At 42.2% G+C, this 144,179-nt stretch overlaps 6 protein-coding genes and 1 long non-coding RNA gene across 11 annotated transcripts; 3 read left to right on the top strand and 4 right to left on the bottom strand.

Moving 5' to 3' along the window:
• The first annotated feature begins 8,309 nt into the window (after nt 1-8,309).
• On the top strand, nt 8,310-33,711 carry fam110d (family with sequence similarity 110 member D). Its single transcript, XM_015950041.3, has 2 exons — nt 8,310-8,969; nt 30,655-33,711. The coding sequence occupies exon 2, from the start codon at nt 31,298-31,300 to the stop codon at nt 32,636-32,638; it is 1,341 nt and encodes a 446-aa protein (XP_015805527.1). The 5' UTR covers nt 8,310-8,969; nt 30,655-31,297; the 3' UTR covers nt 32,639-33,711.
• A 14,183-nt stretch (nt 33,712-47,894) lies between these two features.
• Nucleotides 47,895-51,165, top strand: LOC107379328 (golgin subfamily A member 6-like protein 22). Its single transcript, XM_015950040.3, has one exon. The coding sequence runs from the start codon at nt 48,920-48,922 to the stop codon at nt 51,059-51,061; it is 2,142 nt and encodes a 713-aa protein (XP_015805526.3). The 5' UTR covers nt 47,895-48,919; the 3' UTR covers nt 51,062-51,165.
• An 11,896-nt stretch (nt 51,166-63,061) lies between these two features.
• On the bottom strand, nt 63,062-68,279 carry LOC107379327 (uncharacterized protein C1orf232). 5 transcript variants are annotated; one of them, XM_054740986.2, is made up of 7 exons: nt 68,209-68,263; nt 68,036-68,113; nt 67,780-67,883; nt 67,336-67,673; nt 65,769-65,846; nt 65,508-65,614; nt 63,062-64,203 (listed from the first exon to the last, which is right to left on the bottom strand). In XM_054740986.2, exons 4-7 carry the CDS (start codon nt 67,414-67,416, stop codon nt 63,837-63,839), a joined length of 633 nt encoding a protein of 210 aa, XP_054596961.2. In that variant the 5' UTR covers nt 67,417-67,673; nt 67,780-67,883; nt 68,036-68,113; nt 68,209-68,263; the 3' UTR covers nt 63,062-63,836. The 5 variants fall into 5 exon arrangements, with proteins under 5 accessions (XP_054596961.2, XP_054596962.2, XP_070407951.1 ...); XM_054740987.2 differs by lacking the exon at nt 68,036-68,113 and having other exon boundaries at nt 68,209-68,279; XM_070551850.1 differs by lacking the exon at nt 68,036-68,113 and having other exon boundaries at nt 67,336-67,446; nt 68,209-68,279.
• Nucleotides 68,280-83,945: 15,666 nt separating this feature from the next.
• LOC107379326 (putative transmembrane protein ZNF593OS) lies at nt 83,946-89,464 on the bottom strand. The gene is made up of 3 exons (XM_054740985.2): nt 89,297-89,464; nt 86,242-86,352; nt 83,946-84,325 (listed from the first exon to the last, which is right to left on the bottom strand). Exons 1-3 carry the CDS (start codon nt 89,384-89,386, stop codon nt 84,179-84,181), a joined length of 348 nt encoding a protein of 115 aa, XP_054596960.2. The 5' UTR covers nt 89,387-89,464; the 3' UTR covers nt 83,946-84,178.
• Nucleotides 89,465-92,507: 3,043 nt separating this feature from the next.
• On the bottom strand, nt 92,508-95,182 carry LOC139069871 (uncharacterized). The gene is made up of 6 exons (XR_011520544.1): nt 94,981-95,182; nt 93,736-93,753; nt 93,593-93,622; nt 93,438-93,485; nt 93,308-93,364; nt 92,508-93,153 (listed from the first exon to the last, which is right to left on the bottom strand). It is a non-coding gene; the product is annotated as an uncharacterized lncRNA (long non-coding RNA).
• An 850-nt stretch (nt 95,183-96,032) lies between these two features.
• On the bottom strand, nt 96,033-113,540 carry dhdds (dehydrodolichyl diphosphate synthase). Its single transcript, XM_015950038.3, has 9 exons — nt 113,403-113,540; nt 113,100-113,188; nt 109,690-109,806; nt 109,469-109,611; nt 104,332-104,448; nt 104,147-104,248; nt 103,944-104,058; nt 97,660-97,767; nt 96,033-96,754 (listed from the first exon to the last, which is right to left on the bottom strand). The coding sequence occupies exons 2-9, from the start codon at nt 113,160-113,162 to the stop codon at nt 96,512-96,514; spliced, it is 1,008 nt and encodes a 335-aa protein (XP_015805524.1). The 5' UTR covers nt 113,163-113,188; nt 113,403-113,540; the 3' UTR covers nt 96,033-96,511.
• Nucleotides 113,541-115,026: 1,486 nt separating this feature from the next.
• On the top strand, nt 115,027-143,519 carry ago1 (argonaute RISC component 1). Its single transcript, XM_015950037.3, has 19 exons — nt 115,027-115,181; nt 121,794-121,980; nt 123,806-123,926; nt 127,648-127,829; nt 128,838-128,974; nt 129,200-129,334; nt 129,560-129,647; nt 131,425-131,572; nt 131,668-131,787; nt 131,877-131,999; nt 132,103-132,236; nt 132,443-132,627; nt 139,688-139,847; nt 140,946-141,036; nt 142,196-142,390; nt 142,465-142,599; nt 142,684-142,785; nt 142,862-143,061; nt 143,174-143,519. The coding sequence occupies exons 1-19, from the start codon at nt 115,157-115,159 to the stop codon at nt 143,280-143,282; spliced, it is 2,577 nt and encodes an 858-aa protein (XP_015805523.1). The 5' UTR covers nt 115,027-115,156; the 3' UTR covers nt 143,283-143,519.
• Nucleotides 143,520-144,179: the final 660 nt, after the last annotated feature.

The raw sequence follows: 144,179 nt of genomic DNA, 5'->3' as shown, positions 1-144,179 counted from the left end.
AGAAAGTCCTCTTACCCCGAGTTTCCACGGGAGCCGTCAGCAGCACGTTACTGCAGCAGCACCTCTAGCTGCTGCTTGGCCCTTCCCAGGAGACGCGACGCAGCAGAGGAGCAGCTGTCACCGACAGGGCACGAAGTTACACGAGTGACTTCGTCAGTAAACACAACAACAAGCAGGAGAAAACTACAACATGGCTCCAAAATGTTTGTGTTTTTATATTCTGTCCGTTTTATAATCGCCAATACGGACCTGAAAAACAAAGGGGACCGCTAGCTAGGTGATAACTTCTCACGGGGCCGCACAGTTAGTAACCTTTTTTAAAGTAAAGCGACCGGAAGGCAGTACGTTCTTTATTCTGAAAATCTCGGGAGCTTCTCTCCATTTCCGCGTCCGATTTCCTGTCTTTCCTTCCCCAAAAAAGTCGAACTTGACCCGTTTCAGAGGCGTCGCGCGTAGGAAATAGAACCGGCGCGTAAAGGCCGCGACATGCTGCTCCTGAGACGCGGCCGACTCGCGCTGCTGACGGCTCCGGTGGAAAAGGTTCTGTTGACCACAGCCGTTCCTATCAGCAGCTATGACGTGCTGCTGCAGTAACGTGCTGCTGACGGCTGCTGTGGAAAGCCGGGGTTAGACAGGCCACTGCCTTTAAAAACACATTTATAAATTCATTATTATTACCTGTCTATTAACATTATAATTCTCATGTCATAATATCTTAACCCTTATTACTCCAACTGAATAAAATATACGAAACATACCAATGTTCTCAAAACTTAAGTTTGTTTTTCTTTACCTGCTGAAAAGCTGCAATCATTTTTTTTACCAATAGTACAAAAGTGCTGTGGAGAAGTAGAGGTTCCTATAATCAAATGGCAGGTTTTCATTCAAATTGTGATGCTTTTTCCACTTTCACAAACTATTTGGTTGTTAATTTTCATCAAACAGTGAACAAATTTCAGAAAACCATCCAGTGGGCAAGATTATTAAAATGTAATCATGAAAGTTTATTGTGCCGATCCAAACTCCAAACTAAACTGATTGTTAATGAAAATAAAAGCACCTTCGTCACGGTCACTGCGGCACTCAGGTGTAATGAGACGGGAATAAGAACGAGTTGTCCAGGTGCTGCAGCAGAAACTGAAATCACGAGTTGCCAAAGACAAACTGACATTTCTGCAGAGGTCTGCAGAAAAACGTGTCATAGAAAACTGCAGCTCAGGCCTGCAGATGAGAAGACCTCCCACATGTCCCACTTTGGTTTGAAGTAGAATGAGCTAAAGAATAGACAAGAATACAATTTAAAAACAAAACATGTTGAGCGTGTGATGTAGATGCAGAGTAATCAGCTGAGTGAATGTTTCAGAATTTTTCATTCTGATGTTAGCCCAGATCTGGACGAGTGAGGGAGTAGAGGGAGGTGGAGTGTACAGTCGGTAAAGACGGCTCTCCCTGGCCCTGTTTCCAACGTGCCTCGATTTAAAAGGCTAGGCTACCCAGAGTTATGCTGCTATAGGCTTAGACTGCTGGAGGACGTACGGACCACTTTCCACACTCTGTTACTTTTTTCTACCACTTCTCTCAAATTTTTTTTCCTGCTTTTTCAGCTGTTAACTTTATTTTCTCTCTGAGTGTTTGTCTCCACAGAAGAAGTTACAACGGTGTTCTGCTGAGCTGTGGTAGCCTCATGGAGGGGGCCATTGGCTAGCACACTGCTGCTAAACACTCAACATTCTCCCTCTCCTGATAATAACTTTTATCTCTTTGACATGGAATGTGCTACTACTAGTTTACCTGTTCAATTAATTATAGATTCACTGAGATAAAGATAATAAAGTGTATCTCTTACTAAATAGAATATTTACTAAGAAATCACATTGTAGCCTGTGTGTGTGTGTGTGTGTGTGTGTGTGTGTGTGTGTGTGTGTGTGTGTGTGTGTGTGTGTGTGTGTGTGTGTGTGTGTGTGTGTGTCTGCTCTGTCGTCTCGATGGCTGCTTACTGAGCCAGGATCCTCTGGAGGTTTCTTCCTGTTAAAAGGGAGTTTTCCTCTCCACTGTTGCCAAATGCTTGCTTGGTGTGAGGATTGCTATAAAGACTCTGACACTAGTCAGTGACTCGATGCAATTTCCTTATACAGGAAACTTTTTACTGATTGGCTTAATGAACTGAACTTTATTACTCTGTGAAGTGCCTTGAGACGACTTGTGTCATGATTTGGCGCTATATAAATAAACTGAATTGAATTAATATTTGAGAAACCTTGACAGGATGATTAAATCTTGATTGATGCTTTTATTTCATATGCAAAATGAGTTTATGTAAATTTTAGATTTATTTTTTTAGTTTAAGTGTTAGAAAAAAATTCCCAATCGCATGTTTCACTCAACATCAACAGCTAAGCTATTGTTGAAACAGCAGGGTATTTTTGTGGGGTTATCACCATCTGCAAGCATTGTTGGACTTCCCCTTTACATCAACAACCGTGGACTGAGCAATGGTCTGTCTAATTGTCCCATAAAGGGTGTGAGCGTGTCAGATCCTGGCATCAAATGCAGTTGTGTCCAGTTTAACAGACTCCTTGATTTAGTGACCGTATGACACGAGGCCTGTTAGTTCCCCTATCTGTGTTTGGAGCCAGACTTCTAGTCTGGCCCCCCTCCCCTTCAGCCTGACTCCTCTCTGCACCCCTCAGGGTAGCCTGAAATGGTTCTCAAGCTGCTGATTAGGGCCAGTTAAGCTTCCTGCAAGAACTCCAGTGGATCAAAGAGCAGAAAAAGGTCCAAAGGGTCCGTCTAATTAAAGTCAAATTCAGGAAAAGCCTCCAAGTTTCATCGTGGACCAGCAGATTCAGACAATGTGATTTTGATGATGGCACAGAGGGAATCCATTCTCCTCCGAACTCCCCAGGGTTGGGAGAGGAGACCACCTCTGTGACTGACAGCCGTGAAACGGGAAAAATCACGGACCGCCAGGATCAGGATTTACCAAAAAAAGCAGAACCAAAATTCTTTGAGCTCCTTGCGAGGTTGCACCAAATTCCCTGCTGGGATCAAGTGCAGAATGAAAAGCTCTTTCTCATGCTCCCAGATGCTTAATCTGAATAAGTTGAAACATTTGTTTGGGTGGGGACACGACTTTCCAAGGGCCTCTAACTCATTAACAAAAGACGTTTTTTTTTCAGTAGGATTAACATCACATAAAGCTGTAAATTTAGATAAATGCTTGTCATTTAAAAACAAGCCTCACTAAATGGAAGAATAAAACTTTAAAAGACTCCATGCCCAAGCCTGAAGCTTTCATCCTTTACTTGTGGCTTTTTTATGGCCATTTTGACACTGGTTGGATTATAACTAATGACTTGGCACATATGCTGTTTGCCTCTTACTGTCCTCGTCAAACGGAGTAAGACCACTCCGGCACCTGGGTGCAAAGCCTTTGGCCCGGCAACAAGCTGCTGTTCTCCAGCCCTCGTTGAGTGGAGCAATGTGTGGCGAGCACATGGCTCATCCAAATGGTTGCAAGCTCCCCGTTCATTAAAATGCGAACCTTCTTTTAACTACTCCAGATGCTTTGAATAATCCTATAATGCTTACTTGCCATCTTCCATTCCAGAAACCACGTGAGCATTCGGAGCTGTGATCCAAATGATCTGTTCAAGTTTAACGTGAAACACGTGCGAGCAGCAACCGGTGCCACGTCGCCGCGGTCCGTGTCCCCACAAGGTGCACCCACTTGGTTTTTATGTTTTGGGACAAGACAGGCGTTGAAAAGCGCCACTTCACCTACATCCGACCACCTTGGTGTTCAAAAAGCAGAGCTGGTGTTTAAATAAAAGCAAACCTACACGTGTCCCTGCAGGTTAAACTCCCCCCGTGTGTCTCCTGTTGAAGGAAAAGCACAAAGGAAGTCCAGACAACCCTCCCTGAGGGGACAACGGCAGCCTCTCGCAGTCCTCAACACTTCTTCTGTTGGACAGGTGATGGGACCTCCGTCTTCCTGCTGGGAGAGGATAAATCAGAGACCATCGGGACAACAACCATTTTCACTTGACTTCATCCGAGGGTGAATTACAACAGGAAAAGTTGTTGGAGCATGACTTTCCTCACACGAGTCTTTGTTTAACTCGTTCACTAATGGTGGGAATTCAGGTAGGTCCCCATGTGTGGAGCCATGCATCACCAGGTGACAGAAATACACATGGAAGCCATTTTTATTTCACCCGATCGCTCTGCTCCAGGAATATATTTTAAGGTAGAAATGTTCGGAAGTTTGAATAAATCGTGTTTCCACAAAAGGAGTTCGTGGAATTTTCTGGGAGGGAGTTAAAGCTGCGTTGGCAAATTTGGAAAACAAATAACTTAAAACATTTTTTCATGCCTCTTAACAACGCTCTAACATATAAATAAAATAATAAAGTGCTTCTCTCATTTGTCTAACGACCTCCACCGATGAGTACAAACACTTTTTCCATTTTTTTATTTCCCAAACAGTTTTAATGTTTGCTCAAGTGATCAAATATGCAAATTTTAAACATTAGAGGTTCAAGCACCTTATTTGATCACACATAGATACATGTTTCATTTCTCTTTAATATCTAGCATTAACCCAAATTATCCAGTATTTAGACTTCTACCAACAAAAACGCCTTTTAAAAAAAATTCCTTAGTTTTCAGTGTTGTTGCAGGTGGTGGCGCCGCCTCACGGACACAACACGTCTCCATTTGTGCAGCTGAAAGACTCACCAGCACTGAATCCCAGACTTCTCTGTGTTTATTTCCACAGAAAGGCTGAAGTGTTGGTTTGGGTTGCTTGTCTGACTGGACTGACCCCTGACTGCATTCTTTTCATAATGCCAGCTCCGTCTCTGGTGAAGCCTGACAATGTCTGGTATTGTTTTCCAACGGGAATGATGTTTTGCCAAAGGATATGAATCCCTGAGCGGACTGGAATGACCCCGAAAACACCCCCACCCATGTCAGACCAGACATGTGTTAGTCACTTTTCTTGCACTAATATTGATCTTTAATATTAGAAGAACCTTTGGAGATTTTAACTGTACTCAAGGTGACTTTTCCCTTTCACAGACAACTTGATGGAGCTCTGATCTCTCCCGAGACGTGATGGCAGATGGCGGAGATCCTCAACACATCTCGCCTGGATTCAGGCAGACATCATTCAGGTCAGAGGAGCTTAAACAAAACAAGGCTTCATGTACATCCAAACAACTGGTCTGAGGTAAGGTCAACACTGTTGACATTTTCAAGACTTTGTGAACTTCCTCCTTTCCTTCGTTTGCCTTGAGAAGGATTGTGAGCAGTAAAGCCAAACAATGCCAGGGCACAAGGTTTCCCTCCTGGAGATGTAAACTCCAAACAAAAGGCGTCGTTATCGGAGGGCGAAAGGAGGGGAGAGGGCTGGAGGTCGGCCCAAAGGGCAGAATCAACAGAGGGGGGCACAGTGGTGTGAGCACGCAGAGGTCAAACTTCAGTTACGGGCTTTAAGGAGGACTGGAACCGTGACTGGTGAAGATCTGGAGTAAACAAGGATGAGTGAAGAAAGGAATTCTTTAGAAAAAAAATACTTTTGAAGAAAAGTTGGGGTTCATTTTAAAAACTAGAAAGACACATTTTTTAAGACCAACCTAATTGAGAAATAGTTTTTACGTGTTCTTTTTGAAATAAGATCATCACTAACAAGCTGGCTAAACCTGAAAACAGTTTTCTACTCCTATTTTCTGAATTAGCTGCTGATAGAAAATAGACGGGAAAACGCTCGGATTAGAAAAGCAAAAAGTCACATTGAAAATTAGCATTCATGGTCTCACCCTTCTTGACTCGCTACGAGGAAGGCTGTTGTTGATGTAGCATCCAGGAAAGAGCAGAGCACATCTTGGCTAGTAGAAGCTAACCATTAGCATTAGCAACTCCACAACACGGCAGAACTCCTTCAGGCTTGAGTTATTTGTGGCGATACAAAAACTCCCAAAGATTCATGAAACATCACGACCGAAAATGTGTTCTTTCTGATCTGTTTTGCTATCAGACCTTTGATTTGTTCTTTGTCTTTGAATTATTTTCATTAAAAATGTCCAAGAAATGCTTTTGAACTTGTGTTTGTAGTAAAAAGTGAAAATAAAGATGAATTTTTCTACAAATAGGTTTTCCTTCAATTTTATAGATATGTGCGATTAAATGACAATACTATTTTTAGGCATCTCAAAGGAGACGGAAAATTGATGCACATCCAGGAAAACTATGAACTCAGACCATTGCATTTAGATGACCTTTACCCTCTCACTGTTGAACTTACTTAGCCAGCTAAACGAAGTGCAGCTACTTCGTATGATTACCTCTGTGCCTCTAAATAGCCACCACATGGCTCACAAAGTCCTCATCAGGTAGAACGATGCCAACAAATGGTCCAACGTTGCAACAGGAAGCTGGCCCAAGTGGGGTTTCCTCCCTTTGAAGTACCATTAATCCTGAAACGTGTATGTGTGTGTGTGTGTGTGTGTGTGTGTGTGTGTGTGTGCGCTCGTGCAGCGTGTGTGTGTGTGTGTGTGTGTGTGTGTGTGTGTGTGTGTGTGTGAAGCGTGTGTGTACTGGAGCTGCATTAGAGGACCTGAAAAAAGGTAAAGGTGCTTTAAAACCTTCTAGATCGAAAACATTTAGCCGTGTGAGTCCAGGTGTGTTTAATTCTCATCCTCACATCCTGACAGAAGGTACGTGACAAATCTGACAACCACTTTTAATACCTCCTTGACTTTTTTAGGGCACTGAGCTCTCACTGATTAGTCAACATTTATAAAAAGAAGTGATTGAAAAACAGGTTCATGAGGAGACAGTCTGGAATATTTAAAGAAAGAGCCGTTCAAAACTCAAACTAATGACTCTGCCTTGCAACCCCTTAAAAATGGAGAGTAATTCATCCTCATGGACATGCAACAGATATCGATTTGGGCCTTGGTTCGTGCGTTTTAGGAGGATAGGGATGTGGGTGCAGTGGTGCTCCCAGAATTTTTTCAAGTGGGGTCCAGATGGTGCCAGTAAAAATGTTGGGGTGGCACTCCAAATTGGTCCCTTTAGTAACGATGGGAGTGTTTAGCCTGTAGCCGTGTTGCAATGGTCCTTCGTTCTTTTTTATTAAAAAAAAACAGCAGACCTGTGCATCTTACACATTTTCGCCTATTAGAGAACAACAAACATTAAAAAAGACACAATTTCAGTTGTTTTTGTTATTGTTTCTATTTTTTTTTACAGTTCAATTTTCCTGTTTCTGTCTTGACAAAAATCTTCACAAAAGTGCTTGAATTTATACCTGTTTTTTTTGGTAAGCCACACTGACATGTACATATAAATTATGATTTGTTAGATAAATGATTTATTACAGAAAATTAATCTACTGGCTTTAATATTTATGTCTTGATAAAATAAGAACCTGGATGTACTTCATTAAGGTGGTGGTGGGGTGTTCTTCAGTGGGGAGTTCAGTATGGTAGCCAAGTATTTTCTGGGGGTGTCCATGCCCCCCCCCCCCAGCCACCCCTCTGTTGTGCCGCTGTCTGGGTGCCTTAGTAGAAGGCAGATTTGGCCAATCAGGAGACTTGTTTTCCATGAAAGGCGTTCTGATGTGATGTCTCAGTTGTGACTTTGCAGAACCTTCCGGACCCCCTGTCTTCTCAGTATGTGATGTTTCACGGGTTTTACAAGATTATCGCCCCAAGTTAACGGGCTTTTAAATAGCCGACTGGCACCAGGAATCAAGTGAGGAATGAACCACCTGCCACGTCATTAGGTGGTAAGAGGTGGAGTCTCACTGGAGGACAGGATGGCGTCAAACAAGGCCGTTTGCCACCGGTGCTCAGCCAGAAGTGTGGCTTCCTTGTGTCAAGGCTGTGAGGTCAGATGTCAAGGAGTGGGATCAGGGGATTGTGCTTCTGCCCCCTCCTCCCAGATGTGGTGGTGGATGGCTCCGGTCTGGAGGTGCCCCAAACGTAGCGTGACAGCAGAAACACTGAAATGCCGTTCTTTCTTTCTGAGCTTTGTTGGGCTCGTCAGCTATTTTTAAGCATCGCATTTCAATACCTTAATACGCGTGTTTTCAGACTTCCTCTGAGTTGAAAAGCTCTTTATCTGAGCTGTTTTTGTTGTTTTTTTCTCGTTGTCTGTATGACAAAGCAGAAAATACTGACTGATAAAGGTGTCTGGTTTATCATTGCTCGCTTTCGTTCTCCATAACTTACCTGCAGCAGCTCTTGTGTTGTACTTCCTCACCGGCTGGTCGGTCCTGCCAGGAATGATGAGTCTGGGAATGAGAAACAGGTGTGGTGTGAAAACGTGGGTCTCACTCCTTTATCTCTCTCTCTCTCTCTCTCTTCGACCTCTCTTGTTACCAGCCAGATAAAGGTAGGAGTGTGAGCAGAAATGAAAGACCATGGAAAGTTAGAGTTTTGGGTGCTCTCTGAATCTGGCTTTAATAATATTGTGCTTAAAGGGTCTAAAGTTCACCTGATAGCTGCGAGGACAATAAAAGGACTCGAACAGAGGACAGTTAAAGAGTGAACAACAGGGAAATGTGACTAATAAAATCACAATCAATGACAATTACTCAGGAGGGTGAAACTTCCTTTCATTCATTCAGTAAATCAGTTATTTAAAAAAATTGTAAAATTAAAAAAAATTCAACCAAACGGGTCATAGATTAATAAATAGTTTTTTATCTTTCTTGTAACATTGATTCATATATCATGCAACACCAAAAGCCTTATGATTTATTTTGACGTTGATGATGGTGCCTGCCAACCCCACCCTCGATGTTCTCCACCCCACCCTCCCCCCCGAGGGGGCCGGGACTCCCTGATCCAGCCGCGGCGCGCAGCGCTCAGTGTGCCAGCGGAGCGCCACGCTGTCCGTCCGACACCGACGCAACCGGATTTGGGGGAGAAGCTGAGTGGATGACGGGAGCATACGAGGTGAGAAAACGGGACTCCAGGTTGGTTTGTGGGAATATTCTGGATTTGGAAGTTTCTGCGTCGGACGCCGGTGGATTGATCCGTCCGCTGTGCGTCTTTGCGATCATTTTACCCTTCTTCTGCTACCAGGTGGCGTTTACGGATATAAAATACGTTTTTCTGACCACAGATACTCACAGAGGCAGATTCCGGTCCAGCTGTTTTTCAGCTCTCTGGTCCCAAATGGGCTTTAAATATCTGTTTTACTAAATCATGTTCAGAGTTTGTCCCTGTGGGAGTTTTATCTGGGACCTAAAAGTCTTTTCTTCTGCAGCAAAGCAGCAGGGTTTTAAATGGACCATCACTTGGGATGACAAGTGCATCATCTAACCTATCTTTGGACCTGAAATCAGCCTTGAAGCTCAGTTTAGCTGCATGCATGGAATGAAGTGAATGGGACAGAGATGAGCATGCGTGCGCTGTAGAATGCACAACTGGCACGAGGCTGAAGGTTTATTGCATGCTAAACTTTGAGATAAACTTCTGAAAATTGCACGATCAGTTGATTTTATCGCGTTCGCAGGCGAGTTTATTAAAGAGCATAAAATACAAGCAAGGCTGCAGAGGGTTGTTATGCAACCACTCCAAACTGAAAGGATTCTCCTCCGAGGAGGGGGTCAGCACCACCTTGACCCACCTCCACCCCTCCAGCCCTGCCTCTCTGCATAAGCATCAAGAGTTGGTTTGATCAGCAGCATAAACAACCCTGCAGCCAGACTAAACAGACCAGGCATGTCTTCCAGATACATTAATTCTGATGTTCACAATGAGCATGTGTCGTTTTTGGTCAGTGGGCCGCAGCAGGATGGTTAATAATGCAGATCATGAGAGGATGACGGTGCTTTATTCTGAAGGGGTGGTCTTTTATTTGCCCGTTTGAGACGCTTAGGGTCCTAGCAGCAGGAGCTTTTGAACATCTGACATGAGTTAGCCCACTTTGGGACAGCTTTTAAAGATTTCAGTGAGACGTCTTTTTGTCAGCACGCTCTTTGTTTGTGTTTATGTTTGATTCCCTTAAATCTCGCTGTCTTAAATCATTGCCTGAGAGCTAGATTGTAAACACAGGTCCTTCCTATCACACATAAACACAGGAGATAAATATCGCTGCAGTAGCAGAGCCACCTGCAAATTAACAATTTGGAGCGGTTATAAACAAGCCTGTTTTCTACTCAGAATCAGGTTGGTGTGTGCTGATTTTCCCCCTGCAGTGATGCATTTGGTGCTGATCCCAGCGGAGAGGCCAGGGGTGCAGAGGTGTTTGCACCACTTGACAGGACTCCTGACGTCATCGTGACTGAATAAATATCTATTTAAGTCTTCCTGCTTTGGTTTACTCCGCCAGAAAGAATGCAACACTCAAGAAACCCCGCAGAGGCTTGCTGGCTTTAAATGTGTGCAGAATAGTTTCCAGGATGTCCTAAAATATTTGCAAATGTTCTCAATCTCCTTGCATGAGTGGGGACTTTTGAACATTCCTCAAGTTTCCTCTCAAAATAGCCAGAGTCGCTGCAGACATCTGGATCTTGTCTCAAACCCTTCTCGATTTAGTTTCTGTGAGTCAGAAAGGGAGAGAAATGTGGAGCAACTTTTGGAAGAGGTTGATGACTTGTGATTTATGAAAGCATGTGATGGGTTGAGGACAATAAAAGAATAATGTGACATTCAGAAGACAACAAGAGTCATAGAAAAAGGGACAAATTGCAAACAAATTAAAACATAATTCAGATTGTGAAACGGAAAATTTGCACGACTGTTGCAATTTCATCATAAACCCAACATGACCCATCCTGATGCTAATGTTCTTCAGTTTGATTCTTAAAACTTGCTTTTTTTCTCTCGGTTTTGCTGTTTATAACTGGTCTTTTGGTCATAACAGCAAAATAACTGTTTCATTATTGGGTAATAGTCCGTTTTTTTTTTACCATCTATATAACGACACTGTTTTGTGAGGTTGGTCAAGGGTGTAATCTGATTGGCCCGAGCCACGTCGGTGTCAGAATCAGAGAAGAAGCCGAAACCACCGTGTTTTTTACGGGTTTGGGTCACAGGTGTGATTCTTATCACTTAAACTTCAGTCCCACCGCAACAACTCTCTAAACACGGCTTTGGTTTCCCGACGAGGGCTGCCTGCACGGCTGTTTTAGGAGGAAAGTCAAACATTTGTTTTGTCACACACACACACACACACACACACACACACACACACACACACACACACACACACACACACACACCCAAGTTATGGCGGGAAGCTCGAGTTTCTAATTAGAGGGGAAAATGTACCCTGCTAATGACATCATGCTCCTTTAGCTCTCTCTCTCTCTCTCTCTCTCTCTCTCTCTCTCTCTCTCTCTCTCTCTCTCTCTCTCTCTCTCTCTCTCTCTCTCTCTCTCTCTCTCTCTCTCTCTCTCTCTCTCTCTCTCTCTCTCTCTCTCTCTCTCTCTCTCAGCTGGTTTAAGACACTCGATGTTCACAGCCATACGAGACTTCAGAACGTTATAACTGAACTTTACTGCCTCCTTGGACCGTTGTGTGCCAAAAGTCAGTGGGAACTTTCCTAAATCACCGTTTTCAGGAAGAACTTTTCAAAAAAAAAAAAGAGGAAGAACTGATTAAACCGAGCTTCTCTGTTATCTCCAGCGTCAGTACTATGCCTGATTTGGTAATAACTGCTTTTACAAGCGACGGCCGACTGAAGGCAGAAGGGAAACCCACCATCTATTATCCAAGCGCGCGTTTATTTATTTATTTTTGTTTAGTAAACACCCCGGTGTGTATTCATATTTACTGAAGTAACAATTTGATGAGCGAGTTGATGGTGTTCCAAAACAGACGCGTCACCTTTAAGTAGCTTATCGAGCTGAGACTTTGATGTGGTTGGGACGTTTACGACGACCGCTCCCCGGTTTGTTTCCTGAGGTAAAAGTTTTCATCTCATCTGATTCATCTTGTCTTTTCTAGACACCTGAGCCCAGCCGTTGCTCTAACGTCACCTCCGTCTTCAGTCGCTCATGACTCAATCCATAATTTATTGGAGGCAATGAAGTCATGAAACATGATCTGACAGATCTCCGTCTCCTGATGGTCTCTTGCAAGTGGGTGACAGCTGTGAGAGCGGGCTTTCTCACATCTCTGTGATTGTTCACAGCCTGACCGGCCGCCCCTGTCGCTCTGCCACATCCCATCTCACTCAGCCGTGCCACGCTCGTGTCCGATCATCTGGGAGTAGGACGACACGGGCCCGGATAGTCGTTTCAACAATAGAGGAGGACTAGATGCGGCGTGTCCACTTGTTCTCAGAGTCTGATAGAATCTTTGAAGACGAAGAAGAAGAAGAGAAGGTTTTCTCTCTTCTACACGAGAGGGAAAAAGCAGGTTGGTTGATTGGTAATGAGAGAGGACACCTGGCTGCTTCGTTGGAGGTTAACGGTTAAGCGTAAATGGCAGCGACGCACAGTGTCTTTGTGAGGAGTTGGGGATGATTTGTTTGTTGTAGTTTGAATTTTCTGGGTCAAGTCTGAATCTTTCAGTGTCACGATGAGAGGATGGTTTGGACCCAAAATGCAGATACCCAGGATGACACGAGGCAGGAGTTGATATAAAGAAAATCCTTTTATTTTAGGATGAGTCCAAAATAAAAATAAATCCAAAAAGGCAGGGAGCCAAAAACCAAAGATCCAGGAACAGGAGTAAAAAGCTCACTTAGAGCACAGACTGGGAACGAGAGCGGAAACTTACACAGAACACCAAAACACCACTGACAAACAACAATGGACCGACAAGACACTGAGACAAGACAGGGCTTAAATAAACTGGGGCATGATGGGAGGCAGATGAGCTGCAGGTGTGTGGGGAGAGGACCAGGTGAAAGCAATACTTAATCAGGGAGGGAACTCACATGACCTAAGAAAAAACCTAAAAACAAGAACAGCCATGTAACTAATATTCTAAAGGGAAGGAGAACTACAAAGACAGGTGGGACAAAACATATAAAAGAGACTGATAAAATGAAAAGCTGAAACTATAAACACTGCAGAGGGGTGACTGGAGAGGACTAAAGGAACACAGGACCTGAGAGATATAATTGGAAGGCTGAAGACCAGGGGACAAATGAGGAAAACAAAGAGACACATAAATGAGACGCAGACAAAGGACACATGAGGGCGCTGTGAAACACAAAAGGAGAACCTGGTGTGGGAACTGGAGGGGCTGGGGAACAAAGGGACACAGAACATGACATGTAGTGGAAATTTCAAACTTACAGCACATCTAGATTCCCGCAAAAACACATCTCAGACCCCCCCCCCCGGACCCCTTCAGGCAACTGTGGCCAAAAATTTATGTCACATTGGCAACTTCCAGAATGAATCGTTTTAACCAGACATCATTTTTAAATGAGCTCTGAGGCAACTCGCTCGATAAGAGATATCTTGTCTCACCCCGGTGTGAGAGGCTGGACCCAGCCAGCGACAAAAACTGGTACGGACCCGTACTTCTTTTTATTTTCATCAGCTCCCGTGTAAAGTGAATCGCTGTTTATCACATGATGTTGTAAATCCAGTGGGGTGAATTTTGGCAAAGTCGGCAACTTGTTTACGTCGGTGAGCAGCAGCAGGGAGAACGTAAGCTAACGTTCCTAAGCTAGCTAACATTTAACTTGTGTAAATATCTCTGAGCCCCGCCGAGGTGCGCTAACCTTCCCACAAGTGAAATGGGCTTGAACCAGGCTAAACTGGCAACAAAAACAGGCTCAGTCTCCACTTTTGCTCTCTGTTCAATACTCCCGTAATTTGCTGTTGCCACTCGCTATGATGGACCCATGTGATCAGGTGATGTAGGTGTAAAGGATCAATAGTGGAAACCCGGCTATAGTTCCACATATAACCAACCTCTCCAAAAGTCACATTTCCTGCACTTTTTGACTCAGAAAATAAATTGAGAAGAGTGGTTAGACCGTGGCGGTAATGTTGCGCAATTGTGTCCTTCTTATTAAAGATTACTCACTGCCGCGGACTTCCGTTTATCTTGAGCATAAACAGCTTTTTATTGCGATCGAAACGTTTTCAAGCTGCTCCTAAAGGTGCCTGTCCCCCACAGTCCCTGTGATGAGCTCCAGCTCTAACGGAGAGAAACTCCGGGAAACTCTGCATTGCTCCAGATTATCATCTCAGCAAATTCTATTACAAAAGCGAAATTTACGGCCCGCGTTCATTTTAATTTTCTATATAGTTGCCGGCCGGAGCTCGGCGGTAACTCCCCACGTGATCATGACACCTCCCTCTGTTGTGTCAAGGTGCAATCGTCGTTTATGAGACAGACAATTACCGCAATATTACCACCAAGAGAGGTGGAATGAGTGCCGCAAAGTTTGTGCATCCCCACGCCGTGCCAGCATGGGGATGCATGGTGGCGCAGTGGTTAGCACTGTTGCCTCACAGCACGAAGGTTGCAGGTTCGAAACTCGGCTGGGCTGCGGCCTTTCTGCGTGGAGTTGCGTGTTCTCCCCGTGCATGCGTGGGTTTCCTCCGGGTACTCCGGTTTCCTCCACAGATCACAACATGCCCTATAGGTTATAAATTGTAAGTCGCTTTGGATAAAAGCGTCTGCTAAATGAATAAACATAAACATAAACATTTCTAAATCACACTGTTGCTGTAATATTTTTTTGATTTGCCGGCACGGTGTGTCTTGTAAAAAGGGCCACAGAGTGACATGAGCAGTCCTGGGCAGCAGCCAAAAAATGCAAAGTGTAGTCCGGGCTTTAAGCAATGACACTGAGAACCTTTGCAAATGTTTTGAAAACATTCGGAAACTCATTTGCAAATTGTTGCAGCACTTACATTTCTGCTAGTGGAGTTCTATTAGTAAACCTCAGATCTGCAAATTTACGCCCAAATGTTATTTTTTATAGTAGGATCAGGTTTTGTTTTGATTCCTCAGCAGTAATCAGGAAACAGGACCGCTGGTAACTCTGAACAGTCATGGTTCTGTTTGCTGACAACTTTCAATCGTGTCAGTCAGATGAAACTCACTCCTGAAGCAGCTGTTATGACCACGAAATCTTTAATAATTAATAGCCAAGCTCAAACGCAGATTCTCAATTATTAAATCATGATTATTTAATATCTTGGAGAGTCATGAAAGATTTTAAACCAAATATGTAGGATTTCTAAAAACCATGACTGACTGCTCCTCATTTTGCTGCGCCTGTTGTGCTTTCGGGGAAAGTTTTTACAGTAAAAGAAGTTAAGTGGTGCGTTTTTATCCTCTCAGAAACCATGGCCTTTGGTGTCTCTCTGTTGTGTGCAGACAATAAATCAATGCTGACACATTTAATGCTGTGGAAAGTCTGTTGTTACACAGGAGGAGGGGCGACACGGGGTTTGGCGCTACAGTCACTAATGAACTATGTTTGGAGGACACAGCCGCGATGAAAGCAGCGACACTAATCCTCACTGTTCGGTGCTAACCCTTTCCTTGCGAACAGCACCAGGATGTGTTAATTCTAACGTAGTCTCCTTTTGGCGGTCCTCTGCAGATCTGTGAAGGGAAAGGAGGAGGTCAGGTCCGTGCTTTAACGCCCCTGATCCGTGTTTGCTCGTTGCTTCCACCACTGCACCTTTTGGGCTTCAGACACCCGTCCATCTGGCCGCGTGACAAATTTGTCGACTTGGTGAAATAAACCATCCGGCAGCATGCCAGACGGAGCTGTTAGAGCTGAGGTCTTAATGAGGGTGAGAACACAGTTTCGTAATTTAAGACTCTGGGAGATTGAAGGATGCACACAGATTTATGCTTCAGAACTGAACTGTATAAACAGGCTCTGGACTTTGGGGAGGGGTTTGTGCTACCCTGAGCTGCACGGTGCTGTTCGCACACATGTACACACACACACACACATGTACACACACACCGCAGATCACTGAGGTTTGTGCTGCCGGTCGTTTAAACCAGGCTGGCATGTGGAGGGAGCAGCAGTGGTGGTCATAAATCACAAAACAATGCTGTCCTGAGCTGATGCTTGATGTAGGACACACATAGATCTAGCTGTCTCAAAACAGCGTCTCTACTAATAATAGATCCTAACCAAAAATTTCAAAATGTTTGTAAAATTTTACTAAAAATCATCAATCTGACAACAATTGCATCAAAAGTAGTTGTTTCCACGGTGGAACGTGATGTTTTAGCCACTCAGTTGTGCTTTTTTTTATTTTTTTATTCCAGCATTTCTTAAAGCTGAAATCATCTCATGTAGAGAAATTCTTTAAGCTGCTTTGGTCAATTTTTGAAACCATCCATCCATCCATCCATTTTCTTCCTCTTATTTGGAGTCGGGGTGATGAGAAGGAGCGGGTCTACTCCGAGCCCCTCCCGGATGACCACGTTTCTCACCCTATCTCAAAGGGAGAGCCCAGCCACCCTGCAGAGAAAACTCATTTTGGCCACTTGTATCCACAATCTCGCTCTTTTGGTCACTACCCAAACCTTAGGTGACGATAGGAACGTAGATTGACCGGTAAATTGAGAGCTTCACCTTCCGGCTCATCACAACAAACCGGTACAACGCCCGCATCACTGCAGACGGAGCACCAATCCACTGATCAATCTCACGCTCCATTTTTCCCTTATTTGTGCACAAGAACCTGAGATACTTAAACTCCTCCACTTGAGTCAGGACCTCGTTCCTGAGCTGGAGAAGGCAGTCTATCCTTTTCGACTCAGGACCATGCTCTTGGATTTAGAGGAGCCGATTCTCATCCCAGCTGCTTCACACTCGGCTGGGAGCTGCTCCAGTGAGAGCCGGAGATCACGTTCTGATGAAGCCAACAGGACCACATCATCTGCAAAAAGCAGAGACTCAATCCTTAGGCCACCAATACAGATCCCCTCCACACACTGGCTGCGCCGAAATCCTGTCCATAAAAGTTTTGAACAAAATCTGTGACAAAGGGCAACCCAACTCTTTCCATAAACAAGCCTGACTTACTGCCGGCAATGCGGACCAAGCTCTGATACCGGTTGTACAGGGATGCAACAGCTCGCCTGGTACCTTATACTCTCAGAATACCTCCCACCCCCAAGGGGGTTGAACGCTTTTTTGCTGACAAAGAGACAAGATTGACTACATGGAACGATCGTTGATTTAAAGGCAAAATCTGAGAGAAAGGTGAGTGCATATTAAATCAGCACTCAGGTGATATGTTGAGGACAAAACGTGGCTATCAGCACGCTAATTAAAGAGCAAGATCACTGAGAAACTGTTTTTTTTTTTACGTGTTATTTTTTAAAATATTATCGATCACTCTGATTTTCACATGCAGGCTAAATGTGAAAAATGGTCTTGTACCCCTATTTCTTGCATTAGCTGCAGATGGTAAATAGACAGATTAAAACGGTCGGATTTACGTCACACTGGAAATTAGCATTCATGGACTCACCCATCTTGGCTTACGACGGGGAAGGCTGTTGTGGATTTAGCGTCCAGGAAAGAACAGAGAACGCCTCGGCTAGTAGAAGCTAACCGTTAGCATTAGCGATTCCACAACATGGCAGAACAGATTTGTGGTATTTGTGAAGATAAAACATCAATGTCACAGAGTGAATTGAGTCAGTGGTAGACTTGCGTTGCTGTTAGCCAATGAGATGCTAGAGAGCACTGCAAATGTATTAAAAAGATGCTTTTAAAATCCAGCCGGTGCGTCACGAGACATGTTGTTCACACACACCCAACCATCAACCATTTCAGTCTAAACAAGCTGTTAAAATAAAGACAGATGGATAATGCTCTTTATTACCATGCTACAAAGTGTCATCATTAACTGGCCCTGCTGTATGGATTCAACCATAAAATCAATCATAAATCAATCCAAAAGTAAAAGAGAAAAGTAGGAGTCTAATTAAGAACACTATGCAAATTGAGGATCGTCTTTATTTAAACTGCCTGATTGTTTCTGACCCTGCTGAGTTCAGGTCTGCCTGTAGCAGGAGGAAGGTTAATAAGTCAGTTGTCTCAACATTTATATTCAACTGCTTCTTTGCCTTTTAAAAACTGCAGCGGAAAAGAGCAAATGGTGACTCATAAAACTTTATAGGTCAGCTCTGTTTGGTAATCTGCAGCTACTGCACCCTTTAGAGAACAGGAAACTGTTAACGATGTAAAAGTGGTCATGTTATCTGATTATTGCTAATGCTGCCTGGGCTGTAATAGCATCAGTTTCCACAATCTCAGCTAATTTAATTCACTAATTAAACTGATTGTTTGAGTTGAACATTCGTTGTCGCCTTTTGTTCTCCACCTCCTTGTCACACACACCCAGCGTGTCACAGTAAATGTCTGGTGATGTGAACCAGTGCTCAGCTGTTATCACATTAATTTGATCTGAATGACAAAAGAGTCACAGCAGTGAGTTAAGAGCCCATCTTGTCCTTTTTAATGTTTTTTTTTTTCTTTTGGCTGGAGGTCTTTTCAGGTCGGGGTTTCTTAAGTCGTCCCATGTGGCTCTACTGCTGCTCCACAGGACTGTAATGAATCCCAGAAGGAGATCCAGTAACTAGCAGTGCTGAAGAATTTGATCTTTGTGTCTGAGGGGGACAGTAGCTTACATGCTCCATTGAAACATCTCTTTAGTTTTTGTCCTTTTCTCTGTCTGACTAATGAGTCAGAGCAGCCAGGTCAACACTTGTCTATAAGCCTAGAGGACAGGCATTGTGGTTGGCCATTAATGATGCAATGACGGACCAGCATTGGTCTTTTTTTCAGGCGTTTGAGGAAGATGTCACCTTTTCTTCACCATACCTCACCGCAGACTTCTTGACTTTTGAGGCAGGTCGATGAATGAAGCTCTCAAAGTCGTGAATCATGCCTCGTTATTTGGAAGGTGCTTTTATTTACATTATAGGGAATCAATATATACTTGGGTTACTGTGGCTCAGGGGTAGAAGCAGATTGGCCAGACAAGCCATCCTATATTAGTGAATATATAGTGTTGTCACGACCCACAGGGAAAGTTCGGTTGAGGGAATCTACAGTTGTCTTTCAAACTGTCTCCACATGCTATTGGACAACAAACAATGTCATGCACTCACTGCTACAAACGTCAGTCATAGGGGCAGTCTGCCATACACTGTTGAAGAAAATGCAAATACGATTTTTTTCTAAATAAATTACTTAAGTACTTCTATCTGCTCTTGAGTCAAATAAAAGCCCAATTCTACAAATTCGAAAGCTCATGCCAAAGCCATTTCAAACAGGCCAACACCATTGTTGCTGTTCCGCTCCATAGCATCATCCTGCCCAGCAAACCAATTGAGCGCTGTGATTGGCCTACCAAACAAATTGAGTGCTGTGATTGGCCCACCAAACAGATCGAGCACTGGGATTGGCTTACCAAACCGATAGAGCGCTGGGATTGGTCCACCAAACAGATTGAATGCTAAAGCTAGAAGCAGGACAGCCAAATGGAGAGTTGCTGGATCAATCCCTAATATCCCTCAACCACGTGTTCCTCCTCAGGTCTCCCTTAATGGCTTCTCCTTGGTTATAGAAGGGGACATCAAAGATGTTGTAGAGACGGTTTGTAAGAACAAAAATATGTTTCTGTTTCTGTTAATGTATTTAGCAGACGCTTTTGTCCAAAGCAACTTACAAGTGATAACCAGCATGTTTCCCTTGAGGCTAACAACAACAATTACAACAGCAACAACAACCAATTTCCATCAGTCGTAGGTGGCAGTGAGGCAGCATGATGAATCATGGAGAGGAGGGAACAAGGAGTGGACAGCAGAGAGGGGGGACAGGTGCAGGGAGGGTGCTAGTTTAGAAGATGCTCTCTGAAGAGCAGGGTCTTCAGGAGATTCTTGAAAGTCGAAAAGGAAGCCCCTGTTCTTGTAGTGCTTGGTAGGTCATTCCACATTTATGAAATGATGCATGAGAAGAGTTTGGATTTTCCTGAGCGTGGTGTAGGCACTGCTAGCCGACAACCCTGTGATGACCGTAGCGGCCGGGCCGAGACATAAGCCTTTGCAAGAGGATTCAGGTAGATGGGAGCCGTACCATCTCGGACATTTTATGCTAGTGTCAGCAATTTCAATTTGATGCGTGCAGCTAGCGGTAGCCAGTCGAGCTCAATGAACAGAGGGGTGACATGTGCTCTTTTTGGCTGATTGAAGACCAGATGCGCCGCTGCATTCTGGACCATTTGAAGAGGTCTCACAGTACAGGCTGGAAGACCAGTTAGAAGGGCATTGCAGTAATCGAGGCAGGAGATGACAGTAGATTACACCAGGAGCTGGGTGGCATGTTGTGTTAGGTATGGTCTGATCTTTTGTATGTTACACAGCGCAAAGCAGCATGAACAAGCAACAGAGGCAACATGATCTTTAAAGGTCAGGTGTTCATCAATCACAACATCCAGATTTCGAACTGCCTTTGAAGGAGCCAGAGATAGGAAGTCATTTTGGATTGAGATATTGTGCTGTATGGATGGTTTTGCTGGGATGACAAGTAGTTCAGTTTTAGAGAGGTTGAGTTGGAGATCGTGGGATTTCATCCATTTTGGTATGTCAGAGAGACAGTTTGATATTTGCGCAGAGACAGTGTGGTCGTCCGGTGGAAATGACAGATAGAGCTGGGCGTCGTCTGCATAGCAGTGGTAGGTGAAGCCATGTGATCGAATGATCTCACCCAGTGAGGTGGTGTATATGGCAAAGAGAAGAGGTCCTGGTACAGAGCCCTGGGGGACTCCTGTGGCAAGATGGTGCACGGTAGAGGATTGTCCAAGCCAAGATACACTGAATGATCATCCTGTGAGGTACGATTCAAACCAGGCGTGTGCTTTCTCTGTGATGCCTATGCTAGAGAGTGTGGACAAAAGGAAGCCATGGTTGACCGTGTCAAATGCAGCCGATAAGTCGAGCAGGATAAGCACTGAGGATTTGGCAGTCGCTCTAGCTTCTTTTAAGGATTCCGTCACTGCTAACAGAGCAGTTTCAGTGGAGTGGCCCTTTTTGAACCCAGATTGGTAAGGGTCAAGCAGACAGTTTTGTGAGAGGTATTCTGTGATCTGCTTGAAAGCCACCCTTTCAATAATTTTGGACAGAAAAGGGAGGAGAGATATAGGTTGGTAGTTCTCCACATGATTTGGAGGAAGAGATGTTTTTTTTTAGCAGCGGTTTACCTGAGCATGCTTGAGAGAGGTGGGAAATGTACCGGATGTCAGTGAAGCGTTGCTCACAGGTGTGACTGCTGTGGCTACTGTAGGAGCAGTAGCTTGGAGCAGCTTAGTCGGAATGGGGTCGAGTGGGCATGTAGTAGGGCAGCTGCACATTAGAAGCTTGGACACACAGTTCTCAGTGAGAGGGGAAAAAATGGAAAATGAAGCAGTAGAGCTTGAGATGGTTGGGCTAGAAGGAGTTTGTGGTAGTGAATGTTCAGGAGTGGCCAGTTGAGTAAACTGTTTGCTTATAGCTGCCACTTTGTTAGTGAAGAATGAGGCAAAGGTATCAGCTGATAGATTGTTGGTTGGAGGTGGAGATGGAGGGTTGAGCAGAGTTTTGAATGCCCAAAATAGTTTCTGAGAGTCAGTAGAGCTGAGAATTTTATCAGTGTAGAAAGCTTTCTTTGCAGCAGTGATGCTGGCAGAGAATGAGAACAGTAATTCGTGAAATGTCAATTGATCACCAGGATCTTTTGTTTTGCGCCATTTCCGTTCCGCAGCTCTAAGATTAGTGCTTAGAGACCGGAGGGTATCATTTAGCCAAGGGTGCGACTGAGAGGATCTAGCAGGTCTAGTGGCTAAAGGGCACAAGTTGTTAAGACAAGAGCAGAGTGTGGAGCAGAGTGACTCGGTGGCAATATTCACTTCATAAGCAGAGAATGTGCTGGGAGATGGAAGAGTGGAGGCAACAAGAGAGGAGAAGTTGTTGGGTGCCAGATTGCGGAGGTTGCGGTGCAATGGGACCATTGGGGAGGAAGCAGTGGACCTCCCTTGTAGAGTCGTGCTGAAATGGATGAAGTAATGATCGGAAAGGTGCAGCGGTGTGACAGAGATTGTGTCTATGGCACAGTTTCTGGTGAAAATGAGGTCAAGTGCTTTTCCAGCTTTGTGAGTTGGAGGACTTTGTACTAGTTTTAGATCAAATGATGACATTAGTGACAGGAAGCCTGATGATCTGGGATTGTCCAGGTGAATATTCATGTCTCCAAGGACCATTGTGGGACGGTCGTGCTCAGGAATGGAGGAGAGCGGGGTGTCGAGTTCATCAAGAAAGTCGGTTGGCGATATATGACAACCAAAAAGAATTTTTTCGGTACAGTTACCTGGATGGCATGGTATTCAAAGGAGTTATATTTAGTGATGGGTAGCAACTGACAGTATATCCATTTGTTGGAAATTAACATGCCCGTTCCACCACCTCGGCCAGATGCACGAGAAGTGTGGGAGAAAGTGTGGTTAATTGAGATAGCAGATGGGGTAGCATTGTCACTTGGTTTGATCCAGGTCTCAGTGAGAGCCAGTGCATCGAGTGACAGGTGGTTTTTATATGCGGTAATGAAGTCTGCTTGTTTACAGCTGATTGGCGGTTCCAAAGTCCCATAGACAGGTTGGTGTCTTCGGGGGAGTTGGTTTTAGCGAGCGGAGGTTTTGAAGGTTGCGAAAGCGGTTTGCTGTGTGTGACCTTCCTCTGAAGCCAGTGATCACAGGTATAGGATAATGGCACATTTTGCAAGGTGTCGATGGAGCAGCGTCTGGGTCGAGTTTGCTCTGTGTACCTGCTCTATGGACACGCGCAGGTAGACACGTATGTCTTTACCCCGGAGTGCCTTACATCAGAGGGGCTGAGACACAAGGGCTGACGCTTCAGTTATGCCACCAAACTTATGCTGTGCTACTAGTTGGAAACAGGTGTTCATGCTCCTGCTGTTTGCAATGGTTGAGACCTACTAGACAACAGGATTACCCACAGATGAGTTTCCTTCTCTTTTCCAATGGAAGATAGTGCAAAGTAAAAGTTTAAGAAGACAAAAACAAGCACTAACAGACACTCAAGGCCCTTCGGTGCAGATTCAAGTCTGTTTGAAAGAGCTTGCAGTTGCTTTTTAAGCTTTGCTTCAGGTGAGAGGACAGCCCAGCTAGATCACCTGATGAGTGTTTTCAGGGAGTAGTAATCATATTCAATATGCTGAAAACTTCATAGATAGCTCTGAGGTTTTTATTAGTCTCTTATTTTGGGTTTACCTCACTAAATTAACTGAGGAACTTCCTTAAACCTTTATTTTCTTTGGGGTCAGATGGTTTGTCTTTGGGAACGCCCAACAATCTTCAATCAGGCTCTTCCTAACAAACCCTTCTTGGGGTTTCTTCTGTTTAGATTCTTTCTCTTAAACTGTTATTCAAATAATAAACAGGAACCATAACCTGACAGTAAAACTGATAACAGGATCTAAACTCAACCGGTCTTGAACTAAAATCCATGTGTCACTGCAGATAAACAAAGAGAAAAGTCCAGATGACAGGTCTCTGCTGTTGCTGTTGGAACGTCTTGATGCAGGATGACAAAAAACATCTGGATTGTCTTTGACTGCACAGGGGCGGCTAAGCATCCTTTGGAGGCCAGGTTGTCACAGACAAGACAAGAAAGGATAGTCAGACAGATGAGCTTTGTTGAAGAGCACAGACAGAGGGCTTAACTGAGAGGCCACATGCTCATACTTGATGATCTGAGTTTGGTGTATTTCCACAGAGATGACCTCAAAATTAGATGTTCATTCAACATTCTTTTGTTTCTTCTTTTGTTTAACCCTCCCACTGTCTTTATGGAGTCCATCCCTCATAAACCAATAATGAATAAAAAATGTAACTAACGTCACATATTTACCTTGTATACTTAAACTTTAAACATTAGTCATGCAAAGTATGACAAGTTAGGCCAGTTTTACCAATCAAACAAAACTATCTAAACCTTGGATCTGTCATATTTGGACAGTTTACGTGAGAAAATAAGCAGCTGAAGAGTTTAATGTTAAACATGTGGGATTTAAATGTTGTGTCAATAAATGAGTAAAAACTGATACGATATTTTCCAATATTACATTTTAATGCCAATGTTGGCTAATAATGGTAGGCTGACAATAGTAGACATCTATAATACCTAATAATGTGACTGGTTTAGAAAGAAGAAGAAGAAACAATTTGTCATATAGGGCATCTCGAGATAAAAATCACACTGTGCATCAGAAGAACAAAAAAAAAAGAGAGTGTAACGATACATAGATCAACATCGTTTATTTCTAAGACAGTTTGACACAACCTGGGGGAGGGTTGTACTATTCACTGGTATTGATACATAGATCTGCAGGTCATCTGCATAGGTGTGAAAACAGACCCTAATTGGTAGCATGTATAATGAAAAAAGACATGGTCCCAGAACTGAACCCTGGGGCACTCCATAATCCACTGAAGATACAGAAGATGAGTATTTGCTGAGTATTTATCAAGGACTCCCCCACATAATGGGGGTTAGTGGTTGACTCGCGTTGCTATTATCCAATCTGAGGCAAAATGTCCAAATATCAGGAAATAATGCTCTGATGTGGCAGATTTGTCCGTGCTGATGCTGGCGTTCCTGGGCTTTTTTTGCCCTGAGTACGGCTTGCAAGTAGGGCTGGGCGATTTGGCCTAAAATCAATATCACGATATATTGAGGATTTCACCTCGATAACGATAAATGGATGATAACTACAAGTATGCGCAGAGACAAATGTTGTCCACTAGATGGGGCTGTTACACGTATTATGTTGAGTCACATTTTTACGAGACTCAAGGTGGTACAGCTTCTTAAAGGGACATGAACGTTACCAACCTACACACATCTTTTCATTTTTTATTTATCAAATTTATTGGCATGGCAACAATTATCACAATAAGAGTCACACATTTTGATAACGACAAATTTTCAATTTATCGCCCAGCCCTACTTGCAAGGCATTCATTCCACCCAGAGACCACTGCAAATGTATTGATTAAATGAGTTTCCCACACTTTTAACTAAAATATGGCCCATTCTGCCATTCTGTCTTGTTTGGTTTTGTTGTTTGGGTTAAATTATACCAAAAACATCTTCACAGCAAATAAACTGAAGCAGTTCATAAAGCTGTAGTAGATGTGCCTCGTTTAGTGGGAGTAAACAGTAAAGGATCTGAAGAGGGGAACAGATGCAGATGTCTGTGTTTACAAGAAGTGAGGAAAATAAAACGGCAGGAAAGTTTGAGCGTTTCAGCAAAAAGGCTTGTTAGGATTAAGAAGGAAAAGGCTGGGTGGTGCTCACTGTGGTGATGAGAGAACAAGGGAAAAGTTCAGAGGTTAATTACAACCTACAGGGAGACAAAAGAGGTCATGAAACACAAGAGAAATCCTAAAAGCTCTCTCACGCTTTTCACAGCCCTTCAGGTCACAGGAGAATGTGCCGGGTGCTAATTTAGCTCATTACAGTCAACGGAACTAATGATAGCATTTGTTCTCCAGTTGTGTGTGTTCTTGGCTTTCCTATGTTGTCACACTTTAATCCATGTTCTAAGAATTTATGTTTCTGCATTAGTTGTTGGGTTTGTTTGGCAACATTTTCAGATTGGGGCTGATTTAAGCTGTTAATCTCTGATTCAATAAGTTGAACTGTTGAGGAAAAGAGCAGAAGACGTTAATAGTTCCCAAATTTTGTGGGTTGCACAGATAAAATGACTGAATTTGAGCATTTATTTAAATATGCCAGAGAAATAATTAGAGAAAATTATAACAGCAACACAATAAATGGCCTGAATCTGATATAGAATCCTAGAACCCCTTAAGGCACTTTACAACACAAATAGTCATTTGCTTACACACACACACACACACACACACACACACACACACACACACACACACACACACACACACACACACACACACACACACACACACACACACACACACACACAATGTAGCCACAGTTGCCCCGGGGTGCACTGACAGAGGTGAGGCGGCCGAGCGTCTGGCACCACTGATCCCTCTGTCCACCACCAATGACTAGACCTTTTATTGTGGCGGGATTGTTCAAATATTTCTTGAATGTCCTGTGGAAATGTTGAGAGTTTTTATTTTATTTGTTGTAGATGTCTCTTTGAACAACCTTAGTTTGGAGAAATGGAAATTGAATTCCAGAGCAGCTAGCATAAGTTGGGCCAAGAATAAATATTAAACATTTAAAAAATTGAAATTCAAGCTAATTCTACATTTTTAATCTTTATCCTAACATCATTTGTACAAAATATGATCATTCTGGCAGACACTTTATGATGTTAGCTTGCTCTGCTAGCATATAGTCAAATGTTAAAATCTAAATAACTGTGAAATGCTGGATTAGCTGTGAAAAAATGGTTTATAAAAAGCAATTGCATTGCAACTTTTTAATAATGAGATATTTTGAGGGAATATTTCCATCCCTATATGAAATTTAATTTGTAGCCATAAGCCTGGGGCACACTGGAGGCACCCGCGCCTTCATTTTAAATAGAAGCCATTATAGTTGATGAGAGTAGGTGCACAGGGAGCGCCGCATCCCAGAAGCGCCGCGCCGAGGCGCTGAAGATAGGCGCCAGTTCGATCTCAAGCGCCGCAGCTGGTTACAACATTGTGGAGTACTTTACAACAGACATCACGACGCGGAACGGCTTTACGGCACAAACCCAGCCGCAGTTGTGATAACTTTAAAGTACTATTGATCTTAAAATATTTAAATAAATAGCGTACTTACCCATTTTTAATGAATTTGAGTCTCACAAAACACGACGGCAATTCTGACCACATATAAACAACAGAGTCACTTCCCGCTTCCTGTTCTCAAGTCCCACGTGATTTTGTGACTATTGCGCGACTTTCTAAGAAGCGCTCAGCGGCGTGGCGCATCCGGTGTGACCACTTGACTTCTCAAAAACGCGGGCATGACGTGGCTCGGCGCGTCTGCCTCCGGTGTGCCCCAGGCTTTACTCTCCAGAGTTAACAAAGACACTTTGTTTTTCTCCTAATCTGACATGTTAGCTTATGCTTAGCATAAACAATGCAAGTGAATGGTAACAGCTAGCGTTTAGTATTAAAAAGTCATGAAAATCATTCAATAATAATTTTAATTCTTCTTGGTGACCTCAATAATCAAACCTACTGCAAATGAAAATGATAAGTTACGTGAATGGAGACTTGGGACTACATTCCGACGAAGAACCAGCCGCTGCAGGATGCAAGGACACTTAGTAATGGCCTCACAACGCATCGTTTACTGTCATTAGGGTGAAATGTAAATGTTATAAAGTAAACTACGAGGTGACAATGTCTGCCAGACATCACAATTATCGGTATTAATAATAGCTCAGTAACACCCAAGAAATTAGAGTAAATGCAACATTGCTCATGGTCATTTATGATATACTTTGTTCTGTATCTGTACAAAAAAATGCTAGGGATTGCTTCATTATTCAGACATGTACAACATTTCACCCTTATGACAGTAAACAGCAGGTTTTTGCAAGATGCTAGCTGTTACCATTCACTTACATTGTTTATGCTAAGCTAATGCTAACAAATGTTGCCAAATTAAGAGAATGACTGCGCTGGTTACTAAATGCTTTTCACCACTTATCTAACTCTGAGGAATATGGCCGCAGTCTAAATTTCTCTTAGGGGTGTAACATCCCTTTGAGGCAACAGCGAAACATTTTCACCCTTTTCTGACTAAAGTCTGGCATTTCAACCTGACGTTATCCAAGTTATCCAAAGAGCTGTCAGGCTGCAACAGGTAAAATATGAATTGTTCCCAACCTTTTTCACAGAAACCCACTTGAACAGATCTGAACCATCTCTTCCAGCACCTCAGCAGCATTAGCAGCATTTAATGTCAGACAGGGAACAGAATATTCCAGGAGGAATCTCATGCATACCCCACCACCCAATCTACACTCTATAACCCATTCCCCACTTCCTCCTCATTTTTCACACATTTGTCTTGCTTCATGCATGTCCAGCCTCATTTTTTTTTTACTTCCACACCTGTTGTGAGACATTCTTCCCTAAACTTAAACAAAACTTGACTCTCCTGAGCTCGAACATCTGGAAAAACTAACCAGAATGCCAGGGCCCCCATTCCCCAGGTAATTTATAGTGGGGTGCCAGTTGACAGGCTCTGTAAAGGGAGTGTGGAGACTGAATGAAGTTGACTGTGGTGAAACTTTAACTCCTTCTTCTAAAGTTTCAGGACTACTTTAATATTTAGTAGCTGTAGGGCAGATAGGAACAAAAGCATCATGGGAAATCCCTCAGAGCGGCAGCTCAGTTTGATTATTGCTGCATGGAAAAGTCAGTAAAGAAAATAATTACCTTTTCTTTTATTTATCACCTTCAGAAACGTAAAATCATGATGAATCTACTGGAAAATTCACAAGTAAACTCCTGGTTTCAATAAGCTTGAGGCTCCCCTTTTGGATCACACTGCAAAACTGTTGTTTAAGAATATAAAAAAGGCCAAATTTTTAGACATTTAATCTCATTTTTTGTATTGAAAGTAATCAAATATTCTCCAGAAAAAAGTATTACTCAAAATAAAAATAAATATTCCTAAATCCAAATGTTTTTGTTATGAGTATACAACTCTACCAGTGGGGTTAGCACTGCCAGGTTAGAATTCTTAAAACTAGCAAAATAATCTAATTTTGGATTAATCGACTACCTAAATTAGCTATATAAAAATGTAATAATATTTACCTGATATGAACTTCCTGACACCCAAATGTGCATTCAGTGTGATTTTGGAGAAAAAACATATCTCTCTATTACAGATTAGTCGACTCTCATATACGGGAACAAAACAAATTTAATAAAAACATTTTTTTAATAAAAATGTCTAATGTCATAAAAAATATGAAAAATTATATTTACATGTATATACCGGTACTTAAAGTCAATATCAAGTGCCTCTAAATAATAACTAAAAGAGGCTAAAATGTTATAAAGCAAGAAGCCAATGTCCTCATATGTGGACTCGGGGTCGAGGGAGGTTAAGTAATGCTATTATTCCAAAAAAGAGTTTTTGTCTTTTTAATACTAAAAATAAGATATCTAAAAATGAGGCTTTTAAAATCTGCTTTATAAATCAGTTTTTGCCGTGTATCTATGAAAATAACCTCCAGGACGTTTCGAGTTTGTATAAAAACTAAGATCTTTTGGATGACCTCCAGCCTTCAAGTGTGAATTGGTGTTAACTTTATGATGCTTAGTGCATCATTTGTTCATAAAAATGACATTATTTTAGTTCATTTATGTTCTTATACATGTCAGAAAAAACACAATTGAGTTTTAAACATAAATCATCAGATTATGTTTCATGATAATCCCGTTCTACTTCATATTTATGCTTTTTTACCTACAAAGATAAACATATTTTGGTGGGCCAACCAAAAAAAAAGAGGTCTGTTACTTATTATTTTACAAACCGTGAAAAGAGAACTATGCGTGCTTGCATTTGCATGTTTGTTAATCAGTGATGTCGTGCAGATTACACATTTAAACAGATCCTGTTTCCTCTACTGTTCATTGTTTCACCTCCTGAGAAGGAAAAGCTAAAAAAATAAAAATAAATTCATAACACTTGTTGCTAACCTCAACAATAAGCTCACTGATAAAAGTTCCTCCTGCTGTTTAGCACCAAATAAACTAAAGCTCACTTTTTAGGATGGCACCCAAAACCTAAAACACACTTCTACACCCTTATTTTTTATTTAACTTGTAAAAAGAAACAAAAACAGTCAAGAGGTTGAAACTCTGCTTCCTAATTTTTGATATTTCCTCTCTTACAGTTTGGCCTCTTGCTGCCTTGAGCTGACACACACGTGCACAGACTCTGCTGGGAAGTTTGCGAGCTAAAAATACTCCGTGTGTAGGGCCTGGTCTGTTTTAAGCGTGTGCACTCCCCTTTACCCCCATGAATCCCCGTATTGCATGAAAATAAAAGACATAAGAAATGTGCCGGCCGGTGTAACAGCTGCCGAAACGGTTTTAGTAGCTTGTTAATCTGAGGCGCGGTGACCGTGAAAGATCTGTCACTTAAGAAGTGTGTAAATTCATTTAAAAGGGGATTTTAGCAGATTTAAATCACAATTTTTATTTCAGAAAATGTGTTTAGAAGCTCAGCTAACCTGGTCTGTTTGACAAACTTGAACTTTTCTGACAGATTTCTTTCTTTTTAGCTTTTTTTTCAAACAAATTGGTTAATTTGTGTTGAAATGAATGTGTTTTGCTGCAAAAGACACACGAAAAACGAATAAAGGTGGCAGAATAAAGGCCGAAGCATCATCCTGTCTGAATAAAAGACTTTATCTCCTTCTTTTTGCATTCGGACCATTTTTTCCTCTCCTTTATTTATAAGCACAGTGGTAATTAAATGCTCAAAAATGTCAGCTATATATTTCTGCCTGTTCCAGTCTGCTCCCTCTGGCTTTAAATAAACACAACCTGAGCTGAGCTTCAGGGACCGCCGTCTATCCCGCCATCTGCTCTCTGCTGTCTGCGGAGAACAGCACATCCAACTAAAACCACCTTTTTTTATCTCTCTGTGTGCCTCCCAGGGGTCCGCGCGGCAGAGGTGAGGACGAGGACGCGATCTGCCTCTTCACCATCTGTCCTTCAACGGATCAAGTGCCTCGGTGCCGGCCACCATCAGGCCCACTCAAGCGGGACGGGTGCCAAACAAAAGAAGTCTTCAGAAGACCTGTACCAATCAAATATTTGAGGACATTATATCTGATTTCTCCGGGACAGCCGTCGCTGAAGACATCAGCGTTGAGGAATTTATTTGGGCGACAGAAGAGAGAGAAGAAAACGTGGGGGAGGACAGGCCTGCTTTTTCTGCTGCCCTGTGGGCAGGGAGCATCTCATTTGGGAGCGCTGTCAGACTTCCCTGTTCCCTGCCTGTTTGAATTCCTGTATAAATGCTGGATGGAGATATCAATTTGTCTGGGCCCAACAAAGAGACTGTGAGCTAACTATAAAAAAACATCGAAGACGAACTTAAACTTTGTGGTCGTCTGAATTACCGCTTCTCCGTCGTCCTTCAAGGAAGATTTAAGAGCTGTGAGAAGAGGAATGAAAGCGGTACTCCACTCTTAGAAACTTGTCCAAAGCCGACATCAGCTCTCCGTGGGAGACCGGAAGCTGTAACTTAGTCCAGAAGCACCAGTTTGGATGTCTTTCCCAGCCTGGTGAAGTAACATGAAACCATTAACACCCATTGGGTCCCCTTCACCCCTGAGGCTCCTCAACAAGGGTCCGGACTACCTGCGCAGGCAGATCGATGGAGGAGGACATGGCCGCTCCGTCAGCGCCGTGGAGAGACTGGAGGCCGATAAAGCCAAATATGTCAAGAGCCAGCAGGTGATCAACACCAAGCAAGAGCCGGTGCTCGTGCCTTGTGTGACGCCGCCACCGCATCCACGGCGAGCCGTTTCGGTTCCCGGTAGCCTGACTCCTCGTCTTCCTCCACGCCGTTCTTCCAACACCCCGTTCTCCACTCTCTCCTTCACCTCAAAGGATGAAAATGAGAACGACGACGCGAGAAAGGAGAACAGGCGGACTTCTGTTGATGTGGAGGCTCGCAACAGGAGCAACGTGAACAATGTGGTGCCTCTAAGTAGGCGGACACCTGGAATCAACAGCCTGGTGGCGCCGCACAGCGCCCCCGTGCTCAGGAGGAGCACAGGCAAACGCATGCTCAGGCCAGACTCTCTGGTCATTTACCGGCAAAAGAAAGAGTGCAAAAGCCCCAACGGCACTGTGGAGGGAGAAAACAACAACATGGAGGTGAAGGGCTACAGCTTCGTACGCCGGTTGTTCCAGGGATCCATGAGAGAGAAGAGCAGTGGGGGTGAGAGCAGAATCCAGAAGATGGTGATTGGTGAGGAGAAAGCACCGTTGCAGGATGGTGACTCACGGATGTCTTGGACCAATGACAAAGATGCTACAGATGGAGGACCAATGAGCAGAAGGTCTAGTAAAACTGACCAAGAACGAACCCCAGAGTCAATCCAAAACCCGGATTTTACCTGCACAGTGGAACAAACAAACAACAAGCTTACAAATGGCACTGTGGACAGAGTCAACTCAGGTATCACTGACGTTAAACACCAGGATGAGCGTGACCCGTGGAAGCGAGCGTCCCCACCACCAACTAGAAGGCGGTTCGGTGAGCTACAGCGCTCCAAATCGGACTTGTTCCTGCGCTGCTCGGTAGCCCTATCGGAGCAGGAGCATTTCTTTGACTTTTGTGGGCTGGACATGGACATGATAGAGCGTCTGGGTCGGGATAATTTCCTTTCCGGCGCCAGCTCTATCGACACGCTCTCCCTGGCTCTCCGCAGCGTAGGTGGGGATGGCTGTGGGGGCTCGGAGCCCAGTGAGTTCTCCCGCCACACAGGAGACGGACTGTTTCAGGACGAACTGGCCGAGCAGCCTCCCACCGGAGTGTCGATCATCGAGAGAAACGCTCGTGTCATCAAGTGGCTTTATGGGTGTAAAAACGCTGCTCAGGAAGGACCCAAAGAGTCAACAGTTTAGTACTATGGGGAGGATTGATGTGCCATGGAGTGCTACTAGTTTGCTTTTTTTTTTTGTTTGTTTTTACTGCAAACCAGTGGTTAAGTGCACGTTTACCAACACACAGCTGTTTAGTGGATTATGCAGATATAATTTATGGTTTTGCATGCCTACCATTTGCGTATTTTGAAAATCAAAAGTAAAGTGACCAAATTATTATCTTTTTTACGTTGTTGCTGCTAATCCACTGATGTTTTTCAACAGTATGTTGGTGTATCTCTTAATATCAAGATTACTGGTTCAATTTAGGCATCCTGCAGGTGAACTGGCAGTCATCCCATCGCTACTACGTTAAACAGATAACACTTGTCACACAAAATAAAAATAGACCACCCAGCAGATTTTATTTACATTTAAATTACATGCTGTAACCCAAATTACAGTAATCTAGTAAGACGGAGATGCACTTTAAAATAACCTTCACGCTATGCTTTTATTCTGAAGCAGACCAAGTTGAGTTAGTCAAGCTTTTATTTTTTAAAAGCTGCATCCTCGGTTGTTTTCACTAGCATTCCATGGCACGCAATCACCGTTAGTCTGTCTGATGTATTTATAAAGTCTGTGACTCGTGTTGGTATCTGTGAGGATGAGTGTGTGAATCAGACGTACTGCCCCTTTAATCCCTAGCTTCTGTTCTGTTTTTGACAGAGCTGAATCTGGACTGATCTGAAGCTTCCCCTCCCCATAACGAGGCACATTCTTCTATTTGGTGCGTTTGACACCAACACTCCTTTTAGACGACCAATTTAAAATCAAAACCACTAAGCTATGATCTTTGTGAACGGGGACTGTGTGAGTGTGAAGTGAACCACGAGTACCTCATTTGAGTCTGTTCCAGTTTAGTTTCAGTGTTGATGTTTTTTTATGTTTTTGACTCCTTAAACGCAGGCGTTGTGGGGCACTCCTACGGGCTTGTTAATGCACTGAACTGGACAGAAATATACAAAACAAATTAGGATACTTTACTGAGATTCATCTCATGTTGCGTTTAACACTAAGCTGGATTCAGAGGAACATCCTGGACAACCAGGAGCCATGTACGGAAGAGCATTAGGGCCACTAAGAAGAAAAATAATTCTGACTTTAACTGTAGAAGTCTGAATTTAAAGCCGTAGTAGCAAAAGGACAAAACAATCTAGCTTTTAAACAAGGTCACAAAACTCTAACCTCTCCCGTTGGCTATCAACCCTAGGCCACGTCCGCCTGATACCAGAACCCGCATTGCCAGAGGATACGAGAAAGCGCTAAACACCTGTCGCCGTTTTTTAGGTCCAAACTTTGTTGTACACGACTTATGGTGTTTTTCTTTTTGGGACTCGGGTAGTTCGTCCTAAAGTTGAAGTGGTAGCAGCCGGCTGTTTCTCCTTCTCTGATGTTATTGAGTGGAAAACCTCTCATACCAGCGGTGTTCTGTTGCAAAATGCAAAAGCGTGTAATGAAAGAAGGACCCAGTTAAATGCGGAAGTGCCGTGATTCGGTGAGACAGAAACCCGGATGGTCCAATCGTTGGTTTTCAGACCAAGCCGCGTTATCGGGGCAGGATTTTAGACAAGTGCAGGAGGACAACTTTATAAATTTATTTTTTTTACTTCCACAGTATATTTATAGTTAAGCTATGTTAGATCGTCAAGAGGCATGAAAATTTTTTTAAGCTAGCTTGTTTTGCAGATCCGTTATTGTAGTTTTAAAGAGCAAGTCACCCCCAAATCAACTTTTTTTTGCTGATAAACTATATAAATGTGTGTCTAATTGTGCTGCAGACACGTGTGGTCACATAATTTGGACTGAGAAAGATTTATTTTTCCTTTTCAGTGGCCCTAATCCTCTTCCGTAGAATGCTGTTCAGTATTTCACTTTTTTTATCTGCTGTTGAAGGTTAGAATTATTTGTTTTCATGTCTGAAAAAAAGTGACACTTGTGAAAGTTCACAAAACGTGGATTGTTAATGTTCAACCCTGTGAGCGTAATACTGAACTTTAACCAGAACTCCACCCCAAGCTGTTAAATGTTAAAGGGAGTCACCGTCGTCTGGCAGTTTACAGATGTGTAACCTCCCCAGCTGACTCTTTAAAACATGGAGAGGAGGCTGAACCTGAACCTGTCCTCCTCTCACTGATAACCACAAATCCTACCTCACTTCACCCGTTTTTCATATTTTATCTCCATGAAAGGTCATTTCCGTTGCCCGGCCCTGCAGACGCCACTGAAGTGTGCAGAGCCGAGGTCATTTGGAGGTTGGATAGGAAGGCCTTGATGGCTGAGCCACAGTATGTTTATACTTGTCATAAATTAGCACACTATATCTGCAGCATTTGCCGTTGTTTTTCGTGTCTGTTGTCATGGGCATGACACATTTCTGAAGCAACCTCCACTTGGACTTTTAAAAAATATTTTTAGGTGCATGTTTACCAAATGTCTTCATAACTTTTCATTTTTGTTGCGTATGAGAGATTTATATTCCAAAGAGATTTTGTGTATGATGTACACATCAAATAAAAACAAGTTGACATCTGTGTAACATTTGTATTTATTTATGTGTTTTTGATTTATTTTGTGTGCTAAATGTAGAAAAATGCAGTGTAGTGTAACACTTTCTCCCCCTTCATTATAATCCTCTCCCATCACCTCATCAAATCTCATTTTTCACATTATCTCAAGTGGCTAGGCGTTAATCCTTTTAGCATTCCCTGCATAACATGCTCAGAGGAACGCTGCAGCAGGTTGTGTTCATAGACAAGGAGACCTCTGTGAGGCGTGATGCTGTCTGGGAGTCGACCCTCCGCCCTGTCTGAAGCTTCCTACTGACTCTCTTTGTTTTGTCTCAGAGTTGGGGTTTGCTTTCAGGCGTTCCAGCTCACAGAAAACAGCAAAGCTCATTTATTTTAAACCAAAATTAGAGCTGAAGGTGATTCTTCATGGAGCTATATTATAATCATTTTATTTGTTTTCATGGTAAAATATGTCTTTAATTAGCATTTTCACATCTGTTTTTCTAATATTTTGCTAACTTGTACAGGAACCAAACACCAGAATGACCCAAACAGCAAAATTTTACGCAATGTCTTGTTTGTGTAGGATCACAGACACAGTGGCGCTCTCAAGAGGTAGCCATGGGGGCACATGGCCACTCCACTGGCCCCCACAGGGAAGACCTCTTAGTTTTAATAAATTATTTTCATGTTCACATAAACCATAAATTAATCCTCTTTGATAAAAATAAATAAATGTAAAACCCTTTAAAATATATAATCATTTATTAAATAAACAAATCATACACTTATATAGGTCACTGCTGCTCATTGATTTCAAAACAATTTCATAAATATTGTTTTTGTGGATGTTTTTGAGAAGACAGAAACATGCATTACATTTTTCTAAAATTCTATAAAAAGAAACGGTAAATGTTGAAAAAAATTCAAATTAAGATATGAAATGTCTTTTGTTCTGAAATGTTTTTCTGTAATTTGAGGTAAATGTGTTTGATGCATTTTGTTTCTTAATGAAAATGAGCAACGGCGCATGCTGCAAAGCCTCAAGCTGACACTCCCAGAGTTAACATAAGGACAGATTTGACATGCCAACATTTTTTGCCCCCCCACCCCCACCCCACCCCACCCCCATATGAAGATGTTCTGGGTGTGCCACTGCACAGACACCCATTAAAATGTTTAAGACTTATTTAAAATCCTGCCACCAATGTGCTGTCAGTCAAATAGATAAATTGTATAACAATGTGCACATAATAATATACATGCCTTTGCAGGTGTCATTGTGTTTAAGCTAATTAACTGACACAAATATTGTAAATCAGAAACTGCAGAGACAGATTACATAGAAACAAGGCTCAAGCTGGTTTTTTACTCAGTGCTTTGTGATTAATCCACGTGAAAGCAGAGAAACAGACAGATGTTTTGTTTAAACGAAATCAAATCCACTTTCCATCACCTGCAGTACATTTATGAAAAGCTATGAAGTTCATAAATGCAGAATATTAAGAAATAGTTGAGATATGAGTAAAATGTTTAAAAATAAGCTTCTTCATTTATGCAGCCGGGTTACACCTGCAGTCCATGATTGGTCCAGCTGTCTCCACTCTGTAATCAACCTCTTCACAGTTAAACAGACATTCCTTTCACCCTCTCATTGTCAGATCCTCTCGCTGTTTGCTGCTGTTGTGTTTTATGTTAGTTACAGCCATTCTTTTGTAAGAGTTGCTGCTGTTCCCTCCCCAGTTTTTCATTAGAAGTATTTCTTAATTAACATTTTGTGTCCAACTTGGTCCCATTTTATTTCAGATAAATGGGCTTAGTACACAGCCCTGTGGTATGCCGGCTATAGGATGAGGGCTAATGGTGAAAAATGAGTAAGAGTCAAATTTTCTGAAGTATTTCTGCTATTAACATTCAACAGATTCTGCCATTTGCTACCCACAGCGTGGCTTTATCGGACTTGCCCTTGACAGATTAGGAAAAAATGAATGAAAAACACAAGCTGAAGCTCCAAATTTTGCTAGCTTAAAAGCTTAAAATACAATCAGCATGTAATGTGGCTAAATGAAAATGCGTGTTTTGTTTCTTTCTTCCCCCACATGCTTCCCTTTCTCATACTGTCTTTCCCTGAGAGGGACACAACAATAGACCTCCTGTGTGGCTGCGTCTCAGTCCTTCGCTCTGACCCAGAGGGCCTGCTGGGACATCCTGTTAAGGGCTTCAAAGTACAAGCTTTAAACATATGGTGGTGTTTTTGAGTCAAGCCTTTCTTCCTCAGTCTGAAATAAACACGTAACAGCTGGAGGAGAACAATTCAGGTCTGATTATTACAGGGCTGACGGGGTTTGGATTTGTCTGGTGCTGAGCAAGCAGGGCTTTCATGGGGGGGGGGGGGGGGGGGGGGGGGGCTGGTGTACCTGTTTATGACTTCAGTCTGCTTGCAAAACGATGTCTGGCTGTTTGAAAGAGGATGGTAAACTAGCAGGCGTTGACTACTCAAGGCTGCATATGTGGGATTGCTTTTTACTCCCGTAAAACTACCTTTTATCCAAATCAGCCAAGTTGTGTCCAAACTATTAGCAAAGAATGTATTCCTCCAACTCTGGAGGAATATTTTTATTTTTAGTTTGTTATTTTTTAAATGCAAAAACTAATCTGTTTGTTTTTTTTTTTTTACTTATTTTTGAGACAATGGAAATTTTTATTAGTTTTTTCTGCAGTTCTAAATTTAGCATCTAACTGTATTTTCCACATGACTGTCTTTTCTGTGTGACTCTCACGCAGATAGAATCTGAGCTTCTTTCCAAGCAAACTTTCACACTGACTAGCTCGTCAGACTCCACAGTTCTCCAGTTGCAGCATGATTTTTCCACCTCGGTGCTCTGAGCAGTAATAATGTGTGTCAGAGTTAGCATGGCTTGTGAAGTGTGTCAAATCTGGCCTAGTTCTTCTGCGCCAGCAGCTTCAGAGGACTACACATGTCTGAGAGAAGCTTGGTTCATGACTCAGGGACAGAGACACAAAAGCTAGCACACAGGAGTCTGTTGAGAGCTGGACTTTCATCTGCAGCTTCAACAGTGGCACCACTGCATCAAGAAGAGCCACTAAATCTCCAAAGGATGTTGCTACTGTCATTTTTAGTTGCAGAGGTGATGTGATGTACTTTAGAGAAAGAAAATCTCTCAAGATGGATTTTGGAAATAATTATGTTTCAACAATGTGCAATCAGTAGAAAGGTTCCAATTTTGGGCTCATATTAGACAAAAATATGAAAAAGACCATTAAGGTCATGAAATGTGAAAAAACAGACTTTATTCTGCAGGATTCATAAAATTATGGCTTCACAGACACACTGTTTGACTGGGCTGCCTGCAGATGTGCCTTTGCTGCAAATCTACGATGCTGGTCAAATCAAACATCTTCTCACAAATCTGCAGCAATCTGTATGTTTAATATAACCATTGCTGGATTGAGGAGGATTCTCACATGTTTCCAGCTCCAGGAAACCTAAAACACATGATTTATTCACCTCATAAGCTGCAGAAGCCCATTAGTATTCACTGTTTTAAATCAGGTGTGTTGGAGCAAAGAATCAGCTACAATATTGTAGCTTTGGCTAGCGGTGGCTCAGGATAGTTTGGGCCATTAGCAGTAATTTTGGCCAGCAATAGCAGTAGCTCAGGCTATTGTTAGCTGTAGTTCAGGCAAGCGTTAGCAATTGCCCAGGCTATAGTAGTGGCTCTGGCTAGCTTTAGCAAATGCTCAGGCTAGCATTAGAAGTTTCTCAGGCTAGCATGAGCAGTATAGCTCCTGCTAGTATTCTGCAGTTAGTATTACAGCGACCAGTGTTTGTATACATGTGGCAAGGTGGAGAAACGAGGGCCCGGGCGGGATTTGATCCCCAGACTCCTCGGGTGAGAATTACGCATGCTAACCAGTCAGCCAAAGGAATATTCCTGTGACCAAGTAGCCAGGGAGCATGATCAATCGGGACACAGTGACAGGATGCTCACCCTGTCACATACAGCTGTGTCTATGCTTATGACACGTTAATGCAGCCTTTCTCAGAGCTGTTTCTCTAGGGTCAACAACATTACCAACAGGGTTCGACTTAAGGCTTGATAGGCTCCCCCGAAAGCCCTCAAGGGACACAACAAGAGGAGCGCTAAACGCCTCCTCCACCCATCTCGCAAACACAGAACTAACACACCAACTTCTGTTTATCTGTCCCTGAATATTAGAACAGGAGCATGAGATCATGACTCAGCAGTTTTAGCTGATCCTGATTCAGGGGGACACATTTTCTGACAACCTGAGATAAAATCTTCTTTGCAAAGGGCAAAGGTTATCTTGACAGCAGTGGTTTCTGTTATGGATTTGGGTCCAAACACTACAGCTGGCTTACATCTGAAAACAAATGCTAACAGCTTGGTTCCTGCCTTTTTCCCGACATGCTACAAAGAGTTCTAAAAGACATTCAGCATTAAGTTATTGTTCTAAATGGGTGACGTTTAAACAAATGTTGGTGTTGGGGAACTTTGACGCATTTCTGTAACCAGAACCTGCTGAGTCCCTGAAGGTATTCCGTGTTATAAATCAGAGGAGTAGCTGCTTTTCTCTTCTCTCTCTGATGCGTGACCCCGAGCTACCCAGGGGGTCAGGGAGAAGAGCAGGGTCCCAGCCCCGTGGGAAACCTGACCAGATCTTCTTCAAATAACAGACTGACGTCAGAGAAACAGGAACAGCAGCAGGACTGCCTGAGGGCTGCAGCCAGACGGTTGAGGCGCAGGAAGCAAATTTATGTTTTTTTGAGCAGTCCTTTTTTGTCAGAGAACAGAGACTGAATGCAGGAGGGCTCACCTGAAAATCTATACCAGTTGCACTCAAAAATGTAAATGAATTGATACCTGTGACACTTTTTAAGAAATGTTTTTTATTCACTGCTGGATCACGTTGCGTAAATGCAAACAAAAATTGCAACAGTTGCATTTTAGTCGTCTCTCAATTTGTTCTCAGTTTGTTCCATTTCCAGACTGGTTCCAGATGCTCGCAATTCTGATGTTTCTACGTAGAATTTTGTGGTGCAGGTTTCTGAAGCATTTTATTAAACGTCTACTTCACTAAAAAAATGTTTTTAATGATTCTTTCTGATCATTAACTCTGAGTTTTTCATGCAGGCTGAACATGAAAATAGTCTTCTACATCTATCTCCTGCATTAGCTTCTGATAGGAAAAAGATGTTGAAACTAGGATTTGAAAAGCCTGACAGATCTATGTCTCACTGTCACTTAACGTTTTTGGCCTCACCCATCTTGACTCAACACTGTTGTTGGTTTAGCGTCCAGGAAACAGCACAAAACGTCTCAACTAGTAGAAGCTAACTGTTAGCATTAGCAACTCCACCACACGATAGAACTCCTTCAGGTTTGAGTTATTTGTGAAAATAAAACATCAGCGTTGCAGAACAAACAGTCAGTGGTAGAGTTGTGCTGCTGTTCTGCCATCTTCTCCTTCTGCTGATTTCTTAAGCTTGGTTTATGCTTGACGCATTCACTTTCCGCGCGGTGATGTGGCTCGCGGATGGAACGCGCTTCACAACTTGCAGTGTTTATGGTTCGTACGGCTTGTCTCTGCGGTGAGCCAATATTCTCCCAAACTAAACGGGGCAGCATGGAGCTCTACAGCATGCATCCAACACTACACCATAGTAGAAGTAGAAATTATTGTTTACAACATGGCATTTCAGCATTATTAACAGCGTTCTCGTCTTTTCCGACAGTGCGAGCTATTTCTCTCCAAGAATTATTAACAACATATTGATCACGGTGATCTTTGAGAGCTGAATCATACAAATGTCTGTATTTACGAACCTCTGCCGTACTAGTTCTTGCCGGTCCGCCATGTTTTTCCGCGTCCGTCCGTCCGCGTGGTTAGAAATTTTCCGAGGTGCGCGTTGCGGAAATTCTGGGCCGTGCGGAGGCGCGGTGGAGGCGTGGTTGTTAAAATGACGCAACTTTTCCGCGCGGAGCCGTGCGGACCTCGCGGACGCGTCAAGCATAAACCAGCCTTTAGTCCCCAAACATGTGCACCAAAGCACCCCCCCCACACACACACACACACACACACACACACACACACACACAGAGCGACTTAAAAGGCATTTCTACTAAAGACCACTTCAAATGTATTAAAAATATGAGTAAAGTTGACCTTTTATTCTGGTCACACATGTCCGAGACTCACACGTGGAAACCTAAAACTCTCGAACAATTTGAGACATTTTCAAAACTTTTTCGAGAATACCATTTGGAATTAATCACCGGCAGCCAAATATTAATTTGTTGTTGGTTTGATTATCTGCACAACACATTTTATTTTTAATAGTTTAGATTTTTGAATCTTCTATGTCTACGACTAACTACTACTACTACTCGTGACATACTTTGTGATTTTTATTTATGAAAGTAAATTCATAAAAAACTTGAACTACTTTATTGTCAACTTTTGTCTTATTTCTTGTTTTGCTCCTATTTGGATTTTACAAAAGTGTTAGAAAGGAGTGTTTTTGCTTTACTTTGTAGAACATAAATCAGATAATACGTGCTTTAGTTCAGTACTAAAGCAGCTCTTTTACAATGTAATTTTAAGAAACTTAGACTTGTTGCTCGTGTAAATATATTTGCAGACAAACATGATAGCGAGTTTACTAGAGATGTTTGCGAGCAGATGTTTGTTTTTAAAATGAGTAAACAGATTTGTGGATTTAAATCAAATATGTAAAGTAATTATATCTTTGACCAGATACAGATGCTGATGTTGGCTACCAGGATGCCAAGGCTGCACGCACATCAAGGACGTTTATTCTAGACACAAACCAAAATTACAGTTATAAAAATGCACCAAATTTGATTTGACTTGATTTGAAATCCAGAATAATGTCCTATTCATTTCAAACAAAAACATGTAATTATTAGTTTTGCATTAATTCAATTAAAATGTATTCCATATGCAAAATTAAGAAACAGATGCAGGCGGATTAGACAAAAAAACACAAATGCTACAAAAGATAAACATTGTCTGCATTTGCAGAGTGAACATTTAAGGCTGTGCTGTAGCGAGGAAATGCTCCAATCACATGGTCCAATCTATTCCTGGGGGTGTGGGAACAAGCGAACATCAGGCTGACAGCTGGCCGTCGCTCCATCATCTGCATCTACAATAAAAGTCATCTTTGATATTTGACTCCCATGAGAACTCAGTGTAGATAACTCAAACTCCACCATACAGTCTTTTTAAAAAGCCTCTTTATCACACCCTCTTTCATGCTTTTATTAAGATTGATTCACTTTTGGCCATGCAAAAGACAGAAGAGTAAAAACCATTTTTAACGAACCATTCACATCAACGTTGCATGAAACATGCAAAAAAAAAAAAAAATCCAAGGAATCAATACAAAGTGCCCCGTTCTAAAGAAATAAAGAACAAGAGAACACAGAAGAACATCTGAAGTACTGCAGGCATCACTCAGGTAAGAGTCGATCTCACATTTAAAAGCACAATCTCTTGATGATCCCCAAAAACATTTGGGAAAATCTTCTGAAGAGATAAAAGGGGAACTTTCTGGAAGGTGTCCTGTTAAAGTGACAGTGTGTAGCTTCCCTGGATGTAGGGGGCAGTAGAGACCTAAATCTTTGCAAGCAAGCATTTTTTTGTGTTCAAGTAAGACCTTACCAACAGCCATTAGGGTAAAAATCCCTAGGAGCACAACCTCCAGCAAAAAAACAAGAACAAGAGATTCCCTTTCATCACTTGCAATGAGTGAAGCGGTAAATGTGTGAAAGAACGTTTATTAATGCTGAAATTTTTGTAACCATTTGTTACAAACCAGTAAATGCATTCTGTTCTCATGGGCTTCTGTAGAAGAAAACATGGCATACAATATGGCGTCGCTCAGAGACTTAGACCCACTCCCATGTATCTTAGACCCGATTTGTATGGTTAAATGTTATTAAATCGCCATTATTTTTCAACAACTGGATATCTTTTGATTCATTTACAACATTCCAATGGATATTTCCAGAGGTTAATGGTAAAAACTACACATTGTCACTTTAAAGGTCCTATATGTAAGAATGACGCAAAAATGACATCCTGTGGTCAACTTTGTTACTGCAGCCTATTTTTATGGACAAAATGTCACTTTCTCACTACCTTTCCCTGAGTTTCATTGTTGTTGCCAGTCACAGATCAGCACCAGAAGGTTCTAGATGACGAGTCTCACACAATGAGTTGATATGTAAGTGAATACATTATTATATCTGGTGTTAGCACTCTTGGGTGTTTTGGCGTAGGGATCACTTACTACACTTGTTATGGGAATATTTTTCTGGCTTTGGGGGAAGTGCTGGCTGTTAGCTTGCTGGTATAGTTCTGAACGTCTCATTAAAGGAAGTACCATTGACTAATTATTAACTTCACACATAAATTTCACTGTAATGTTGAGTTGTTAATTGAAAAGGTAGCTTGAGATAGTTTTAGAGGTGACTAATGCTTCTAAAGGTGGTCTTCCTGGAACGCTACTCATCCTAAAACAGCTCTGTACAGCATGGGTGTGATTTTTACTTGTGAAAAATAGCATGAGGGGATCAGTAAATGGTGTTAGGCAACTTGTATGCTCCACAGAAACACAACTCAGCTGAAAAAATGTTGGTGTTGCTGGACATTTTGCTCAGTTTTAGGGCTTTTTGTCAGACTCTGTACCAGGAAATGGCTGCAGGCAGTGAAACAGAAAGCAAAAAAAAAACTCCAGAGCAACTAGTGACTCCGCCCCCTAGCCAATCAGCAGCCAGAATCACATATTCAGCTGACTCAGCCTTGCCTGGTACCTCAATGGAGCATGGACTAAAAATAGGGGAGAAAGTAGAGGGAAAATACTGAACCGTGCCCTTGGAAACAGTGGTCGGGCCGAGCTGCAACGGTCCGAGTGGCTCTGAGCAGTGTTCCTGGAAAACACTGGGAGCCCCAACGCATCGGAAACAAACGCATGGTCACCCTTCACCAGATTTAACCGCTTCGGGTGAGAGGATGTGGCTCTCAGATTGTAAACGATAACTATATTCCTTTATAGTTTTTTTGAAAGGAGAAAAATGGAAAATCTCCCAGCAGGCTTAAAAGGAAACGTTCAAATGTAACCTTCCTTCCAACATGGTTGAGACATTAGACAGTTTTGTGACTATTTCACTGCAGAATTCTTGCATATTGCTCCTTTAAATCAGGAGTACAACTAACACTGCATTTCAGATAAATATTGTACTAGGCAACCATGATAGTGGAAATGTGTGATGGTGTGTCGTCGTTGTTGTAAATGAGAATGAGAGATGAGTTCTCAATCGACTCATCTGGTCAAATAAAGGTTGAAATAAATAAATAAAAACATCTGGGGCTGCTTCAGTCCTGGACTACTTGCTGTCATTGATGAAACCATGATTTCTACTCTCTAGCAGAAAATCTTGAATGTCTGAACTTTGACCTTAAACAGGCTTTCTCCAATAGCCATGCTTCCACTGTAGGATTTCCAGGAAATTTCTGGGATGGAGTCTTGTCTGATTCTGAAAGTTGAGCAAAAAAAACAAAAAAACCCAAAACCACAAAAAAACATGGTCACGTTTAGGTTTGATGAAGGTAAGGCGATTAACTCATTCACTGCCAGCCGTTTCCTGATCGCTAACGGCCTTCGCTGCCAGCGTTTCTCACCATTTTTACTGTTTTTTAAGAGTCACAGAACGTTGCGAGCTAGGATGATGTCGACGCCAAAAACACCAAAACAAAGAGGAGACTCACCTCTTACATCAGGAAGAATCCGCGTGTTTCGAGCGTTATCCGTTCTTTCATAATCCGTTGTCGAATTGTGATCGGCAGACACTTTTCCGGTTCGCGCCTCACTTTTTTTTTTTTACAGGAACGGCCCAAAACGATCTCCTAACACATGGATTTTCTGCTTCCTGATCACGTGACGTGTGACGTATGCGGATGAAGATCGGCTTCAGGGCTGAGATGTTTGCTGTCTCAGCGCGGGGGCTCGTTCGGATGCTCAAACATTTAAAAAATGCAAATGACGACTTAAGTCGTCATTGGCAGTGAATGAGTTAATAAAAAGATGCTTAAAAGTTTTTAAATAAAATTAGAACTCTAAAAAGATTTATTCATCTTGTAAGCCATTCCTTTTACTGTCATGTTGGGTTTTAGCCGTCTGACCCAGGACATCCCGAATCAACTCAGAACACAGGGATTACGGCGAGTAAACGATAATTTATTATATCTAAGGCGAACTAAAAGAGCATCGTCAAGAAGGCGAGGTGAATATCTGGAAACTCTGTCCAGTCTCTTTAGTCCAATCGCTCTTAGGAGCGAGACTCGGGACTCGGGAAGGAGGAATGTCCAATCGGTTGGTGAGTGGCAGGAGCAGAGGGGGGCAGAGTGAAACTCGGGAGATCCACGGAGTCCGGGGAGGATGCAGAGGGCGGAGGAGAGCGGGTCGGTCAGGCTTGGCTGGGGAGCTGAGAGACAGGCGTGAGTCCAGAGTTATGGTAGGTCCTGTAGGTGGAGGCTGGGGATTCTAGAATAAAGGCTCGTGACACTCAGGTAACACTAGGTTGAGTAATCATCCAGCGCTGAGGTGTGTCTCCCTGCTCCTTAAGAAGCCGGCCGCTTGATGGCAGACAGATGGCCGCTCTCCGGTTCCGCCTATCTGTAATTACTCAGAAAGAGTGCTAGGTGTGTTCACTCACCTTCGACCATGTCATTTACTGCTTCATTCCATAATTTCCAATCTAGGCCACCTGTCTTAACTTTAAGTGCACTAAAGGCTATTTTTTACTGCAAGAACTCTTGTCTCGTATTGGGGTTACAGTTGCTAATTCAGGCCACGTAGGACTTTAGGCTCCTGAGAGAGCAAAGAGTTACTCCCCTTCAGTTGCTGAGATTGATTTTTCACATCTGTATCAAGCCCAAAGAATATAGAAACCGCAAACGCTAACTGATAAAACCTGAGTAGAAAAGAAGGAGGGTACTGGTGGGGGAACATTTACACACAGCCTGGGCTTATGTAGTTCAAGCGCCCAGAAGGTGCAGAAATCTAAAGTTTTAAATCATGGAAGCAGCTCCAGAGACTAAAACGGATCGTTGATGGTGGTATTTATCAAACAGCACAAATGTGGCAAGGTGGATAAATGAGGGCCCAGGCGGGATTCGATCCCCAGACTCCCGGGTGAGAGTCATACGCTCTAACCAGTCAGCCAAAGTGACATCCCCTTGGCCAAGTAGCCAGGGCGCATCATCAATCGGGACATTGTGACAGGACGCTCACACTGTCACAAGCAACATTGACTTTGATTTTTCACGAAGCTGAATTCTTAAACGAAAAAAGAGAGATGGCAGCGTTCAGATAGGAATAAATAGGTAATGACTGTAACACGGGTCCTGCTCATGCAGCAGCATTTGGTCCATTTAGGATCTGCTTGCTGCAGATGAAGAATGTCTCTCTGCTGCTGTGCTCGACAACGTCAAGTATCATCAAAGCAGACTAGAGAACTTGACCTCGCCCGGTCTTCACCACAGCTCTGGGGTTAGCCTTTCCTAATTTAACCCCAGTCTTGTTGTCTTGTTGCCAGGGCAAAGGAAAGGCCCCTCAGCATGGCGCCACCCTGGGTAGGACCTCCGCTGGGGATTCTGTCCTCAAAAACCACAGAGGACCTCCACCTGACATCTCGTCCTCCGAAATTATCTAATTGCAGGATCTCATGGAAGAAGAACAGATGCCACATCCAAATGTTAAATGCTTTCAGTATGGATAGTTGTATTTTTTATCTTTTCTTTTTTAATCTTTTAACATAAAAACACAACAAAAAAAAGTTAATGGCTAAAGTTAGTTTAGCAAAAAGCTTTAATGCTGGTAAAGACTGATGCCAAAAGGAAGCTGCTGCATTTTCTGAAGCTAACTTCAGTCTGATGAACACTTTCAGGATTCTTGACACAAAATATTTGACTGAAAACATGTCGGCCCTAAGGTGTGCTGTTTTTCAGATAGTCTGAGTGAAGGCAACAGCCCAAAACACATGCTGTACATGAATCAGTAACTACAGAGATCACTAATCCGTTATTCATTAGATATAAAATACTGAAATTTCCTGACTTGGTAGAGTGGAAAATTTTGCAAATAATGTACAGAGCGAATACGAGTAATTTACCAACTAATATTCAGAAAATGTTTCATAAGAGAGTAAGAGGGTACATGTTAAAAGGGACTGATGTCTTAAAAAAAAACTAAATTCAGAACCAAAATGAAGGAATGTAATATTTCTGTAAATGGTGTAAGATTGTGGAATGCACTTAACAGAGAAATTAAAGAATCAAACTCACTTGCTATATTTAAAAAATGTATGAAATCAAATGTATTAAGTAATTATGAAAAGGTAAATTAAAATACCAATGATTATATATAAAAATTAGAAAGGGACTGAGGTTATATTGTAAATGTTTTATGGATAATTTTCTTTTGTAAAAAGGGGCAGACATTATGAGATTTTTCTTCTATCTGCTCCTTTTCATTCAAATGTATTTTGTTCATTATGTTTATGTTCTGTATTTGCTTGTGTTTATTTTAGAAATTTTGAATGAATATATATATATATATATATATATATATATATATATATATATATATATATATATATATATATAATGTCCTGGTTTGGGGATTGAGTCACGATCAGAAAGTCGAGGGGGGATGTGCGGGTGGTTCAGGTGGCTGACTGCGCCGCAGCGTGTCGCTCAGGTGGAAGAGCCCCAGACAGAGCAAGAGCCTCAGCGCTCTGAGGAAGCTGTCCCGGTGCAGAGTGAAGGGATTAGCGGTGCAGTGATGTATTCTCTACCGATGCTAACGACAATAGCATCATAAGCGTTGAGCTTTTTGCCCCTGGCTGTAAATGACTGCTTGTTTTTTTTTTTTTTTTGCCCCAACGATCGCTTTGTCTGCTGACGTCCCACTCACAAGAGCACAGTGCATTTTGGGATGCGTCAATTTCCACATTTAACATAGGGCTAGACAGAGAATCACACACGGTTTCAGTGTAAAGTCACTGGAAAATTTAAAAATAAAAGTTCTGCAGCGATGCTATTTCATATATATGAAGCTTACGTGTGACCAAACGACTTATTTATGCACAGCATCGTTCCAGAAGTGCAGTGGTGTGTTTTCATGGCTTTAATCCTGGCAGTTGAGAGGAACAACATCATATAAGACATCAAACATCGATATCAAACATGATTCTCTTCTTTTTGCTTTAATGGCGGATTGCATTAACAAACCGTGACCTGAAATCTCGAGGGATCTTGTAATCTCGCGAGTCCAGCGAAGACCACTGCGCAGCCGCAGCAGCAGCCTCAGGAGCAAAACAACCAAAGCCTTTGATGACGTCATAAAGGCTTCGGAACACTATAAATAGGTCGTCAGACCACACAATCGGTTCATTCTCTCCGAGAAACCTCACAGAGCGACAACGCGTGACAAGGCCTGCATAGTAAATCAAATTATCTTATTTATTCTTTTAAATTAGAATAAATACAACTAGCTAAGGACTTATTTAACATCAATTTACAAGTTTTGTGTCAGGGACTCCAAACATCCACAATAACTCTTGTTTCCACAAAAATAGGATCGTATATAGACCAAGAGTTTAATAAACAGCCAGCAGAAATGGATTTAATTTCTAACTTTACACTCCAAATTGAGCAGCTTTTTCTTACTGAAAGACAAAAGATAGAAGAGTTGAAAGCAGAATGTCTGAATGATCATTTGCTGGTTTCAAATGAACAAAGCATCAAAAATGAACCCAGTTTTCCCATTATAAACCAGCTTTCAGAAGATTTTGAACAGAAATTTAGAGAAGAAAGAGATTCTCACTTACAAACAAAAGAAGTGAACCAGGAACTCATTGAGCGTCTGAAAGCTGATAACGGGGCTCTCCTAGCACAGATGGATGAGACGAAGACAGCTCTGGAAGAAATGAAAGTTTCTCACCAGAAACTCTTAGAAAAATATAATAAGGATGTTCTTACCACCCAAGAAATGATTGAACATCTTGAAATTGAGCTAGAGGATGAAAAGGAGGCTCACCAAATGACCATATCTCAGATGCAAGCAAACATCCCTGAGAAAAACAAACAGGAAGAACCAAATAAAGATCTCTTGAAAAAAATACGCATTTCACATCAAGAGAACATGTTTGAAGACAAACTTCTTTATGCCAAACAAAAAGCAGAACATTTTGAAAAAGCATTTCAAAAGGAATTTCAAGAACATCAAATTACTAAGACTAAACTGGAGGATTTAAGCAGTAAAATGACCCAACAGTGTGTTGCCCAGCAAACCAGTTTTCAAGAGACCGAGCCACAACTAGGACAGGCAGAAGGATTTGAAAACGAAATTAAGAAACAAATCCAGGCACACGAACAGAAAAAGACTAAGTGTGAGGATTTAGACAGTACGGTGTGCGAACAGTGTGTTTGGCATGAGCAGCGTTTCATTCGCATAGAGAAGGAAATGCGCCAAAAACGTTTAGAAGAGCGAAACCTTTTATTAGATGAAAAAAAAAGATGTGAAAGTGAGCTTGTTTTAGCCAAAAGACAGGTAGAAGAAATTGAAAACGAACTTAAGAAAGAAATCCAGGCACACGAACAGACAAAGACTAAGTGTAAGGATTTAGACAGTAGGGTGTCCGAAAAGTGTGTTTGGTATGAGCAGCGTTTCATTCGCATAGAGAAGGAAATGCGCCAAAAACGTTTAGAAGAGCGAAACCTTTTATTAGATGAAAAAAAAAGATGTGAAAGTGAGCTTGTTTTAGCCAAAAGACAGGTAGAAGAAATTGAAAACGAACTTAAGAAAGAAATCCAGGCACACGAACAGACAAAGACTAAGTGTAAGGATTTAGACAGTACGGAGTGCAAACAGTGTGTTTGGCATGATCGGCGTTTCATTCGCATGGAGAAGGAAATGCGCCAAAAACGTTTAGAAGAGCGAAACCTTTTATTAGATGAAAAAAAAAGATGTGAAAGTGAGATTATTTCTGCCAAAGAACAGGTAGAAGGATTAGAAAAGGAACTTGAAAAGCAAATCCAGGCGCACGAACAGACAAAGACTAAGCTGGAGAATTTGAGCAGTGAGATGACTCATGAGTTTGTTCGCCAACAGAAGGGTTTCAAACTCAGAGAGAAGGAAATGCGCGAAAAACTTTTGGAAGAACAAAACGTTTTGTTGGATGAAGTCAAACAAAGACATGAAAGTGAGATTATTTCTGCCAAAGAACAGGTAGAAGGATTAGAAAAGGAACTTGAAAAGCAAATCCAGGCTCACGAACAGACAAAGATTAAGTTGGAGAATTTGAGCAGTGAGATGACTCATGAGTTTGTTCGCCAAGAGAAGCGTTTCAAACTCAGAGAGAAGGAAATGCGCGAAAAGCTTTTGGAAGAACAAAACGTTTTGTTGGATGAAGTCAAACAAAGACATGAAAGTGAGATTATTTCTGCCAAAGGACAGGTAGCAGGATTAGAAAAGGAACTTGAAAAGCAAATCCAGGCTCACGAACAGACAAAGATTAAGTTGGAGAATTTGAGCAGTGAGATGACTCATGAGTTTGTTCGCCAAGAGAAGCGTTTCAAACTCAGAGAGAAGGAAATGCGCGAAAAGCTTTTGGAAGAACAAAACCGTTTGCAAGTATGCAACGTTTCATTAGAGGAAATGAAACGAAGATATGAAAATGACATTCTTTCTGCTAGACAACACGTTACAACTTCACAAGGAAATCGACGATCACAAAAGACAAAATGTCAGATTCAATAAGACAGTTCAGAGATGGAGACATTAGTCCAGCAAATGATGAAGAAAATGAAACAAATTTATAGAAAACGTGGAGAAATGAAGACTTTCAATAAAGAAATGAAAACAAAATGTAGATCAGAAGATTTTTCTGCCAAAGGCAACGACTGCAGTAGTGACAGAAGGACTTAGCTGAGAGACATCTCCATAAACAATCACAGGAGGTGTCTCTGCAGCGAGAATCCTTGAAGGAAACAGACTCAGTTACAAAAGTCTCTAGAAGGTGGATGGTGAGGACTAGCCCACCATCTTTAAAATTAAACTATTACTTAGAGTTTACAGAAAAATGGATTATTCTGGAAAATATACTGGGTAGGGGCCCTGGTTAGGCATAGCTGTGTTAGATACAGATAGAAATAAAATAGTTAGAGTTTAAAAACCGGGCAGCACAAGAGTCTGTTGAGACTGCTACACTTGTGTTTGCGTGGGGTTTTCTCTGGGCGCTCCAGTTTCCCCCCATAAACCCTAAACACTCATGTCTGTGGAAGCTTCTGTCTGGGCCACACGAAGTTTAACAAAAGAACATTAACAACTAGTTTTTAGAAAGGGACCTGCCTGTTAGCAAAAGAGAGTGGCCATGTGTTAAAGAGGCCTAAAGTCAAGATGTTTGGGTGACATAGTAACCAAAATCACCCCAAAATCAAGACGTACCACATTTCCCACGGCCGAACCGCTCGTTTGGGTGTAACGTGTGCGGAAGTCTGAGGACACGTGTTACGAACATACACGTAATTATAAATAAAATGTACCCTCTCAGGCTCAAAATAAGTTTTGATAAAAGGACGAACAACTAAGTCCTTCAGGGGAACTTCTGAGTTAAAGACTGCTCATGAAACACGTGTGTGGAGTAACCAGGTAGGTAGGTTTTAACTGGGGGGGGTCCTACATTGGTCAAAATGTCCGGTTTTTCCTAGCAGGGTCGAATTATGGGGAGGTAGAGATCTTTCAGGGAAAGATCCAGTTTCTGCCTATATTACAATATTTATGGACTCCCAGCATAGCGGGATATGTTGAGCGGAGAGGACGCAGAGCGCCTCGTCCAGCCAGTAGCGGTTTTAGTCACGGGCAGACAGGGCAGTTGCCCGGGGCGGCATTTTTTCATGACACAAAAGGGGCGCACAAGCGCTGAGTAAAAAAATAAAAAAGAAAGAAATCTGCGCCGCACCGAGGTTTTCTATTCTATCTGTCATATCACAGTGTCTGGATTGGAAACAGCAAGTTGGCGCCCCCTGCAGCTGCAGACGCTCCTCTGACAGAGGGTTCAGGTGCACCGTGTGTGTATGAAGAAGAGGAAGGGGAGGGGTGCGGCGGGGGAATTCACCTCTGGGTCTTTCCCAAATGAAATGAGTGGGTAGGGGCTGAATCAACTGTATTAAATGGCTAAAGTCAATCACATCTTGATGTTCTTCCATTTAACGCACATTTCATTCATAATATCATAAACACAGGCCTATCATTCTGGGATTTTAATGGTTAAATTCGGTCAACTAATTGCTAACAGAGCTAATAGGGCTAAATTATTGAAACGAATATTCAAATGGTTCGAAAAAATTCCTTGAATCGTTTTTTACTGATTCAAACTAGGATTTGTTAAATGCTCGCTGCAGCCTGTGGCCTGCCTGAACAACAACAAACACATGTTGATCATGTTCACATAATAATAAATAAAACAACTGTACAAGCAGAAGAAAACTCCCCAGTCACCACTAACTATCCTGTTTATTTATTGCAGATGGCTGCACTGACTATTTTTTACATGATTTGTTCTGTAAAAGTTGACATTTTTGGTAGTCTACAGTTTTTTTATGTCAGTTTAAATTACAATTTCAGAGGCAATTCTAAAATATTATGGATCATGATAAAGATCTATTGGAGATCTACCCCAACTTTTGGACTGCTCTGCCAGTCACTGTGGCTCAAGCTGAGAGGAGCTTTTCAAAACTTGATCAAGTCATACCTGAGGTCAGCTATGTTTCAGGGGCGGCTCACTAACCTGGCTCTGATTAGTATCAATCACTCAGTAGGGGAGCAGACTTCATATGACGACATTATTGATGACTTTGCATCAAGGTTAGGTTTTAATTTTAGTTTGTGTTTTCTATTCTAAGTGCAATGCTGTAGTGATTATCTTTAGTTTGTTATGTGTGACACATTTTTGCTATTTAGAATATTTATTATGTATTATGTTCATATATTCTTAATATTTAGTTATTGTTTGTTTTTGTGTATTTGATTTTATATATTTTGATAGAGTATATAATGTATATTGCTTTACATTCTGACAACTTCATAGTAATTAATGTACATTTGTGCAACTTAGAAAAATGAATGTTCAATAGTCATTCTAATAAAACATGCCTGTTTGTAGAAAACATGCGTGTGTTCGTGCAGGTGGGGTGTTGGTCGTGGTGGGGGTGATTGGGGGCGCTCAACGGGGGCCTCGCCCGGGGAGTAATTCTATGTAGAACCGCCACTGCGTCCAGTGCACGATGCATTCTCAAGGTGGCGCAACAAAACATTATTACTTTGTCGGTCATTTCAAGGCGTTTTGGGGGCCAAGGCAAAACGGAACACCTCCCTAATCCTATAACTGGGTTACCCCGGAAGACTTTGTGTAATTCCTACCCTGTCCAGGAGTATTAATTATACAGTTTTTATAAAAACACCTCAGACATCACTGACATGTTCTAATATTGTCCGACGAAAAACAAAATTGTCGGACCCGCCGTCTCATCTGCTTCTTTTCTAAACTCACAAAAATCTGTCAGTAACAAAACCGTTTGAAAGCCTCTATTTGCGGATTCTCTGAACGATGCCATGGAGTCTGTGACAACTTTCTTTTTCACTGATCCAATCGTCTAATCTCACAGCTGAAACAACGCTTTCTTAATAATCTGTGCACAGGAAGCTTACAGATGCTTTAGTTAAACAAAAGGTATAATTTCTTATTAATAAAACATTGTTGCAGCACTAAAGCAGCAGAATAATGAACATTTTGCAATAAATATGCAGAATATTTACATAGGAATTGTTTAGAGCCCTATTATTGGCAGAATCTGATATTAGTTTTAGCTCTTCACCTGGAAAAAAAATGGGCCCTAACGTGGTTTGAGTGGTGTTGCCATGTGTAGGCACAGATAAAGTGGACTAGATTGTTCTATTAGGGCAAATTAATTTGTGACAATAATTCTACACTAATTGCAGACATAGAACAGAATTAAAGAAGCTTGTGTGGAGCCAAAGTTTCTTCAGTAGAAGCTCATCAACCACAGGTGATGAACCAGACAATTTGACACGTGTCAGATGAGTGCTCTTCAGTCTTTTCTTTCTAATAATAGTTGTAATTTATTTACTTGTTTCACAAAAAGAGTCCCATGTAGTTTCAATATCCATTATTCAAAAGTTTCAATGTCCATAGATTCCATCATTCACCTGACACGTGTCAATAAAACCGTTTGCCCTGTCTCAATCCATCACACCTGAATCTAATTACACCGGGATTTAATCAATTTCCCTCTGGGATTAATCAATTTCCCTCTGGGATTAATAAAGTATTTTTGAATTGAATTGAATTGAATTTGAATTGAATTGAATTTCTCAGCTGCTTTGGTGCATTTCTCACAACAGAATTGACCTCTGCACCACTATTAAGCCCTTTCTCAGAACAATTAGTGCAAACTGCAAAACATGGTGGATAACTTGCAAAAGTGAGTCACTTCATCAAAACAGATAATATATTCATCGAAAGCAAGTACTGTATTTCCCCAGTTGCACAATGCTGTGAACAGTGTCCATTACTAAATATTATCAAGAGTGCATATGAAGTGTCTTGATTTTCCTCTACAATTTATGGATTTCAACATGCCATGCAGGCTGTTCAGACTTGACATGTCATTGGGAAGCACCTAAATCCGTCACAATGAGAACATGTTCAAACCATTTGATTTTGTGACCAAAGGTGCCGGTGGAATGACTGGTAATTGTGACAGCCCTGACACTGTGACTGATATAAGTACTTGCTTTTGATGAATATATTATCTGTTTTGATTAAGGGACTTGCTTTTGAAGCATTGACTACTTATTTTGAGCAACTGACTTTTCTTTTTGATGAAGTGACTCACTTTTGCAAGTCATCCACCATGTTTTGCAGTTTGCACTAATTGTTTTGAGAAAGGCCTTAGTAGTGGTGCAGAGATCAATTCTGTTGTGAGAAATGCACCAAAGCAACTGGGAAAAACTGTAAACTTGTGTGTTATTGTGTGGGTGAGTTAGCGGTTGCTACAATAAAACAAGAGCCACTTAAACGAAGTAAAATGTGTGCAACTACAGTCATTTTTATCAACCAGCTTTGTTGTAGTTCAGGAAATTGTGTGACTCTATTTCTTTCATCAGCTGCAAAACAAGCTCGTCTCCCACTGCAGTGAGACAAAAGGACACCACTTCCATAAAAATGTCTCTTTATTATAGTTTTCTTGACTTTGCTGTGACGACTGTGTTTGTGCAGTCCTCTGGTTTAAACGAAAACAAGTCTTGCACATGACCAGACACTGTGGAAGTGACGCAAAGTTCCAGACCCGGAGAAGAAATCAGCCTGATTGTCCGTATGGATCAATATTGTTTATAGAGGCACACTTTGCTAAATAGTGATCCCCGGAATCTCTGTGAAGTTTTCTTTTGTAACTTTGATCCATTCATACATACATCCGGCTCTTGTTCGGGTTATGACTGCAGCAGCCTAAGCAGGGAGGCCCAGACTTCCCTCTCCCCAGCCACTTGGGCCAGCTCCTCCAGGGTAATCCTAAGGCGTTCCCTGGCCAGCCGAGAAACATAGTCCCTCCATCGTGTCCCAGACCACCTCAACTGGCTCCCCTCGACGTGGAGGAGCAGCAGATCTATACTTTGAGCCCCTCCCGGATGACCAAGCTTCTCACCCTGTCTTTTATGGAGAGCCCAGACACCCGGCGGAGAAAACTCATTTCAGCTGTTAGCTTTTATGTCAATCCTACATTTTAGTGACAAAACGCCTCAAGATTGAGTGAACATGTCCCCAGTGCATCATGTTATTTGACATATTTAAAAGATCTGTGGTTTAGATGGGAAAAACAAAACATAACTTAGTGTTTGCATCAAAGTCAAAATAGAAAACGGGTCACATTTCTCCCTGTCATGTTCAAAACTGCAGCGTTGTCAGATGAATGTTCTGAATTCCTAAGGAGTCACTTTAAGGAGTCGACTGGTTCTCACACTCAGCTCTGTGGGCACATTGTGTGTGTGTGTGTGTGTGTGTGTGTGTGTGTGTGTGTGTGTGTGTGTGTGTGTGTGTGTGTGTGTGTGTGTGTGTGTGTGTGTGTGTGTGTGTGTGTGTGTTTAGGCTTAGAGGTTTTAGCTGCAGGTCGAGCAGCGAAAGCAAAGAACAACTCTGAACAGCTGTAGAAACAGTAACGTGAGCCTGATTGAGATTCTAAAGGACTCATTTGCATCCCTGCAAAAACAAAACACACACACACACACACACACACACACACTGTAAAGACTTCACACAAATCAGCAAACGTAGGAAAACTTCACAGATCAGATTTTAGATGCCAAAAAGTGTTTGATGTTTCTGTCTGATGACTTGAACACTCCCCCAGGTTATTTGGAAAGCTCAGCGGATTCAAACACAAATCGAGCCTAAAACACGCGGATATTGACAGAACATGTATTGACTTGTGTTCATAGAACAATCCTTTCTGCCCAGAGCTTTTGTTTGTGTTAATGACTGAAGACAAATCAATAAATTTACAGCAAGCAGGGTTTGAGTCGCATTAGGAGACGTGTTATCACATTTCAGCTGATACAGAAGTGTGTGTGTGTGTGCGTGTGCGTGTGTGTGTGTGTGTGTGTGTGTGTGTGTGTGTGTGTTTTGTAGTGAAGCCAGAGAGTGGCTTAACAGCCTTATTACCCTTCTGCTGGGAAATGAGGGTGAAGGAGCAGTTTTCTTCTCCACAGGGGTCCCAAATCCGCTCTCAAAGAGCCAGGCAAGAATTTGATTGAGCCTGTACACAGTGGTGCTGAAAGCTCAAAATGATGAATAATTAGGATTGTGTCTACATGATTGACAAGTAGCAGATGAGCCATCAATGCTAGCGTTAGCAGCTTGCCTCTTGCTTGCTCCAAGGAAGGCCTCGGACTCGACCTCAGGTTAAAAGTGTTACATCCTATAAGGTAGATGGTAGCAGAGTCACTCAAGAGCGGTTTTATGGCTTAAAATGCCCGTCAACCTCCGTTAGCGCTGATTAGTTTGGTTAGCTCAGTTAGCTCGTAGCTAAATAGGCTCAGATTTTGATGGGAGTTGATCATCTGCCTGCCTCCACCCTCAAAGCCCCACTCTCAGCACATTTTTGTATTTTCCTGGAGTGACGGATGACGGCGTGGAGGGTTTGTCCATTATATACACTCATCGGCCACCCCTTAGCGCTCCACTGCCTGAAGTTTACAACGCTTACATGTCCCATGGGACAGACGTAGCTCAGGAGGTCAAGTAATCGCAAGGTTACAGGCTCGATCCCGGCTCCGACCAGAGAATGCTGTTGTGTCTTTGGGCAAGTGGTCAGAGGGAATGGTGGCACCAGTGTATGGCAGGCCTCGCCTCTGTCAGTGCGAAGGCATCTGTGGCTACATCGTAGCTCATCCCCACCAGCGTGAATGTGTGTGTGAAGGACTGATTGTGTTGTAAAGCGCATTGGGAGGTTGTGGAACCCTAAGAAGGCGCTATACAAATACATTAATTATGTGAGGTGAAAGATGCCCAATTTTTAAAGTTAAGTATCTTTAACTATCTGGTAAAAATGATCGCATGTAGAAAAAGAAATAATGTAATATTCAACGACTGTACAGAAATTAGACTGTTTTTATTTTAGATTCGCCCTTTAGAGGTGTTTTCTTTCTCATTTCTCCTCACATTATCACTCGAGGATTAACGGGGTTGCAGGTGAAAAAGACGTGGGGGTCACACATTATTCCTTCAGAGGGTCAGTCTTACTTCAAATGTCCCCTCTCCTACTTCTTATCTCTGCAGACATTCTGCAAACAGATAACACTTCACACTGCTTCGCCTGCATGTTTGTTTGGTGAATCTCCTGCTTTCAGCCGATAAAAGACTCCGAGCAAAGTCACAGCTCATCCCTTAAAGTCCTCAGCTTCCTGCAGCTTTAATTACATCTAAATCAGCGCGGCCGTTAAAGGAGACGTTTGCAGTTTTATTTAGAGCTCAGGTGGTCTGTAACTTATCCTTAAGTGGTAAAGAAGTTTTTTTTAACACAAATGGATCTTACTTTTAAATGCAGCTTAGAATTTGGATTAGATTAAACATAAAGGAGCAAAAATTAAACTTTTGTCAAATAAAATACTTGCAGATTTTGACACTTTGTTTCATGTGTGACCTTGTGCATGCCACAGATTTAGAGCCACTACAGTGGCTTCCTGTGTTCCCTCTAAAGCAGGTGTGAAAGCTGCAGGTAAGAAGATGCTCAGACATTGTTTTGATGAGCGTCTTTGCTCCTGCAGGTTGGTTTCCAGATGTGTCAGCCTCTGGAGTGTGTGAGTCACCGTGTCTGGGTGAGACGCCCACCACAACTTTGTCATACCTGAGTGCTACCAGACATGCCTGTCTGTCTGTGAGGGCACAGATGGAGGGAGGGGGCTATTTTTGAGACATGCTTTTACCGCCCGTCTCATTATTCTGCCTGTAAATCTTATTTCTCCGATTACCGTCTGAATTTTTTTCTTGTCTTTTCATTTTTCAAAACAAAACAGGCCTGCAGTGACATGACAGGCACATATTTTATGGTCTTTGCTTCCTAAATAATTCTGGTTTCTCAGAACATTCAGTCGTAATCTTGGAGACAAACTTTCACATACCAGAGTTTTATACATAACATAAAATATATCATCTGTTCTCGTTTATTGTTGTCTTAATATATTTTATTTGTTCTTAAAGGGGACAAAATTCACATTTTACATTCTTTTACAGTCTCTGCAGCCTCTTTGAACACTCTATCAGTTTTTGACTTTAGGAATTATGTGCTTAAAACAAGCCATTTCAAAAAGTCCCTGTTTGTGATGTCATAAACGGGGAATGTAGAGCTGAACCACTTCTTACGTGCAAGAGAAAGCTGCTGCTGGAGGAACATCAACTCTATTTCAAGCCCCTCCCAGAAATTAGAGCATTTCAGCTCATAGCAGCTTGAACAGGGGGAAAGTTGGGCGGAGCCAGCTCCATACTGATTTCTTAAAGTGACACAAACGGTTCTTTCTGGAAGGTACTGACATTTTTAAGAATAAAACTACTGAAACTGCTTAATGTGAGAGGGACTTTTTGCAAATAACTTCATAAACATGTTTTGTATCAACCATAGAACTATTATAACTTAAGAATAAAAGTCAGAATGTATCCCCTTTAATATATTTCCCTTTATTTTATTGTATTTCATATCTTTTTTTAATCATATTGTGCCTTCATACATTTTCATTTATCTTTATTTATATCTTAAAATGCATCTTACTGTGTGCTGTTGTTTAATCGTACCATCTCCTATCATAACCATCAAACTGTCCTGGAACCTATAATATTACATCTCACTGTATTTTACCGCACCTTTCAAGGTTTGTGGATTTTTAAGTAAAGGTTATAGTTACCGCTACATTGAAAACTAACATGCATTCTTCTTACTATGTGATAACGTGACCAGGATGCTCATTTGAACATTACTGCTGCAAGGGATTGTGGTTTTTTTCTATTTTGGTGGGGTTTAAAAAAATCGACTGAAAATCAAGCAGACAGACTTAAAAAGAGAGGAAAAAGGGGAAAATATATGAAGTATTTTTTTGTATTTGTGAAATGATGATAAATATTTATTTTCTGGTGAGAAACGTCTCATTAGTCCAGAGACATGACAGCAGCTGATGCCTTCATGCACTAAAAAACAATTTGTGTCCTTAACCCTCTGGAGGCAGGTGTCGCAGATTTGCAATGTTAAAACCTACCTGGTTACTCCACACACGTGTTTCATGAGCAGTTTTAACTCAGAAGTTCCCCTGAAGGACTTCGTTGTTCGTCCTTTTATCAAAACTTATTTTGAGCCTGAGAGGGTTAAACTGTAATAAACATCCCAACTCAACAAGAGGAAAAAGGACTTTCCTTTGGCCTTTTGCTCAGATGTGAGTCAGATTTTTGAAAACACAGAAAGTGACGCTGAGCTGAGAGTCAAGGGTCTGTGCTGACCTAAAAGTGAGGCTGACAAGTGTGGGCAAGTGTGGACCGAGCGGCTGTGATCTGTGATGACAACCGAAGATCTGACTGACACCGGGATGCAATAAATAAACAAAAAAGGTCAGCTTTCATTTATTGTTTCAAACTAAGATTTGTCGCTAGATTCAAATGAGGATGAAACAGCTTTAACTTGAAGAAATGTGGCAGATGTAAAATTCAGTGAAATGCAAACTTAAAAAAGAGAAAAACTATAAAGGAAGAGAAACCAAAGAGTTGAAATGAGATTTGATATCAGACTTTTGTGTGTGATGAAGAAAAAGGAAAAAACAAACACGTTTTTAACCGTTCAGGAGTGTAGACAGTGCCCTCTGCTGGTACGAGGAGGGACGTTGTATTTGGAACCAAAACTCTTGACCTCTTTGCGCCACTATGAATAAAATAAAAAGGTACAAATTAAAATCTCAGACAAGATATGAAGACCAGCTACAAATTATCTTAATCCTTAATACGTTTGTTGAGCAATTCAATCTAAAAAAATCATATTTTATCTTCTGTAGTCATGTAAATTGTGGTATTCGTGTCTTTTTAAATTTATAAATAGCCGAAAGTGAGCTGCAAACACAAAATTACACAAAAAAAAACCCTCACAAAAAATGTTGTTTTATTGTTTGCTATGTTGTGCAACACCGGATGTACATTAGTATTTCTGTGTCTCTTATGCTGCATAGTCCTGGAAACACAAGTTTCTTTTTGTTCAGACATTAAAAAAGATCAATTAAAGGTGTGGCTCACTTGTTTTATCAGTACATTTGCAGTGGCCCCTAGTAGCTTGTGCAGAATGCTGCTGCTAGAATCTTAAGAAGAACCAAAAAGACTGAGCACATCACTCCTGTTCTTAAAGGGACTTTACAGAGTTTTGAATTTTTATGCTCGCGATTGCCCCCTCAGGCCAAAAGCGTAACGGCAGCTTCAATAGTAGGCTCGTGCACGAGGCGCGCATGCTGTACGTGCACACTCCTCAATGAAAATAACAGCTGAGACAGTACCCTGTGTGTGTGTGTGTGTGTGTGTGTGTGTGTGTGTGTGTGTGTGTGTGTGTGTGTTGCCCGGAGGACAGAGGACAGGAGAACACGCAGCTAATTTTAATTAAATAATTTGGTTCTGTACCTTTCTCTTCAGCACAGTCGACAAAGGTTTATGATGGGTCAGTCCTCCTGCATGCTCAGATCATTCCCTTCCGTTGCTTGAAAAATTGTTCCAAAATGAAAGTTGAACCCACATCTTTTTTATCTGTGATTTCAATGCTGTTCGGCGAGTCTCAAATAAAAATTTGGAAACCTTACTGTAAAAAATTATACCATTAATGTAAAAAAAGAAACTCTAAATAAACTATGTTCACATCCAGAATCGAACCCAGGTATTCCATATAAGAGTCCACCATCATACCAGGTGAGCTATAGCAACAATGACATCTTTTGTATCTGTAATATTTATATCCTTGATAATAGCTAAAACAACGTTCAAAGAACGGTTCAGAGCGAAAATGGCTATTTTGTTGCTAATTTGCAGGAAATATCTAGAAGAAAGTAGCTAACGGTCCTCAGAAATGTAGCTAGCGTTAAGAACAGCGACAAAGTCGCTGAGTTGGCACTACCTCACTCTCTGCTGCTAAAGCTACTGATAGCAAATGCTACGTGCTATGCCTGAGCGTGAACGCGCATGAAGCAGCCTGCTCGACCCGAGAATCTCTTTATGTGATTATACAGAAAAACAGGCAATCACAGTAAAAATGCCAGGGCTCGTTCTACAGGACCAGGGCATTGCAGGAGAATGTATGACGAAGAAATTTATCATCTCTATACATGTTTTGGCTGTCAGACTTCCATAATGCCCCTTTAAATCTCCACACTCGTTACCAGTAAACCACAGAATCAATTTCAAAGTGCTTCTGCTAGTTTATAAATCACGCAAAGACATGGAGACAAAATGCATGTTGGATCTTCTTCCTGCATATTTATGCCCGGCAGGGCACTAAAATCTTTAGGAAGCAGTCAGCTGGTAGAAACCCGGGTCAGAAGCTGCTTTTAGCTACTATGCAAAAAGCAATAGTGCACCATTTTCAGGAGCTAGAAGGGAGCCCCGTCACAGCTGAGCTGAACGCGGCAGAATTTGAAGTCTTATCGCTCCTTCAAGCCTGAAGGAGTTTCTGCCGTGAGGTGGAGTTGCTAATGCTAACAGTTAGCTTCAGCTACTAGAGTTGTTCTCTGCTGTTAGCTAAACCAACTACAGCAGTCCCCGTTGCGAGTCAACATGGGTGAGTCCATGAATGTTGTCAGGATTTTCTGATCCTAGTTTCACCGTTTATTTTCTATCTGAAGCTAACGCAGGAGATAGATGTGGGAGCCTCAGAGTGACCGATTTTAATCAGAAATAAGATTTTTTGAATGTTGTTCCAGTGTTCCAACATTTTCCAGAGAATTGTACCAAATTTTTCAGGAACCATTAACGCTTCTATGTTTTTACCCGTTTGACCTAAAATATCGTCACATTTTAAGACATTTGACCAACTGTTTTTATTATTGAGTAAATTTTTAGATGACCACAAGTATAAATACATGTACAAATCTAAGGTCCATCAAGTATTGGAATAGAATAAGAGAAATTCTGCTTGCATTTTTCTAACCAGATAAATGTTATTATGCTTTACAACATTTAGTGCAACTGTTTTTATTAACTTAAACCAGAAGAAAACATCAGATTAAAACATACAAGTCAAAACCCGAAAAAAGGAGCAGAAAAATAAACAAAAACAAGATCAGCCTCTCCAAACATGAAGACTCACACATTGCACGTTTTTGTCTCAGTCAGAAAAATTCCACTCATGTAATCCGACATCAACTCAAACACATGGATGAAGTTTCAACTTTTTTTTAAATACTAATTTTTTTTTAATTTTATTTATTTTTACTTTCTTTGTGTTAGCAGACCAGTTCAGCCACACTGTGGGGCCTTTTACTGTAATCCCCTTTACTTCAGAGCAGGTTAGGTGAGCTAATCCTCACCTAATCCAGCTATCTCCACCTTTAATCCCTTAATCCAGTTTTCTAATTTACAGATTAGCTTTGTTGAAAGCTCAAAAGGTCCCGTTTCATGGTTTAAGAAGCATTATTTAAATGTCTTTGACAGCAGAGGGCTGTGATAAGCTTTTACTAGTTACTGGTTTCGGATATCTTGCTTTGTGGATTAAACTGCAAACATTTCTGCATAAAAATAATCTAATGTGTTTAAATCTGTTGGTCCAGAGCCTGATTATTGGTGTTCTTTGTTGAAATCTGGACATTTCTCACAAAACAACTGATGTTGTGATTAAATAATACTCCTATAATCCATTTGTTACATTCCAGAGGCCAATAGTTCTCAGTATTATTAATAAAACGGATCAATTTAGTTTCAGACATGAGTCTGCGGCTGTACTCTGGTCATTTCTCAGTTGGTCTTTGTCATGCTCTTGGTCTTGAGCTCAGCTAGCTTACTGGTAACAAAGTTCCACTTAAAGGATGCTTCCTCGCTGCCTTCTTCTCCTCCTGCTCCCCCTCCTCCTCCCAGAGACATATACTTGGAGAAGCTGTTTTTGCTGCTGCTTCCTCCTTCACTCTCCTCTCCAGTGGTGATCTGCTCATCCTGCTGTTGCTCCCCTCCGGCTGCCATCACCCCCGCCTCACCCTGCTCAGCTGCGTTCGCAGCTGCAGCGGCTTCAGCCTGCTTCTTCGCAGCCCAGTTGGCTGCAAAGCTATCCCAGAATGCCGTGCGTTTGGTGGGTCGAGGAGGTTCTTCTGGCTTTACTGCGAGAGGGCTGAGAATTCAGACGAGTCACGTTATTCACACGCTTTTATTAACAGATATTTCATCAGATGTTTTGAGGCAACAGATGTTTATAAATGCATTTCAGTATTTAACAAAAAACAAATTAAAAATGCTCCAAAATTATTGTTTCTAGATGACAATCTTATATTTTTGGCATCAAATATAAAGTCTTCTTTATTTCTGTTCCTTAAACTAAACATCTGTCAAGTGTCAACAGAAAAGCTAAATAAGCAATGCATCGATTTGAGTTTCAAGAGCCGATGCTGACTTGTCAAATCTGATTTATCCATAAAAAATTATTCAACAAAACACTTTTCCTCAGTGACATTTTTTATTAACGTGAAAATTCTTATTTGGAAAGGAAAAAAAATCCATAGAAAAGATGTGTTTTGCGGGGTGATGCATTCATGAACCAAATAAAGTTAGATTTTTTTTGTTTCAGATTGACTGATTTTCAACATGTTTCTACAACAAACTGCAACTGTAAAGTGTGGAATTATTGTGTTTTTACTCCAATACGTTGTTTTGGTCTGTGCATAATTTAATTTAAAGTCAGCTCACTTCAAATTAAAAAGTAAAGTCAGAAAGAAACTAGAAAACAATAAATATTTAAATAAAATGACAAAACAAAACAATCCTGTCCTGCTTGACCAAGGCCTGCTCGCTGTCCCTCGTTCTGGGTGTCGTACCTGTGGGGACCGGGCTTTCTCAGTCCTAGCACCGTCACTCTGGAACCAGTTGCCACCCTCAGTCAGGCTGTCCCCCTCTCTGCCAGACTTTAAGAGTCACCTAAAAACGCACCTCTTCCGCTTGGCGTTTCCTGAACATGTTTGATTTTGGCCCTCTTTTATGTTGAATTTATTTCACAGTTTTCATTGGTTCACTCAATCCCTTGTTTTACACATTTGTCCTGTACCAGAATGTTTCACCTATTTTGTAATTTGTATTTTGTAATTTGAATTGCTTTTGTTTTTGATTTATTCAATATATTTACCTTCTACTGTAACATGTTCAGCGCTTTGGGCTTCCTGACAGGGTTGCGGAAGGTGCTTTATAAATAAAGCTTTGATTGATTGCTAATTTTCCACCAGGACTATTTTAATTTAGCGTATGAACATTTCAGCTCATTTAATGCAACATCTAACGAGCTTTATAAATAAAGCTTTCATTGATTGAAAAAAAAGCTAAAGATGCAGATACTGTAAAACATCACAAGTGGCATTTTAACAATATGTTTAGTTAAAATATTAGATTTTTTTGTTCATACGCAGACATTCTGCCTTTATCACTCACTGATCAGCCACCGGCGGGCTCTCGGTCTCCTCTAGAAGCTGGTGCTCATCTTCTTTGTTGAAAAGCGACGAAAATCTGTTCCAGCTTTTGGCCCCGGCCCCCTGCATCTACAAACAATTGCATGCATACACAAGGTCAAAGGTCAAAGCAGGGATGCTCGAGTCCTGTGAGACTAACGCGCTGCCGTGATCATTTATCATTTTAGAACCCATTCTTTTAAGATGCTGGAGGTTTTTGGGACATAAACAAAAGTCCGTGTACCTTTTTGGCCAGTTGGGAGACGGCGTTGGGCCCTTCATCGTCCTGCATCGGAGTCATATCATGTTCTATTTCTGTGGCCTGAAGCAGAGAAACAGACAAAATAAGTGCAAATCCTAATTTTTTAAATGTTCTTTAGCTTCTAATGCAGATTCAAATATGTGTACAGAGTTCCATCCAGATATTATAAAAAAGCATTAGATTCAAAGCACAGATGACATTAAAGTGTCCAAAAACGTTAATATTTAGGCTGACAGAGTGGTTGAATAAGCATTTTCTGTTGATAATCTTTCACAGTAAAACAATATGTGTAGAAAATATCCTAAAATGCCATTTGTTTTTTTATTTAACTCAAACAAGTGAAGCAAAAGAGTCTAAATGTCCAAACATTTGCTCAGGATTCCTGATATTTGTAGAGCAAACCGGCTGAATCTGAAGTGTTGGCTTTCTGTCTGATCCCGTCAGTCACTGGAAAGCCAGCTAATCTGTTTGCTCAGCTCCTGGTCGGGATCGAGTTTCTCTGCTGTGCAGAGATCTGGGTCAGCAGTGCACGCTTGTTTCACAGGTACCACATCCCGCATGAAGTAAAGGAACACCGACGTCTTAGGGGAAATTTCCTCAAACAAAAGAGTGAGAAATACCTCAGCGCTAATACAATCCAAAAATGGCATTATTGGGGATTATTAGTTCATACGTGAGCTTGTTTGGCTTCAGGAACTCTGCAGAAAAACTAGATTTTCATGAGTCCATCCAAGATTTAAAGAAAAAAAAAAGAAGTTCAGTGTTTCTTTTTGGAAATATTAATTATATTTCAGAGTTTGCATGTTTGACATCTGAGAAAAAAAACCCTGAATTACATTTTTACTCCTGAAAGGTGAAGGATTAAAGTACACTGTAGAAATAAAATGTTGGATTTACTTAACTGGTTCCACTAAACGTAGCGGCTTAAATGTAAAAAGTAATGTACATTTAGTTTTAAGCAACTGGGAACCACCTGCAGCAAGGGACTGTAACTAAGCACAAGTGTACTTAAGTACAGATACAGAAAAGTTACTTAAGTCACTTTCTTGAGGCCTACTTTTTACTTTACATGTTCTGTAAAATTCCAAAAGTAAAAGCACTTTTAATTCATGTATTTACTTCTACACACAAAACTAGTATTAAATCTTAGTTGAATACTTTTACTCTTATTTGAAAATGCATACTTTAATACTTTTACTTTAGTAAAACATTTCTTTGATATTTTCACTTTTACGTGGGTAAAAAATTGAGTACTTCTTCCACCACTGACCAGTTGACATAACTTGGTTAAGTAATTTCAACAATTCATTTCTTACTGTATTTAATTCTCAGCACAGAATGACATGAAGGTACAGGATGTTTGAAGTATGTAATGTATGTATGTAATGAAGCATTTGAGCATCTCTGGGCATCATGTTATTTCTACTGGTATCAACTTCTGCAGCATAACCAGAAAAACCTGCAAACGTATCTTCAGTCAAAAAAAAAAACGAGTTAATTTCTTCATATTTAAACATCCTTAGAATGATCTGCATGAAGAAACCTTTACCTCTTCTGCAGCATCATCTTCATACTCAGGATTTATAGTCTTCATCACCTTGCTTTTGTAAACCTTCCACATCGGATTCATACTTGCTCGAGCAGATTCTCAGGGATCGACCTGCGAAGATCTCCGTTTCATTCAGTGGCCTACCCTCGGTGAAATCCCCGCTTCCAGCTCCAGGTCAGTTTGGCTTCACCAAACCGGCTTCCATGTGAAACGGTCAGAAAACTCAGGCTGGTCTCAGATCAGAGGCCTTAACTTGTTCATGCTCCGATTTCTGACCCGATTCTGAGCGTTTCATCCAAGCAGGGAAATCAGCAGCTGCTGCCGTACCCGAGTGCTGTCTGCAGGTAAAGATAGGATGTTGTGTTGCTCGTGCGTGCACCCAGCAGGTGGACACACACACACACACACACACACACACGACTTGACACAGTTCATAATACCTACCTTGGTTACTTGGAAACAGGTGTGGATTTCCTCATTTATATTTTAGAGGGTTTCTTTTCCAGAGTCAGAGGTTCCTTTGTCTGTCAACTCCAATAGGCTGGTTCCTGTGACACACACACACACACACACACACACACACACACACACACACACACACACACACACACACACACACACATTGTCCCTCTACGTCTGAAAATGACCAACTCTCCCCTTATAGACATAAAAAGAAACTTTTGAAAGATGCATCTGTCACATTAAGATCAGGAGGGTTGGACCCAGTATGCTGAACCCCAGGACGACAGGAGGCAGGAGTGGAGATTCAAGTAAAATCCTTTATTAAGGATGAAAAACCAAATAAACATCCAAAAGGGCAGGAAGCCAAAACCAATTATCAAAACGCTGCAAAGAACAAAACCAAAAGCTCACTCTATGAGCAGAGAACCAGAGACCAGGCGGGGCGGGGCATCAAAACAACGCTGACAACATCAATGGACCGGCAACACAGAGAGACACAGACAGGGTTATGTACACAGGAGCTGGTTGATAGGAGACGAGGGGCAGGTGTGTGGGGAATTGGGCACAGGTGAAAACAATGAACTGAGGAGAAGCAGAAATAAGCAGCCTGGGAGTCATGATATCTGAATAACCTCCACATCTTTCCCTCTTACCTGGCCACTTCCTTGCCATCCTCCTCCCTTCTCTGCTTTCATTGGCTGCAGCAGGACATCCCCTAAACACCAATGAGATGCAGGTGCACGATGAGTTTTTTGTGTGTGTGTGTGTGCACTGCGCTGCCTGGCAACCTAGGCGGAATGTCTGGTGTCGTGTAGACGAAGAGAGATGTACGAAGCTCTGACGACTGATTGGATTTCACCTGCATCCCACCAGAGACACACGGCGTGGTTAGTCTCAATTGGACGCCGTCGAATCACTTCCTGAGATCAAAGCAGCCGCAGTTTTTGTTTTAGCTGCAATCATTGATCTGTAATTACAGTTAAGTTAATTAAAGAGTGATTTCTGTGCAACACAACAAAGAACTGATCACAATCTTGATTATAGAGCAGAGAAATGTGATCTGAACGCTCCTCTGATGAGCTGTCAGCGCTGGCTTTGATTGACACAGACAGCAGGAAACTATAAGGCTGCAGATTCACAATGAATTATACATACAAGTGTGTAAACTACGCGCGCACACACACACACACACACACACACACACACACACACACACACACACACACACACACACACACACACACACACACACACACACACACACACACACACACAGAGCTCAGGTTTCACTCTGCAAAGGTCACACCCAACTATTTATCAGACCTGACACACAGACCACACGTCCTACTTCTCTTAGATATGACTAACACAATAAAGTTAAGTTATAACATTAAATCTCCTTAATGTTTCTAACCTAAACATGAGTTCAGGACACTTGTTGTGGATATTTCACCCAACCTGGGCCAAAACTCAGCTTGTGACGCAGTTTTAGCAGGAATTTTTGCCTTGTGGCGTCGTCCTGCAGCTGCTCATGCTGCTTTATTAAGGGAATAAAGACAACATTGTTTTTGTTGTTTTATTCAGTCAATATTAGTTGTTAGAGAAAAAGAAACTGTGCGCACTTACTTTTTCTTCTGTGCTGCATTTAGTAAACAGAAAATGTTTCACTTTCCCACATTAAATTGGAATTTACATTTTTTTAATTTGATATACTTCAGAATAAATTAGCTACAATGGTTACGTTGTGCATTTGACCAAAAAAAGTATATATGTATATATATATGTGTAATATATATATATATATATATATATATGTGTGTGTGTGTGTGTGTGTGTGTGTGTGTGTGTGTGTGTGTGTGTGTGTGTGTGTGTGTGAATATATATATATATATATATATATATATATATATATATATATATATATATATATATATATATATATATATATATATATATTGTACATACACACATATATAGTATATACACACACACACACACACACATATTATATAGCTATTGTGGGGTTTACTCCAAATTATAAACAGTATGCAGTTATAATTTCTAATAATTGGCTATAATTTTAGTGTAATCTGTATTGATTGTGTATTTTTATTGTCAGAATAAACCAGGTTTGCTTGTAGATGTGGTCATGTGACCACAAGAGGGCAGAAGAGTCCTTTGCTTCCGGGTGACGATGCTGTTCAAAGAGGAAATTGTTTGGCGTCATCCTCACATACATGGTTGCAATGTTGACATCCCATGAAAATATGTTTATTTTGTCTATTTAAAATTATTATAGTCAAAAATTGTTTTTGAAAAAAATATTATTATCCCTCCAACTTTTTTGTCCAGCAGGAAGTCAGTTTTTCTTTGGGAGCTAAGATCCTTTGACATAAGTAGGAGGCTCTTGAATGTGTTTTATCAGGGGATTGTGTTTGATGCTGTGTTGTGTTGGAGCCTCACAGCTGAGGACAAAAACAGAATCAACAAAATGATCAGGAAACCCAGCTCAGTGGTTGGGCGAAGCTTGGACTCATTTGACATGATCATGGACAAAAGGATGATGAGTAAACTTAAGACTGTTCTGTCTCTGGAGGATCTCCCTCTCCACCATGTTTTTAAGGATCTCAGGAGCTTTTTAAGTGGACGAATGTTGATGCCCCGTTGTTCCGCTGAACGTTGCAGAAACTCTTTTATTCCTGCTGCAGTGCGTTTTTACAGCAAGCATTTTGTAGGATCTCATATTTGATGTTTTTATCATGGTTGTTTATAGCAGAGTCCAGTGAATGTAATTTTTTGTTTTGTCTGTTGTTGTTTTTACATGTCATCGCAACTAAATTTGCCCCTTTGGGATTAATAAAGCCAACCTTAACCTTTTTTACTTGTAGCAAAGTCGGAGTTAGACTTGAGGTCAAAGGTTATAAAGAACACACAACAGTCTGCTCATGTAAAAGTGATGCAAACATTCCAATAGTAATGAGAATGTTGAAGATTTGTTTTAAACCCGATGAGGAGCTAGTTTTGCAGCTTGCCTGGTGTGTGCAGCTCCAGGTTCTGATTGTGTTCTTGTCCTCTTCAGACCAGTGGAGGGCGACGGTAAATCAGTCTTCCTTCGCAGAAATGGAACAAAATGTACAAATCACAGAGCATTCCCTCATTGTGTCTTTAACACAAACTATGCACGGCACTGTGTGACATCAGGCTGCAGAAACCTGCCTAATGAGCTACAGGATTATAGAATTTAACACGTTTTCACCTGAATTAGCTGAATTTTCGGAGTGATAAAAGTGAAATCTGCAGCAGAATTTCATTCAGCCCCTGCACACATTTTGTTTTCGTGCAGGGAGACGTTAGTGGTTTCTGCTGATTTGTCAATACAATAAAATCCTCAAACCAAGAGCCAGAAATACAACCAGAGCAAAGTCCCCAGCCAACCAAAATTAGTGCAGAACCGTCCGACTGGTTTAGTTTGTCAAGCAGCAAAGTGAAAAGTAAAGTAATTCATAAAATTAAAACTGTTGGTGGAAAGAAAAACAAATGTAATACATTTATATAATATGTAATTATAGAGCAAAATTAATTGTAATAATATTGAGGTAATATCTATGTGAGTTAATAACATTAAACTTTTTATGTCATTTCAGAATTTTTTTTAAATAGAAAATTCCAACAGGTAGGCAGGAAAAGTCAATAGTAATCCCACGTGATCTGATTTCAATAGTACACTGTAGGCTGCACAAAAACCAGGCAGAGTTGCTCACTCTGCATTGACTCCAGCTGGGTCTGGAGAGTAAGGAACCCACCCAACATGGTGGCGGCATTCTCAGGTGCCCAATGGCACATCTAAATATTCATGTTTATGGCGCTGTTGGCTAGTGTCCCAGGCGCATTCAATTCACAGATGCTGATTGTCCTAAAATTCTCCAGTTCTACTTAGCAACCGAATGTGATTGGCTGTTTAGCTGCAGTTCACGGGAGCTTTTTTTTTTTAGCACCCCAGGAGTGAAAGTCTGGTGGAGTGAAAACAATGAATAAAATATTCAAATTCCATGTAGTCAAACACAATTAAGCAAATCTGACTAATTTATAGTAAATACATAATTTATATTTTAGTTTTTTTGGATTATTTTCTCCCTTCAATTCAGGGGCGGTGGGTCCCAAGTGCCCCCTATGGACGAGCTGCCACTGGACCACAGCAAAGCTCAATGTTTGAGAGAATCCAAAGCTTTTCTCAAGTCTTTCACAACAGTGAATCAAACACAAACATGTTAGAAATATACATTTCAGTTATTTAAAATGTTATCGCAAATTTAATTCAACAATTTATTGTTTTAGGTTAATTCACCTGTTGCTGTGTTAAAAAAACTATGGAGATAAAAACTTTTTTAAATGGTGAGCAGCAGAAACATATATTTTTTTTAAATTCTGATTATTTCTTTACTCATCAACTGTAATATTTTTATTTTGTTTTACAATTATGTCTTGAATAAACAAGATCAATGTATGGTTCGACTGAACATTAATATGATTTGTTAACACTGGTTTTTCCTGGTGGGCCAGCAACTTTTTAGGGGTGGCCATGGACACCCCTGGCCACCCCTTGGGGGCACCCTTGCCCACCTTTCGCCTCAATATTTGCATTTTCCTCCATTTTCACACTGTCAATAATGAGGTGGTGTCACATGGCTCCACAAAGTCATGTGACTCCACCCCATCCAGCTTGTAGTACAGCATCTTAAAGAAACATCGGCAACCTACATCTTTTCTTTTTTTTTCCAATACCTAATATATTGACGTTGACAAAATGACGTAACTAGACATAAATTTTGGTATTGGTAAATTTTTAGTATGTCGCCCACCTCTAGTACACAATTATGGTTAATAATATAATTGGATGATTGTGATGTCATCACCGGCGGCCTACGAGTTCTTACTTGCTGCTTGTCACTGACAGCAGCACGCTCAATCTTGCTTTTGCAATCTTGCTTTTGCAGCTTAAATCAATCTATTATTCATTCATTAGTCTTTCACCAAATTTGTGTTTCGCATAAAGTTTTCTTATTTTAAATCTGCTTCAGATTGAACATAATTCTAGAGTAGGTCCCTTGACACTGACAAAAGCATGAACACAAGCTCTCGAGCGTTAGCGTTGATGCTAATCATTTAGCATTTACCTGCACCTGCAACTTATTTTAGATCTAAACTGAAATAATTAAGTCAACCAAATACTTGTAGCTGTTGTAGTTTGTGCAGAATAGAATAGAGTAAATATTTTAGACTTTTGTGCTTTTTCACTGGAATATAGGAGATATGGCTTCTCTGCAATGTGATGGAATAAACCCACCGACCAAAGCCTCAAACCAATACTGCAGTTGCTTACTTCCTGATTTATTTTGTAGAGATTTTCTCACTTGTGCATTCTGTTGAGCTTACTTCCCCTTGTGGTTTCACTTAAGGCCTCAGTTGGCAGTTTCCATATTTGCTCTTCGTTTTTTCCGATGACTCTTCCACATTACTTGACATTCTTTGTGATTATAACGTGCATTGCCATGCTAAGGTTTATTTTTTAATTCTGTTTGTTCAAATGTCTTACAAAGATCCAGATAGAAGTCAGATAGATCACATGGAGTTTGTTCATGCAAAATAAATCAGGTATGTAAATGCATTATGCCATGCAGTTTGAAAGGTGCAGCACTCTGCTCCAGCTTGGATAGCCTCAAACGGTCCTGCAGGTTAAGGAGTGGACAGCTCATTACATGAAGAATCAGTCAGGATATGATCACTCAGACATGTGTGTGTGTGTGTGTGTGTGTGTGTGTGTGTGTGTGTGTGTGTGTGTGTGTGTGTGCGCGTGTGCATGTGTGTGCATTACATAAACGTTTCTCCTGACACATTTTCTTCCATGCTTCTTTCCAGTTTAACGAGACTCTGCAGAAGCTTGAGTTTCAGCACAGTTGCATCCTGTCATGCCAGTGATTGTGTAACTCCACAAACCGCTCCTCTTGCCTTACAAAACATTCTTACTGCTGTGATATTTCCATCAACACACTGTTGGCTTCAGGCTCTGGTTTTATAAAAGGGACTCTGAAGGTTATTGGGTTCAACTTTGTTTGAACAATATGACATAATGCACACACACACACACACACACACACACACACACATTATTGTTTGATCTAGAGATCTGAGGTAAGTGCATGTAAAATTTAGAAGAAATTATTTTGTGTGTACCAGCCTCATCTTGTGAGCGTGGTATAATTGGAGGCTATTATCGTCTTTTTTTATTATCATGCCTGCTCACAGAAAATAAATTAAAAGGTGAACATGAAGGAAACAGCTAGAGATTATTCGTTAGTTTTAAGATGTAATTAATTTTAGAAATGAATTAAAAAGAATATTTGAGAGAAATAAAAATGAAAAAAGTCTTAGAAAAATGGACCAGTTGATTGAAATTTGAAGATTTTTTATGGTATAAAATATTCAATACGTTATGGTTAATACACACACACACACACAGAGAATGCTCGTGGATGAACAGACAGAACCAATATCCATTGACACAAAGGCTCTCTTGCACTCAATGAAAATTTAGTAGAACCCAAACTTTTGACCGTTTGTTGACACAATGGTGATCGCACGTCTGTGATTGGTTGATGCAACAGCAACGTTGGTGTCTCAGCTGTCTGCTTCACAACTTCACTCTTGTTGAATTCTTGATAACACTTGGTAACCCCAGCTCCTCCGGGAGAATCCCAATGCATTCCCTGGCCAGCCGAGAGACATAGTCCCTCCATTGTATTCTGGGTCTTCCTTTAGGTCTTCTCCCGGTTGCACGTGCCCAGAAAACCTCACCAGGAGTACCCTTTTCCGACTCAAGACAATGGTCTCAGATTTAGAGGAGCTGATTCTCATCCCAGCTGTTTCACACTCTGCTGCGAACCACTCCAGTGATGTTCTGATGAAGCCACCTGGACCACATCATCTGCAAAAAGCAGAGGCCCAATCCTCGGGTCACCAAAACGGATCCCCTCAACACCTTGGTTGAACCTAGAAATACTGTCCATGAAAGTTATGAACAGAATCGGTGACAAAGGAGAGCCTTTGCGAGTCTATCTCTCACCGGAAACGTGAGCAATGCAAACCAAGCTCTGACACCAGTTAGGGACCTAGCAGCCCGTATAAGAGGGCCTGGTACCCCGTACTCCTGAAGTACCCCCATAGGGACCCTGAGGGAAGCCTTCTCCAAATCCACAAAACAAATGGAGATTGGTTGGGCGAACTCCTTAAAGGAACGTAAGAATATTTCCTTCTGAAATGTTCCCTCCTTATTTTTATTCACACACTTTTAGTCACAGCAGTAACTCAAAATCATGTCCTCGTTAGAAGAATAGCTCTCTTGTTGCAATGTATTTCTGGGACGTGGAGAGGAGAGTTTGGCAACATGACTCAGCTGGTTTATTTTTGTTGGAGGGTTGGGGTGGGGGTGGGGGGGTCACATGACTTAGCAGGAAACCTGGGTTCACTACCTGAACCCACTTGTTGCTTTTAAACCTTAGATGCTTGCATTGTCTATGAACATATATGAGAGTTTATGTGCAAACACGCATTTGCACATTTGCAGAGTGAGATGATTGCACGCAAAATAACCCGAAGGCAAAAAGGAGTCACAATGTTTTCAACCATTTTTCAATTATGCAGGACTTTTTCTCCCCAACCTGTTCAAACCAGCTGAGAACCTATTACTTTAAGCTAGCTGTCAGTTTAATTTTATTGTCAGTTTGCACACAACACAGCCGCAGGCGCTTCTCCAACAAAGCGGCCGACAGTTTCGCCCAACAGAAAATTGAAGTTCACAGTCGGAAGGAAAACAAAAAACAAAATAACGTTTAAAACTGTGATGCTGCTCAGATTTTAAACAACAGAAATTAATAAATTTACAAATTATGAAACGATCAACCTATGGCGCTGATTCTGTAGTGTGAGATATCAGAGGTGTGGCATGAGAGCGTGTGAAGAGGATCAAATGTGCGTGTCTCACACTCAGTGCGTGGGAGTTAGCAGCCATGAAACTTTGGTCAGGTTAATGCTAACCACAGCATGGTAGGCCAAACTACAGCTAACATTTGCCCGAGCTACTGCTAAAGCTAGCCTTAGCTAGCCTTAGCTGCTAATGCTTTTGTTGAACATGAGAAAAAAAAACAAAGAAGAGTGGTGGAGCACCACTTATGTTTCAGGATGAACAGGAAATATGCAGACTAGGCGCAGTGGCACAGTGGTTAGAGCTGTTGCCTTGCAGCAAGAAGGTCCTGGGTTCGCTTCCCGGCCTGGGATCTTTCTGCATGGAGTTTGCATGTTCTCCCTGTGCATGCATGGGTTCTCTCCGGGTGCTCCGGGTGTTGCCCTGCGATGGACTGGCACTGTGTCCAGGGTGTACCCCACCTGATTGCCCGTTGACCGCTGGAGATAGACACCAGTCCCCCCCGCGACCCTACGTGGACAAGCGGGTTCAGACAATGGATGGATGGATGTACTAATGAATGCTAGATAAATCCATAGCTTGCGGTTCTTGTCACTACATTCCTCATTTGTCCATGTCCACCCTCACCACGCTACCCCTGGGCCATTATGAGCCCTAACTGTTTCATATGTTATACAGATGTTCAAAGTATGGGTAGACTCATATATCGGGCCGATATTTCACGTTTTTATGCATCTGCGTGGGCTGATAGTTGTCCTTAGTAAAGCTGATTTGAAGACAGCCACATGCTTTGGGCAGCCTGGTGCTGTTGTAGGATTTAATTAAATGTATTTTATGTTTATTAATGACATTTGCATAAAAATACACAAAGTTAACTTTATTTAGGCGTCTGACTTTAACACTGAACAGTGCACAAAGTTAACATTGAACAGTTGGTTAAATTCAGAGTTCATGAACTGATTCAGCTTCAGAAATTATGTGCATCAATTGATGTTATTAGTAACATTTTAGCAGAGGTGTGACACATTCACTGCTTTGCAAGTCACAAGTAAGTCTTTCCCGTCAAGTCTCAAGTCAAGTCCAATTCAATGATGTGGAAGTCCAAGTCAAGTCCAAGTCCTTAACTTTGAATTTTCAAGTCACAATCAAGTCATCTGTCCAACTTCAATTTAGTGACAATGATAATAAGTAAATTCCAGATTTAAAGCTTCTTAAAGCTTCATTTATTTGCTCAAACAAGCAGAAAGTGAAACTGAACTTGATTATAAACAAAGTGCTGCTGCTTTTAGCAGTACTACACGATCAAACCCAGAGCGAAGAATGATTCATGATTTTTGTCCATGTCAAATATGCTCAAGTCATCATCAAGTCAACAGATGCAAGTCGATTCAAGTCACAAGCCATTGGCGTTCAAGTCCCAGTCATGTCGTCTTTACAGATTATATCAAGTCAAGTCAGAAGTCATTAAAATAATGACTCGAGTCTGACTCGAGTCCAAGTCATGTGACTCGAGTCCACACCTCTGCATTTTAGAATGAAAATAAGGTGGAAAATGTCAAGACATCGACCATGGAAATCAGCCCATAAAAATCGGCGTACATATCGGCTATCATCTGACATATCGGCATTGGAATCAACAATAGAAAAACCAATACTGGTCAACCTCTGGTTCAGAGAATAGTTCCAAATAGTAAAAATAAAACTTTCTAATAATACAAATGGATATACATTGTGATAAAAATGACAAAAGAAGAGAATTTTTACATGATTTTGTACAAATATCGACTGATCTGCTGGTTTAGAGGTAAAAAAAATGAATAAACCTTTAATTTTGTTTCTTATTTTTCATATTTTGACCCTTTATAATTGAATTGTCCCAGTCAACCTACAATAACAAGCCTGTGCATGCTCAGTGACAGCACAAGGTGAGGAGGGGGCCGTTCGACTCGCATGCGTCTATGGAAGAACATGAGCAGCAGTGGCAATAAGATAACGGACATAAATCCTGTTGTGCAACACAATCACACCAGCTCGCCTGGGCAATACCCGCCTTCCATCGACTAAACTGTAACATAGAGTTCCGAACAGTCCTATAGGTTTGGTCCATCAGCTGACCACTCCTCCAAGCAACAGGAAGCCATTTTTGTTTGGAAAATATTTAATGAGACTGCAGTGGCAGTAAATTTTCAGGTGCTGAGTCCCCAGCCAGTTCCAGCTAAACGAAACCCCCCCACCTCCCGAGTTTACGAGCTGCATCCACATATGTGAATCGCCACATGCCTCCTTGCAAGCCGGAGTCTCTCTGTTGCCTGTCCACACCTGTCTTCACATGTTTGATCCAAAATTAACCCGTGCTCGGTCTGATTTATCTCAGTAAAGAGGAGATGAGGGGCCGGCGCCAATGAAAGATTAGCTGCAGGGATTCGGGGTGGGGGGTGGGCAGAGAAATGACACGAGGGGATTAGAAACTAAAAACTATCATTCGGATGTAAATTCTCTTTATAGCGTCGTTGGGTGTGAAACCCAGGTGCAGCTATTCAGTGAAACTAGAACTTTATCTGGAGCCGCGTGATTCAGCAGCGTCAAAAAAGGCGCTGGAAGAAGCCAGTTGCAGATAGGGTTGGAGGGCCATGCAGCAACAAAACAGACATTTAAAGTCGACACATGCAGGTATGAGGAGATGAGATGCAGAAGTGAAGCCACGGGAGGGCCCAAGTCTGCATTCAGCAGATGGATGCACAGCAACGTAGAGCTTCTGAGAACAAAAAACAGCCCAGAGGTTGTCCTACTCTACAGTTTCTCAATCTTACATACGGTATTTCATGGCAGGACGTATTGGGTCGTCGGTGATAATTCCTCAGCTTGCTGTGAAAGTTTAAGCAGTGATGGTGAATTTCCAGCCACTAAAGGAAAATAAAATAAACGTATTAGCTGAAGGCTTTCAGTGCTGTAAATGCTGGGCTGCATGGTGGCGCAGTGGTCAGCACTGTTGCCTCGCAGCACGAAGGTTGCAGGTTCGAAACTCGGCTGCGGCCTTTCTGCATGGAGTTGCGTGTTCTCCCCATGCATGCGTGGGTTTCCCCCGGGTACTCCGGTTTCCCCCACAGATCACAACATGCCCTATAGGTTATAAATTGTAAGTCGCTTTGGATAAAAGCATCTGCCAAATAAATAAACATAAACATAAATATTGTTGCCACTGTCAGTTTCCTTCTCTTCTCCCCTTCAATGACATGGACTGGTGTTGTATTTGACGTGGTTGCGAAGGCAGATCTGTTGTTTTTAATACGAGGGACAGCTTGTAAGGATCATGCACACACACACACACACACACACACACAATCCAATTCTTTGCACAAAATCCCTCTCACATCAAGTGATTTAAACTGTTTTATATTCAACATTTTCAGTTCCTTTCAGAATGAGCCGTTTCAGCACTCTGCCACTTTAAAGGGGAACTCGACAGTTTTAGCACCCCCTAGTGTTAATTTTTATAACCAAAATCTATCTCCTCACTGTGCGTTTGTCTTTTTAACACCTGAATCTAACAGCTGAAGCATCTCCCAGCTTTCCTTAGTGTCTACATGAGTTCGTCACTAAATTAAACAAATTAGCTGTGTTCATGATCTATGTAGGAAACGTGCTGCAGCCAGACTGCAGTGGCAGGCCCAACAAAGCATGCCATGGGGTGGAGTTGCAAGTGGGATAATGTGGCCAAAGGGGGCGATAGGGGCTGGGTGGCCTTTTAATACCCTGTGAAGGGTAATTTTAGCACAAACTGGCTATGTGGAAAGTATCTCTTTAAGAAAACAAGCTGGAGTTGGCCGAATCCACATCCACCCCTCACTCAGGCTGCTTTATGCTGAGAAGCTCCAATATAAGGTAGGGACTCAGAGTAGAGCCACTGCTCCTCCAGCAGCAGCTCTCTCTTGCACTTGAGAAGTGGTTCTATTCTAATTTGCCTGTTTGTGACATCACAAATGGAGACTTTTTGAAATGACTTGTTTTAGGCACATCATTATTGAAAACATACGCTGACAGTAAAGAGGAGGGTGAATATTTTTTGTCATGTTTGGAGTAGATACCCCCCATGGCAGTACAAGAGATGAGTTTTGCATGATATGGTTCCTTTGAAGGCTCCATCGTGATTTGTTGAACAGGAATTTGGAAAATTCATATATACTTGTGTTTTATTTATTTATTTATTTACAATAACTCTGCCCCCATTTGTTTACATGCAAATGGCGGGACTTAAAATGTATTCTGCAGCCAACCACTTGGGGCCCTTTTAACTTCCATGTTTAAATCACTGTTTCTTCTCATACAGATTAGCTAAAATTAAGTGCCATGTCATGTCACAGCTTATGTAAGAAGATGTTTACCACTGAGAATCATGTCACATGATCTGAAGGTATGGCTGCTGGGGGCCATAAGTGACAGCCTAACATGCTGAGAAAGGGGATTCCACGTCCCTGAGTGACGAAACTTTATGTTGGTAGAGTAAAACGGAGCTAACACAACACTAGTTAGTAGTTAGACATTTTCAACAGGTCCAGATGCCTTTTTATAAAAGAAAACATTCATGAACACCTAATGACAGAGATGCCTCTGTGAGATGAGAGTGTGCGGCACTTAAAAGCTGAGTGAGAGCGCGGTTTTCCCACACCGCTCCCTGTTTCCAGATCCGACTCTCGCAGCCGCTGGGATTCTCAAAAGCATTTCCCACAAATACAGACAGGAAATCAACAGCTTAGAGCTCCCGCTCTGTTCAAACAGCGGCTGAATTAAAGCGGCGTCCATCAAAACTACCAGAGGCTACAACAACATTCTCAGGATGTGGATCTTTATTAACAAAAGGAACTGTCTGAGTTTAGACTGGACGCTTTACAAAAGAGTTTGAACAATAAAGGAAAGCTCGTTCATGGCTTGCCGACAGGAATTCTTCCTTTTGAATCGGTGAAAACAAGCAAAATGAAAAAAAAAACTACTCAGATGCTATGATTTAAAGCTACAGCAGCAAATTTGCAAAACAAGCTAGCTTAAAACAATTATCTTTTTCATTTGTAAAGCTGTAAATACATTTGCATGCCTTTATAAGAGCAAGTCACCACAAAATCAACCTTATTTTGCTGATGTAACTCAATTGTTTGGCACTTTAGTGCATCTTAGTTAAAATTTAAATATTCTGCCTAAAACTGTCCATGTTGCGCCCTCCTCAGGTAAAAACTCTGCACTACATTAGAATTTAGATTTGCCATCGCTATTGGCTAAGACGTACCCTGTGATGTAAGCTGGTACCATATAATGTCACAATGCTGCTGTGTGTTTTGCAAACAGGAAGTGGGAGTGGAGTAAGACTCTGGTAGGGGTGTCTTGCTCGAGCACGAGGAACACGAGAAACTAGAGAAGTACCAGAGCCTCAAAGAAGAACTTGACAAAGCCTGGACAGTGAAGACATCGGTGGTGCTCGTGGTCATCGGGGCAGTAACCCCCCAAACTGGAGGAGTGGCTACAGCAGATCACAAGCAAAGCATCAGACATCTCAGTCCAGAAAAGTGCAGCTGTAGGAGCAGCTCAGATACCGCAGAACCCTCAAGCTCCTGGGCCTCTGGTAGAGGATCCGAGCTTGGAAGGATGAGACCACCCTCGAAGGGTGAGAAGGAAATATATATACATATATATATATATATATATATATATATATATATATATATATATATATATATATATATAAAATCCTGGCTGCACTAATAAATTATGTTTATATTGTGGCAAAAATACCACCAGAAATTTAAGAGGATTTTTTTAAAATGTGTGATTATCTTATGTTGTTAAAAGACGCTCACACGTGTCCTCATTGTCAGCAAAATCATTTCAGCGTTTTAGCTTTCGAATCAACTTTTTTTATTGGACTGGATGACTTAATCAGTTAAGTAAAAACACAGAAACCCTCTGGAGAAAAAAAAAAAACCTTTTCAGCTCAAATCCAGAGATAAGCAGCTTTGTGGTTAATCCTAACCAAATGAAGGCCGCAGATTGAGAGACTAAACGTTGTGGGCACGATCGTTTAAAAGAATAAAAGATAAGACACGAGTGGTCTTGGAAACATCACGGTGTGTTTAATTAAAGGGTACATTTAAGTGCAGTTTTATTAAGTAAAAGTATTTTATTCGGAGACAAGTAGCCAGATAAAGATGCTGCAGACGGTGCTGCCGGGCAAAAGTGTCCAGGATCTGAGACATTTTGTTCTCTGCAGTCGGCACGTTTGACTCCAGTCACAACAGTGGACCCGTCCTCCAGCTGAGCATGTGCATGCTGCAGTTTCTCAGACCAAAATAAGACCAGGGATGTCCACAATTAAACTTCACAGTGCTCTGGGGTGAACGAAGCTCCTGAGAATACATCATGGTGGTTTTCTGGGACTTGGAAGAGCCTAGATCTCCATTTTGTTATGAATCACAGTAGTGATTCAAATATTCTTACAGATATCACGAGCTTAGAATCGCCTACAGCATTTATGAGATTCAGCTTCATCCTCTGTAAAGCCCAGTAAAAACTAGATCCATGCAGCAGCTACAAATTCTCCTATAGACGCGTTTGTTGGAAGAAAGTGAATTAAACTCATCTGATGGGCCTCATAGTTTCATTGTCAAACCTGCAGTTTTGGGATTTTGTGCTTGAAAACCTACAAAACCCTTATTTGATTACTCAGGCTTTGTTTTGACTTGTCAGCTGTAAAAAAAAAAAAGGTTTCTCCCTTCCACATTCCCCACCAATGACCTTATCCTTTTGTTTCCGCGCAGGAACAGGCCGACATTTGTGACGCGCCACCGGTTAACCAATGAGCGCTCTCCGTTAAGGGTCGCTGCTTCACGCTAGCATCAGCGTGAGGCTGTTTTACCCAGTGAGACGCCAGAGCAAGCGAACACGGGGCAGGGCTTGGCGTGGGCAGATGTCGACACGTGGCGCCCAACGAGGTTCCGGGCTGTCAAAGGGCATCACATCAGCCTGTGAGCAGGCATGCGCGGTTGGTGAACTCCACGCCCTGCAAAGGAAAAGAGGTAACGTGCAGGAAAGCAGCTGCTGTGCGAACATCACGCGTCTGCTGAAAATACAGATCTGTGTTTTTTTACGGAGGTGATCCAAATAGGGAGGATGTAAGCTGCCCATCCTCAACTCAAGAGTCAGACGTCAACGGGAGACGAGAAGCTGTCTTGGAGCATTACTTCAGCATTCTTTCCTGACACTTACCTAATCGTCTTCAGGGAAACAATGGTGTCCAACTAAGCCATCATGGCATGACATTTGCATTAATGCGATAAGAAAAATGTTTGATAAACTGCCGCCTCATTTGGAGACGTAGCGTGTGCATCAGGCTGACCACGTCCTGTTGCCTGCAAAAGAAAACCACCGATTCTCTGATGCAGGAAATTCAGTAGTTCTGCAGCGGTGCGTGCCAGCCAGCCTCGAAGCGTTTACGCCCACCTCGGGCGGTTTCGACAGAATATTCAAACTCGTGAAAACAGCCACTGTGCACCCCATTCAAAACGTTCACAGCTTTATTAAACCCTTACAAAGTAAAGTGACACAATCATTCATCAACAAAAACAAGACTCGTGAAACTTTGGATCGGCACACACACACGCATTCATAAAGTGAAACGTCAGTAGATTCTGCAAAGTTAAAAGGCTCACTCACTCACTCACTCACTCACTCACTCGCAAGGCTTCCTAGAATTTAGTCAAAACAGTGACATCACACGACAGTGAGAAAGGCGACGCCCCTTTGCAGATCCACTGTAGTATTTTAAAAGGTTTCGGCAGTTTTGTGCAAAATATTCACAGAATCTCAGACAGATACAGCTCATGTCGACATTAGAGTACAGCTACTGACCGATCTGTTCACAAGGACATTACTTTTGCTCATGAAAATCAGATATCTAGATGTTTTAGGCCGACTTCATCAACTCGTCTGGCATCACTTCATTGCAAAACAACTCGTTTGCAATCAGCCGTCCCTAAAAAATGTATAAAAGTTCATAAAATGTAACTTTTTCTTCACAGTTAGTTTTTGTTTATTACTTGATGGCATCTTGCAAGCGTGTGCTACTGCAACGACTAATGCTCAGACATCGATTCGGGTTTGATCACCCACCCAAACTCGTCCTCTCTGTGACCAGAGCCAGCCCCTCCCACAAGCCCCCGAAGGTTCTGGGAACATAAGGTATGGTAAAAAAGACTTAATAGCAGCCCATGATGTCAGAAGGATCCCTGAAACTTATTGTCCAAGTGTGAATTTGACCAATGAAGGACTTGCGGTCCTGGTGGACATTGCTGCAACTTCACTTTGCTCCTTCGCTCCACTTCTCTTTGGTTCGTCTGCGCTCTCCACAGTCGAGTCTCTTCAGGGTGCAGGCTGGACGTGGACCTTCTCCGTCATCTGTTTGGCGCTGTAGTAGGACAAACTCAGACCCATGATGGCCAGCATCATGGCTATCTGATTGATGGCGCGGTCCTGCGGCTGCGTCTGCACCTCACCGGCAACCTGCCTCTGCAGAAAGGGAAAATATAACTACATTTAAAAAGGTCACTTCAGATTTTTAAAAAAGATGGACATGGACATTTTCAAAGCATTTCTACCAGAGTTTTAAGGTGCAATATGTAAGAATGAAGCAAAAATGACAGCCTGAGGTCAAATGTGGGTACTGCAGCCCATTTTCCAAACAAGATACTTTCTCCGTAGATTTTAGATGACAAGAGAAGACGAGTCAGACGTAGTAAGTTGATATGTAGATAAATATATTTAACTGTAATGTTGAGTTGTTGGTAACTGAAAAAGTAGCTTGAGACTTTCTTTTAAAGCAGACTGTCTGTCGTTAACTCATTAACTGCCATTGATGACTAAAGTTTAGGGTTAGGGTCAGATTAATAATTAACACGTCTAACATTTGACTTATTAGGACTGTAAAAAGGTATTCTTTCAAATTAGGCCTCATTTTGTTTTTCAGCTATAAGTCAAAATGTAAAGTCCTTAACCCCTTAAATTTCCAGGTTTAATGAACACAATGGGGTTTTGTCCCATGGGCGGGATGCTGGAATACTAAGGGGTTAACTCATTTACAGAGCGTTTTTCACTCTGTGGGCGTCAGGACAAGCCCCCGCACTGTGAGAACAAACATCCCAGCTCTAAAGCCGATCTTCATCTGCGTATGTCATACTTCACGTGACCAGGAAGCAGAAAATCCATGTGGAGATCGTTTTGGGCCGCTGCTGTAAAAAAAGTGAGGCGTGAACCCGAAAAACTTTTGCCGATCACAATTCGACAACGGATGATGAGAGAACAGATAACGCTCGAAACACGCAGATTCTTTCTGATGTAAGAGGCGAGTCTCCTCTTTGTTTTGGTTGTTTTGGTGTTGACATCATCATAGAGAGCAACGTTCTGTGACTCTTAAAAAAAACAGTGAAAACGCTGAAAAGTGCTGGCAGCGAAGGGCTTTTCTGATCAGGAAACGGGCTGGCAGTTAATTAGTTAACACCGTTAGCATTGTTAGCTAAACGTTAGCCTCTAGCCAGCTTCACCCAAAGGCAGACTGGCAATCTGTGAGTTCTGGAACATCCCAGAATATCGGGTTCGCCGTAGGGCTGGTGGATGTCCTCTTCGGGCCACTGTCGGACCACCCCCAACCCACCCGCTGGGACATCCCTGACAGAGGAGAAGCAACAGTCCGACTCTTACCCGCTCGTAGAAATTAATACAATAATAACATATTGCACCTTTAAAACATGGGACAAACGTCATCAGAAGATTTAAGTAGAACAGGGACACAACATTCCCTCATCAGGGTGATGCGTGGAAACAAACCAAGCATCAACCCTGAAACAACGAGGTCACGTCTATAGGTGTCCCTGCCTGCTCTCTGTGACCCTCTTTAGTGCCTGCAGCTCAGATACAAGTCAGCAAATAAAAAGCTCAGACAGACGTTCACAATCGGGCACTGTGTCCACAAGAAATGAGACCAAAATAGCATGTTGGCAAAATACAAATTGTTTCAGTATTTAAATAATTGAAGCAAGCTTTAGTTTGTGCAGGGATGACCTTTGACCTCCACCCAACACAATAGTGGAATATGAAAAACTTATATTATTGTTCTAATGTTCAGTTTTTATACCAAACAAAAGATGAGACCTGCTCGGAGACTACGGGATTATGTTGATGAGAGGGAACAAAAGGAGCAGAGGGGAAATGATTAGTGTCACCCCTAATTATGGAGCCACGAAAGAAGATCTAGGGTCTCAACAGCATGAGCTCCCTTCTCTAAAAGCTGTTCAACCGGGATATAAACCAGGAGCACAAAAGTCCACTGAAACAGAGAAACGTGTTTAAAAAGTATGTTTGTCCTCATGGATAAAAATTACAGCTAATGTCCCAGTTTGAACAGAAATGATGCGTTTTCGTTAAAATACCTGGAGAAGGCGAAAGTATCCGGGCGTCAGTCGTCCTAGTCTGATGATCATGTCTGCTGATGGGATGTAGGTCGGTTTAGCGGGGAGGGAAGCGCTGAGGTCGTCGGCGACCTAATGGAGGAAGAAAATGGTCAAAAGAAAAAGGACTTGATTTCACTTATAATATGAAAGAAATTCAGCATTGCCTTCTCTCGTCGTTTCGGAGTTTGAACCAGATTTGAACCAAATCACCAAAGCCCAAATTTATACTGCGTCATAAACGGACCCAGTGTTGAAAAACTATTACAGAAGGTTAAAAGATGAAAAAGACTGTGCAGTGGTGCTTGATACAGCCGAGTGCGTCATGAGAAAACCATATCAAGGCACGGTTGTTGGTCCACGGTTGCTGGGCCAAGAACAACCAAGGCACTATAATAATATTTTAAATGTAAAATGGGGAATTTTCTTTAAAAAAGACATGACCTCATCTAAAAAGCCTCCAAACACAATAAAGGACCAAAGGGTTTGTGCATCATGAGCTGAAAACCAGGTGTTTCCTTTAGGATCGGGAAAGTCGTGTTTAACTCAGATGTGATCTTGAAATGGTGAGAAGGGCGACCGAGAACCGAGAAGGGAAAACACATGTGACGCATTAGTGCACCAACATGGTTGGAGGTAAAAAAGAAAAAAATGTAAAAGTCAGTTAACCCGAGCTTTAAAAGTGGCTCCTTTTGACCCAAGTCAGTCATGGGAAAAGCCCGGGATTTCTCACCTTTTGCGAAAAAAAAAAAAAGGGAAAACAAACAAGCCAACAAGAAGTGGGACCTTAAACTTCCACGGACACTCCGGAAAAATATCAGCAAAACAAAAAATACCCAAATGATGCCAAACGGGGATGAACCCGAATCAGTGAAAGAGCTCCTTCCTGCAATCCGCCTTTTTATACAGCCTTCCTCCTGCTATCCACACACGCCCACTTCCACACCACGCCCACTTCCACACACACACACACACGCACACGCACGCACGCACACACACGCACACGCACACACACACACACACACGCACACACACACACACACACGAGAGCTGTCTTAATGCATTACCCTCAGACCCAATCCTTCCTTCACACGCGTTCCACAAACATCTTCCTTCCAAAACAAGAACTGTCTGATATGATTCGTCCATTTCAGCAACACAACAAACATGAAAACACTTACTGGCAGTTGGCTGTCGGAGCCGGAAGTTCTACCGAGTTAGAAATTGAATTAATCCCTGGAATCTCCATGAAAAACAGCAAAACACTGAAACTTTCTAATTCTCTGTGTTTTTCATCCGATAGCTGGGGGTTATGTGACAACATTTCCATTTGCCTGAGCTCGTAGTTGTGCGGAGCGAAGCTCAGCTTGTGTTTGCAGCCACACAACCTGACATCTCACTCCAGGAGTCCGGATCCTGTTTCTTAAGCTGCGATCAGTGAAAATCGGCCTAAAAAGGTTCAAATGAAGACTTGCCTGATGACCTCTGAACTTTTTTAAAAGTTCACATTAAATTTACTTTCTAGTATAATTATCTGATCGGCTCATGATAACGTGTTCCTTTATGCCATTTTTTTAAAAAGAGGAAATTAGCATGTTCACATGAATGGTGCCAATAACTTTACATCTGAGTCAGGGGCAGGCAGGGGGTCCTCTTTGTGTTCAGATGACCATGGAAGCTGGAAGGCATTTCCTCATTCTGACCACATTAGAAATCCACAAACTACAGGAACTATGAACTAGGGATTAGTTAGTTTCTGCTGAAAACTGGAGCTTATGTTATAATAATCTTTTCTATAATAATCTAAATCTGGGTTATAGATGCAGAAATTAGACAAAACAATAAGATTGATTAAATTCATCCATCATCTCGCTCAGAGAAATGGAAACAACAAAGGCTGTCATGGTCAGTAAGCATTATAGCCTTCTATGCATTAGGGCCTGGAATATTTTCAGAGTACACGCTGTACTTTGAGCTGAACAGCCAATGAAACGCCGTCATCACGCCTTTCTGCCCATCCTAGTCCCACCCCCTAGTGCCACTCTTCTCCTCGGTGAAGCTCCATCTCACTGCAGTGAGTCATGATAAAACCGGAGCCATCTGCATCTGTGGCACAACTAAAATGAAGATTTTCTGATGTTCAGGATGACATCACCGTCGTTAATCTGCCCGTCTCGTCGCAGGGGGGAGCGCTGCACATCCGACTTGGACATGCTCAGGACAAGCCACCATTGTTCACATGTGAGAGCTTGTGTGGCTCTTCAATGACTGAGAAACTCCTCACAGATGTGTCTGGGCGTTTATAGAGAACGGCTAGTTAAAGCTGGCGAGTCACACCCGTTCAACCACAAGCATCTCAGATTTGACCCCTAAAGGCAACACGCTAAATTTCTGAGACAATGGTTAAAGCTGCATTAGCTAATTTTGACAACAAGTTAGCCTAAAACATTTTTCCATGCATCTTAACTTTGTAGCATAGTATAGCTATTATAAAATATTGAGGAGATAAAAAAGCAAAAAAAAAAATTGTGGTACTCTCACATTTGTCCAAAAGCCCCTGCCATCACGTTTTGGACTAAAAGCAGCTGTTGGACCACTTGGTTGTCGGTCTTGCTGCACTTTTGCATTTCCTTGAATCCTCCGTTCATTACGCACTTTCACATTTAGCAACAGAACACCACTGGTGTGAGAGGTTCACGGCTCAATAATATCAGAGTGGGAGAAACAGCCGGCTGCTGCCGCTTCAACTTTAGGACAAACTACCAGAGTACCAAAACGAAAAACACCATTTGAAGTCACGGAAAACGACTGCCAGAGGAAACCGGTAATGCAGGTTTCCAGTTCCGGTGGACACGGTCAGGGGAAGATATCCGAGGGGAGGGGTGAGTGTTCCGTGACCATATTTGCAGGCAGTAGCTAGCTTTTTCTGTCGATTCGCCATTGCAGCTTTAAAGTTTTACCAAACAAGACTTAAGACTGTTATTACAAATCTGTAAAAAGCTAGGTTTTGAACACAACACGGTCACTGAACACTCACCCCTCCCCTCAGGTATCTTCCCTCACACCAGCAGTGTTCTGTTGCAAAACGCACAAGTGCGTAGTGACTGGAGGACCCAGGGAAGTGCATCGGTTTGGCTAGACGACAACCAGATTATCCAATGGTTGCTAACGGTCTCTGTGTTTCTCCTTCAGCTGTGCGCGGACTGTTTTGCTTCCGTGTGTGTCCCGTTACGGTGGTGAGGGGGGACGTTTCACTTTCCGTGCATCTCCCGTGAGAGCGAGGAAGTGTGTGTGTGTGTGTGTGTGTGTGCGTGGTCCTAATGAAGTGAGAGCAGGGGGAGGTTCATATGTGCAGATTGTTTAGCTTCTGTACTGGAAATCTGCATGTAACTTTTATTTTGAAAGTTTCCAGATGTTTTACTCTTCTTTTGTGTGTGACTTCCTGTCTGGCCTGATATGAACGGGAGGTTGATGAGTTTTGGAAGCATAGCGCATAAAAAAATAATAGACCTGGAGCGTAGGCAACACGTCCCTGTGCTTCTGGGACGAATCCAAAAAGCTGCTTTTTACAGCCACTGGAAACGCGCCCGTCCACTATAACAGCAGCTAACTGCTGCGTAGTACGTTTAGCTAACGTTACGTTTTGCTTATGCATCCTGTGGAAAGGCCCCATTCGTGGAAAGCAAGTCAAATTACCTAAATAAGACTCCTTATAGTTTCTTTCTTAAAAACATGGTCTCTGAAATGTCCAAACAGATAAATAGCACAAACCTTGTGACTGAATAATAATCGTGTAAAATTCCTGCAAAATGCACGTGCCACAACGTTTGGAAATAACAAGCAGGTCATTCATATAAACTGAGATAAGCTCATTTTGGAGAATATTCTTATTCTTATTTTTCATAAGTTAAAATAAGATGAGGTTTGACCAAGTCACTGCTTTGCAAGTCACAAGTCTTTCCAGTCAAGTCTCGAGTCAAGTCCAAGTCAAAGACAACCAAGTCCAAGTCGAGTCCAAAGTCAATGATGTGGAAGTCCAAGTCCTTAACTTTGAATATTCAAGCCATAATCAGGTCATCTGCCCAACTTCAATTTAATGACAACGATAATAAATAAATTCCAGAATTAAAGCTTCATTTATTTGCTCAAACAAGCAGAAAGTACAACTGAAACTGATTATAAACAAAGTGCTGCTTCATTTAGCCATACAAGATTCAGCCCAGAACAAAGAATCATTTATGATTTTTGTCCATGTCCTGCCACTTTTGTGCTCAAGTCAACATCAAGTCAACAGATGCAAGTCGATTCAAGTTGCAAGCCATTGGAGTTTAAGTCTTAGTCAAGACGTAAGCCTTTATAGATTTTATCAAGTTAAGTCAGAAGTCACTAAAATAATGACTCGAGTCCAAGTCATGTGACTCGAGTCCACACCTCTGAAAATTAGACAAAATATCTTGAGCCGGGTTTAGAAAAGTAAGTAACATGGCGAAGATCACAGGTACGAATCTTCAGTTTAGGAGGGATTAAGTTAAACGTGTTAAACACGAGTGTAAATCCAGTTTAAGAGCGAGGAGCTGAACAAAAGGCTGGAGCCACATAAATCCCAATGATAACTACTTTTTTTTAAAAGAAAAACAAAGCTGTGATTTACATTCAAGTCAAAGTTGCAAGGATGAAGTGGGACATTGTTTTCACCGACTCCTGTGGGTACAAAATGTACAGAAAGACATATTATTCATAAAATTGGTCAGAAAAAAAAACCTTTTGGGGAGAAAAGGCACACTTTATTCAATTTGAAGCTTTTTAGATAAATAAAAAGTGACTTAAAATAAACTGAAACAGCATTTAATTTCCTTAATGTAAATTCAGATTGCTAATTTAGGATCAAATTATTTCCAGATGATTCTTAAAAAAAGCAAAAAGTAAAAAAATAATTCTCAATAGCTACAGCATGTATATATTGATGAAGAAAAGTAGGCATATGCAAAAAATGTATATATAAAAAAACAAATGGACAGATAATTTTAATGACACTCAGAAGCATCAGCTTGTGTTGGAAATGTCTTGCATGCTGACATCTGACATCTCTCATCGATTATCTCTCTAAAAAAAAAAAAAAAAAGCTCACTGACCAACTTTTGAAATTCACTTTTTCTCATTTAAATCAGTTGATTTTGTTGCTAAGAAAAGTTTTGGTTCGATATTTTAGTGGCCGGTGTTTATAGACACGTGGTTAAAACTCAGAAGGAAAAGACAAGAATCAGGGTGGCTGTAAGCGCAGAAGTTTGGTTTTAAATAACAATCAGCTTTTCTTTTTTTCCAGTTAGGATGACAAGTCTGACCGCTTACCTGCAGCTGTCTGAGGGGGCAGCTTTGAGGTGGTCCTGCAGCCTTTAGCTCCGCGGTACACGGTGTTCGCTTTAAACGTCAGTTTACGGTCCTGTGCGTGTGTGGCAGGAGGGGAGGAGCGCCACAAGACCTAGCATCTCACAGCTGATTAAAAAAAATACTATTTGCCACGTTCTATATCAAATTATTTCCTAGGGGAAAAGTTAAAAGGCGCTATTAATTTATTTAGGAAAAACCCCGTATGTGTTTAGACCGACATAACTAATATTAAAAATGAAAAATTACCCATACTTAAATCATACCAAATGTGCAATATTTTTAACATTTACATGAGTGATAATAATTCTGAATTTAAAAACGACACAAGCCGTTGTCTTGCGAAACAGGCTTTCAAAACTAAAATCTAAGTAATTTAATCTCCCTATAATAGTCTCAGAATCCCTTTGATACGATTTAATTCATTCACGCATGTTTGTTATCCCAGCACAATGATAAGGGATCCATGGTTTAACAGTACATCAGCTTTTATTTTGGTAGGCTACTTCCTCGTCGCAGAAGTCTGGGTTAGCTTTAGTTCAGTCTGAAAAGCCTAGTTAACTAGACTAAACCTCATCAGTAGGTTTTATTTTAGAAACTCTAAAAACAAGGATTAAGTATAAGTTTATTAGGCTATAACTCACTAAATTTCTAAATAGCTTTCATTTATAATTCCAAGTTTTGAGTTAATAAAACCTAAGTCTCATTACGCTTCTAGGCATTGATGTTCCTATAGGACGGTGAGACACTGCCACCTGCTGGTGCAACAACAGAATGACAAGTTACACTGAATCACAACCACTTTTAGATGTTTTGTGTTGATTATAAAATCCAACATAAAAGACATTCTTAGGCAGCAGAAATCAGACATTTTGAATGTTTTTATTCAAGAACATTTAGATAAACCACTGAAGTCAGAAAACCTTTTCTTACAGTAACATAAGTTAACAGAACGTTTTATCAGATGACCAGATTTACGTCATACACTTTTCTTGGGATCTACCAAACGTTTGACCTAATTGTACTAATAGGCTGTGGCCTCATAACTGACTAAATCACATCAAAATAGTTTAAATGATTTGGTAAGCAGTTGTTTTAATTAGTTAAACATCAAAATACAAGGAGGCGAACAGCAAAGTTCAAACTCCTGCAAATTTACTGTTTTAGCTGCCTCATGTTTAAAATGAGATTTATGATCCAACTTGTAAATGTTTATTCCTCAGCAGTTAAAAAAGATGAAAAATAAAAACAAAAACAGATCAGACAAACTAAGAATGCCACGTCTACAAGATATGGACGGTAATAGTTTTGCCGTTGATATAAATCGGATATGAATGTGAAAACAAAGTCTTGTTACATCAAGTGCAAGCCCAAAACAAACCTATAAATGACAGTTGTAATATAAAACTTGGTAAAAAATACTTATTTAAAACTGTACAATCACCAAGTACACTGAGTGAGCACATCAACCACGATTTATTTGGCTTCGGTGGCCTCAGCCTTCGGCTCCTGAGGGAAGAGAAAAACAAGATTAAACAGACTTTACAAGAAAAAAAAAGAAAAAACCTCAACTTTTGGACCTGAAATCACATTAAAAAAGTAGAGGTGACAATTCAAACTTGTTTGGAAGGAATAACAATTAATTCTCATAATATACACATACCTCGGCCTTGGTGCTGCCATTCTCAGCTGGCTTGGCTTTCTTTGTTTTCGGTGCCTTCTGCAAAATTAAAAACAGTCAGGATTTTCATAGACAGCGTAGTTATTACACAATAAAATAACAAGCAGTTTACCTTTAGGGCCGCCTTTTTCTTCGTCTCCACTGCAGCAGCTTTAGGTTTCTGCAACAACATTAATATAATTTTAAATGTGCACTTGGTACTTAACGTGGAAATTTTTCCTTTTAATTATTATACAATGTGAAACTACACAGTTGAGCATAACTTACCAGTGCCAGGCGCGGGGAGGTTCGTCTTTGCTGAAGCAAAAATTAAAAGAACAACTTATAAAAAAAAAACATCAAACACAAAAACACGACAAACTTTTGAAATAGTACAAAATAATAAACATCAACATGGTATTGTTACACACCTCAGGGGGGACGGTTTGCTGTAAGAAACAAAAAAATAAAAAGAAAATAATGAAAACCTGAACACAGTCAAATGTTTAAATTTAATGTGTGAAGTAAATTTCAACAATAATAAAAAAAAATAAAAAGGCACCCTAAATGCGGAATTATGAACTTGTAAAATTAAGCGGAACTTGAAGTTCACAAAGAGCTTCCCGCGCATATTTGAATTCAAATTCGGTCCGTCCCGTTACCATGACACCGCTTTGGCGCCTTGACAGATTCCTTTGTTTTGTATCACTGCGCGCCTTCAGACAGCTGTGGGGGGAAACTGACAAGATTACTACTTTGTTTAGTTTCGCCAAAATTGCAAAAAGCCCGCGAAATTAGTTTATAAGTATATAACAATTAATTTTTGGTTGATACATTTAAAAAACGCCTCTTTATCAAATTGAATAAGTCATTACGTCAACACAAATAACTAATAAATATCAAGATTAAGCATTTATTTAGACAACAAACCATGATAAATATGGAACTGTGCGTCTGCATTTGTAAAAATACAATGCATTGACATGAACAAATGGCGCGAAAAATACAAATATACCAAAATTTGATGAAAAATCAAATACAAATTAAGCGGTTTCAAGTCCGTGTGCAACTACTTATTTTTCCTATTTCAAAACTGTGAAAAAATAATCTCGACAACATGCCCTCCCCCCACTCCCTTCCGTACATTTTCAGTCTGGGCTTAGACGCAGTTTAAATTTAAAATAGCCTCCCACAAATCAGTTTTACTAGTTTAAAACCGGCGTTTCCTTTTTTATTTTTTCATTGATACGGAATTAAGACTTTTCTAACCACCATGAGAAGTTGTTTGTTTGGTGCAACCTGTCAAGATTCTGCCCTGCCTACTGTCGAGTAAAAAGACAGTGACGATGACAGAAAGCCACCACGGCAAAATCTTTACATATTTGTTCAGTTAGAGCCACGAATCGATGAAAAGTCGACAAAGTTCACGATAATTAATGCTTTAAATTAGACAGTAGATGCATGCAGCGGTTAGCAAGTACGAGATCTGTAATTTTCGACGACGAAGAGGATGCTTGAACAGGTCTCTGCTGCCCAGCCGCCATTGCTCTAACGTTTGTAAGGGATGATGACGTTCCTCTGATGCAGGAAAAATAAACGCAGCCGAGTGTTAACCTCAAGCAACCACAGTAAACCTCGTAAAAATGATAAAAAAAATAAAGATTAAAATAGCCTACCTTTGCTTTTCCCATGTTATTGGCTGGAAGTAAAAAGAACGCTCAAAAAATATAGTTGCAAAAGGAGTTTTTTCCGGAGAGACAGCAGCCGTCGACCGTGCAGTCGCTGTGGAAAATGGCGAATGTATAATACAAACGAATGTTTTTGTAGTTTATACAGTGAAATATAAGAACGAAACCGGTTTGAACCAGTTTAGCATTTCCACGTTTGTCATTGGACGGAACTGTAACACGTGGTTTTAAGCGCCGCCTTTGTCGTTAAAGAGGCAGGAAGCGAGTAAATAAATGCTGACCCGTGGCGCGTGGGGGCGCTCTATTATCGGCCTCCGTTTGAATTCTGTAATTTACAAAAAAGGAAACACGATCACAACAGCAGCAGCAGCGAACCAAGCGTCCGCCGATTAATCTTACCGTCAGATATCTAATTACACTTTGTACTCTTGGTGGAATGTAATAGCACTACTAAAATACATATTTTTCTTCAGCTGCTCCAATCATTTACTTACTTATTCACGTTGATGGTAGCCACACGTTACAAGTAAATATTTCTAAAAATGTAATTGTAAATAAAAAGTTTAAAAACTGCTTTCTGTTCACATAATTTGAAAAACTAATTTAGTAATCTACAATATAAAAATCAGTTATTTGTTTATTGGTATATGAGTATTCAACATATCCTCTATACTAAAGTATATCTCAAGAACAGATGCTCTAAACTTTCAAATGTTATTTTTTTTGTTTAATGGATGTAGGGTCATTGAAAATTTCACATTTGGCCTAGGAAATTAAAGATTGTAGGTTTTACACAAAATTACGGCATCTAATTTTACAACAGCTATATTGCTAGTGAAGATATTTCTATGTTTTCAATAGCAACATAAATGTTTAATTGCAACAGCTGTAGGGGGTAAAAAGAAGCTGTGTTAGAAGAGTTTTTGATTAAACCTTTAAAAAAAATGTGTGATTTGCTGAAATGAGCCTCTTTGTAACTGACAGAGCCAGACGTTTGTGTGAACCGTTTGAGAACAAAAACAGAATGAGATAAATTATAATCACATTTCATTTGCTCTTTTTAATTTATTCTAGTTGAGAAAGCTGGTCAAAATATAGTCATGTCTTCAAGAAAAACACGCTCAAAACACTTTCAGTGACAAAAATATCCAACAGTACCAAGCTCGATGAAGAACGGACGTCTCTAAAACGCAGGATGTGTGACTTCTGCTGAGTTTTCCATCGTCCAATCACAGGCATGCTTGCATTTCACACACTTTTACACGCAGCTATTTAACTACATCTCGACCAGACATAATAGACTTTGTAAATCTACAATCATAAATATCACATTTTTACAGCCCCATAGGGGTCACATTTCTGTTGTTGTTATTTTTTTTTATTTTTTATAAATCAGCAACAAAGTTAAATCACTGCCAGTAACTGCTTGTTCCTCCCTGTTCCACAGAATTCCTTTTGGGAGGAGGACTGGAGAGGATTTATCCCAACTGCAGTGGAAGATTGGTTCCTCAGGGCTTGTCTAAGTCAAGGCTGTTTCACTGCACAAGTCACTAAAGAAAGAGTTTCTCTTGTGCTTCAGTGCTTGTAAAAAGTCCTGAACTCGTGCTTCACGAGAGGCGATGTAGCGCTGCAGTGCTTCTTGTCTTTTCTGGGCATCGGCTGGCTTCCCGTTCCCTTGATGCTGCGTGAGCTCTGCTATGCAGGCCCGATCTGCCTCAAGTTGTTCCAGTGCTTGTTCTTCTCGATGGAGTTCTCTGGCTTTCTGTAACACATCAAAATAAGGAAAAATTAGACTGACGTCACAAGAAAGAAAATTTATTTATGCTCCTGATCTGTGTAAAAGCCTTGTGGATCACTTCCTGAATGGAAACAATGCTAACAGCTAGCCCAAATGCTTCAAAGTGTATCTATCACAACAGTCAACACATCTTCAGTCTCCATAAATTCATGCAATGTTATTTTATAAACTAAAATGCGGTGCTCTGCTCGTCATCCACTGCACCGGTGCTCGCACAGCTGGAGGACATTCAAATGAAGAAAGCAGGGTAGCTGTGGATCACTTCCTGAGGGATGGATTAAGAGAAAAAACGCTAACAACTAGCCCAAATGCCTCAAAGTGTAGTTTTTTGATTTTGCACAGATAAAATAAAACTTTATTCATCTGAGTGTTCCAGCTCCCCTACTATTTTATAAACCTGTACAAGCTGTCAGTTTAGCTTGGGGATTAATTGGAAGGCCAATATATCAGGCCAATGTTGACCCTTTTTAGGATTCAACAGTTGGTTTAACTCAGTGTTCAGAGATCTGTTGTTATTAGTGATATTTTATTTTTAGCATGTAGATAAGGAGGAAAACGTCTAGCTATCAGCCGTGAAAATTGGCCCAAAAAATCAACAGCAAATAACGGTGATCGGCTAACTATGACATTTGCATTAGCAACACAATAAAACCTCTTTATTGGTCAATCTCTAGTTTATCCTTTACAGTTCATCCTGCAGCAAAACGTACGGTGGATGCAGGGGTCACCTCCTTTAGAAACGTCTATTTTTCTGCAGAAGTGACCATGTGATGCAACAAAAAGTGCACATCAATGGCTAAAATAGAATTTTTTTCTTTAACATTTTTCAACAGTAAAACCCCCACAGTGAAGACGATGAGTGGCCTCACCTGGATGGATTTGTGATTTAACTGGTACTGGATGATGGCTTCACACAGATTCCAGAACGAGTACTCGGGCCACAGAACCGACTGAAACACCAGACAGGAGTGGGACGTCTGTGGGGGGAGGGATGGACATAAGCTCGGGTTTAGAGCAAAAACTGTAAAAATCTTACACCAACTGTTGTTATATCAATCAAAATAATACATAATGTGTTTTATTAGGTTTCTATCTAGAAAACTTTACATCTGAATCACTTTTTGTGTCTTGTGATCAAATGTTTTCTGTGGAGACGATTCTAGCTCAGGGGTCGCCAACCTTTGTGAAGCTGGGAGCTTCTTCATGGGCATTAAACCACCTAAAGGGCTACTAGAACTAGAATAGATCAGAGTTAAACAAACTTTCCCGTGTAATAAACATATTTTAGTAAGACTTCACAATAAGACTCCCTTAATTAATGTTACTTAGTGCATTAGTAAGCAATAATAATCAAAGGATCCCTTTATTAATGTTCCTGATACTATTTACTATCAAGTGTCCTTAAGGTAATGACAAAGGGCTGGATGTGTGTGTGTCTGCTTAGTAATGCATAACATAATATTAGCATTTAACATTAGTTATTCATTCTTTAATCGTTTGTTAATGCTTAATAATGCTAATAAAGGGACCCTCAATGTTATCCATATTTTAATGTTTTTCTTTTCAAGGAAATTGAAGTTTTAAAATCTATATTATAGCATTTGTGATTAAAAAAGATGGCAGCAACTTTGTTTTTGACTTGTGCATTATTAAGTCCATGGATTTTAATCTCAAATCAAAAAACATCCCATGGTTCTCAGAATAATAAATCTGAAAAATACATATGAGAACTCAAACCTGTGTGTTTCCTGCTTCAGCCCCAGTTTCCATTCCAATTCTCGCGCTGCTCTGGCTGGCTGCATGTTGGAGTAGCTCTGTTAACTACACATAAGTTTTGCCTTTTTTGGACATTTTTTCTTCTAGCATCTTGAGAAAAACTGTATTTTTTTGGCCTTTTACTTTTCTGTTTCTGGTGCTGTGAAGCTTAGAGGATTTTTACTGCTATTTTTTCACTTTTTGAGCATTTGTTGTGACATGTAACCATGGCAACAAGCTGGTTTACAATTGGGAGCAGCTGATTAACATTGAAAAGGCTGAAATAATACCTCAACTGAAGCCACAAATCCCAAATGAGCTAAAACGCAAGAAGCGTGGGTGCAGAGCGGGAGCAAATCGAGGACAGAGAAAGAGGAAATTCAAACCATCTCTTCCATCGATCATAATGGACAATGTGAGATCACTGGCCAACAAGATGGATGAACTCCAAGCCCCATCAAGGACTCAGCTAGAGTATCGGCAGTGCAATGTTATGTGTTTCACTGAGACGTGGCTGCAGGACCATATCTCCGATTCCAGCGTCTCTCTGCCAGGATTCCTGACTGTACGAGTAGACAGAGATCTGAAGGGGAGCGGGGAAAAAAAAGGAGGTGGAGTGGCAGTGCTTGTCAACAACAGATGGTGCCATCCAGGTCATGTTTCAGTGAAATGTCGTCTCTGCAGCCCAGATGTTGAACTCTTGGCAGTAAGTTCTCGCCCATATTATTTGCCAAGAGAGTTCACCAGTGTTGTCTTGGCAACCGTTTATATTCCACCTTCAGCCATTGCTGAAAATGCACGTGATGCCATCAGTTCAGTTGTCGCTAAGCTACAAACCCAGCACCCCAATGCATTTGTGGCTATGTCTGGTGATTTTAATCATGCCTCGCTCTCTGCTACACTTCCAACATTTCAACAGTTTGTCAGCTGCTCCACCAGAGAAAACAAGACATTGGATTTGTGTTATGCAAATGTAAAGAATGCATACATGTCCAAAACAAGACCTCCTCTGGGACATCAGATCACAATCTTGTTTTTCTTTGCTCAAAATAAAAACCACTTGTTCAGAGGCAACCTGTGACAGGAAGAACTGTGAGAAAATGGTCACAGGATGCTGATGAAGTCCTGCAGGGTTGTTTTGAGACCACAGATTGGATGACTCTCTGCCACGGACATGAAGAGGACATCAATGCCATGACTGGATGTGTCACTGACTATATAAACCTCTGTGTGGACAACATCATACCCACCAGAACAGTGAGTTGCTTCACTAATAACAAACCCTGGATCACCAGTGAACTGAAGAATCTGCTAAATGAGAAAAAAAAGAGCCTTCAAGGAGGGAGACAGGGAATTATTGAGGAGTATACAGAAGTAACTGAAGATCAAGATCAGAGACAGCAAGGAGGCATACAGGAAGAAGCTGGAGAACAAACTACAGAGGAACAATATCAGAGATGTCTGGTCAGGGATGAAGAAGATCACAGGCGTCAAGCAGAGGAAGCATTGCACAGATGGCAGCCTGGACACAGCCAATGAACTGAACAAGTTCTTCAATACGTTCAGTTCAGGAACAAACCCAGCATCCTCCTCGCCTGTCCCCAGCCAATCAGACATCCCATCCTCTTCTGATCCAACATTTTCCTGTCACACACCAGCTCTATTGTCCTCTAAAGCAGTCATGGACTCTTCTTGTTCTATAAATCTGTCTTCAACCAAGTCAGGAGATGCTGCTGCCCCATTTACCTCCCCCTCCCACCTATCTGTCTCTAGAAGTCAGGTGAAGAGGCAGCTGGAGAGACTGAACAGGAACAAGGCTGCAGGTCCAGATGGTGTCAGCCCCAGAGTACTGAAGGCCTGTGCAGAGCAGCTCTGTGGGATTCTGCAGCACCTCTTCAACCTCAGCCTGGCCGAGGAGAAGGTTCCAGTCCTGTGAAAGACATCCTGCCTTGTTCCAGTTCCAAAGAAAACTCGCCCATCAGTCAATGACGACTACAAACCGGTTGCCCTGACATCCCACATCATGAAGGTCCTGGAGAGACTCCTGTTGGTCCACCCGCTGCAGTTTGCTTATCGCCATGGCCTGATGTACTTTGCCAGAAACTCCAGATGACACAGGTGGGGGCCTCAACTATCGCCTGGATTAAAGACTACCTGACAAACAGACCACAGTTTGTGAGACTGAAGAACTGCACATCACACCAGGCGATCAGTAACATTGGAGCACCACAGGGGATTGTACTCTCACCATTCCTTTTCACCCTGTACACCTCAGACTTCTAGTACAAAGTACAGAGACCTGTCATCTACAGAAATACTCAGATGAGTCTGCAGTTGTCGGGTGTATCAGAGATGGACAGGAAGCTGAGTACAGAGAGCTGGTGGAGCGCTTTGTGGCATGGTGTGGATACAATCATCTGATCTTGAACGTGAACAAAACAAAGGAGATGATTTTAGACTTCAGAAGAAACAGGGTGGAGTCAAACACTGTTTCCATCATGGGAGAATTGGAGGTGGTTGAGGAATACAAATACCTTGGAGTTCACCTGGACAACAGACTGGACTGGAGAAAGAACAGCGAAGCCGTTTACAAGAAGGGACACAGCAGACTGCACTTCTTGAGGACGCTTAGGTCCTTCAATGTCTGTAGCAAGATGCTGCAGATCTTCTACAAGTCTGTTGTTGAGAGTGTAATCTCTTCAGCCATCGTCTGTTGGGGTAGTAGCATCAGAAGCAGGGACCTGAAAAGGCTCAACAGTAGGGCTGTCGCGGTTGAGGAATTCCCCCTGCGGTGATTCAGGGTGGCTTAATATTGCGGTATGCGATATTATTGCAGTCATTTTTTTTATTGCAGTACTATCTAAACATAATGTTTACACATTTAAAAAAGGTTAAAAATTGCTGTGCCTTCTTTTATAACGCTTTACTGAATGCAGATCAAAGGGCAGTAACAACACAGATCGCAGTAACGTTTGTTTGTCCGACAGTCGGAGTCCGACTGAACTTAAAAACAACAAAATTCAGGAGAAGGTTAAACTTTTAAATGCAAATTTGGCTGCAGCATCTAACAAATAAGAAACAAGTCCCCATTTTGTTTAGTTGTTTAAAATCATGCATAAAAAATTGCATGTACCGGGCGCGCGCGCGCCGGGGGGCGGGCGCACTATCATTTCACTTTCACACACACGAATGACGGTGATTTATAGCTCGGTCACGTCCTTGTTACCCACAAGGAAAACCAGCATGTTAACCATATACGGTTTGAGAGAGGATCTGAGAGGGGTGGCAACATTTCCAGCAACACTGAAAACCCTCTCGGATGGTGCGCTCGTTGCACTTACCCCAAATTCCACTACCTCCGCTCCGGTCCGGCCCCGCTCGCTTCCGAACTCAACTTGCGTGCGACTCTGGCGAGCAAAGGGAATCTCTCCCGGTTGTTGCTCCACCATGTCAGGGGGGTTTTATTTAGGGTGGATGCATTCCTCCTGCAGGTAGCGAGTGAGCTCCAGCTCGGCTCAAACTCTCTTCGGGACGGTTGCAGAAGCAGTGCTTGTCCGGGACTTCAGCAGGTCTCCGAGCGTTTATTATTTATTTATTTTTTGCCGCTGGTGGCAGCTTTGTCCCGGCCAAGGACTCTGGCTGCGCAGCAGCTGACGTACTGAAAACCAAAGCGCTCCCAAAGGAGCGAAGTAACGTTTCGTTTTGATACCAGCGCAGCCATCCTTCTCAACATGCATCATTGAGTTGAACCAAGTTCAGTAATCGCAGTGGCCGATGATGCAGCGCGGTGGGCTTCTTCATATTGCGATATTTCATTTTTGCGGTTACCGTGACAGCCCTACTCAACAGCCTAATAAAAAAGGCTGGTTCTGTTCTGGGGACGACTGTGGAACCACTGGAGGAGATAATGCAAAGAAGGATTCTCCAGAGAACCAAGAAAATGATGGACAACCCTGAGCGTTCTCTTCACAAGACTGTCCGACAACAGAAGAGTGTCTTCAGTCAGAGGTTTCTTCAGTTTCGCTGCAACACTGACCGCTACTGGAGATCCTTCCTGCCAACAGCCATTGTAATATACAATAACTCTTTCACAACTTGATTGTTATTGTTATTCTGAGCTACTACAGCAATCAATTTCCGTCTGGGATTAATAAAGTATTTTTAATTGAATTTAATTCAATTGTTTGACTCTAGAAGGAACAACAATAAAAATATAAAAAAAAACAAATCACCAGGACCTTAAATTAAGTTGATAATAGAGAATGAGCTGTCATTTTGTCCAGATTTGTTGAGAAGTCAGTTAAACTTTTATTACTACATTCAGTTTGTTAATAAATCTGTAAATTAGAGAATACTTAATAAATAAAATAATATTTCGACTTGATCCGACTTAAACCTGCTATAGCGAATTTAAAGAACAAGCTAGGTTTTTAACACAAACGCGATCCCGGAACACTCAACCCTCCCCTTGGGTATCTGTCCTGAGACACTTCTGCCGGAAGCGGAAACCCACCATGACCGAGACAAACTCGAGAGAACCACTTTCTTCTTCTTTTTTTTTTATCGCCACAAAATATTTACAGCTATACTATGTTAGAACATATGAAAAATATTATAGGCCAATTTGTTATCTAAATGTCTTATTGCAGCTTTAAAGTTCATGAGACAGAGTTGGGGAGAACTGGCGAGTTTGGGATTAAAGCTCTCAGATTTAATCAAATTTTCTTCTCAGGATTTTCATTTTCTTCACTTTTCATCAAACCAACCAGCTCTTCTTTAGGAATTCAATCTCTGGGGAAAGCGCTTTATTTGTTTTTACTTCGTTTAATCAGTGGCTGCGCAGTGGCACAGTAGTTAGAGCTGCTGCCTTGCAGCAAGAAGGTCCTGGGTTCGCTTCCCAGCCTGGGATCTTTCTGCATGGAGTTTGCATGTTCTCAATGTGCATGCGTGGGTTCTCTCCGGGTGCTCCGGCATCCTCCCACAGTCCAAAAACATGACTGTTAGGTTGATTGGTCTGTCTAAATTGTCCTTAGGTGTGTGTGTGTGTGTGTGTGTGTGTGTGTGTCTCTGTGTTGCCCTGCGTTGGACTGGCTCTCTGTCCAGGGTGTACCCCGCCTGATTGCCCATTGACCGCTGGAGATAGGCACCAGCCCCCCAGCGACCCTACATGGACAAGCAGGCTCAGACAATGGATGGATGGATGGATGTTTAATCAGTTTATTTTGAAAGGAAAAATGGTTTCAAACGATGCATGAAGCAGAATTAAGGATAGATTTTTTTAGTTTTGGTAAAATAAAACTTGTGTCCAATCCTACTTGAACGAAGCTGCTAAACCTCTGAAGAGTCCCATTACTAGTCAGTCATCCTAAATATGATCTGTTTAGTGAGTTTTCCATACCTGCCACAGAAGGAAGTCGCTGAGGCGGACCTCTCCGGACGTACGGATGAGCAAATCAGGATTGGGGGAGTTGTTGCTGTACAGACACTCGCTTAGCAACGCCTCTGAAACGTCGCTGAGCATGACAAAAACACCAGCGGCTTTTAAACGCTCTCAGATTATCTCCCTGCATGACAGACTGACCAGATTAACACGTTGCTTACCTGGCCTTGATCAGACCCTGCTCCACTCCCCAGGCCATTTCCCTCACCGCATTAGTGATTTCATATCTGGACGTGTAGGCGAAGCACACATTGAGAAAACACCTGCAGAGCAAGAATGGGCATCCGTGAGGCGGGTTATGACGTAAAACAAGGCAACGAGGTAGAGAAATGAGGAGTAAACAGACTTGTTGTGGTTCCGGGTCGTCACCACAGCTTTGGCAATGATCTGCTGAAGGTCCAGCGGCAGCATATTCAAGTCTCCCAGCACCCGCACACAAACTCCATGCTTCTCCAGGGCCTCACTGCAACACATTCAAGAAATGAAGTAGAAAATTTTAAGAATGAAGATAATTTACACAAAATCTGATTCATATGTAAGACAATTTACACATCCTAAGTCAAAACAAGCAAGTTTACAACATTTTCTTCCTATATTAAATAGTCATTTCCTGTCATGAGACGAGAGATTCGATTCAACTTGGCTTATTTATATAGCGCCAAGTCACAACAAGAGTCATCTCGAGGCATTTATCAGTGAACCTGCTCATCAGGGAATTGAGTTCAGTCAATTATGACAATTAGTTCAAATTTACCTAAATAAAGAAACCCAGCAGATTGCATCGAGTCACTGACTTGTTCTGTCAGAAACTTTACGGCAATCCTCACACTAAACAAGCATGTAGAGACCGTGATCAGATGGGTTTTATAGCCTTATGTGCGATAATCACAACATTAGGAAATTGCTGCAGTACTTGGTGCAAGAAAAAATAAATGATAAGCCAAAATTTGAATTAAGAAATAAACCCAATGAAGTGACAATAATGTAGGGAGGAAATAATTGAGGACCACGCCATACTCCTTGATCGTCTGGAACGGTGGGTTGGGATCAAGGGGTCTGAGCTGAATTGGTTCCAGTCCTATCTCCATGGAAGGAGGTTCTGCGTGAAACTTGGGGATGCGTCTTCCTCCTGGGAGGATCTTCGCTGGGGGGGTCCCTCAGGGCTCGATCCTCAGCCCACTTCTTTTTGCTATTTATTTGCTCCCCTTTCAGGGAGATGTCCCTCCTTACTTAGCGGCACTCCTGTAGAGAAATTTGCCTTCACGCTCTCTGCACTCTTCTGACCAGGGCCACCTTGTCGTCCCTCACACTAAGTGTCGAACTTGTGGGGACCGGGCTTTCTCGGTTCTAGCCTCATCACTGTAGAACCAGCTGCCACCTGCAATTAGTCTGTCTACCTCTATGCCGGTCTTCAAGAGTCGACTGAATACTCATTTTCTTTCGTTTAGCATTTCCAGAACATGTTTGAAGTCGGCTTGTTTTTATGTTATTTTTAATTCTTGTTTTTAATTGCTGTTTTATCTTTTATTAATTTGCTTTTATTCATTGTTTTAGTCATCTGTCTTATGCTCTACCTTTATTTTCTGCATTGTAACTTCATTTTTCATGATTGTATGTCTTTCAAAGATGCGTTCTAGCGCCTTGGGCACCCAAATAGGGTTGTGGAAGGCACTTTATATAAATAAAGTTTTGATTGATTGATAACTGGAGAAGCAGCTACTTTACACAAGTCAGTGTAGGTACTGGTCAGCGCAGGTCAGTTCCAGTGCAAACACAACACAGGGCCAAGTGACTGAAGCAAAGCAACTGGAGTGGGCAGGTCTACGATTAACAATCATGAGTCCGACCTCAGGGGAAGTAACTGTTTTTGTGGCGAGAGGTTCTGGTTCAAATGGATCAGAGCCTCCTGCCAGATGGGAGCGAGTCAAAGGGACTGTGTGTCCAGTGTGAGACAGGTCAGCTGTTATCCGACCTGCACGCCTCAATGTCCTGGAGGTGAACAGGTCCTGCATGGAGGGCAGTTTGCAGCCAATGGCCTTCTTAGCAGAGCAGAACGCACAACATGCTGCAGTCTCTTCATATCCCTGATGGTGGCTCCAGCGTGCCACACGGTGATTCAAAAGGTGAGGACGGACTAGATGAATGCGGTGTAGAACTGCCTCATCGTTGAGAGGAAAACTCCCCTTTAACAGGAAGAAACCTCCAACAGAACCCGACTCACTGCAGTTTGAGAAGACAGCAGACAGAATCAGGACATCCTTTATTGTGGTTTTAAACAACAAAAATGGAAGTGCATCCTTGGTTTTGGTGCATCTACAACATCAACAAAGGGATTGTGGTGGTCAACATAAACATCAAAAAGACTGAGGGGTATTTTAAAACTGCACCTATTACTGGTTTTTAGGCATATTACTTTGAATTGAAAAGACTTTTTTAGCATTCTAACAGATCATTTCTTTTTGAATAACCTTGAATGAAAGTAAGGTAACAATCACAGAGAGGGTATTTTACAGCTGGATGATAAAACAAAGTAAAAACTGTAGTGATTTATTCTAAAAACACTCAAGAGCTTTAAGAAAAAGATGTAATTAACTTCTGCATCACATCAGAAATCTGGTTGCAGATCTTGAGAGAAGATTTGTTTTAGAGAAATTTGTGTACACATTATATTTAGGTAATTAAGGAAGATAAACATGGCTGTAACTGACTCGTTGAATCCAGAAGACACTTTTTTGTCCCAATGGCAAGATAGTTTGAATAAAATGAAAATATATTGAAAGATATTGCAAAGAAATCAGTTTTCCTGTCAGAAAATCTAAAGTGATTATCAAGCCCAGGCCACACTGCGCTTTTCAGCTTTTTACAAAGGACAATGACTGACATCTGTACACTAGCGAATGTCTAAACTAAAGCCTAATTTATACTTCTCCGTCTGCTTCTGTGCGTAGACACGCAACGCCATTATGCGTCAGCGCAAGGGCTCTCCGACAGGTTTTCAGAGGGTGACAAAGACATACCCAACTTTTCAACTATCTCTCAAACATAGACCGCAAGCTTGTGATTGATCAGGATGTCGCTTCCGTTAACTTTGTCAACATCACCGCCATTGCCCCCTCAAAAAAGATATTTAGCAGCAGACATGGAGCAGATTGAAGAACGCCTCGTGGAAGAAGTCTGAAAATATGAACGTTTATTCACCCGTGACTGATGGAGTACAAAGACACAAAGCAAACATTTTATTCTTGGATGGAAATGTAAAAGAAACACGGGTTTAGAGGTGCCGATTGCATGAAGACGTGGAGGAGAATGAGGGACGTTTACATATGTGTTAAAAAGTCTCTGAAATACAATAGAACAATGTAAACACGACTGTAAATACACTATCATGGATCAGATAGGTGACTTAATGGTGGCAGAATACTCCAGAATAAGCACTACGCCCTCTGTTGCCCTGGCGGGGAATTGCTTTGCAACACTCCCCAGCTGACGTAGAAAATGTAAGAGTAAAACATCTCTATCAATGCGTGTGCGTCTCTTCCTCACGGGGAAATATAAATAAGGCTCAATGCGATTGGCTAACACTGAGCGGTGCTCAATTTAAATTACATGAGACTTTATGTAACCAGAGTGGACCTAGCAAACAAACAAACAAAAAAAAAACGGACGTATTGCCTCCATTACATTATTGCCGGAACAGTTTCTTCCCAGCAGCTGTCAGACTCCTGAACTGTGCCTCCTGACATATGACCCACGTTAAACTCATGGACTGCTTGTATTAACTACAGCCTGTACATACTTGTAGTCATAGAATATTCATAACATACTTCATATCGTGTACATTATAACATACGTAATAGATCCATTTCTGTAATATACTTACACATCTATATTATTGCTAATATATATTGTAATTAGGGCTGTAGCGAAGCCTCGACGAAGTCGACGGCTCGATTCTAAAAATTTGTCGACGTCAGATCCGGAAGTCGACGCACCGCGCCCACTTGTTGCATCCCCAGGAGTTTGTAAATAGAGGAGGAATCTGCCCGTTTTTCCTCTAGTTCGCCCTCTTCTCCGCCTTCACTAACATCTCCGCCAAATACCGAAGACCCGGAACAACGTCCGTCCACTACTAGATTATTTTCCTGTTTTGCCCCTTCGTCTCCCGGCAACGGACAACAACTTCCGGGGTCAGATGCGCTGCTTCGTGTCTATCGCAGATGTAGAAAATCACCGGGAGCGCTTCTCCCTTCATAAAGGAGCTTCTTTCAGACATTAGGAGAGCTGTTTTGGTAGTAGCAGTCTCTCCTCCGTGCTGGTCTGTTTGCTGCTGGGTGTTTTCGGTTTATTTAAACTTGGTAACTTGAACTTAATGTTGGTAAAGCTACTGTTAGCATATTCGCTAACAGCTTCTTGCGTTGGGATAAGCTGTTACGTTTTGGTTTAGAGTTCATCTTTTTTGTGGTGTAGATCTCCCTTTTATTACATTTAGAGTGTTGTGGGTTTTCGGTTTACTGTAAAATATCACCTGAGTTTGGTTTAACCCGTAAGACCACTCGCCTCACGCACATAAGTGACCAAAACAAAGCAGCATGGAGACACTCCATCTTCTACCACCTCTCAGGCAGCAGCCTGCACTCCCAAGTTCTACACGTCACCAGAACATAACCAACCAACACAATAAAAGCAGTGTTATACAAAATGGAAGGCCTGTAGTGTTTATTCTCTTACAGTAAGAATTTATCAATTTTTTTTGAGGAATTTATTTGAGATTTTCTGGTTTTTGTTAATTGTGCAATAGAAAAATAATCATTAGATTAATTTTCTAAATAGTCATTAGAATAGTCGACTATTCGATAAAATAATCGTCAGAATAATCGTTTTAAAAATAATCGTTTACCCCCAGCCCTAATTGTAATACATCTATATCACGGCTAAAGCACTTCTGGATGGATGCAAACTGCATTTCGTTGCCCTGTACCTGTACATGTGCAATGACAATAAAGTTGAATTCTATTCTGTTCTACATTATATCAAAGAACAATGTAAAAAAAAAATTATAATATATATATATATATATATATATATATATATATATATATATATATATATATATATATATATATATATATATATATATAACACAGTAATTTCTGAAGGGGGCAAACTCATGAATGCTGCTTTAAGATACTTTTAAGTTCAACAACATTAACATCCAATCAGCATCAGTTTAGTAATAAAAAGCAGAAGTAAGGGAAAAATCCTCTGTCACCGACAAGCAGCTGATCCAAATGAAAAATCCCTACTTCGCACTTTTCTGAAGGGTGCTCAAACTGAAACAGCATTCTGGGTTATAAAGAGACACGTGTTTACTCTAACCACACAGCCGGGCTTAAAGTTAGCTTCAAGGAAGCCGTGAATCACGGGATGAATAAAATGGCTGTTGTGCAACAAACAGTAAAGTGGAAAAGTTGAGTCAAACTCACCGTTCCTCCAACAGCCTCTCAAACTTCTGCTTGGCCAGCTCCATCAGCCCATCCACCTCTTCCTTAGTGCGCTTGAAGTTCTCGATGCTGAAGGCATACACCGTCACCTCTGGGATGTTGAGGTGCTTGCACCAACGTAACGTCTGGTGTAAGGAGGAGGGTTAAACATGATGGAATTGATATGCGAGGACATTTGCGTAGTGAGACTAATGAAAATTGACCTCTGCGAGCTTGTTGAATCCTTGCATATGGCCTTCTTGGCGTTCCAGGTTTTTCTTGCGTGCAAAACGTCGATTACCGTCCATGATGAAGGCCACATGTTTAGGCATGGGTCCTGTCTGGGAGAGATGGCATCAAAAGAGATTAGAGTAGAGCTAAACAGGTAAACAATAACTTTCACAACCATAAAAGTGCAAAGAAAACCTAAGCATGTCTGCCTTGACATAATGAGGGAACACTTTTTTTTAAGAGACAAAAAATGAAAAGGTACCAGCTTTTGTTAAAAGTTGGACACCTGTGTCTGTGGAAAGGGCGGTCCGGCCTGGCATCAGTGTCTCATATGACGCTTCCTCTTTCTAGTCGTCTTTGCAAGACACACAGTGCCGGCAAATCGGCGTAATATTACCGCACCGGTGTGTCTGAATAATCTGCTACACCAGATACAACATGTCACCGTATCTTACAGTCCTGAGGTCAAATGGGAAACAGAGCTGGATGAAGAACTTCCAGAGACACGTGGGAACCCTTGTTCAAAGACCTTAATACAAGACATTCACAAGAATGGAAAAGAACCAAATTTGAATCTTTATAAAGATAGATCAGCTGTGGCCACACAAACCCAGATCACACTCATGTCTTTTAGAATAGTAAAAACATTACACCAGATAGTAGGTACCAGCATCAACATGTAAAGACTTGTACCTACGATACATGCATGGAACGGTACACAGAAGGGACCAATAGATTATATATATTATATATACAGATTAAAATCCTGCTTACTGCCGGGATGAAAACTATCACAAAAAATGGCTTGAAGCTGCAAAACAAGCTAGATTTTAAACACAAACACGGAACTCTTACCCCTCCGCCACCCATCAACCCTAGGCCACGTCTGCATGATACTGGAACACACATCGTCACAGTAAACGAGAGAGAGAGCTGAACACCAGTCACCATTTTCTACATCCAAATGTCTTTCGTTGTCTGTGACTTCAAATGGTGTATTTCTTTTTAGGACTCTGATAGCTTGTCCTAAAGTGGTAGCAGCTGGCCATTTCTCCTTCTCTGGTATTGTTGAGCAGAGAACCCATCACACCAGTGGTGTTCTGTTGCTAAATACATGAGTGTGGTTCTTCTTTCAACACTGGAGAGACACTCAAAGGTTTTGAGCTATTTGAACTTTGGCTACTCGCTTTAACTTTAACACAGAAATGCTTCAACAAAAACGAGGTTGATTCAATTTTATCCTGGTTTTTATTTAAAAAAAAAAGCTGAGAAAATAGCACAAATAAAGGAATTCATGGCTCTTTGGAAGTTTCCAAAAGAGTCCCTCCACATTGTTGGCATTATCTAATATACCCCTGTGGGGGCAATTCAGCCTCCGTCATCTAGGCAATCCCTGATTGGATTAGTAACCAAATGACTTTGTGTCCAGCACGACTGTCATGCTGACGGTTAGGGATGTGAATCTTAGAGCAACTCACGATTTGATTCCGATTCTCATTCTTGGGGGTGCCGATTCGATTCAGAATCTATTCTCGATTCTCAATTTAAATCGATTCACAATCAGTATTAACAAAGAGTGTCAGCTCCAGGATGAACTACTTTGTTGTACAAGTTAGTTAAAGCTATGGGGCATTTTTTATTTGACTTTAAACTGGTCTTGCTCCAAAAATGCAAATTTACAATGTAAAATAAAGTGATTCTAAAACTGTAAACAGAAGCAATCTTTTGACCAAAAGGCAACAATTATTTTTGCTTACCTTGTAAAGTATAACAAATCTGTAGTTACCTAACGGTAGCTTTGAAAGTAATACAGTCAAATACTTAAGTATGTGTAGAAACAAGTCACATGAGTAATCCTGAGTACTCATTTATCAACTTAGAAAATAAATATGAGAATATCTCAAATTTCTGAGTATGGAAAAAATTACATTCAAGCGCCCTCTTATCAGCAGATTCAAACATAAATCATCTCAATTTATGGAACCACAAAAGTAAACAGAGTACTGACTCTCCTAACAAAGATCAAAAAAGTGCATCTCAAACCTGTAACATGCCAAATATTTGAGTTCTTAGAATCGATTCTCGATTCTGAATCTTTATAAATAAGAATCCTGATTCAGACTTGAATCAATTTTTTTCAGCACCTCTACTGACGGTATATGAATAGAGAAATATGTAGTGTATGTGCCTGATATTCATATAAGTGACTGCAGAATGAGATCAAGGCAATTCCAGCTATTTTTAATTAGTTTATTAAAGGTCAGATTGAACCCTGGAGCAAAGTGACCCAGGACAATTAATACACAAGTAATCCAACAAATGACAACAAATGTTTTAAGCTTGTTTTGCAGATTTGCAAAGGTAGATGCTTGTACACAGATGCAATGGGAGAAATAATACAGGAAATAAAAGAAATGGAGAAATTAATCTACAAGATTAGATAAAGGAGGACTCATTTGGGGAGAAATGGGAAAAATGCAACACAAGATTGAGCGAATTCAAAGATAAATTAAAAAAACTGTTTTGTTTTTGCTTGCAAACCCTGTTTTGTTATGTTTTTTTTCTATGCTTGTTTAGATTCATTTAAAATAAAATGTTCTAAATGTTTTTACGTTCCAACAACTGATGGTTTGTGTGAAGCAAGACAGGAAATACTTTTCCTAAGTCCCCCCAAGTGGCTGCAAGTAATCTGGCATAGTTTTGACCATTTCAGACTGTTCAAATAGACCTTTGGGACTGTAATTGCAAAATATTATGTTACAACATGAACAATCTGCAATAAGTAAATGCACAAGAATTATGCCACAAGTGTGTGCAACAGCCAAGCCAATAATATGCATGTATAACTATAATAAGATATGCAAATGAATGCTTCAGAGAGGAGTGTTATGTTTAAAAAGGCTAAAACTAGGTGTTATTTTATAAAATTATAACATTATCTTATCAGTTTTCTCCAGATCAATAGAAAGGCATCATTATTTGTGCAAAGCCACATCATGTTCCCACTCTACATTGATTTCATGCCAAGAATGGTTTAAGAGGTCACATGCTTTAGGATTTAAGTCAACTGCACAGCAGTAATACTTCAGAGAATAATAAACTATAAAGAAAATCTTCAATTTTAATTAATACGCTTAAAACGTACCCCAACAATGCCAGTAAGATCCATTATGCCAAACGAGAAGTTATTACAACTCGTTTTTGTTACTCCTGATTTATTTTCCCACACATAATAAAATACTACCTTACAAGTACTTTCCGGATCTCGGTGCTCCTTCTGAGGATTATACACAGTAATACCCGCAGAACAGGGTGGTGATGAGTAGAGTTTGAAGCTGATTGAAATGCTAACAACAGACACACAATAAGAGTCGTTTTAAAATGAACAGAAGCTTATTCTTACCTTTAGGATGTTGGCAGAAATCCTTTCAATCAGATTTAATTCACCTTCTTTTATCCACGACATTTTCCGGTTTCAAACGCTCTGAAATCCTGTAAATTAAACACAGTTTTAAGAAGTGAACCGTATATGATTCACCTTGAGCTGCAGAACTGGTTATTGCCGATTATTTCCATATCGTGTGCTGTATTAAATTTCATCGTGCAGCCAGTGATTGATTTCAACCAGAGAACTGGCTCCAACTGACCTGCTGTGAGGCTGAAAACCAGCACAAGTCTGTACTATATTTATCTAGAAAACACTCACCGTCGGTGGAAAACTGCGTCTTTCATTCAAACCCACGAAGAACGAGTCGTTCTGCCACGGCTACGACGATTTTCCTCACATTTCTTTACACCTTCCAACTCACAGCTCTTTCGATGACGACCACTTCCTGACTGGAGCGAAACAACGCATGCGCACGATGACGACTTCCTGTCAGCCGTTATTAGATTTATAAAACATGGGGATGGACGCGGAATTTGTACAAGATAAAATCAAAGAATGAAGATAAGAAGCATAACAAGTATAACGTTGGGTCTTAAACTAAATCAGAAATGGACTGAATGATAGTTTGAGAGTCATAGACCCTCCAAAATGTCCTGTTTTCACTTACAGGCACAGTAGAGCTTCATTTGCATTTATTAAAGGTCACCAGAATTGGCTAAAATTTGCATTGGCACCACTGGTGTCCTGAACTTTTTCAAAAATGAATGCAGCCTTGCTAGTTTAGTAGTTTTAGTTTTACAATCATTCTAATCTGTAGGAGTAGTTTTAGGTAAGAATTAATGTAGATCAGAAATTATTCCCTATACTACTTTCTTTACTCTATGTATAATCTTAGGTCAGTTAGATTAGCAGTCAATTAAATACTGTCCTGCTAATGTAGCATTCTTGCTGCTCATTCATTTTGCTGGGACCCATTGCCAGATTCTACACTGGTGCAGTCAGTGGGGTTTATGCTCTTCATGGTGCATGACAATTCCTGTCATGCCGTGCAACGTGGTAAACATTTGCACTTTTTCCTGTTAACTGACCCCCATGCACACCTGGCCTAGACACCTGTGGCCTCTAGGATATCATCCATTGCTGCCAGGTTGCATCTCAGACTCAGAGTCAAAGTTCCAGCAAAGTCCAGATCTGGAAAGAAATACTTCACACAATCTGTTGCCTTTTTAGGAATATTCCCAGACATGATCATGTATCAGGTATGTATAAAGGGACCGTACTGAAGTTTAATCAAAATATACAAGCTTGTTACATAACTTTTGCACCTTGATTTTTTAAAAATGTTTTTGAAATGTAGTTCCTTGAAGTATTGTTTTTGTTTTATTTTTCTCTAAAAAAGCAAACAGTACAAATATTTAGTATATATTAGACTACTTTTAGTATTTATTTATTATGATTTTTTAAATAAATGGTGCTGTTAAGATAATGCCAGCATTACACCAACAAACTAAATTAGTTCACGTTTCCACTAAACTTTGAGCCTTTTACTTTTTCGAATAGCTGCAGTGTAGTTCCGCTCTCCGCCGCTAGGGTGTGACAGTAACTTCATCAACAGTTCGTTTGCACTTTTTTAAATGGCGGTGAAGAAGTTTTAGATTTTTGGGGGGTGAGGGGCTGGCCTTTTTTGTTCCGCTGGAGAATCCTGCTTGAACCGTGGGCAGGAGCATCACACGGACGACAAATCACAGCACCGCGGACAATCGGCCAAATCACGGAGGAAGCCACGCTGCGCGGTTGGAGAAAAGCGGCTGGAATTAAGACGCTATCTCCCTCCAGCTCCACCGTTAGCAGCTCCGGGGTCAACGGGCAAATCAGCCGTTAGCCTCAAGTCCTCTCCGGGTCTGGGGGGGATCTGGTAAGGGGCAGGGGGCGGGGGTACACCGAGGAGGGTGAAGACTACAGGCCGAGAGGAGGGGGCTGGAAGTCTGAGACGCCTCCAGCCTGAAGGGGCCGGCGGTTTGGCCACAGCACCCCGGAGTAGCTAGCTTGTACAGCGCGGCTAAGTGAATGGGATGGAGCCGGGACCGTCTGGCGCTGGTAGGTGTATTTATTTATTTTTTATAGTAATTTCAAGTGATCACTGCAAACACCCGATTGCAGCTTCACATTTCAGTCGGAAAATCGGAGCGTCAGGGGGAAGTGGAGGAAGCCTTGTAGTCAGCCTCTTCCGTTGCACCGTTCGATGAAAAGGGGCTCTAGCTATCTACATGCCTAACAGTTTATATAAAACAATTATTTTCCTGGTTCATAACCACAGACGAGGCTTATTAGGGTGCTGACAATATCCTCGGCCATGTGCGGGGGCAGTGAGGTCGTGGGAATCTCTGTGAGGAGGGACGAGGTGAAGCCCGCCTTCAAGCCGCAGCAGCAGCTGGCTGCTCCCCGCATGCCCCACACAGCCTCCCTCTCACTGCTGGATCCTCAGCCAGTAGGACCAGCTTGTAACATCAACACGTCACATGCAGCATTAAAGACAGCCCCAGGCTGATCGTGTAAAATTGCACATCCAAGGTCAATAAAGTGTTATATCTGGGTTAGATTTGAGTTTTAGACGAAAAGGAGCAGAAGCCTCCCACTTTAAGTTTTGTTTTTTATCCTGCATGGATGCATTTGATGGCAGCTAAAGATCTATATTTAGATTTTTCTTATTGACATAAGAGTCGTGGAATCGAGCAAATCAGTTCAAAACTGTGTGTGTGCGCGTGTGTGTGTGTCAGGTCTGAAGTTCACCTTTTAGGGGTAAATATAAACAGTCTTAATCCTAATCTATGTAAAGTGTGATCTGAGCACTTTCTTTATAAAATAAACTAATTGCTTAATTTAACTGTCTGTTCATAACCTCAAAGCAGATTTATGATCACCTTAATGATAGACTTGATATTGAACATTAAAGTTAGGTGATGGGTCTATTTTCAGGGGATTTTCTTTGGGAAGGGGGAAGGGCCCATGGGGGCCCCCTCGTTTTAAACTGCTTTTGTGTTTAAAGTGCTACTATTCAATGCGTTTTTAAAAATCGATCCAACATGTTTGCTTCAGGGTCAACTGCCAAGACGCAAATAATCTGGTCAAAGAAGTGGTGGACCATTAGTTTTTCTTATTAGTTTACTTTATAAAACAAGCGAATTGTTTTTCCAGTACCCCAACGACCAATATTTATCCAATTATTTATTTTTGCACTTTAAAACACCTTAAGTTGGACAAACCACCCTTTACTTTCACCTCATTCCATTATGAGGTCAGATTAAGAAACATCTGTATGTTTTAGATTGTAGAATAAACTGAAAATAAAATATTTAAGTGGAAATCTTTACCAGCTGTCTGAAAACAAATGAAACTAAACTCAATCTAAACCCGTTTTTAAGCAGTTTTTCTTGGAATTGGGTTTAAAGACATGTAGTAGTGAGAGATTTCAAGTTGTGATGCTCCAGTTTTAATTCTTACCGCCTGGGAGAGAACTCCATTGTGTTGGGATATGTGAGAGCGCTGGCTCCACTTCTCACCATCTGCCTTCACTGGCACGAGGGAGAAGCGTGCGTCTTTGTGCGCGAGTGTGCAACAATCACAACACACTGGCGTGTTCGCACTCATGCATCCTCTAGTGTACAGTCGCCACATGTCTTGTATCTGTGTTTATGGACTTTATCAGATGTGTGATTCTACATACAGACTAAAACACGCAGCAGAGCATCTTTTTTTATTAGGTTTCTGACCGTTACTCTTCCTGGAGGTTTAACAGATGTTGAGTTGAGTGGTGTGAGATTACATCACCAACTGTTTGAAACAAAACTTTACCAGTTTAGGACTCTCTTAAGTGGCTCTTCCTTCTGGTTTGTGATCGCGCTCAGTGCGGGGCCACACAGGCCAAGGTCTCTCCAGCATGACCACAGTGGCACCCTGCCTCCTCCCATCTACAGCGGCCATGCACCTTCACACCGCTTCACACACACTCGCACAGATCCCCTTATATCCATGACAATACTGTGTTGCCGTGGTGTCTCCATGGTGAGGCTGGGAATGTAGAGGGAGGGGGGGCTCTGGCGTTTGTGTGTATGAGTGCGTTCATCGTAGCAAGGGCACTCCCTCTGTCGTACAGCCGTGTGTTTCTGTGTGTGAGACGGAGGAGCGGGGCAGCTGGGGTCTTTGTTGTGATGGAGGAGGGCTGCTCTCTGGGGACCCCAAGGTTAAGGCAGTGGGCCCCTCTCAGGCAGGAGTCACAGCTAGGCTCACATCCACATCTAGCACCCTGTCTAGGACCCCCCCCCCCCCTTTCATTTTTTGTATCAGACACTCTTTCAAACAAACATTTAGTGTTATTTTTATTATTAAAATGATCGTGTGCACTGAAACTCCCTCTTCAGTTGGATTGCAGGTTCATGTGTACACCTTCTTGGACTTTACCGTGTGTCCATGTCAAAGATCACCTCACTCACACAGTGTCTGTTACATGTAAGCCAGGTTTATTTTTTGAAAGCCTAAACCTCCATAGACACCTGCTGATTCTACTTCATAACAGCCACGTTAGCATCATACAGCAGGCTTTAAAATTTTAACCATATCAGGCTTTTCGTTTCTTCAGCTTGACCCAACACTGTTCCAACATCAATTCGAGTCCTTCGGGCTACCATCTGCTGAGACACTTCTTTAAAAACGTGTCCTGAAGGCGGCTGTTGCCGACGATGGTGAGGAATGTTTGGACCTCTGAAGCTGACCAAACCTTGCTGCTAGATGCTGACGTTTTCTCACGTCCGTTTACAACTAATGATAATACAAACAACGTACCTCCAGGGTTTGTTTTGATTCTTGTGAATCATCATCATCATCAAGGCTCCTGCGAAGGGTCGGGTATCGTTTGATTTTGAACGATTCCGATTCTGATTCCAATTCCTCGTTTCGATTCCGGTTCCTGTCGATTCCCGATTCAGATTCTTTCAAGACATGACATGTTTTACATGAGCTAGCTAACCACAGGTCCTGCTTGATGAAATAATCTTAACTTCAACATGAATTTTACTTCTATGAACAATAACATCACCTTCATTTAGAAAAAAACATGTTTTGGAGAAAAAAAGAAAAAGTGTGTTTGTTTCTGACCACAACCAGTCTGGAAGAAGCCTCTAAGATGAGAGGCTAAATGTCTCCGACATATCCAGAAACGTCAGCTGTTTTCAGCTAAAACTCTCAGGATGATCATGTCCAGGATGACTGAGAACTACTCCTCCATGCTGCAGCAGCATTCAGTCAGAACAGAAAGTGAAGCTGCTGTCAGTAACATGCTGTCAAATAAACAGATTTTAAACATTAAAACTCTCAGCAGAAATGGTTCAAAAAGGAAATTAAAAAGTTCACAACTTTGTGTGTGATTTATTATTATTATTATTATTATTATTATTATTATTATTATTATTATTATTATTATTTATTATTATCCCTTTTGGCTCCCAGTGGCAGAAGCTGGTGTGGTCCAGCACAGAGAAAGCTGCTCTTGCAGGATGACTTTAATTATTCTACAGGTTATTGTTCAGCCTGCTGACACACACACACGCACACACGCACGCACACACACACACACACACACACACACACACACACACACACACACACACACACACACACACACACACACACACACACACGAGTGTTGGTGAGTGGCTGCGTCTGACTGCTGAAGCTCTGTGTGTGTTTTTATTTCTGCAGTGAGACAAACTCACCTCACACTGTCCAGAGTTTGTTCTTTAAAGCTTCTGTTAAATCCACCGTGTTGATGTCTTTTAACAAGTTTCCTCTACAGGAATTAAAGTTTACATTACGGAGTAAAAGTTCGGCAGACGCGAATCAAAATAAAAAACTTTGAACAATTCCGGGAAAAACTTGGTCCCGGTTCCAATCGATGCTCGATGCCCAACCTATCCCTGCCTGACACTCAGGCTTTTCAATTTGTTTAGTCATGTGACAGTAATTGTAATCATCTCAGAAGCATAAATGTGTGTACTTAATAATGTAAATTCAGCTTTAATAATTTTCATTCTATACAAAATCTGCTGATTTTAGAAGCATTAATATCAGTATATCGGTATCAGCAAATATCGGTTTTCGGCCATAACAGTGATATAGATATCGGATATTGGTATCGGCTTAAAATTTTTATATCAGTGCATCACTGATTTCAGTGCTTGGAAAAACAAGTAGATACCAATCAATCCTGTCAGAGAGAGATGTCATTTATTCTGCTGTTGGAAATCAACCCAAAACATACAACCATTGTCTTTACTTCGTATAACGAACAACCAGAAATCCTGAAAAGGATTTTTGAGGTCCGTAGTATTTGTTCCAGTCTACATCCACATAGCTGTTAGTTTGTCTAAATATCTTGTAGAACTATCTGCTAAGTTCCTACAAAAACTTTTTACGAATGTACCTAGAAGAACTTTCCTTTATCCTCACGTTTATGAAATGTTATTATTTTACGATATTATTTTTCTGATGTTTACCTATTTCTGTTTTGAGATCATTATGATTTTATGACTTTGTTTTAGGGCTGGGCAATGAATCGAACATTTATCGTTATCGAAATTTTTTACTCTTGTCGTGATAAATTTTCCCATGTTAATAAATTTGATAATAAAAAAAGGAAAAGATGTGTGTAGGTTCACTAGGTTGGCAACATTCATGTCCCTTTAAGAAGCTGTACCACCGTGAGTCACGAAAAAATGTGACTCAACATAATACGTGTGACAGCCCCATCATGTGGACAACTTTTGCTTCTGCGCATACCTGTAGTTATCGTCCACTTATCGTTATCGAGGTAAAATCCTCAATATATCCTGATATTAATTTTAGGTCATACCGCTCAATCCTAGGGGTGGGCGATATAGCCTAAAATCTATATTGCGATATAATTTGAAAAATGTGCTGTAACGGTATAACTTTGCTATATATGACTTTCTTTTGTATATATGTCAAAAACGACTGTTTCTAAACATACTCACATACCAGATACATTGCAGCTGCAGAATAAACACACTTCAAACAGTATAAAATGCCATTTTAAGAAAATTTATTGTGCAAAAATCAAAAAGCTTTACGAGTAATATTTAAGATATGTAACAGATCTTTTTCCTTTAGCAAATGCTTGTAAAATATCCGTCTGCTGGTGTGTAAGACCACCTTTTTTCTTACCGCTCGACTGACCGGGCATTTGTTAAGGACGCAGTTTTGGGCTTTCTTCGTATTCCACAACGTGTTTCGTTTTGAGGTGGTAAAACCTATATTTATGTCGATGGGTAAAAACATATTAGATGTATTCCCTCTATTCGCTAATACTTTCTTCCGGCATGCTTTGCAGATTATATTGTTCTGTTCCACATCCGACTCCTTAAAGCCAAACCAAGTCCAAATGACAGATGTTGCACCGGTCTTCCTTACGAGAACCTCTTCCTCCTGCACCACAGGCTCCATGCTTTCAGCCTCAACAGACACCGCTTGATGACGTCATCAGCATGCGCTACCGCGATAGGCCGATATAGTCAAAATCTCTACCGTTGGCCAAATTAATATCATTTCTACCGTATACCATTTATACCGCCGGCCCACCCCTACTCAGTCCTACTTTGTTTTATTTGGTTTTGATCTATGTGAAGCACTTTGTGATTCTATGTCTGTGATAAGTGCTATATAAATAAATAAATAAATAAAACCCAGTGCTATCATGGAGACAGGGATGAGCACGCTGAATATTTATTCACTTCTGATGTATATTTTTTCTCAGAGTTTTCTCTTTGTATTGTTACACTACAGTACAGTAATATTTCTATTTGTGAACCGTTTATAAACATTAACCCACCTGCATAAATCGTTTGCACAGCATTGTATGTGACACCAAAAAAATAAATTTAGGTTTTAAATTATTTGATATTGAGCATTTGACAAAACTGGACTTTTTTGGTTTCCTGTGGAGAAAGTACCGTTTGGTAAACAAACCAGCAGCGAGGTCTGTATTTTCAGACATTTATTTGGGAACTGAGAGAAATTTGATCTGTTTTAAAGGTGACTTTTTATTATTAGAAACTATTTAATTAAGAATAGAAATATAATAGACATTTTTCTCAAAGGGCCAAACCTGTTGATCGGTTTATCGGAACTTTAGAAATATGCTCATAAGCCTGAACTTAAGTTTGGGAATCTGCTTGAAAAAGGCTAACTTCATTAATGTATTAATTATTTTCTCCATGTTTTCCTGGTTTTTTGTCTTGTTCTGTCAATTCTCCCATCATTTACCATTTATTCGACCCTTTTTAATCTAAAAATGGGCTTTTCTGCCCTCTTGCCTTGCACACATCTGCTGCTCTTTTGACACTGTTTCCTTCCTTTCCTGTCTACCCTTTCTCTCCCCCTGCCTTCCTTTTCCTGCTGTTGAATCTTGGGCTCACCAATCATATCTGGTGATCCTGTCTGCTCCTCCTTCCTGGCTTATGACCACATTTTTACCCCTCATTGTCATTTTATCTGCTTCGTTAACTTTCCCTACTTTCTACTGTATACACACTTCACCCATTCATTCAACTTTTTACAACGTACCAAAACTCATGCTCCTCATTCCACCCTGTCTGCTTTTACCCTTCCTCTCATTGTTACCTGTCCTTGTGTGTGCAGTGCCCTTGGGGGTCTTCCCCCCGCCCCTGCAGCAGGTGTTCCATGCCCCCCGCCGGCCAGGCATGGGCACCGTGGGCAAGCCCATCAAGCTGCTGGCCAACTACTTTGAAGTGGAAATCCCAAAGATGGACGTCTATCACTACGAGGTGGACATTAAACCTGACAAGTGCCCAAGACGAGTCAACAGGTAATGGCACTTGGGACAATATTCTTCACACTTTCAATAATAAATAATTTCAAAAGAGATTAAAAGTAAATCTTTTCAAAACGAGGACCTAATGTTTATCTGATCTGCACTGTTCTGGTTTTTACAGCTTATCAAACAGCTTTAACAGCTTGTGCTAGTCTAGGTGTGGCTAAAGACTCTTTTATAGTTATTGTAAACTTTTTTTTTTTTTTTTTTTTTGGTTTTTAAAACCAAATCGCACCTTAAATCAAGTTTTTTAAAACGGACCACAGAACATTAACATGCACCCGAATACAGGAAACCGTATCAGACCAATCAGAGTAAAAAAAAACATGACACATTTATCGCTACGGAAATCAGTCAATGAAGCAGTCCGCCACACACCACTGAAGTAGAAGCAAATGCATCCTTTTTCAAATTAAATGACTTACCGTAAGTACATCTATCTGCTCATGTTTCCTAGAAAAGCACAAGTCTAAATTGACCACAGTTGATGCCAAATCCATTTGAAAAAAGCACCATTCCTGAGCTGACGCCATCTTTGTAGTTTTTGTTTCATCACAGCTCAAGTGCTAGGCCTGCCCAATGCTCTACATAGATTGCTGTGATTGGCTAGACACAACATTGTTCGATCTAGGGCTGCACAAGATATCGCAAATATATTATCGCGATATCAGCATGCACAATACGCATATCGCAAAGCACAGAGAAATATCACAATGAATGGTCAGCTCAAATGTTTGCTACACATAATGCATTCTGTCAATCAAACAGAAGCATGATGTTTTTTTTTTTAACAAATCAAATAGTCTTCACCCATTTGGCCAATTGGGTGGGTTCTCATAGGTTAGAGGCCCGCCCCCGAAGCAGACGACACTTAATTTTGATTGTTAGCAAACAGCTGAGTTAGCTTTGCTCAGCTCTTTCTGCTGATTCTGCTTTTCCCGGGATCCACTGATTGCCTTTTCTTGTTTCTTTTTCCATTTCCTCACGTCTTTTGCTCGTCTCATTTTTATGATTTATTTTTGTCATTTTTGTATTTGTTTGTTTTTGATTATTTTTTTCCTGAGTTAAGTTATTATTTATCGCAAGTAATATCGTCATCGCAATATTAATCACTGTTATCGCATATCGCAGGTTTTCCTAATATCGTGCAGCCCTAGTTCGATCCAGTGGTAGACCTGCTGGGGCCACAACGCATAGACTGACTCGCACAGCAAAGTCTTTAGCTACTGCTGTGGTTGGTCCTAAAGATGGCTTGTGGGCTTTTTTTTAAATTTTTGCTCAAGGTCTGTAAAATTAATGGAGTTGTAACAGTAGAGAGGATTTTCTCATCTTTAAAAATGCACACATCGGTGTCGATGACTTTTTAAAAACAAAAATGTTTTTATGCCTCAGAAAACCGACAAACCGATTCTAAAACTTACACGTCTGATTTAAATCTGTTCTAAACTTCTGAGGTTTTTAGGGCTTCAGTCCAGTTTGAATATGAAACACAAAAGGTTCAAGAAGCCATGCAAAGGTTTCAACCTTTGACCTTTTCTTTTCATAAACCGCTCCTCACGCCCCACATCGATACCAAGACCAAGGCCTTGAACAGTACCTCCCACTGCCACCTGCATCCTCACTCTTTGTCTTTGCCTCGTAGCCGTGAACACGAGGTGTTGCACCCGCCGGCTGTACGCCGCATGATCAATACACTTATCATATTAAAAATGGCCTCTCAGTCACAATAAAACCAGAACTATGGGTTTAATTGGTGGAGTGGGATTTCTTTCTGTTCCTGCTGAATAAGCCTTTGTTATGTTTGTGTTTGTTCCTACAGAGAGGTGGTGGAGTACATGGTCCAGCATTTTAAGCCCCAGCTCTTTGGTGACAGGAAGCCGGTGTATGACGGCAAGAAGAACATTTACACGGTGCTAGCGCTTCCTATCGGGAGTGAGAAGGTGCTTGTTCTTGCTCTGTCTTCGTTACATCCTACATAATTGTTAACCATTTTCTCTTAAGGGATCAATAAAGTCTATCTTAAGCTCTGCTTTGATAGGAGTTGGAGAAGTTGTCTTGGGTATGAGAAAAGAACTGAATGGCACGTTACATGTATGCTACAGTTGTTGCTGGGCAACGACGGCTTAGGTGGTAGGGGTTTGTCTTAAGAAACTGTGGCTCATTTGTTATAGTCGTGTCCTCGGGTGAGACACTTCACCCGCCTTATCTGGTGGTGGTTGGATTGTACTGCAGCCTCGCTTGTGTCATTCTGCCCCAGGGCAGCTGTGGCTACAATGTAGCTCATGACCATTAACATTGTCAGCATTTAAAGCGCTTTGGAGTCCTTTGACTTGATTAAAGCCTGATTTATGCTTCTCCATCTGCGTCAGTGCGGAGACACGCAACGCCATTATTCGTCCTTGCGTAGGGCTCCGGCAGGCACGCAAGTGCGTACGGAGTCGAACCCACTTTTTTAAACATCCGTCGAACGCGACGGATTACGCAAGCTTGTGATTGGTCAGGACGCCGCCGTTGTTTACAGCTCCGCCATTGCAAAAAGAGCCGAGAATAACTAGCGGCAGACACGGAGAAGCTTGAAGGATACCTCGCGAAAAAACTCTAAAAATATGAACGTTTAATTCTCCCGTGACTGGAGGAGTGAAAAGATGCACAGCAAGCGTTTTATTTGTGGACGGTAATGACAGGAAACGTGGGTTTAGAGGTGGGGAGCGCATGAAGAGGTGGACGAGAATGAGAGACAAATATGTCCGTGTTAAAAGTCTCTTATATACACAAAAAACACAATATAAACACACTATCTTGGACCGATACACGACAGGATACCACAGAACAACGCTACGCCCTCTGTTGTCCTGGCGGGCAATTGCATCTCTTCCAGGAGACGGAGAAGCATGAGAGCAAAACGCTTCCGTCAATCCGTGCGTGTCTGTCCCTTGCGGAGCTGACGGAGAAGCATAAACCAGGCTTTAGCTCTATACAAATGCAGAGGGTTCCCACGCGTCCTGAAAACCTAAAAAATGATGGACCAATTTTCCAGTCATGGAAAACACACAGAAAATAGGGGGAAAAGTCATGGATGAATGCAAACATGTTAAACTGTTTATGCATGAATGTCTGTTGCCTTCAACGAGGAACATTGAGCTGTAGCACTTGCCTGCTTTCATTTCGGCATCTAGCAGTGCCCAACGTGACGCTAACAACCAATAAAATATTACATATTCCCTTAGAACAGTTCTGCTTCCCAGTGTTTCCGTCTGTCTTTGTTGTTATTTACTGACCTTTCAGACCCAAGTAAGAATTGATTTCTCCAAAGAAGGGCCACAGCGAGCGACTTTCAGTTCAAGAGTCTTGCTGTTTCTTAGTATATCGAGTGAGAGGTTTTTCTTCCTCTCTCTGTTGGGCGACAGAGAACTGTGGGCGTGTCGTCACTCACGCCTTTGCGTGAAACATATTTGGTTTTAGTAAAGCTATAGCGAACATGACGACAACTTTGAGATAGCGACGAGTAACGGGTAGTCTTACCGGGCCACGTTCCACTCATCAGATGCAATTAATATAAAAGTTCAATAATAGTTTAAATGTTTTAACGTTAGGGACGGATTGCGACATCAGCCCGTAAAATGACGAACTAAAGTAGAGAATAACTTCTGTTTTAGGTGTTGCATTGCAAGTAGAGGAAAGCAGATGGCATTGTGAATGACAATCTTTAACGGTGTAGTTAAAATATCACATCTGCTTCTAAACGTATCCTGATATGATAATATCGGTGTATCACCCAGCCTTAGTTGTGATAACTTGACTCGTACTGTAGCAGCTGAAAATGTCCTGGAAAACCATTTCAAGATAAGGGTGGGACCCCGAGAGCATTTAACTGTCATCTGCTGCCGAGCTTAAATGTCTTCCTCATCTTCTAAGTACTGGCTTGTATAATTGCTATCAAGTTAAAGACTTAAGTGTTGATGTGTAGGAGCTGGGAAGGCTAATTTACACTAATAATAGCTAATCTTTCAAAAGAAACCATTCTGCTCCTTATAGTTGTTTTAGATTAGAGGAAAAATCTTCACTCTTTACTGATTAAAAATACTAACAATAAACATGTAAACATGTGTACTCAAAATAAATATTTGTACTCTCTCTGGATACATTTTTTACCCCACTTCTAACGAACAAAAATATATTTCTGCATTATCGTTTTTAAAGGATACTTCGTAACTTTTTCATATTTTTAAATCATTTTCTTGAGCCAGTTTGTGCTAAAATGAGCCTTTTACAATGTTAATGAAAAGCCACCCAGCCTCTATCGCCCCCAGTGGTCAGAACATTCCACTTGCAACTTCAGAGTTGCCGATCTGGTCTGTTGGACTTAGAAAAAAATGAGCTGACATACCTGGCGCTGCTGTCTGCTTCTAGCATGTTTCCTACGTGTTTAAGAGCGTGGACACAGCTGATTTGGTAAATTTAGTGATTAATGCCCCTGTGGACACTAAGGAAGGCTGGGGAGATGTTCCAGCTGTTAGATTAAGGTGTTAAAAAGACAAACGCTCAGCGAAGAGATAGGGTTTGCTTTCAATTTTACAAACGGACACTAGGGGGTGCTAGCAAGCCGAAACTGCCTAGTTCCCCTTTAAAGAGCAAGTTAACAGAAAAAAAATGTCTCTGCTTTAATTTTGAAAATGATCGGTCACTCTGAGTTCAACATGCAGGCTGAATGGGAAATTTGTTTCCTACACTTATTTCTTGCATTAGTTTCTGATAGAAAATAGACGGAAAAACGCCGTCTTCTGCCACTGTCTCCTCCAGCTGACTCCTATGTTCTTAAACAGGAGTACCGGAGCTTTTTTTCCCCAGACAACAAATCACAAGGCACTCATTCCTACTATAGACCGCTGAAAATGTATGAGTAAAGTAGACCTTTAAAGACGATCACTGTTGCTCCAAATGCAAGTTTCTCTTCTGTCTGTGTTAATTATGAGCTATATACTGATTTGCCTCTTTCCCATTCATTTTCTCTCTCTCTTTCCTTACATTTTATTACAATTTTTTTCTCACTTTAAACATATTTTTTAATCATTTTTTGAAAAATGTTTTATACAAAATTTTTTTCTTTATTTTTGTTCATGTGAAGCACTTCGTAATTTTTAGCTTTCTTTCTTTCTTTCTTTCTTTCTTTCTTTCTTTCTTTCTTTCTTTCTTTCTCTCTTTCTGACGGGATTAGGCAGCTTTCCATCTGTTAGAGGCAAACATAAATGTTATTTTTCAGTTTTATTCACCATTTCATTATTTTAAAGCCATAGGTAATAAACAAGCATGACATTTCTGCCTGTTTTAACCTCTACAGCCTTGAATAGAACAACAATCTTTTCATATTTTTATCTTCTTAAGCTATTTGATGTTTAAATTATTTTTATTTTACTACAGGCATTCACTCTCGTGCTTTGAATAAACAGGTAGCAAATGCGTTTTTTTACTCAGCTGTAATGGAAGTGGGTTGAATATAATTATAGCAGAGAATCTTTTGTAAGAATGAAAATGAAATTGTAAGCGGAGCAGGAACAGTGTGAGCCCTTGGATTAGAACTTTCATACATTTATTTGTAAAATGACATTTTTGTCTTGCGTTGGGTCAGAAAGGATCACCATGTACTTGTTCTCTGGTCTACAGGTGGATTTTGAGGTAACTATCCCCGGTGAGGGTAAAGATCGAATCTTCAAGGTGTCCATTCGTTGGCTGGCCAAGGTGTCATGGCGCCTGCTGCAGGAGACGCTGGTCAGTGGGCGGCTGCAGGTCCCCCTCGATTCGGTTCAAGCCCTGGATGTGGCGATGCGTCACTTGGCCTCTATGAGGTACGTCCCGTGCGGCTTAAATGAAACTCAGGGACTGTTGGTGACTAGCGAGACGTAAAAGGTGAGAGAATATGCAGAATTATAGTCAAAATTTAGATTTCTGGCACTTGTGCTGCACAAAAGGTGAACAGGTCACAGTTCACTGTCATCGGCAATGAGATGCTGGCTTTAGGATTACAAACCCAAATATACTCAAGTTCTTATGCTCCAAACCCTGATCTCCTCTGCTTCTGTCAGGTTTAAAAATGTTCTTCACTGAGAAACCATTTCTTTAAATGATCGTTCGCTCTTTTGATGCAGGTTGAACATGAAAATAGTCTCCTACTTCTACTACATCTCCTGCTTTAGCTTCTGATAGAAAATACGGTGAAACTCTAGGATTAGAAAAGCCTGACTGATCTATGTCACACTGTCACTTAACATTCATGGACTCACCCATCTTGAATCATGACGGGGAGTGTCCAGGGAAGGGAAGAGCAGGGAACTTCTCAACTGGTAGAAGCTAACAGTTGGCATTAGCAACTCTACCACACGGCAGAACAAATATAGAGCAAATGGAGTCCATGATAAAGCCACGTTGCTGTTAGCCAATCACAGGTGAGATGTCTAAATACCAGGAAATAGGATTCCAAATCCTGCCATCTGAAGCTCTCCTCTGATCTGGAAATCTTCTAGCTCCTGAAACTGGCGCACCAGAACTTAGAAGGTATTCATTCCTACCAGAGACCACTGCAAATGTATTAAAAATATAAGTGAAGGACCTCTTTAAGCCCCCGACAGGTTGTGACTCTGATCGCCGTATCTTCAGGCGCGAGTCCTGCAACAAAGATGGGAGTTAGCTGACACTTGTGTGAGAAGGGAAGGGTGGAATAGTGAAAACTAGCTTCACGTCTTGAATCGAAGAAGTCCCTTAACACCAGTAATGGTGGCTCTGATTCATGAAAATGCTGAGATCATCCCCTGAATTTGCACCTTGATTAATTCCATTTCTCAACTTTTGTCATGTAGGTACACTCCAGTGGGCCGCTCCTTCTTCTCCCCACCTGAAGGGTACTACCACCCACTGGGTGGAGGCAGGGAGGTGTGGTTTGGCTTCCATCAGTCCGTGCGTCCCGCCATGTGGAAGATGATGCTCAACATCGATGGTGAGTCACTGAAGACGAGCTCATGAGTGTGTGTCACTCGGTGATCCCAGTAGTGTTTTACTGAAACACGAGTAAACAAATGAGCCGTGATCTCAGTGACGGTAACATTCGTGCTGTCATAAATCTCCTGATTTTGTATTTACTGCCTTTAGGGCTTGGCTCTGGAGTAACTTGCATTAGTGTGGATGTGATTTTGGTTATTCTCTGCTCTCTGTCTCCCCCTAGTGTCGGCCACGGCCTTCTACAAAGCTCAGCCTGTGATTGAGTTCATGTGTGAGGTTTTAGACATCCGCAACATCGACGAGCAGCCCAAGACACTCACAGACTCTCAGAGGGTTCGCTTCACTAAAGAAATTAAAGGTAAACCGATGAGTTGCTTCAGAGCTTTAGCTGAACCCAGATCAGAAAAACTTTTCTAACCCTGATATCACTTACATCTCATTTTCATGCATGCACAAGCTGCAAGCATTTACTTTTAGCTATATGCTTGTGAGTTTTTTTTAATATACTGTATATATGTTATGTTGTAGTTTTCTTTTGTCCATCTTTAGCCGTCTGATGTTCTGTCACACTTACTGTTTACAGGCCTGAAGGTGGAGGTGACACATTGTGGACAAATGAAAAGGAAATATCGTGTATGCAACGTTACTAGACGCCCTGCCAGCCACCAAACGTAAATATAAACACAACTTAGTTTTTTTTCCTGTTTTCGTCCTAGAAAGTGAAGTTAGAGGAGAGGATAAAGAACACAGAATAAAAGAAAAATCTGGTATAACCTTTTGAGGAACGCTCACTTGCTTTTGCATTTGGTTCATTGAATTAAAACTAGAAAGCCTTAATGAGTAACTAGGAAATACAATTTTCAAAGCAAAAGTTTTTTTTAACTTTTAGAAAAAAAAGTTTAAATAAAATATTTTATTTCCACTGTTTCACAACCTAGTTCTTAAATAATAGTTTTGTTTCAAATACTGATCCAATATGTAATGTCGAAAAAAATTTCTCCCACAAGTTAAAGGTGCGGTTCACTGAAAAACTTAAAAAAAAAAATTCTTATTTCTGATTATAATTGATCACTGTGAGGCTGTCCTACAGCTATCTCTACAACTCTTATCTGCCCCTGGGAGCCCCGTTGCATAGCGTTATTTCAACATGGGGGTGTCCGTGACACGGTTTATATGCAGGTAGCGGCGCTGCGGCTGCTTTATATAGCGACTCGTTGCATTCTCCCTCAACCCAAATCCTCGGATCACGCATTTCAGCTAAAACATTAAATTGCCTTGCGTTGACTATAGAGTTGTGGGCGATGGTCACGCAGATGTGTCATGAGATTTGAAGCGTTGCTGCCTTTCACAGACACTTTTTCTGCACGTGCTGCAAACAGGATAGCCGTCTTCTATCAACTGTCCCTCGGCATTCTTCAAATATCCAAATAATGCCCGTACTTCCGACTTTGTCTTCTTTGAGGGATAATAATTGTCCTCCTGAGCGCTGCCGTCTCCTCCTTTGGCCATTATTTCAGCTTTAGCTTCAAGAAAGTTTTGGTTGTAAACAACAAAGCGCGCATGTGCCGCCGGCAACTTCAGCAGATGATACGGTGGCTGGTAAGGGTCACCGCGCCTACACCGCAGCCACGGTAAACCCACCGAGATAATATATATATTTTTTTAAACAAGACGGTTATTATTATTGTCAACTTTTTTACCGGGGTTTACCGCTACACCGGTTACCGTGACAACCCTACCTATCTCCTGCATTAGCTTTTGATAGAAAATAGATGGTGAAACTCTAGGATGTGAAAACCCTGACAGATCTACGTCACACTGTCACTTAACGTTCATGTATTCACCCGTCCTGACTCACGACGTGGAAGGTTGTTGTTGTTATGGCATCCAGGAAACAGCAGAGAACGTCTCGAGTAGTTGAAGCTATCTGTTAGCATTAGCATCTCCGCCACGCAGCAGAACTCCTTCAGGCTTGTGTTATTTGTAGAGATCAAACATCAACATTACTGAACAAACAGAGTCCGTGGTAGAGCCACGCTTTTGTTAGCCAATCAGAGGTGAGATGTCCAAATATCAGAAAGTAATACTCCAAATCCTGCTGTCTGAAGCTCTCCTCTGATCTGGCTCACTTCTAGCTCCTGAAACAAACACACCAGAGCTTTTTGCACCCAGAGTACGACTTACAAGGCATTCATTCCTACTGGACCACTGCAAATGCATTGATTAAATCAGTGAACCACACTTTTAAGGTCTTTGTTAATACAACACAATCGGTTAAGAATTGACTTTTATGCATTAATTGAAATCATAAAATATTTTCAACAACTATTTAAAATATTAGATATAAAGTTTAGATGAAACTCATAAAAACCATCAGATCCGGTAACCGTGGAGATACGTTGCAACACTGGTGTCATGGTAATCATGGAGGTGTTTATTTTCCACCAGGTTTCCCCTCCAGCTTGAAAGTGGGCAGACGGTAGAATGTACTGTGGCCCAGTACTTCAAGCAGAAGTACAACCTGCAGCTGAAATACCCCCACCTGCCTTGTCTACAGGTGGGGCAGGAGCAGAAGCACACCTACCTTCCCCTGGAGGTAAGGACGGACGTTCCTGCTGCAACATGTCCACAGATTTCATGTCAACTCTGATGCCTAAACTGGAGGAAACTTGCGTTTTGACCCCTTTTCAGGTGTGTAATATTGTAGCCGGCCAACGATGCATCAAGAAACTCACCGATAACCAAACCTCCACTATGATTAAAGCCACGGCGCGCTCGGCTCCCGACAGACAAGAGGAGATCAGCAGGCTGGTGAGTTGACACGTCTGACATAACTTAGGACTACATGCGTTGGTGATTTGTAGCAGCAGGACCTGATGCATGTCCTTGGCTCTCCTCAGATGAAGAATGCTAACTTCAACCTGGACCCGTACATCCAGGAGTTTGGGATCAAGGTGAAGGACGACATGGCCGAGGTGACGGGTAGGGTGCTGCCGGCACCGATCCTGCAGTACGGAGGACGGGTAAACACGGCCGGGGGGGGGATTGTTTATATGCAGCTGGTGTGATTTTAAACCCAGCAGGTTTTGATTCGCTTGTTCTCCTATGTGGGCGTGTCTTTCACAGAACCGGGCCATAGCTACCCCCAACCAGGGAGTGTGGGACATGAGAGGGAAACAGTTTTACAACGGCATCGAGATCAAAGTTTGGGCCATTGCATGCTTTGCCCCTCAGAAGCAGTGCAGAGAGGAGGTGCTCAAGTAAGTCCTGATCAGCAGTGATGGTGACTTATCTTTGCTTTTGAAGTGGATTCAGCTGGGTAGATCCACTTTAACTTGTTGTTTCGTGCTATCCAGTCATTCTGTTCAAACTTCCAAAGAAAGCGTCCTCCTAATGTCTCCATTTCTCATAAACGAAGACAAACCAATTAACCGTAGCCTGCCTTAATTCTGTGGTTTCCACTCAGGAACTTCACAGACCAGCTGCGTAAAATCTCTAAGGATGCTGGGATGCCCATCCAAGGCCAGCCGTGCTTCTGTAAATACGCCCAGGGCGCAGACAGCGTGGAGCCCATGTTCAGACACCTGAAGAACACCTACTCTGGACTCCAGCTCATCATCGTCATCCTGCCGGGGAAAACCCCGGTCTATGGTACGTTAGTTCTTTACATGTAATATTTTAGCAGTTTAGACATGTGATGTTGGCTGCAATGGCAAATTTGGAAAACAAATTAGCTGCAAACACTTTTTCCACCAACATCTTCATGTTAGCCTACAACTTTTGATCAAGATCTTACCGGTCAAACAGGTGAACCTCGCACCCCCGGGCTGAAGCAAAACCATCATCTATTGGTTGATAGGTCAGAAGTACCGCCCCCTGTTCTCACATGTACAGCTTGAACTTTAGGTTACTATCGTAACCCCGGTTCTCTGAGTAACATGAGTGAGATGTCTCACTATGGGATACGCCCCTCCGCGGATTCCTCAGAAGCACTTATCTCAATACGCCAATCCTGATTGGCCAGTGACCGTGACGTACGCGTCCCCCTGCTACTATAAGTAGCAAGCGTCCCAACGTACGCACTATTCAAGATAAACACCTCTTCTCGCTTCGCCCAGCAAGAAGGGTTGTCTGGTGAGACATCTCACTCATGTTACTCAGAGAACCGGGGTTACGACAGTAACCTAAAGTTCTCTTTCTTAACATTCGTTTCGATGTCTCACTATGGGATATGGAGACTCCCGTATTGCCAGACAGCTTATCCAGCGATCACCAACCTACAGGGATACGTCTTGGCCCGCCAAAGACCCCACACTCAGAATCGTGTGAGTCATTGCAGGGACCGAAACATCAAGCTTATAGAAGCGTGCAAATGCAAGTGGAGGAGCCCAACTTGCTGCAGCACAAATCTCCTGGATTGACAGCCCCCGAAAAAGGGCCCAAGAAGCAGACAGGCCCCTAGTAGAATGGGCCCTGAGCCCAACAGGAGCCTGAATGCCCTGACAGGAGTAAGCCATAGAAATAGCCTCCACAATCCAGTGGGAAAGCCTCTGCTTTGTGACGGGTTTCCCCTTACGAGGCCCACCCCATGACACAAAAAGCTGGTCCCCCCTGCGAAGGTTCTCCGTCCGATTCACATACTCCTTGAGCGCGCAAATCGGACACAGCTTGTGCCACCGCTCCTCCTCAGGAGAGGAGAAGGGTGGCGGGTAGAAATCTGTGAGGATAATAGGAGAAAAGGAGCCCACCACCTTAGGCACAAAGGCAGGGTTGGGCTTCAGGGACACCTTCATGTCACCGGGTGCAAACTGGGTGCAGGATGGGTGCACAGAGAGAGCCTGTAAGTCACTAACTCACTTTGCAGATACCAAAGCAAGGAGTAGCACCACCTGAAGAGACAGGATCTTAAGGTCCAGGCCGTCCATAGGTTCAAATGGAGGCCCGGAGAGGGCCGACAGCACCAAGGACAGATCCCATGAGGGGGTCGAGACACAGGGAGAAGCCTGCGCGCGCCCCTCATGAAGCTACACACCAGGGGGTGTTGACCTGCCAGTTTCTTCCCAAAACCCAAGTGTCGGGCGGAAATGGCTGCTAGGTACACTTTAATGGTGGAGAAAGCCTTCTTCCCATCCAACAAGTCTTGCAGGAAAGACAGAATGACGTTCACTGGGCATTGGGAGGGTGAGATCTCCCTGCCCTGACACCAGGCTTCAAACACCCTCCATTTACAGTCATATAGGGACCTAGTGGAGGGGGCCCTAGCATTCTGAATGGTTCGAATGACTGCCTGGGGCAGCTCTGCTGACACTAGCCCGCACCCCTCAGGGGCCAGGCCCACAGGGCCAGCCGTTCTGGATGAGGGTGGAAGATCGAGCTTGGGACATCAGGTCCCTGCGAAGCGGAAGTTTCCAAGGTTGGCCCTCCAGGAGCTGGAAAATGTCCGCCACCCAATGCATGGCTGGCCAGTATGGGGCCACCAGAATGAGAGTGTGGAGCTGGGTTCGTACCCTCAGCAAGGTGGGTGGTATCAGGGCCACTGGGGGAAAAGTGTAAAGCAGTCCCCGTGGCCAGTCGTGCGCCAGCGCGTCCACGCCGAGCGGAGCGTCTCGGTCGCGCAGGGAGAAGAACAGAGGACATTGAGCATTCTCCTTGGAGGCAAAAAGATCCACTACGGCTGTGCCGAACCGGATCCAAATCTGTTCCAACACTGCTGGATGCAGGCTCCAATCCCCATACAGGGCTGTCCCTCTGGACAACAGATACGCCCCCCGATTCAGAACACCCGGGACGTGGGTGGCTCTGATTGAGAGGAGATGCCTGCTGCACCATAGGATCAGTCTGCGTGCCAGCGTGTGTAACCGCATGGAGCGCAGCCCCCCCTGGTGGTTTATATAAGCCACAGTCATGGTGTTGTCTGTTCTCACTAGGACATGATGGCCGGAGAGAAAAGGCAGGAAGCGCCTCAGGGCTAGAAAGACCGCGAGGAGTTCCAGATAATTTATGTGTGTCCCCCAGAGCTCTCTGCTCCACACACCCCTGACAGAGCGACCCTCCAGGAGCCACCCCCCCCCCCCCCCCCAACCTGACAGGCTCGCATCTGTCGTGACCACTTTCCTCACGAGAACCAACCCCAAAGGCACCCCCTGTGCCAAGAGGGAGGGGTGACGCCAACAGCGGAGCGCCGTGACGCACGCTGCAGAGACCGTCACCCTGCGCGCGCTGTGGCGCACTGGAGAGAGACCCAGAGAAGCCACCCAGCGTTGAGAATCTCTCATGTGTAGACGGCCGAGTGGTACCACTGAAATAGCCGACGCCATGAGACCCAAAAGCCTGAGGCATAACGCAAACCGCACCGAACTGTGTAGGCGGAAGCGCGCCAGGCAGAACGAGAGCGCGTTCACGCGCGGTGCCGAGAGACGGGCCGTGAACGCCCCTGAGTCCAGATTCAGACCTAGAAAGGTTATTTTCTGGGAGGGGAGTAAAGCTCTTTTCTGTCAGTTTATTCTGAAACCCAGACCACACAAGTGAGGGATCACAACCAGCGTGTTTGACGCTGTCTCCTCTCTGGACCGTGCCAGCAGGAGCCAGTCGTCTAAATACGTGGCCAGCCGAATGCCCCTCCCTCTCAGAGGGGCGATCGCCGCCTCCGTACACCTGACAAACACCCTCGGGCTCAGCGAGAGGCCGAATGGGAGCACGGTGTATTCGTAACACACTCCCTGAGAGGCAAACCTCAGAAATTTCCTGTGTGGAGGGTACACGGGAACATGAAAGTATGCGTCCCTCAGGTCGATTGAGGTGAACCAGTTGCTCTGGTGAATCAGACGCAAAAGGGATGAGAGCGTGAGCATTTTGAATCTGTACTTTCTGAGGCATCGGTTCAGGGCCCTCAGATCCAGGATCGGGCGAATCCCGGTCCCTCCCCGCTTCGGGACCAGGAAGTACCTGGAGTAGAAACCGCTCTGAGACCGATCTGGAGGCACAATGCATATCGCTCCCTTCTCCAGCAGGGAGGAGATTTCTCCCTGAAGGATGTGAGCTGACGACCCCTGGGCGTGAGAGAACACTACGCCGGAGAATCGAGGAGGAACAGAAGCGAATTGGAGCCTGTAACCCCTCGAAATAGTTCTCAGCACCCAACGTGAAGCAGAAACCGCTGTCCATTCCTCCATGTGAGTGGAGAGCGGTGACACAGCCGTGACACACGGAGCAGCAGCTCCCTCCAGAGGTTGTGGGGCAGCGGTGCTCGTGGCAGCCACTGCGCATGCGCGGGGGCTTTGTGCTTTGACGGCCCAGGCTTACGGGGACGACCCGTGGCTGGCGGGCAAGTCCGCCAGGGGTCGCCCCCGCCTGGAACCGCTCATGGGTGACATTTTTATTGATTTTTGCTGCGCCCTTGACATCTTGTCTGGATGCGACAGCGAACCTTTTAATGCTCCTTGAGCGTGACATGTTTGTGAAAAACAATGTGAGTGCTTGTGACGTGTGTTTTGAGCCGGCACCGCCGGCTGCACGTCCTGGCCCCACCCTGGACCGCTTGGGAACTCTGCCGGAGGGGTTCCGTGAGGGGGGGGAGAAAGCACCATGGCAACATCGAACAGGAGGAGCTGGCGAACGGGGAACCGCCAGCTGCAGCGTCGGGAGGGAAGAACTCCGACAGGCTGCCCACTTCTTCCTTCTCACCTGCTGACCGCCGTGCCTGGTGGATTGTCCCGGCGGCGGAGCAGCTTGGTTGCCGGATCCATGAGGCCAAACTGGTTGAGGCTCTGAGCCCGAAGGAGCTGGTTGGACAGCTTGAGGCTTCGGGTGCTTTGAGATCCGGAACTGAGGCTGGGCTCGGGCAGCTGCCTGAGGCAGGTTCGGCCGAGCCGGCAGCGCCGGTGAGGGTTTACGGGGAAGGCAGAGATGAAGGGCTTCATCCTCTTTCTTTTTGGCCGCACACCGTTGCTGCATTGATGCCAGGGCAGAGCCAAAAATGCCTTCAGGCACGATTGGCATGTCCAAAATGTCCTCCTTCTCTCTCTCAGAGAGGTTGGTGAGGTTCAGCCATCGTGCACGTTCTTGAAGCACCATCATGCCCATAGCTTTAGCCGTAGCATGGACCGCGCAGCGCTGCACACGCAGGCAGATGTCGGTCAGTACGGTGATTTCCTCCCACACCTCCGGGTCCGGCTTCGTATTCATGTCCTCACAGAGCTCGGCTTGGTACGCCGAGAGCATGGAGGAGACATTCAAAGCTCGGACCGAGATGGCGGCAGCCTTGTACGCCCTCTCGTTCAGCGCCGACTGGAAGCGGTCCGCCTTCGCAGGGAGAGCGGGAGGCCTGGAGGAAGTCGCCAAGAGCCGTGGGTGTAGGTGGGCTGCAACCAGCGGTTCCATCGGCGGCATGCAAAGCATGCCAGCTTTCTCCATCCCTTCGAAGTCCAGCGAGGAGGCTCCTTGGACAGGAGACCTGGAGCTGAATGGGTGTTTGTCCCAGGAGGACCTCACTTCTTGGAGTAGCTCCGGGAAGGCGGGGCTTTGCCGCCCTCGTGGCCTGAGGCAGCTTCTTTCCCTCGTAGCGGGATCTGACAGCCTCAGTGACCACGGTGGGCCAAGGGATGTTGAGCCTGGTCGCAGCGCGTCGGCAGACTGACTGCATGTCCAGGTGGGCGGCCGGAAAAGCCGCTCCATCCCTGGGAGAGGACGGAAAGCTAGGCATGGAGGCCTGAGCGATGGGGAGAAAGACGTCGTCCTCCTCGTCCTCCTCTGAAATGAGGAGTTCCGAGGTGTCCTCATCGTCTCCGTAGTCCAACTCCAACACGTCCTCGGCGGGGTGGCTCGGACCGGCCAGTTCGAGCTGTGAGCCCCAGCTGAGTTCGGCACACGGTTCCGGCTCCGGGAGGACATGTTCGCTGGCGTCCCCAGGCGGTGGCCCAGGGGCCGGCAGGCAAGGGTCCTTCCCCGACAGGCTAGCTTGGCGCGCTAGCCGCCGGCGAAGGCTCTTCAGGGTGAAGCAAGCGCAGCTCTCACATGACTTCCAATGCCAGCTGGGCGTGTTCCAGCCCGAGGCAGCTCGAGCAGACCCTGTGCGGGTCTTCGCTTGAGATTTTGTTCCCACAGGTACAGAGGCGAGCTCCTGCGCCGTCGACTCCTCTGGTGGGAGGAGCGGCTTCCATGTTGGCTAACTGGTGTGTTAGCATAGAACGAACAGATGCACTGGAGTGTGAAGCTGCTCGTTATGCCCCGAGCCTATGGTGAAGGTCAGGACAGAAGGACGGTAAGTTAACGTTCGGCGACGGAGAGAATATTAGAAGGCTCCGTCTGTGAACAGTTGAGCTAACTTACCTCAGAGATAAGCGACCACCGAAGCGAGAAGAGGTGATTGAATAGTGCGTACGTTGGGACGCTTGCTACTTATAGTAGCAGGGGGACGCGTACGTCACGGTCACTGGCCAATCAGGATTGGCGTATTGAGATAAGTGCTTCTGAGGAATCCGCGGAGGGGCGTATCCCATAGTGAGACATCGAAACAAATGTTAAGAAAGAGAACCCATTGTGGTGCAGTATGTTGTTGACTGACGCATGAAATAGCTGCAGAAACTCATAAAACAGTGAAATCTTATGCGGACCCCATCATTGGCTGCTACTGCTGCCTGAATAAGCTCAATTCTGATTGGTGGATCACTCCGTGCAGTGTCTGTCAGGCCCACAAAATGTCAGCTGAATAAATATCGCCCATCATCATTTTTGGACTGACGAATATTGCTTGGAAGCCTTAATGGACATACAGCTTCTAAATCTTTTATTCTGTTCATAATTGCCCTTTAACCTTATTAAAAAACATTTAGCCACTATTTAGTTTCTTTTTCATGGTGTTTTATGTCATATTTTACACTTTATGTTGCGTTTTGTTATCTAGTCTTTTTTCACAGAGTGCGTTTACATGCAGCCAGTAATCCTTTAAAAACCCGAATATTCACAATAACCCGGTTCCGCAGGTCCATGTAAACACCGCCAAAAACCCGGATATGCTCATAACCGGGTTTTTAAAAACCCGGTTACTACACCTGGGGTAACCCTTTTCTAACCCGAATGTTTGGTCGTGTAAACACATATCGGGATATCCCCATCAAAGCGTGCGTTCTGCACATGCTCTGTTCGCAAGGAATCTTGGTCTTTTGAGTAGCGAGACGTCTTGTATGCGTCAGAACACCGGAAGTAAACAAGTTGGGAGCAAAATGGCGAGTCGCGGCACAGCACCACACTTTTGGAGTGACGAGGAAACTAAAGCACAAACAAACGCGGTCGCTATCTCTTCCGAACTGGGAAACATGTTGTTGTTTTCATGGATACCGGAACAAGAAGAACTGGAAATGACGCATATTGCGTCTGGACGTAGTCCATACGTCCTGACGCTACCCCAACGTCTGCATTTAAATCGGGTTATGCAAGTTAGAGGTAACTCTTTCTATTTATGCTTGTAAACGGGTTATTCTGATCAACTCAGAAACCCGAATACCGACCTTAACCCGATCATAACCCGGATATTGGCTGCAGGTAAACGTAGTCATAGACTCTCTGGAGAGGTATACTTCCAGGTTGTTAGTGGATGAGGCACTAAACGTGGTTCTGACCATCATATCAGAAAAGTTTCCCAAGAAACACAGACCTCAAAAGAATGATACTGGTGATGTAGCATCATGCCTGATTTCCAAACCCTCGTCTCCAGCTGAGGTGAAGCGTGTAGGGGACACTCTCCTCGGCATGGCGACTCAGTGTGTTCAGGTGAAGAACGTGGTGAAGACGTCACCCCAGACGCTCTCCAACCTCTGCCTCAAGATCAACGTGAAGCTGGGAGGCATAAACAACATCCTGGTGCCTCACCAGCGGTATGTTTCTGCTTTCGCTGCAGTTTGTGCCACATTCTGTTTATTAGATGATTAATAACGAACACGTCTAACATTTGACTTATTAGGACTGTAAAAAAGTATTCCATCAAATTAGGCCTCATTTTGTTTTGCATTTATAAGTAAAAGTGTAAAGTCCTCAAGACCAAGTTCACGGACAAATCATTTGTTGTCTTTGAGTTTAGCATGCAGGCTAAATGTGAAAATAGTCTTCTACCCCTTTCCGTCATTAGCCGCAGATAGAAATTAGACAAGGAAACGCTCGGAATAGAAAAGCCAGTTGTTAAAATGCTAAATTGACATTCATGGACTCACCCATCTTGGCTCACGATGGGGAAGGCTGTTGTTGGTTTAGCGTCCAGGAATCAGCAGAGTAAGTCTCGATTTGTGGCAGCTAGTCATTAGCATCAGCAACTCTACCACACAGCAGAACTCCTCCAGGCTTGTGTTATTTGTGGAGATAAAACATCAACGTCGCAAAGAAAACAGAACCAGTGGTAGAGTTGTATTGCTATTAGCCAATCAGAGGCGAGATGTCCAAATATCAGGAAATAAGACTCCAAATTCTGCCGTCTTGTGCTCACCTCACCTCTCCTCTGCTCACTTCCAGTCCCTGAAACAGGAGCGCCAGAGCGTTTTTTCCCACAGAGATCGACTTACAAGGCATTCGTTTATGCTAGAGCCTACTGCAAATGTGTTGGAAAAAAATGAGTGAACTTGGTCTTTAAAATGAGTTTCTAACCTTCCGAGACCCTTCATCCACATATGAGGACATTGGCTTCTTGCACTATAATCTTTTATTCTCTTCAACTAAGATCTTTTTTCTTTTACTTAGAGAAACTTAATATTGACTTTTAGTAAATTTTTTTTATTATTTATTAATTTTTTCATTTGTCCATTTTAATTTAATTAATTATTTTTATCACACTAAATACAAATTCAGGTCTTCGGAGGATAAAATATGTACTTTAACATAGTCGGTCATTTAGGCGATCATCCCACCTCAACATTTAAAACGAGCCTTTCCAGCCTTGACAAACACAGATTATTTACATTTTCTCCCCCGTGTGCGCCCCTCAGGTCGGCAGTGTTTCAGCAGCCGGTTATCTTCCTGGGAGCAGATGTTACTCACCCTCCAGCTGGAGACGGCAAGAAGCCCTCCATTACTGCTGTAAGTCTGAAATCACGCCGTCATCATCCAACAAGGCTAATGCACGCTCGTGGAAACCAGGTTTCATCACGAAACGCATGTGGGAGATTCGTTCTGAGCATCAGATCTTTGTTGCTGTTTAATTAAAATGTCTTTTTTTTCTTTGCAATTCCCTTGTTACTAAAGGGTATTGCATCATGAAATGTCATTATCCAGCAAAGCTACAGAGTTCTTTTGTGCTGGTCATGTAAAAATAGCACAAACATGTAAATAATGCAAATTATTAGAAGATCTAATTAAAAACGCCGGTTGTGGTTGCTTAGTGACTGGGACAAGGAGCGGCCGCTGCGCGCTGTAATGCAGGTAAGAAACGGCTGCAGCTATAAATAGCACACTTGAGGGAAAAGAGCTCAATCCAAGACACTGATCAGTCTTAAGAACAGAAAAAGTCAAGTAAAAATTGTTGACATTTGCTGATATTTTTCTATTCATTGTTTCATAGAATTTTAAATGAAAATAATACAGTTTTTATCAGGTTATTTAGTTAAATTATAAGAAGTTGCTGCTGTGTTTTTAAGTTTAAGAGCTTGGAGCTGAAAATGTTTCTCCTGATGTTTGAATTATCTACTAAACACCCAGACTTCGTCTCTTTAGCTTAGCTTAGAAAGACGACTGAAGCGTGTTTGACTCCGTTTGCTTTAGTCCGACGAAGGAACTACGAGAGTAGTAAGGGCGGAGTCGGTTACGGGTCTGAGGAAACAAATAGTTCATCGCTGACTCACGTTAAAAAAGGAAATGACGTCATCTCGTTTGTGCTTGACCTCAGCTCAGCTGTGGTTGGACGCGTTGTTGCCTAGCGATCATGACCAATGATTGAGTCAGGCAGGGAGAGGATGGGAGAGGAGAGTGGGTGTGTTTGAATTATCTAGAATACAGCTGGGGGGGGGGGGGGGGGATTGTCACGGAAAGTTTAACGATGGTCCTCGCTGCTTTTATGAACGCCTGTTGTTCAGATTTACGCTGGAAGGGGAAAAAGAGAAAAGAGTCATGAGACTGGGGAACTGAGCGTTTTTCAGCGTGCGGTTCTGTTGGCTGAGATCCTTCTGAGCTCTTTAGAACTGCTGCGTGGCAAACCCGAGGAACGCAACGCTCCAGCGCTTTCACCCCTCCCCTCTTCCAGGTGGTAGGCAGCATGGACGCCCATCCCAGCAGATACTGCGCCACGGTGCGCGTCCAAAGGCCCCGGCAGGAAATCATCGAGGATTTATCCTACATGGTGCGCGAGCTCCTAATTCAGTTCTACAAGTCGACCCGCTTCAAGCCCACCAGGATCATCTTCTACAGAGATGGCGTTCCCGAGGGACAGCTGCCACAGGTATGCGGCGTCACGTGGACGTTTAGCATTTTTCACCAGTTTGAGCCCCAACTGTGAAACCCTTCTATGTGCAGATTCTCCACTACGAGCTTCTGGCCATCAGGGATGCCTGCATAAAGTTGGAGAAAGACTATCAGCCTGGCATCACCTACATCGTGGTACAGAAACGACACCACACACGCCTCTTCTGTGCTGATAAGTCCGAAAGGGTAAGCTGTCTGGTTTTCTACTTTAAATCATCAGATTTATGTAATTAATGTCATAAAAATGATTGATTACTTTTTTTTTTGCAGATTGGGAAGAGTGGGAACATCCCTGCAGGGACCACAGTGGACACCAGCATCACTCATCCCTTTGAGTTTGACTTCTACCTGTGCAGTCATGCAGGCATACAGGTGTGACTCACACACTTTTACAGTTTATTTCAGGTGTTTCCTTAACAACCCAAACCCTTTTCGTTTCCGCCACCAGGGTACCAGTCGGCCGTCTCACTACTACGTCTTATGGGACGATAATCGCTTCACGGCGGATGAGTTGCAGATTCTAACCTACCAGTTGTGCCACACGTATGTCCGTTGTACCCGCTCAGTTTCCATCCCCGCACCAGCCTACTATGCCCGTCTCGTGGCCTTCCGCGCTCGCTACCACCTGGTAGACAAAGAACACGACAGGTCAGTGTGATTTTTGTAAAAGCAAATCATAAAAATTTGGCATGCAACTACTTTCTACACTTTAGCGTAACTGCTGTGGTCTTTGGGTCTTCTCCCCGTTTTCCCTTTGCAGTGGAGAGGGCAGCCATGTTTCCGGCCAGAGTAACGGCCGGGACCCCCAGGCGCTGGCTAAAGCTGTTCAGATTCACCACGACACTCTGAGGACCATGTACTTCGCCTGAGCATCGCTCCCACCACCTCACTTCTACCTGAGCGGGCCTGAAAGCCTGCTCCCGCCTCATCCCCATCCCCATCCCTGACTCCCACCACACACACACCCTCTGTTGGTCCGTCACTCACTCATCTCCTGTAAACACAGCCAGACTCTGCAGCCTCATGCACTCAAAGTTTTAAATATTTTTATTCTCATGTTTTCATTTTTTTTAATTTTTTATCATGATGGTTGATTTTTTATGTTTTTTTATTTTTCAAACATGGACATGGTTATGTAATTGTATTGTACGCTACCTTTACACTCCTATCTAAGTAAGTATGCAATACGGATGGGAGGAAAAATAGATGATCGAAAGGGGAAAAAGAAATTCCTAAAACTTTTTTTAACTGCCACCACAATGCTGCCTCTTGTCCCATCCAAAAGCCGGATGCCGGTGTTCCAACCCTTTAGCTTGGCGATCCGCCAGATGGGTGGTACTGAGCACGCACACTTACATTTATGTTATTTTTTAATGTTTTCATGAACTACATTCATGTTTTGTGATGCTTTTGTAATAATGTTATTTTCTTAAAACGCCTTGATGAGCCTGAGGGATGGTACAGTAGCACTTAGCGTTAGCATGTAGGTGCCACCGGTCCTGCACATAAAGAATTGTAGTCGTTCGAGGCTAGCCCTCTGGTCGTTATTAGCAGACAGGAGCAGGTGTAGCGATCCTAGGTGCTGTGGCACTCTCAGTCCCGATTGGCCAGTCCCTATAGAGAGCTTAGCATAACAGTAGAGGGACCATTTGCATAGAGTGTATCAAATATACTTGCACCCCATGCACCTAAACCAGCATTATTAACCAGCCAAAAGTGATGCCACCCAGTTAAAATAGGAGGCACTTAAATGGGAAGACTTTGTC

This window comes from Nothobranchius furzeri, chromosome 5 (genome assembly GCF_043380555.1).
Source record: "Nothobranchius furzeri strain GRZ-AD chromosome 5, NfurGRZ-RIMD1, whole genome shotgun sequence".
Classification (NCBI taxonomy): domain Eukaryota; kingdom Metazoa; phylum Chordata; class Actinopteri; order Cyprinodontiformes; family Nothobranchiidae; genus Nothobranchius; species Nothobranchius furzeri.
The sequence above is the reverse complement of the archived record's forward strand: the minus strand, read 5'-3'. Positions and strand labels throughout refer to the sequence as shown.

Coding starts and splice junctions, on each gene's coding strand:
- LOC107379328 (XM_015950040.3), top strand. CDS start 48,920: ATGGATTTAATTTCTAACTTTACACTCCAAATTGAGCAGCTTTTTCTT.
- dhdds (XM_015950038.3), bottom strand. CDS start 113,162: ATGTCGTGGATAAAAGAAGGTGAATTAAATCTGATTGAAAGGATTTCT. Junction 104,249..104,331: donor ACGACCCGGAACCACAACAA/GTCTGTTTACTC, acceptor CTTGCTCTGCAG/GTGTTTTCTCAATGTGTGCT. Junction 104,059..104,146: donor CAGGGTCTGATCAAGGCCAG/GTAAGCAACGTG, acceptor TGTCATGCTCAG/CGACGTTTCAGAGGCGTTGC.
- ago1 (XM_015950037.3), top strand. CDS start 115,157: ATGGAGCCGGGACCGTCTGGCGCTG. Junction 129,335..129,559: donor CTTCACTAAAGAAATTAAAG/GTAAACCGATGA, acceptor TACTGTTTACAG/GCCTGAAGGTGGAGGTGACA. Junction 131,573..131,667: donor ACACCTACCTTCCCCTGGAG/GTAAGGACGGAC, acceptor ACCCCTTTTCAG/GTGTGTAATATTGTAGCCGG.
- LOC107379326 (XM_054740985.2), bottom strand. CDS start 89,386: ATGCACTTCCCTGGGTCCTCCAGTCACTACGCACTTGTGCGTTTTGCA. Junction 86,353..89,296: donor GAAGATACCTGAGGGGAGGG/GTGAGTGTTCAG, acceptor TTCCTCCATTAG/GTCGCCGACGACCTCAGCGC. Junction 84,326..86,241: donor GATACTTTCGCCTTCTCCAG/GTATTTTAACGA, acceptor CCCTTTCTGCAG/AGGCAGGTTGCCGGTGAGGT.
- fam110d (XM_015950041.3), top strand. CDS start 31,298: ATGAAACCATTAACACCCATTGGGTCCCCTTCACCCCTGAGGCTCCTC.
- LOC107379327 (XM_054740987.2), bottom strand. CDS start 67,416: ATGAATCCGATGTGGAAGGTTTACAAAAGCAAGGTGATGAAGACTATA. Junction 65,615..65,768: donor TCTCCCAACTGGCCAAAAAG/GTACACGGACTT, acceptor AATTGTTTGTAG/ATGCAGGGGGCCGGGGCCAA. Junction 64,204..65,507: donor AGCCCGCCGGTGGCTGATCA/GTGAGTGATAAA, acceptor CTGAATTCTCAG/CCCTCTCGCAGTAAAGCCAG.